Consider the following 136,506-nt stretch of genomic DNA (forward strand, 5'->3'; position numbering starts at 1 on the left):
GGTGCAGGGGACGGGTAGCTGACCAGCAGGCCACTGTACCTTCATGCGTTGGTAAACTTAAGCTTTGTCTACACACAGGGAACTGGCTGGTATAGATGCTCATATAATTTAGCAGCTTCACAGCCAGCAGTATGTACACAGAGCCCCAGGTGGGCAGGGCTAAACTGTGCTGCCAGGGTGTCACTCTGTTGTTACTCAATATAGCAAGATCAAAGTTAGCTTCAAATGTGGTTTGTGAATTGCTTGTCCCTAATGCTGTTAGTGGAAAAGCTCTCCTTTGTCCATTGATCACTGGAGGGAAAGGACTACACTCTTCCATTTTATTTTTTTTTAAAAATCAACTAACCTTTGCTCCTCTTCATTAGATTGTGACCAAATCATTTACTGGATTCATTTCTTCCATTTAGTTTTTTGCTACTATGTAAAGCAAGGAAATTTTCAGATTTGGGCTTTTTGTGTGTCATAATCCAGAAACCTAATTTACTTCAAATTTGATAGTCCATATCTCCCCTCCATGCTTAATCTGGCATCACTGGGGCCATGTTCCTTTGATGCTAGAGAAGCTGGGAATGGCAGCATCAAGCTTATACTAGCAACTCTTGCCTCCTCACCTATGGTTGGGCACTCTTGTTTCATATTCAGCTAACCCACTATGTTATGGCACTTTACAGGCAGAATACAAAAGGCATGTCCTAAGGAGAGTTCATGCTAACATACAATTAATTACCTTGGTGTAGGAAGATTAGAGTGGCAGATATACAGGCTCAGGAGACAGACATGCATGACTCATGCCTTGGGCACCCCTCCCCAGATATCAGGCAATAAACAGGCATTTTTGGAGACACACTTGCCCCCCAACACTTTTTCCTGGGGTGGGGGGGGTGAACTGGCCTAGGAGCCAGAAGATTTCTGGTCTTGCCTCTACTACTGAGCATTGGAAATGATTTTTTTTTGGGGTGTCATTCATAACTCTTATGACTGACCCAGGCTGCATCTCCCCAGTCTCGGAGCTTGGTGAATCTTACAAATGAGGTGACCTTTGTCCAGCCTGTTACTTCAGACAGAGCTGCAAACAAAACCCAGGTCTCTAACTCTGTGTGATGGGGTGTATTAACCCTGCACTGATGATGGAGGGGTTAAAGAAGTGCTTTGGGAAAGGCTGGCCCCACTTCTTCAGCCCTATCAGTCACGTTGGGGTGAAATAAGGGCTTAAAAGCTCTGGGTGAGAGCAGACAGTAGCTGTACCCCTCCTCAAGTTTTTTCAGTGTGCAGACAGTACAAGGCGCCCATCAGCAGTCCGAGAATTGTGACACTAGCCACGTAGCTTTTCAGACAGCATGTATCTGGTGCGTGCTTGGCTGTCCGGCCTGGAAACGCTCAACCATGTTCTGCTCTAGAGCCTGGCCCTGTGATCTCCACCATTCCATTGCTGCCTCCTAAAGTGGTGTAAAACCACTAGAAAAGAATGGCTCATGTCCCCCTCTAGGGGCTGGGGGGCAGTGGATAATTATCCACTTTAGCTACATTTGCTCCTTCAGCATTACGGGAAGACATCTGTGCTGTGGCTCGGAAATGCCTGGGTGCAAACCTTTCTGATCACCCGTGTGGGGAAGATGATCTATGATCATAGAATGCATATGCATGAGAGGGCAGAAGATGTCTGCATGGGAAAACTTTATTTTTAGCACTTTACCTCTGAGGGGCTTGACTTTGCGATTTTAAAACAAACCATGTTAAAAGAATGTAATAGGACCCTGCAATCATTGTAATTATTGAAAACTTTGCTCGTGCACAATGTCTTTAGAAGTGAAGCTGGATGTTGTGTTAACACTGGGCTTGTTTAAGGGAGCTGTCCCCTTTAAAAACAGGGTGGAGCACTCGCTGGTAGTTTGCAGGAGCCAGAGCAGGGTGAGTTTGCCTGTGTGGCCAGAGTGGGGGAGACCCTGCCTGGGCATACTCCAAAAAGGGGAGAACTTGGCAGAAGCTAGAAAGCAAGTGTCGTTCTTGAGGGCACCATGGGAGCAGGAGCTGTTGTTCAGCATGTTGACAGTAAGCCACAAAGCCTGTCACTTCTGTTGCTATCAGAATGCAGCCTAACTCAGCAGGGATTAGAAGCTGTTCTTATCCAATGGCTGGGCAGCAGCATCTCAGATGAGTTTGTCCTAGTCCCAGCTCCCATGTCTGCACGACTTGGCAGACTCAGCAGAGAAGGGACTGTGGTACCACACTCCTCCAGGGAATGTGTTCCCTAGATGCATGTTGACAGGGCAGTGGGGGTGGTGAGGACTTGCCTTGCTAGTAAACAGGACTCTATTCATCTGTATGTAGTTCAGATTCCTCAGCCTAGCTGCATCTGGGGCTGGCAGGTCAATTCTTCCTTCTCCAAAATCTGAACAGTCTCCCCATCTGAAATCTGGGTAGGTCCAGAGGCCTCCTGAATGTCATTATGGCAAGAGCAAAGTTGACAGTTCCTCAATCCAGGAGGAAGAAGACTACCCCTGAGGAGGTGCTCTGACTCTTGCGCCATCTTTCCTGACCTTGTAAGTTTATGTATCTAGGCAGATTTCTGCTGGGTGGCATCCACCTACTGACTTCACAGATCATCTCTAGGGCTCCACTCTTCCCATCCGGCCTTGTATTGACCGCGTGCCTATCCACGTGCTCTTTGATTTGACCTAGTCCTTCTTGCCCCCTCCTCCCTTTTTCAGAGGATAAGCCATGTGTCTGGGGGGGATGACCATCTTGTGACTACTTTCTACTTGCTAGAGGTCAAATAGGCCAGTGCCTTTCACCTGCCCTAAATCCAACTCCCTTGTAAAGGGTGAAGCTTAGTTATATGCAAACTAGCTTGCTTGATCTGCATGGAGTGGCCCAAAACTTGGTAGCTATGGCTACATGCATCTGGGATCTATTCAGTCTTCCTGGTTTGCTGCACAGGGGCCCATTGCTCTCAATTCTAGAAGTATCAGTACCTTAAGATAGTCCCGAGAGGGGAAAGAGTCTGTTACAAGGTAGGATGTGAACCAGAAGTCACAATCTAGTACCCACCCGACCAAAAGCATCATGCCAGCACTGCAGCCTCTTGGAACACTGCCCCTTGTCCTTTTTATCATTGTCATTTCTGCCCCCCCCCTTGCCCATTCACTCATAGTCAGTTGAACTGTAACTTCCGCTCCACTGTCTTTTCACCCTCCTCCATTCCTTTCTCATCTCCTTCCTGTTTAATTTCCATCTCCATAGTACTAGACTCCTTTGGTCTCCTTGATCAGCACTCTGCCTAACCCCCTCCCTCCCCAAGCACCATTCTTCTCTGTTCCCTGTCCATGATTTTGTATTTACTTCCAGATCACTAACAAAAGCTACTGAATGGCATCTGACCTAGCCCTGATCCCTACAGCAACCTCCTTAGAAACACCCAATGATAAATCCCTACTGACAACTACTTTGAGATCTGGCAGCCAGTCCTCAAGCCAGTTACTATGTGTGTATTGATAGTATATAGTGCTCACTTTTTAATCAGAGTGCAGTGTTGTTTTTTTAAAGTTGATTTTGTTGTAATCCTGCACCATCAAATACTTGGCAGTATATTTTATATGTGAGCAGGAAGAACAGACACACCAGGATATAACCAGGAAGGGTAAAATAGTGATTAAGACAAGAACTGGAATAAAGATGCAGTATGTAAAAAAAAAAGTATATTAAAAGAATAGAAAAGCTGCAAGAAGCGATTATGCAAAATGTTAGCGGTTAAGATGTACGTAGCCAGGAAATTAAGACAATCCCTCTCCACAACCTGCTGTTTGTTAATAATTTTGGCAAATGAGAGTTTAAAGCCAACTCATTTTAAGCATCACCTGAAATCAACATGCACTGAATTTAAAGACAAACCATTGAAATTTTTTTCAAGAATTGAATTACCCATCGAAAATGATAAAATCTGATGTTATTACTAGTGGTTATCCCTCAAAAGTATGTATCAGCTAGTTTGTGCATTGCAAAAGCAGGAAAGCTAAACACTGTCAAAAACTGATTTTACTAGTTGCTAGGGATGTGGTGTTAGTAATGTTGAAAGAGAAAGCAAAACACTTTAGCCCTCCTTTCTCTATCAAGGGCCATGGCTTCACATAGAACACAAGTCATGTTAGAAAATGTCAAAGAACAACGTGTGCCTATTATAAGATATAACCACTTCTCTATTCTGCACTTAGATGAGTGGACAGTCATGGGAAACACTACTAACTTTTTGACGTGTGTGTAAAGCTACCAAGGCAATAGACCTGTCAAAGAAGTTTTCCTGTTTTGGAGTAGCAGCCATGTTAGTCTGTATTTGCAAAAAGAAAAGGAGCACTTGTGGCACCTTAGAGACTAACAAATTTATTTGAGCATAAGCTTTCGTGAGCTACAGCTCACTTCATCGGACGCATCAGTGAGCTGTAGCTCACGAAAGCTTATGCTCAAATAAATTTGTTAGTCTCTAAGGTGCCACAAGTCCTCCTTTTTCTTTTTCCTGTTTTGGGAATCTTTCCCCCCTCATACCGCTGCAGACTGTGTTCTCAAAGCTTTGAACAAGGTTGCTGCCTAGTGGGCGTCTGTGCCTGCTCTGTTGAAGAATGCACAGGTGATACTCAGGAGTTGACTAGCTGTCACAGTGCATGGATTGCTTGTGTTGGGGCTATTGCTCCATGGGCTGAGTGGATTTAGCATTCTTCATATAGGCCCTGCAATTTGCTGGGGAGTAGCACAAGCACACAGTTCCTAGGCTGATATATTTTCTCACTGGCCTGGGTCTGCTGGTGTCATAGGAGGTTCTCCCTGGCAAGTCATCCCACAAGGCCCAGACAGTCCCACATCTGCTGGATGTATTGTGCTATGCTTTGGGAGTGTTCTTCTCAGCCTCCTTAAGGAGATCTAGGCTTATTTGGGCACAGTTGGCCATACAGTAACTCCAGTGTGAAAAGCCCAGCAATGCCTGTAGCATCTTCTGCACCCCACAGAAAGGGTACAGCAGAAGCCTGGCTCAGTGTTTGGGGTCTGTTTTCATGATTTTTTCAGCCTTTGTTTTAGGGTCTGATTAAACTTCTCTACCAGCTCATACATCTGGAAGGGGCTGGACTGAGGTTTGGCAGGGTCTGACCTAGAGAGCTGCCACACTTCCTGTAGCAAGCGGGTCATGAAGTTTAATTCCTTGCTGGGTGAAGACCGGGGGCAAACCTACCCAACAACAGACCTACGCCAGTTCCTTTGCTATTGGTTGGACTGTCATGGCTGACAGGATCACACTGAGTCACCACTCGGGCAACTGGCAACTATTCAGCTAAACTGACTTACCCTGCAGTGACTCAGTTCTCGGCCATGCAGTAGCAACCCATTACTAAGCAGAATCCAGGTCAGATGATGCCCCAGCTCAGGTATTTTCCCCAAATGCACCAGAGCTGCAGATCAATCTGTCTAACAGCTCTACCTGGCCAGGGACCTTCCTGCTGCCTCATAGGGTAATAGACTCGCTAGACTCCCAGCCTGATCCAGTTCCTGCTCTAGCCCTGACCTTGCTCCAGCCTTCTTACTGCCCCCTTCCAGCCCTGCCTCTGCCTCCTGGCCTCCCCCGCCTGATCCTCACTACCCAGATTCAACCTTTGGCCTGCACCTTGACCCCACCTATAGTACTGATTGGGCTTGCAGATGGGTTCTGACCCCAGCCTGTTCCAGTTCCAGCACTGCCCTTGGCCGCATCCTGACTAAGTCTGGCATTGACCTCTACTTAAACCACTAGGCCTTACTGCCATGAGCTAGTGCCCAACACTCTGCCTCAGTTTCCCTTTGAGTCCCCAGAAATATCTTGCAGCAAAAAGGTCTTTAAAGTAATATTCCCCCTCCGTGAAGGTCTAGTTTGAGCCCTTACAGAAGCCCCTTTTGGCCCCTCTCCTTAAGTCCAGGATTTCACAGCAACTGGGTGCTGGTTGATTTCTTTCCCTCCAGCAGCTCTCTCTGGCTTGGAGCCTCCTTTTGACACCTCTGCCCAGTCATCAAATCATTCTCATAATCCTCCCCAGGTGGGTCTAATAACCCCAAACACCTGTTGGTACTGGCTGGGAGAGAGGGGAGCCTTGCCTCCCCCCATAAAGCTCCTAGTCCTGGGCCCTTGTAGAAAAAACCCAGACCACTGTTCCTACTCCTCCCCTCTCCCAAAGGATGATTGTCCCAGGAGAACCAACTTCCTTCTCCTCCCCCCGCCATGATTGCATCAAGGCCTTCTGTGGAAGAAGGTGATTATCTCCTTCTGCCTTCCAGAGCCAGTACCCCCATTACAATCCTGAATCCACTAACCCTGACGCTGTTTGCCCTCTACATTGTACTAGGGGCCACATACGCCTGGTAACACCTATCATCTGCTGAGGCAGTCAGAGACCCACAGAGCTCTATGGCGTCACACCCAGTGTAGCTGCACTTCATAAGGAGGCAGGACTGACTAATATGTCCTAGATTCCTGCAACAGAAACAGACCATTGAGTTGCTAGTTTTTGGTTATTCCTCCAGAAGTCCTCCACGGATACCTGGGTATAGTTCTGATGAAATGTCTCAGGGCACCTTGTGGGGTCCAGTAAGTGGCAGCCTCTTGCTCTATGGGTTCTCCTGACTGCCCATGGTGGGTCCTCTGCACGCTGGGCCTGTGGCCATCTGGCTTGGGCTGATCAACCTTGCTGGGCCAACCTGTGGCCGGACGGTCTTTGGCAGTTTGAACCGTGACTGCTAATGAGCTGAGATTATGCTGCTGTGTCTGAATAGGGGCCAGAAGAACTAAGTATTGCTTTAATGCCACCAAGACTACAGTGTTCATTGCAGTGTGGGCATTTAGACAAAGCCTAATCCTGGCATTGGGCAACAGTCCAGGGTGGTGACCCGGAAGGGGAAGACTCTGTCCAGAATTGGTGGTGATGTCCCTGGGAATACTCCTATCCTGTCAAGTATAGCGGCCTTTAGGCTATCCTCTAAAGGCTGGTAGGTGGTGTGGATTTCTCTGGATTGGAAAGGTACAAGCCATACAGCCCAGGTCTCCTTAGCCCACTAGGCCATTACTGCTGTCTACTTGAACATGATAGGCCTCTGGATCATCACCTGGCCCCAGCTTGGAAAGGGCCAGGCCAATACCTAGTGTTGCTACTCTGATGGGGGTAGGCTGGCCACCTGCTGGAGCGCTGACTCTTGAAACTCTCTCTTGCTGTTGAATCACAGGGCCTCTTGTTGTCCCTTGTGAAACAGTGACTAGGCCTCAGCCTGGGCCTGTCGTCAGGCAGGAGCTCTTCCATCAGCCCCTTCTTCCCAAAGGGGAATTTAGACATCCTACTGCTAGTACCAATTGTCACAGGGTGGACTGAGCCAGAGGAGCATTTTGCCAAGTGACCCTGCCTCATCTTACAGCAATCAAATGACTATTGAACCTAGGATAGCCACCTGGGCCTTATATATCACAGTAAACAGCCTTGTGTTGACTTTGACAAAAAAAGTGCAGTCTGGGTTAGGCTCTGGCTTCTTGGGTTACAACACAGAGATCAAAGAATCATAGAAGATTAGGGTTGGAAGAGACCTCAGGAGGTCATCTAGTCCAACCCCCTGCTCAAAGCAGGACCAACCCCAACTAAATCATCCCAGCCAGGGCTTTGTCAAGCCGGGCCTTCAAAGCCTCTAAGCATGGAGATTCCACCATCTCCCGAGGTAATTCATTCCAGTACTTCACCCCCCTCCTAGTGAAATACTTTTTCTTAATATCTAAACTAGACCTCCTGCACTGCAGCTTGAGACCATTTCTCCTTGTTCTGTAAAGTAAAAGAAGCAGCTGGAGGCAAAAAGGCATTCTTTAAACATCGGAAAGTAAATATTGCTGAGAAAAATAGAAAGGAACAAACTTTGGCAAGTCAAGTGTAAAAGTATAATTAGGCAGGCCAAAAAAGAATTGGAAAAGCAATTAGCAAAAGACTCAAATTGTAGTCCTCCCAGGGTTCAGTTCCTTAATTAGTCCAAGAGGGGCCTATCATAGTATTCCTTGGCTGGAATATCTCTGTAGCCCTCCACAGGTTCAGTTCTCAGTCGAGGGGCCTATCTCAGTACCCTCGCTGGTTTCCTGTAGCCCTTCCTGGGCTCAGTATTTAACGAGGCCCACACTCTTTAGACAGTTCTGGCCCTGGTATGGGACCGTCTTTATTCTCTCTAGCCCCAGCTCTTCAGCTGAATCATTCAGTTCAATCAATCTCCTTCTGAGGGTATCTCAATTCAATCATTACCAACCCTCTTCGGGGTCTTCAATCCCTTCTCCTGGGCCTATGTAAATTCCCCTTCTTCAGGACTTATGTCACTTTCCTAATGGCTGGTGGTGGGAACCCCAGGCCCACCCATTATTCCAAGTCCCATCCCAGGGACCCCATCAGTAGCAGCCATCTGCTGTGTCCTTTTTCTGTATGCTACGTTTCCCTGGGCCACTTCCCTGCAATCCCTGGTACCTTCCTTTAGCCTTAGCTCAGGGCAATATTGTACTCAGTCCCAGCAGCCAGCCAGGAGCTCCTTCTTGCTCCTCCAGTCCCTGCCAGCAACTTCTCTGTTCATGCTTGTACAGGTCCTTCAGCCAGCCAGGAGCATCATCCTAACTCCTCTGGGTCCAGGTAGCAGTTGACTCTCATTGATACTGCAACTCCTTTTATATGGGCCTGCAACCCTCTGACTGGCTTCTCCGTGTAGCCTCCCTGATTTGCTGCTTCCACCACAGCCTCTCTAAGCTGCTTGGAGGACTCTCCTCCACTGCCCTTTTTCTGGGAAGGGATGTGGTAGGACCCCAAGAACCCCCAGCAGGGCCTCTGGGCCTTGTAAACCCTGTCACAAACTTGTTGCCAGGGGATGTTGTGAAGGCAAAAAGTATAACTGGGCTCCAAAAAGAATTAGATAAATTCATGGAGTTTAGGTCCATCAATTGCTATTAGTCAAGATGATTACGGATGCAATCCCCTGCTCCACATGTCCCTAGCCTCTGTCTGCCAGAAGTTGGGACTGAAGGACAGTGATGGATCATTTGATAATTGCCTTCTTCTGTTCATTCTCTCTGAAGCACCTGCCATTGGCCACTGTGGGAAGACAGGATACTGGGCTACACGGAGCATTGATGTGACCCAGTATGGCTGTTCTTATTTATCTTATTATTCTCCAGCAGATTTATATACTCTGTTGGAAAAAGAGAGTTGATTTAAGGCTCAGAACAGAGAATGGGAAGGAGTCCTGATGTCTGGCTTGGCTGAGTGCCAGGAGCATCCTCCATTCAGTAGCCTGAAATCTTGAAATGGGATCAGAGGGCAATTAGTTGAGTTGGGAATAGAGCTGGGTGCGAAACAGGTTTTGTCCATCCCGCAATAAAATTCCCATTCTGTAGCAAAATGAATCCAAGACCTTTCCTGAAAAATGAGATTGAGGGCAAGAGAATAGCCAATAGCCTAGTGGTTAGGGCTCTCATCTAGGAGACCCAGCTTCAAGTCCCGACTGCAAATCAGGCAGAGCAAGATCTTGAAACTAGGTCTCCCAGGTGAGTGTTCCTAACCACTGGGCTAGTGTCTATTCTGGGTTCTTGCGTTTTCGCTCTGGTTTTGACCAGAGATTCCATCCCGGATCTGAGAAAGCTTATGTTTCTGTGGAAAAAAATTTAGTTTCAATGAATCAGCATTTTCTGATCGAAAAAACATTTCATCCAAAAATTCCCAACCAGCTCTAGTTGGGATATGGAAAGGATAGGTTCTGTAGGAACAGAAAGACCTGGACAAAAGAGAGAGACTATTGAAAGGGAGTACGGGTTAGGCAACTCCAAGAAAAAGATACTTTCTGTAACTGAAGCAGGGAAGTTAAAACAGTAAATTTAGCATTGGAAAGAAGGCAGAGGTACACTAAAGAATAAAAGATTAGGTCAGAAATTAGCAGGAAAAGAGGAAGGAAATTATGGTGGAAGGGTGGGTTTTGATTTAGCAATCACAGTTAAAAAGAAACATTTGCTTGCTGGCAACTACCCATCAGCTAGAAACAATGACATCATCACCTGCATATGTTCCAAACTGGTTTTCTTTCCCTGACCGGCTTTATCCCCTTTGTTCTAAAGGACTGTTTTCTGGGAGATTGGGAGCTCTTCTGTGTGAGGGGAAAAGCCCCTCCAGCAGTGACATGCTTAGAATCACAGCTAGACTAAACCTGATTTGGATCTCTCTGTATCGAGGTGTGGTGGAATCACTGAGTCACAGAGCACCTGCTTCAGAATCCAGGACTCTTATCAGCAGCACTGAATACATAACAGACCATAATAGATTTTCAGTTTATCAGGTTACTCTTTTGTTGTAATGGACTGGGTGTGGCAGAAGTTCTCAAACTGCACCTCATGATTTGTCCAGGGAGAGATGGTTGTTCCCATCCTTGTTTCCTGCTGCTAAATTATATAAAAAGACCACTAAAAATACATTCCTCCTATTACTTTTTCATGTAAAAACTGTTGTAGTTGCCCTAGAGATGTTATTAGAGATTTATGAATGAAAAGTGATACATAACAGCTAGGTATTATTTATTATTAGGTCAATGGAAGGGGTGGTTTGTACAATTATGAATGGGGGGAGGTAGCCCAGGAGAAAAAAATCTTATGAAAATAACAGTGGGGCAATGGTTTATGTGTATCACTAGACAGACAAGATAGGTGAGGTAATATATTTTACCATACTAACTTCTAATATCCTGGGACCTACCCAGCTACAACTATGCTGCATACAACATGTGTGTGTCACTGTCCTCTACTGGAGAGAATCAGAACTGTTTCCCCACTGTATTTTCCACTGAATGCATCCAATGAAGTGAGCTGTAGCTCACAAAAGCTTATGCTCAAATAAATTTGTTAGTCTCTAGGATGCCACAAGTACTCCTTTTCTTTTTGCGAATACAGACTAACACGGCTGCTACTCTGAGAACTGTTTCACTAAGTTATCATTTACTGCTCGGTTTCTTAATTACCTCAAGAAGTAGGGGCCTGTGCATTTCGAGCAGCAACTCTAGTTTGACTCCAGGAAGTTCCGAGAAGCCAGGTTGTGCAACAAAGTGACAACGGCGGAGTACCTGGAAGACCACAGATTTCCTATACCATTGATTACAAATTGTTATACTGGTTAGGGTTCAGTCTTGTCTGGCCCTAGCTACCTTCATTGCTAAAATAACTTACCTGTTTGCAGGTGACCTCTGTCATCCCACCACTAGCGGCTGTACCAATTCAAGGAATGCTTTTTAAGGATAACTGCTGCAAATCATATGGTACCACATGCAGTAATTCCTCATAGAAAATAGGTAGAATGACTATTTCTGTTAGGATCCTGGAAGGTGGGAAATTACTTTGGCTGCTATACAAAAGTCATGGGACCAGCAGTCAGTCTCTCTTCCTGACCAAAAGAGAGCAATTTATGGTGTAAGCAAGCCTGAGATTGCTAACCCTGTCCCTTATGTGTAACTTGTATCAATTCTACAAGGGAAGTAAATTGCACTGACATGTGTGAACTACTGCTTGGGTGTGCACATATATATACATACATGCAAATGTATGTGTGAGAGGTTGTGAGTATACATATATGCACTCATAAGTATGATTTTATGTACGCATTTGTGTGGTTTTGTATGAAGTCTTTTCATAGATTCCATGGCTAGAAGGAACCATTGTGATCATCTAGTCTGATCTCATGTCTAACATGCCTTGTATATGTATTAGCATGTTGTGCATATCCATTCCTAGGAAAATACACCCCCCAACATATGTATACATATGTGCAGTTTTTTTGTACATGAACATGTGTGCTTTTGTGTACGAGTCTGAATTGTTTTGGGGCATTTATGTGTACACATTTAATATGCCCGTATGTTACTGCTGTATATGCACGAGTATGTGGTTCCTTTGTTTTTGTGAGCCTATGCAGTTGTGTGTTCTGTGTATGTGCATATGTGCAAAGCTGTATATGCATACATGTATGCTCATTCACATTTCTATGTTTTTGTGCATGGTAGGAGAAAGTAGAATGTATGTATACTTTGTGCGCATTTTCTTACATGTGTGTTTTCAATATGGCTGTTTAGAGCATATGTTTGTTCATGTTTTTTCATGTACAAGCACATTTGTGCCTGATTTCCTGTGTGCATGTGATCATACATGTTGATGCAGATACCTGGATAAACATGTATGTGTTCATTTTTATATATATATATATATATATATATATATATATATATATAGTGTCCATTAACTATGCATATGGGTAGAGCTATACATTTCCATGAATGTAGGGGTGTGTGCTGGGGGGGAAGTCATGAGCGCACACACACACATAGGGATCCAAATATTTGTATACCTATATGCAGCTTCAGTTTTCCCATCTTTAAAATGCGGATAACAATACTGATCTCAACCTGCTGGTGAAAAGTGTTATTGCGGAGCTATACATTACCTGTACTCGTACCCCTGGGTGGCTCAGACAGGGGAGCTACCACTACCCAAACCACCACATACCCTACTTGCTGCCTCCCCATGGCAAAGGTGCTTCTGGCTAGCGGTTGTGATTGTGGCAGCACCAGGCCGTATGACAGGCAACAGAACAGCAGGGCCCCTTTCGCCCCTCCCCCACTCTCCCTGGGGAGCTGACCCCGGGGCTCTGTGCTGCCCCTCCCCATACGTTCTGTGGAGAGCTCTCCTGCTCCCTTTGCCCCTCCCCTAGGGCTTTTTGGGGAGCTCTCCCCATTCCCTTGCCCATCCCCCAGGCTCTGGGAGGAGCTGACCCATGGGGCTCTGTGCCGCCCCTCTCCCGAGGGTCTGTGGGGATCTCCCGCTTCCCCTTTTCCCACCTCGTCCTCAACACCACGTACTTCGCCCCTCCCCCCGCATTTTGGCGTCCTCCTCCGCCGTTTCCGGTTCCCCGATGACGCACTTCCTAGCGCTACCTGCCTCCGCCCCTAAAGCGCGCCCCCGGCGAGGCATTGCTCGCGAGCGCGCCTCGCGAGCGCGCACCGGCACGTAGGCCCGCCGGAGCCAATCGAAGGCCGGGGATTTGGGGGGCGAAGCGCGCTCTCGCGGGCAGTTGCGGCGGGAGAGACGCGGGAGCTGAGAGCGTGACTGTGCCCCTTCCGCGCTCCCGCCAGGCCGGACCCGTCCGACGCCGCTATGTCCGAGGAGAAGCCCAAGGTAACGGCTGGGGCCGCCGGGCCCACGCAGCTCTTCCGCGCCCGGCCCGGGGCGGGGCGGCCTCCCCGCCGCGCAGCCCGGGTTCTTCGGGGCCCGCCGGCCACGCCCCACAGCGGAGAGACCCGGGGTCCCGCGAGGGATGCTGGGAGCGCGGCCAGGCCGCGGCTCGGGCCTCCCTGGGGTCGGAGGCGACGTCGCCGGTCGGAGCTGCTGTCGGGGGGAGCGTCCGGTTCGCTCTTCTCTGCTCGCCCCGCCCCCACATTCGCTGAGCTCACGCTGCCCGTCTCGGCCGCGCGTTAACTCCTGGCGCGCGGGGTCGCTCCCCCAGGGAGGCAGTTGTGCAGGGAGTAGGGCCTGTTTTAATGGACCTGCGCCTTCGTGGCTAAGAAGGCGGGTCAAAGACCTACGGCTTGCGCTGGCAGCAGAGAGTGGTGAGGTCAGGACGGACCTCGGCTTCTGGAGGCCTTCCTTCCACGGTGCTAAAGACTGGCCCCAGAGCGGCGTTGTGCACGGCAGTCTTCATCTTGGGTCTGTAGGCCGTCTTTCTAGATCTCCTGGGCCCATGCCCCAGAGCGCCTTGAAGATAAGACCTGAGCCTTTGACCTTGATTTGAAAATCTGTATGCAGCGACTAGCGAGCAGAGGAAGGGTTTGATTTGCTTGCAGTAGCCCTGTGTTGCTGAGGAAGACGCATTGCAACGTTTCCTGCTAGTGGAGTTTGGTAAATGCTGAAGAAGGCGTGCCCAAGTACGTTGCATTGCTCTAGTCCAGCTGAGAAGCGACAAAGCTTGGCCAATTGACATGCTTTCGTTGACGTGCCCTGACGTTATGGGATTGCGATGTTAGTTTGAGAAATATAACCAGTTTTACAAACAGCTACCATACAGCTACAAAAAATAGAATATTAACAACTGGAAAAGTGAACTTGCCACTTCTTTATCTGGAAAACCACACGACAGCTATATTGCCGTTCAAGAGCTTGTCACTGAAGAAGAAAAGATTTTTACCAGAGGATGGAAAGCTGAACAGGTAGAGGTGGGATCAGGTGACGAGCCAGCCTCTTCCTGGTAGTCCCAGAAAATTCTCTGAGGACTAGAGTTGCAGCAGTGCCCAGGGAATGTACTTGATACAGGCTACACCTGTGCCTCTTTAGTGGAGGCATGGCCAGGGAGTACTTACTTAATTCTTTGATTCTGAAACGTATGGAAGCTTCTGAGTTTCTTGCTCAGGGTTAAAAACAAAACTGTGGTTCACCAGGACCTTGATAGTTCTTTGGGTATTAAGAAAAGCAGTTTAGTATGATTGAGCCTTCACTGCAGGTTTTCCATATATTGATAATTCTGGATGCCTTGTTTCAGACTCGCTGTTGCTATGACTGTCATCTCTGAAAATGTGAATAGAAGAGATCAAAGGGCATTACTTACCACAATCAGTTGTCCTAAATTGTGAAGTAAATGTAACACAGGTGAGCTGAACTAAACAGAATTTAAAGGTAGGTCTCTTTGAGATTAACAGAGGGAAGCTATTTTTTCAGAGATAATTCTTGAATGAGATGAGCCACAGATTCTGTGCAGAAATGGGGTTTATGTATTACCAGATTTAAGTTGAAATCCCATGTTCTTTGTACCCACAAAGAACCTTGAATAGAAACTGAAGAACTTCTTGTTGGCTGGAACTAGAACAATCATTCTTAAATAGTTGATATATGAGGCACTGTTAGATTGTTACTTTATGAGGTGGTGAGGAGGCCAAAAAGGAAGGATGTGGGAATTACTGAGAAGACTTGCATGAATAATCGTCAGAGCACATCAGTCAGGAGGTAGGGTTCAGAAGGAGAAAGTTCTTCAGTCTTCCTATGAAGACTATGAGTTCCTTGGCTGAAAAGATTTTGTTCTCTAGAGAAGACACTGCAGAGGGGCTTTTGGCTGTTGTCTGGTGGAGGAAAAGAGATGTGGCAGCTGAAATTTTCCTTAAATCCCTGAAAGAGGATTGGTTGGGCAAGATCTCGTTCAAGTCTGAGGAATTCATTGGTGTCTTTGGGGGGGTCCCCTGAAAAGTGTTATCTCACCAAAGGGAGCTTGAATGACAGAGGTGAGGCTGGTGGGCAAAGGAAAGTATCTTGAAAAGCCTGCAGTCATGGTGCTGTTTCCGTTGGTTGAGACACACACCCACAATTACTTAGTTCAGTCCATAGTCTAGGAGTACTCTTGGATTCCTCACTGATGCTGAGTCTCGGTTGCCAACATTTGCAAGCAGTGCTTTCTTCCATTTCTAGCTAGGAGACTCTGTCCAATCCTGGCCTTAGTTATTCATGGCTTTGGCACCTCTCAGCTGGACTACCAACATGATACCTGGGCGTGAAACCTTCAGAACTTAAGAAACTCTTACTAGTGCAGAAAGCTGCAGCACATCTTCTCAGCAACACAGGCTACCATGAGCACATCACATCTGTATTCTGTTCTCTACGCTGGCTTCCCATAGACTAGCGAATCAAGTTCAAGGTCTCAATCGTTATCTTCAAAGTGCTTCTTGGCCTGGGCCCAGGATATCTAAAAAATTGTCTGAAGCTCAGGTATGAAGACCGTGGTCGACAACCCCACTCCTCTGGCACAGTGGAACTCTCAACAATAAGAGTAAAGGTCTGTGCAGGAGACTGAACTTTCTGCAGGGGTTGTCTGAGACATTGGAATCAGCCCGGGACCCCCTCCCCCGCCCCCCCGGGACTAAGTACTACCACAAACCTCACCACTTTCTGTTCCAAGTACAAGGTGCATTTCTTTCACCTTGCCTTCTCTACTATAAACACTTTAAAAAAGCAGTGGGTGCAGGAGCAGACACTAACTCCTCACTTAACACATTCCTGAAAAATACGACTTTAAGCAAATCTAATTTCCCATAAGAATTAATGAAAATAGGGGAGGTTAGGTTCCAGGGAATGTTTTTTTTGCCAGACAAAAGGCATTATATACATAGACAGTACAAGTTTTTAAACAATTTTAAATAAGCAATTTAATACAGGTACTGTACTGTAGTTGGGAGGTGCCCCTGCCTTACCCCACACGCAGACAACAGCTCACTGCAGACAACAAGGCAGCTGAAGGTGCCGTTGTAGACTAGGGAGCACCTTGTGCAGCCACAGGGGCAGCTTCCCCTACTGTGTAAGCACAGGCACCGTCTTTGCGGGGGGGGGCTCAACCCCCAGCTCTGCCCTGGGCCCGCCCACTCCACCCCTTCCTCTAAGCCCCCACTATTGCCCCGCCTCTTCTCACCCCCCCCCGCTTCACTTCCTCCCCGGAGGAGCACGCTGTGTCCTCGCTCCTCCCTAGCCTCCTGAATGCTGCAAAACAGTTGATTGCCACAGGAAGGAGAGGGAGGGAGGAAGTTGCATGCTGCATCCTTGCTCCTCCCTTGAACGCAGCAAAACAACTGATTACCACGGGCAGGAGGCAGAGGGGGGATGATGCGTGCAACATCCTTGCTCCTCCTCCTCCAGCCTCTTTAATGCCTCAAGACAGCTGATTGCTCAAGTGGGGAGCATAGGGAAGGTGCTGATCCGCAGGGTCAATTGGCGGGTGGGAGGCGCTGGGGGACGTGTAGGGGAGCTGACGGGGGGCTGCTAGCCCACCATGTTACAAATTGTGCAATGCTCTCTCATAAAGTTGTTGCTGTTCTGCAAGCTGTGGACGAAGCAGGCGGCCAGACGACGTTATAAGGGAGCATTGCACAACTTTAAATGAGCATGTTATGTAATGGAGCAGAGACATAACATTGAAACAACATTAAGCGGGAGGACCTTAAGTGAGTTACTGTACTCCCCTGAACATACTTCTCCCTCGTGGAGAGGATGAGAGAACAAACAATATATGCAGGTGTTTAGTCACATCACGTAGCATGCTACTGGAAGGTATTTGGATACTACCATGATCTGTGCATTTTAAGAACTTGTATAGAAAAGAATGAGATTGTCCTTGGAGGTCTGTGTCCAAAGCTCTAAGCCACATATTGTGGCAAGTTAGAATGTTGCAGGGAATGGTTTTAGTGGAAAAACTAGCAATGATGTAGATAGTTGTACAGGAAGCAGAGTGCTAACTTGTAAATCTTTAGCTTTTTCTTGACTTTTGCGGGCAGCTTTAGATTTAGGATGATGCATGGACTGTGATAAAGACGTGAGCAAAGACTGGAGATTTAAAGTAATTTTGTAGGACAATGGGCAAATATTCAAAGCTGCTCCCCAGTGTGCTTTTAAAGTTTTGATCCACAAAATCCTTAATGAACCTTGTTCCTTCTATTGGGGTTAGAAACTTCGTGCTGGAAGCAGTCTTGTGACGAAGGAAGGGAGAAGGGGTAGGAAGTGGGGAAAGGCTTGGCTCTGCTGCTTCTCTACTGCCAGAGTCTTTCACTGCTGTGGGGAAGGACCCCAGCTGTGGGGAGGCAGCTGCAGGACAGGTAGTGCTTGAACGAACAGAGAGCCATGTTGGGTACGTGCAGGGTTCAGGCATATTGTTAACTGACCTAAGCAGTGCCTCTCCATCTACGGTGCTAGTTATTAACAGTGCTAGGGGAGCATGTCATCTATGTACTCTACACACCACCAAAAGGAGTGTGCAGTGTAGATGTACCTTTTAGATGACATCATCATGTGTCCGATAGTGCCGGCTGCAGCTGCTTCTCTGTTTGTTGCCAGCTGAGACTTTAGCTGGTTCTATGCAGCTTCCCCAGAGCCACATGGTTGTGGGGAGGGATAGAGCCTGGTGTTCCTAGGGGCAGGAGTTCTCGATCTAAGGAGTGCTGGGAAAGGGAGGGAACCTGTTGGCTTCACTTGGCACTCATCTTCCCCTCCTCTAGTGTGGTGTTTTACCTGCTGCAATTGCTTCTGCTAAGTGCTTATCAGAATCCTGCCCCTGAGAGCTTGCAATCAAAATAGATGACACAGACAAAGAAGTGGGGTAAATGGAGTCAACACAAGTTTCAATATTTTTTCATATTCTCCTGGTTTAGGTTTTGTACCCCTCTGTGAACTTATTTAAACCCTATGTTCATTAGCACCTTTTCTTGGATCCAATTTTTATTTGTAATTTAAGCCTGTCTCTTGATAGGAAAGGAAAATGATCCTTGCTTCCTGTGACTACGCCTTCCCCTATATTTCACGTGACCACCTATTCTTATTCCAGCTCTCTCCCTGTACCTTGCTTGTAATGGTCACTGACCTCTCCACATAAATGAACAGTTAAAACTAGTGGTTCTGATCTCTCATTCCACTGCGTGTGCGCTCCTGCTGCCACTGACACAGTGCAGTGCCAGAGAGCAGCTCTCTTCTCTGTCTTCGTGAAGACAGTTTGGCTGACCTCCTCTCTACCGTTAGCCTGCAGTACAGGGTCTTTTTTGGGAGGTGGCGAGCACTGTACTCTAGTGCCCTGAAATCATCTCCCATGTCTATCTAGGGATTTGGGGGTGGGGTGGGAGGAAGATTATGAAAGACTGCCATGAACAAGAAAATATTTGGAAATGCTTTGAAAATATACTGTTAAAGATAGCATTTAGTGAGTAACACTCCAAAGCACAGGTTTCAGAGTAGCAGCCGTGTTAGTCTGTATTCGCAAAAAGAAAAGGAGTACTTGTGGCACCTTAGAGATTAACAAATTTATTTGAGCATAAGCTTTCGTGAGCTACAGCACATAAAGAATTATAAAATGAGTTCTCTTACTGTTGGAGTTAAAATAATGCCTTATGATCTAAGCATTTAGGGTGGGAATTTCAAAAGCACTTAGCATTAATGTAATTTTGCTTCTGTTGAAGTTAATGAAATTTCCATTTAACTTTGTAGTTGAATCTAATTAGGACTTATTAGAATTATTTTATCATATTTTATATTATTTCTATGGCACAAACAGGTGCTAGTCACTTACAAAACGCTCTATTTTAATGGAAAGTTAATGAATATTGTATAACTTGCAGATCTTTGCAGTGTCTTATAAATAGGATCCAGCTAATTATAGTAACAAGGCACGACCACCATAGTTATGGTTGCGTCATGACTTCTGTTTAACGATCGACTTTTCAAAGTTCTCTAAAATCATCGTGGTTAGTCAGATTACGTGGAAATTTGGTGTGCTTAGAGGGATGTAAAGTAGGGTTAGTGACTCAAATTTGGGGATATTTGAGGTAGAGGTCCCGGAGATATATGCCCTGGGAAAAATAGCGATTTTACAAAAAGTTCTAGGTGGAGGGGGGGGCTTTTGGTGTGTCCACCCTCCCCCCCGTCCCGCCACTGAGCTAGAGCTTAAGCTATGTGACCATTTTCATCCTCACCACATCCAATGTGTCAAGTTTTACCCAAGATAGCACATAGCACCCATCAATCTTTGGGGCATCCAATTGTAAAATGGTATTTAAGAAAATGGACATGTTCACAGCATGCATGCACCAGTACAGAAAATGGCTAGAGGGCTTCCATTCCCACCATTTTAATGTTAACCTTAAAATCAATTTTCTGTTTAATGTTCTAAGTGCTCTAAAATCCATATTGTTAATCAGATTGCCTTAAAATTCAGTGTAAGTGATGGGACATAGGGTATAATGATCTAAATTTGGGTCCATATGACCAAGGGGTTCCCAAGATACAGACTCTGGGGGCGAAAACAACTTTTCTTAAAGTTGACACATCCTTGCAGTGCTTTTTTGCTCACAGATAGAGATCCAACCAAGTCTCAAATTGTTGCACCAGTATCTCAGGTTTCAGAATAGCAGCCGTGTTAGTCTGTATCTGCCAAACCGGACTGTCTCTATGTAAAAGAATAAATGGACACAAATCAGACGTCAAAAATTATAACATTAAAAAAACAGTCGGAGAACTCTTCAATCTCTATGGTCACTCGATTACAGACCTAAAAGTCGCAATTCTTCAACCAAAAAACCCTTCAAAAACAGACTCCAAGGAGAGACTGCTGAATTGGAATTAATTTGCAAACTGGATAGAATTAACTTAGGCTTGAATAAAGACTGGGAGTGGATGTGTCATTACACAAAGTAAAACTATTTCCCCATGTTTATTCCCCCCCTACTGTTCCTCACATGTTCTTGTCAACTGCTGGCCCACCTTGATTATCACTACAAAAGGTTCCTCTCCCCCCCCCCGCCCCGCTCTCCTGCTGGTAATAGCTCACCTTACCTGATCACTCTCGTTACAGTGTGTATGGTAACACCCATTGCTTCATGTTCTCTGTGTATATAAAATCTCCCCACTGTATTTTCCACTGCAGGCATCTGATGAAGTGAGCTGTAGCTCACGAAAGCTTATGATCAAATAAATTTGTTAGTCTCTAAGGTGCCACAACTACTCCTTTTCTTTTTACCAGTATCTCAGACACTCGGGTTACTCCAACAGAGTGTGTGGCTCTCACCAGCCCTTTGGCAGAAATCACATTTAAACATTATTTGCAAGAGAGTTTGCTTTTCCAGTTAGGCACACTAAGGCTCCCAAGCCTATTCGTACATCTAATAGATTACGCTGAGCATGTGGAGACAGAGGAGTTAATAGGCTTGTTAGCCTTCCAAGTTTCCTACAAGCTGGATAGCTCAAGATGACAATGGTCGTCCTTTGAACCTGACCCACCTCAAGATTACATGGGTGTGTACCTTGCCTCTGTATTTCCTAGTTTTCTGAAGTTTTAGTTGTGCTGAGTTCAATGTTCTGGAGAGACAAAAAATGTCACCAGGCAGCCTTAAGTCTGTGTTAACTAAGCGTTTTGTCATTTAGGGCATGGCTACACTTGCAGATGTAGAGCGCTTTGAGTTAAACCAGCCTTTGTAGAGTGCAGTAGGGAAAGCGCTGCAGTCTGTCCACACTGACAGCTTCAAGTGCATTGGTGTGGCCACATTTGTGGCACTTGCAGCGGCATTGGGAGTGGTGCATTGTGGGCAGCTATCCCAGCATGCAAGTGGCTGCAACGTGCTTTTCAAATGGGGGGGGTGAGTGAAGTTGTGACAGGGAGTGTGTTGTGTGTATGTGGGGGGAGAGAGAGTGGGTTTTGGGGGAGCTGAGAGCATGTGAGCATGCTGTCTTGTAAGTTCAGACAGCAGCAGACCCCCCAACCTTCCCCCACCTCTCTCTCTCAGCATTCCACACTAACGGCTTGCTTTGTCCTGGAGCAGATGAGCAGACGGCTGTCAGAAACAGAGCTTTCCAAAGGGCATTTCTGCATTCCTACAGCCGATTCCAAACAAAGACAAGAGTGGCCAGTTGACTTAAGGGGATAATTTTCGGAGGTTGATTAGAGCGCAGTAAAGCAACGCCGCGTTCACACTGGCGCCACGGCGCTCCAGCGAGGGTGCAGCAAATGCTATTCCACTCGCCGAGGTGGAGTACCAGCAGCGCTTGTAGCCGTGGAGTCAGAGTGCTCTATGTGCCTTGCCAGTATGGACGGGTAGTGAGCTAGTGCGCCCGGGGTTCCTTTATTGCACTGTAACTCACAAGTGTAGCCAAGCCCTTAGTGTGCTTTAAAGTTCGTCTCTTGTAAGCGCTCTAAAATCTTGTTACTTTGATTGTTTTGAAATTTGGCGTGCTGCATGGGATACCATTAGTGATTCAAATGTGGAGTCATTTGACTGGCGAGTTCCCAAGTTAAGACCCTCTCTTTCAAAACTGATTGCCCTCTGTTGCCTTGTACTGATAAATTGAGAGGTATTAATGACTTGATGAATCACAGATTTCATTGAGATTGATGGCTATGAACTTACTTTTCAATTAACATAATTAAGGATAAGTTAATCACAAACCCTTCCCCCACCCTCCCTGGCTAAGCAAAAGGAGATTTTGAGTGGTTGGAGGTTGCTGCAATATGTGAGTCGTGGGTGGCAATTTTATTTTTTGGGGTGGGAGGAACAATATAATCAAAGTCTTTGGATGGAAAATTAGATATGTGAATGCGTGCTGGGAAAAGAGAGGTATTAGGAGTGGGGCAATGGGGGGAGGGAGTTTGGGGCTGCAGTGAGGGGAGGGGTTTTATGGGGAGAGGGATATATGTGAATTGCTGGTTGGCAAGCCATGGATTGATTGATTGAAAAAATCTGAGGTGTAGCCATGTTACTCTGTATCCACAAAAACAATGAGGAGTCCGGTGGCACCTTAAAGACTAACAGATTTATCTGGGCATAAGCTTTTGTGGGTAAAAAAAACATACTTCTTCAGATACAGAAGTTTTTTACCCATGAAAGCTTATGCCCAGATAAATCTGTTAGTCTTTAAGGTGCCACCGGACTCTTCATTGTTTTTGAAAAAATCTTTGTACTGTTAGCCCCTGGAGGAAGGGTGAGGCCAAGTGGCTACTTCCTGATCTCAGGACAGATTAATTATTTTTTTCCCAAAGAAACATAGCTCAGAAATTTGGAACTGACAGCATGGCTACTTTGATTGCTGAGGAAAAATAAATGTGTGCTGCCAGAGATGCTAATGTGTGGTTTCTGGGCAATTCCTGGATCACAATGTTGGAGAAGTTTTCAGGAGAGTAGTAAGTATACCATGACATGGAAATTACTAATTGCAAATTGATTTGGGTGGAGAGAGAAAAAAGAGGTTGGCATCGTTTTTTGCCCACTGTGCAGTGTCTCACTGGTGACTTAAGAGGTTGTGATGTGTCAGACATGGTGATTCAGTGAGGCAGAAATTATTTGGGTCTTATTCCTGGTGTACTGCTAACACAATGTATGAATGCAGATTTGGATTGCATCAGTGACTTGTGCCCAAGAGCCGTGATAGTTTCCTTTAATTTGGCTGAACCTCTGAATAATCACTACAGTGACAATATGAAAGCTATTAATAAGTGTTGGAAGAACATTAATTGGGAAATTGGAGGGTTCATGGCTAATAAAAAAATTTGTATTGTGTTACAGAAATATTTACAAGATCTGACACCTCACCGTTTCTCATAGTTGGGGTACATCTCTCGCACAAGGGTCAGAAGAATTTTCAAATGTACAGAGGATTTTAAGATGTATGATCAGTACTTTCTTATGCATGTTTCAGCACATTTGAAAATGACTGTTTAGGTGGTGGCATTTTTTTTTTTTTTTTTTTTTTAGATGTTTGCTTAGAATCCATAGAATATCAGGGATGGAAGGGACCTCAGGAGATCATCTAGTCCAACCCCCTACTCAAAGCAGGACCAATCCCCAATTAAATCATCCAACTGATTTTTGCCCCATATCCCTAAATGGCCCCCTCAGGGATTGAACTCACAACCCTGGGTTTAGCAGGCCGATGCTCAAACCACTGAGCTATCCCTCCCCCACCCCTGGTATATGCTTGTATATAATTGGTTTGTAATAAATGACAGTGACGTTCCCCTTGGGTATTATCTGGACCAGTGATCTGCTAGGCCTCTACAATCCTTGACTCTGGGAGCCAGCCTTACCCTGCTCTGCTGTGAGAAACCCAACTCCTGGCCTGTTCACACACAGCCTCTGGCATGTAAGCTGCTCCCAGCTACTTGCAAGCGAATGACTAGCCAATATCTCCGGTCCCAGACACAATCCTGGGAACCTCTGTCTTGCAGTGTCCAGTTATGCCTGCTGGACACTGCAAGTTTACGTAAGTTTGTCAATTTAACAAAGAAAAGGATATGTACCAAGCTTGTTCTCCCCAGGGGAGTCTCTGACACACTGCAAACCAAATTCCTCTCTTCAAGTAGAATAAACAAACAGATTTATTAACTATAAAGGTATATTTAAGTGATTATAAGTCAAAGCATAACAAGTTAGATTTGGTCAAATGAAATAAAAGCAAAATGCATTCTAAGCTGTTCTTAACACTTTCAGTGTCCTTAAAAATTTAGATGCTTCTCACCACAAGCTGGCTTTTCAGTCAGGCTCTCTCCCCTTTGATCAGTGTTTCAGTCGCTTGGTGGTGTCTGTAGGTGAAAGAGAGAGAGCATGGCAAAATGTCTCTACCTTGTATCATGTCCTTTCTTTCCTCTTGGCTTTGCCCCCTGCCCCCTTTCAGAGTCAGGTGAGCATTACCTCATCGCAGTCCCAAACTGCCCAAAGGAAGGGGATAACTCCCTCAAGGGTCTAACAGATTCTTTTGTTGCTGCCTAAGACAGTGTCAGTTTTTCCTGTGAGGCTGGGCTGGGTTTGTCCTATCCATGCCCTGGGTGAGGTGTGAACTGTCTCTCTGTTCTTGGAGAGTTTTTGCATGGGCTTGCTTTAAGCCATGAGGATACATTTTTAGCCTCATAACTATATACATAAAATTATAACCTTACTGTAACAATTACTATAACATCACTATAACAACCATGCTCAGTGCATTATGAGCCTTCCGAAGACATCCAACATGACAAAGTTTGCATTGGATACCACATAATTATTTTATAAAGATGAACATGGGGGTGTAAGGTGTTCCCCCGAGGTACATAGTTCATGATAATTGTTCAGCAATTAAAGTGCTTGCGGTCTATTATGCATCTGTGTAGGTGAGCATGTTCAATTCAGAGTTTGAGGACAGTGGGATAACTCAGTGAATGACAGTTATTTCACTGAAATTCATGTCATAAAGGAATGTAACGCTTAACTTTCACATTTGAAGTAGTTATGAGCCTTAGCACAGGCTGGGTGGGCCACATTATAAATTTTGATTTACTGAGGAGTTCCTCCATTGCCCCCCACCTTCCTCCTCCTGTCTTCCTCCCAGAAAAGTTGCGTCAGGACCAAGGAGCAGCAACCCAAGCTCATAACTCATAGAATCATAGAAGATTAGGGTTGGAAGAGATCTCAGAAGGTCATCTAGTCCAACCGTCTGGAGCAAAGAACTCCAGAACTCAGAGATGGGGCGTTGCATGGCTGGGGATTCTGTGCAGGGTAGACAGCATTAGTTTGTTTATCTAGGCATGCAGCACTGGTGCATTGTATTATTTAGGCTTGGTAGGATTCGATTTAAATTGTTTGTTAGTTCTCAGTAAATGTTGATTTTTGCCTGATGCACTGAAATTGACAACAAAAATCTGTTGGCCTCTCTGCACTGTTTGCTTGTAGGGATCTGTGTCGTGGTTCCTGTGACTGCACAGGGAGCCCTCTGCAGCCCTGTTGCCACAGTCTTGCTCACTTACTCACTCGCTGTCTGGGGATGCGGTGGCCTTCCCCTAGCAGGAGTCATTCAGTAGCATGGTGGCTTCCCCTGTGGCTGGGAACTCATTGTCCTTGCAATCCAGGCTGGGGGGGTCACTGCTCTGCCCTGCCGGGACCATAATCCTCTCTATACCTTGCTCCTGCAGGGATTCAGTACCTCGCAGCTGTTCAGGGAGGCCCTTGCAGCACCACCGTAAAACTGAAAATGTATTAAATTGTGCCAAGCTTAGTGCTGTTGTAGGGGGAAAGGGTCTTTGCATAATATTTATGTGGGATCTACTCCTCTCTCTTCACTGGGACATACAGGCTCCCATAAAGCATTGTCTTATTGCTAAGCATGGTGTCTGTCCTTGAGGGATAACCATTGCCTTCCCAAAGGCAATTGATGGGCAGTTAAAAGCTGAGGACCTGGAATTCAAGATATTCCTCACCCATTCCAGGGGACCCCCATCTGACAGCTGCTCCTACTTGAAATAGTCAAACAAATGTCTCTCTAAAGTAAACTTTAGAAAAGGGTGTACAAAATTTCTCTTACACTTTTAGAGACTTGCAGACAGCTAGACATAACATAACAGCCCAAAACAAATCCTGGATATCCACTAATGGGACATTTACCTGTTTCATATAATTCACCGGAATTCAGATTGCATGGGGAGTAGAGGAAAAGAGGGATTAGAATCCGAGAGAGAGAGCAATAATTTTTATTCTGTTGTGATTGAGTCTTTATTTTGACTTGTTTGATAAGTAAGGAAATTTATTTCAGTGGTATACAGGGTTATGCTCAGAATAAGGAGTGTCTGCACAGCCATGGGCATGAGGGAGACAATGGGAAATTCTGGCTCTATGTGTGTGTGTTTGTGCAGAGCTACTGATAAAATTATTGCTGTGATGCAGCTCAGAATAGTCTGTTGGTCGGTCAGTTGTTATCCAAGGTAGTGCATGGCATCCACTAAGTCTTTGGGGGACCCAAGCTGTGAACAGTATTTAACAACACATTCGCTTCTTTGCTTGTATAGATGTGCAACCTGGAAGGAGCACAATGTGCATATGCCAATAAAGAACAAAACCAAGAGGGTTTCTGTGCAGCCACTTATGCTTGTCTGGGTAGGTTGAGGGAATGCGCTAATGCCATTGCCTCTGAACATCCCACCAATGACATTTTTAGTCTGAACCTTTGTACACCTGTGCAATGAAGATTTAATAACTCATGTTGCTTGGTAGAAGCTGTCTGTGTTATAGCAGATTTATATATTATGGGGAGGTTTACTGTGAGCACAGCAGGATAGTCAGTAGCTGGTCTAAACAAATTTTTCTGTTTTATCCGGTGGGGGGAAAAGCCAGGGACAGAGGACTGAGTGGGTTCAGGGCAACTTGAGGGGGAGGGGTGGCGCGGTGGCATGTCCTTTAACAGTGTTAGTTGGAATCCTGGGCATGAGAGTGAATGGGTTGTAAAAAGAGGTGAAGAGCATGTACATTTCTTACTCCTGGGGGGATTCTGTGCCAAAACAGAATTCTGCACCAAAAAATTCTGCATAATTCTGCATATTTTATTTGTCAAAATAATGCAGTATAATCACACCAGTTTCAATTGTTTTAGTAATTTATTTAAATTACAATACAGAAAAAAGTCACAGTAACTATTCAGCATTTCCCAAACGCATGGAAGGTAAGTTGCAAACACTTGGTAACTAATACCAGGCATTCCAATTATAATCCTGGATTTTAATTTAAATTAGATTTCAGAACACCAAACAGGAAAAAATTAAAAAAAAAAAAAAGTAGAATGTAATTTTAAATTATTGAGACTTTCACACATGAAAGTCATACCATTTTGCTAATTATTGTCCTGGACCTGGCTGGGTACTTTGGGAAGTACTTGGTTCTGATTGTCCTGACATTTTGGGCACATCTACACTGGCAAAGTTACAGCGCTGGCAGTTACAGCGCCGCTCAGAGAGCGCAGAAGAAAAACTGCTGTTGTGTGTTCACACTGACAGCTGCCTGCGCAATAGCGTGTTCACACTTGCAGCGCTATTTGGAACGGTGCACTCTGGGCAGCTATCCCACAGAGAACCCTCTTTCTCTTTTGCCACTAAGACTTGTGGGAACGTGGAGTGGGTCGCAGGGCATCCTTGGTCCAGTCCCAATGCCCCTTGATGCATTGCTTCGCATCCCAGCAATCCCTGTGCTTCCGTCCGTGTTTGGCGCTATCTTTCAGTGGTTTCTGTACGGCAGGCCCTGCCTCTTTCACGCTGCAGGAATGGATCCCTAAATGCTGACCAGTAAGCTGCTCGCTCTGACCAACACATCACAAGTGACAGTGGATATCCTTGCAACAAAGCCCGTTGCCAACTCTGTCCACATATCTATTCAGGGGATACCATCATAAGGCCTAATCACATCAGCCACACTATCAGAGGCTCGTTCACCTGTGCATCTACCAATGTGATATATGCCATCATGTGCCAGCAATGCCCCTCTGCCATGTACATTGGCCAAACTGGACAGTCTCTACATAAAAGAATGAATGGACACAAATCAGACGTCAAGAATTATAACATTCAAAAACCAGTTGGAGAACACTTCAATCTCTCTGGTCACTCGATCACAGACCTAAGAGTGGCTATACTTCAACAAAAAAGCTTCAAAAACAGACTCCAATGAGAGACTGCTGAATTGGAATTAATTTGCAAACTGGATACAATTAACTTAGGCTTGAATAGAGACTGGGAATGGATGAGTCATTACACAAAGTAAAACTATTTCCCCATGGTATTTCTCCCTCCCACCCCACCCCCCACTGTTCCTCTGATATTCTTGTTAACTGCTGGAATTAGCCTACCTGCTTGTCACCATGAAAGGTTTTCCTCCTTTCCCCCCCCTGCTGTGGGTGATGGCTTATCTTAAGTGATCACTCTCCTTACAGTGTGTATGATAAACCCATTGTTTCATGTTCTCTGTGTGTGTGTATATAAATCTCTCCTCTGTTTTTTCCACCAAATGCATCCGATGAAGTGAGCTGTAGCTCACGAAAGCTTATGCTCTAATAAATTTGTTAGTCTCTAAGGTGCCACAAGTACTCCTTTTCTTTTTGCGAATACAGACTAACACGGCTGCTACTCTGAAACCAGTGACAGTGGAGTTATTCCTTAAACTACAAAGGCAAGAGGAGTACGAAGTTGTCTCGCCATATGTAGTAGCTACAACAAGAGATTGCTTGTGGCATTCATGGAGGTGCTGACCACAGTGACCACAGCTGACACAGGCAAGCCAACACAGCTTTTGGACTTGGGGAAACAAGCACTGAGTGGTGGGATCACATCGTGATGCATGTCTGGGATGATGAGCAGTGGCTGCAGAACTTTCGCATGAGAAAAGCCACATTCATGGGACTTTGTGAGGAACTCGCCCCAGCTCTGTGGCACAAGGACACAAGAATGAGAGCTGCCCTGTCATTGGAGAAGCGTATGGCGATTGTACTGTGGAAGCTGGCTACTCCAGACTGCTATCGATCTGTCGCTAACCAGGTCGGAGTGGGAAAGTCGACCGTTGCAGTCGTATTGATGGAAGTTTGCTGGGCCATTAATTGCATCCTGCTCCAAAAGACCATGACTCTGGGCAACGTGCGTGACATTGTGGATGGCTTTGTACAAATGGGCTTCCCTAACTGTGGAGGGGTGATAGATGGCGCTCATATTCCAATTCTGGCACCAGACCACATAGCCACCGAGTTAATCGCATTAATCGCAAGGGGTATTTCTCAATGGTTCTCCAGGCGCTTGTGGATCACCATGGGTGTTTCACGGACATTCGTGCAGGCTGGTCCAGAAATGTGCATGATGCATGCATCTTTCGGAACACTGGCCTGTGCAGGAAGCTGCAAGCAGGGACTTTCTTCCCGGACCAGAAGATCACTGTAGGGCAGTGGTTCCCAAACTTTAACAACCTGTGAACCCCTTTCACTAAAATGTCAAGTCTCGCGAACCCCCTCCTAAAAATGAATATTTCCAGGGATTTTCTCCTTTATCTGAGAATAAATTATAAAAGCAGTGATCTTGGAAATATAAAATTTGTTTTTATGACATGCTTATTATACACTATTTATTATTAATTATCACTACAGTATTTGTATTACATAATGAAAATAGCAACACTCTTCCAAGATCTCACTTTTGTAGCTTATATCACTTTGAAAAGCCTGTTATAAGACAAGGCTGCTATGTTTCATCAAGGAGTATCAGATGTGAAACAGTATGAAGGTATTTAAGAAGCCAACTCAGAGTTCCTCCTACACAAACATTCAGGTCTTGAGCAGTCCAGTACAACAAAGCTTAAACTTGTTCTTCATCATAATTTTAAAAACAATACTAGCTGCCTATTTAATTTTTAAAATATCCACCTCCCTTTCTTATAAGGAGTCTTGAAGTTTAAATCTCAGTGTGATAAATATGCTTGCTTTGATCTGCTTATCTCTTGGAAGTCCAGGGGCTCCGGGTGCTGGCCCCGTGCTGCCTGAGGTCACTAGGGACAGCTCTGTCCGCCATTAGGGAATTTTCCCCCAGAACCCTCTAACATTTCACGCACCCCCAGAGGTTCTCGAACCCAGTTTGGGAACCACTGCCGTAGGGGAAGTTGAAATGCCCATTGTGATCCTGGGACACCCGGCCTACCCCTTAATGCCATGGCTTATGAAGCCATACACGGAGCAACTTGACAGTAGCAAGGAGCAGTTTAACAGGCTGAGCAAATGCAGAATGACTGGAGCGTGCATCTGGCTGTTTAAAAGCCTGCTGGCAATGCCTGTATGGGAAGCTGGACATGGCTGATGATGATGATGATATTCCTATGCTTATAGCTGCGTGCTGTATTTTCCATAATATTTGTGAAGGGAGGGGTGAAAGCTTCACTCAGGGCTGGACCGCAGAGGCTTAGCGCCTGGAGGCTGAGTTTGAACAGCCAGAGACCAGGGCTATTAGAGGGGTGCAGCGTGAGGCCATAAGGATGAGGGATGCCTTGAGGCAGCAATTTGAAGCTGAAAGCCACTAATATTTGCCGCTATGCTTGGGATTGCAGTGCTTGTAATGCTAGGAGGTGACTGGTGCACATGATGCAATAAGGGGGTTTAACATAATTGCATGTTGCTTTGCAGTGCTCTTTTTGCTTTCACTTAATAGAATAAAGATTGCATTCAAACCAACACAATTCTTTTATTAAAAGACAACAACCAGAGGAGAGAGTCAAATGACAAAAATACATCAGCAGGAAGGGGGAAGGGAAGGTCTCCAGAGGAGGTGGGGTCCCGGGATGGCTACAGATTTGTGTATGTCCAGGGATCATACCCAACCTTCTCCTTTGGAGTACGGTGCAGTGGATGCTGTACTTCAGCAGGGCCAAACTGCAGAGGGATGGGTGTTGAGTGCAGTGGGTACTGGGAGTCCCCACTGCTGGACTGTGAGGAGGGAGCAGTGGAATGCTGCGGGTAGAGAGTGGAGCCAGGAGGTTGACAACAGTGTGTTGGCGGTGTGTGTGGGGGTGCATGGGAAAGAGTTTTGTAACAGAGGCTGCAGGGGAGGGTGGGCGCGGAGCTGCTCGGTTTGAAGAGCTAGCATCACCTGGAGTGTGTCTGCTTGGCGCTCCATACAGTTTAAAAGCTGCTCCATGGCTTCTTTCTGCTGTGCTGCGTTCTCCTTTTGGTCCCTCTTCTCGCTGTCCCGCCACTACTTCAGTTCCTGTTTTTCAGTGGCAGAGTGCATCATAACCTCATGGAGAAAGTCCTCCTTAGTTCTTCATGGCCACTTTCTAATTCTGCACAGCCATTCTGCCACCAGTAAGGGAAGCTGGCCTCTCAAGGTCATCTCTGTAAAGTTTAAATGCAACATTTTACAGAAGCAGCATTTTTTGCAACACGGATAACACTGATTCAGGGCTTTAAAACACAGCCAGTACTCTCACACCTGTCACTAACTGGCTGACTCCAGGCAAGCACACATGAGCCACAAGACCCCCAAAATGGCGAGTAGCCACAGGGTCACGGTGAATCACTGTTCCCGAACCTTGCTGTACACTGGGCACATGGCTCTTGAGGGGGGCTTGATGATCATTCCTGTCCCCACACTTTCCACAGGATGTGATCATTATGGAAGATATCTCGTTGCTGAGGGTGAGCAGGGAATCTAGGGAGGGTCTTCTCCAAGGCTGCAGCTTCTGCCCTGGCCCCTATGCAGCTTGCTTGTGTGCAGCAATGGTCCCGTCCCGCCCCTGTCGTGTGTCTCCCCCTCCCCCCCCGCCATGATGGCACAGTGGCACGGGAAAGTTACCATTAAAGGGGCAAGAAACAAAGCAGCTCTGCCGAGGAACCTGCAGCAGTGGATTGCCCAGTATCTCCATGAGAGTTTTTTATTGGAGATCGCTGAGGGAGATTCCCATGAAGTGAGGGAGTCTTATCAAGAGCCTGTTCTGCTGCTCAGAATAGGCATGCAAGTGGGAGTGCATGTGGGAGACAAGCCTGCTTTCTGCAACCCTCCTGCCCCCAATAAATTGCTTCAGCAATTCTCAAAATCAGATTCACTTACCAGGGGCCTCCTCTCCTGTTTCCGCTTTGCCAAGATCAACTGCTGTGACTGGCTAGGCTCCTCCGGGGTAGAAAAGAAAACCTGACTGCATGCATCTCTGGCCTCCAAGCCATCCTCTGCCTCTGCGTCCCCCTTCCCCTCTTCATCCAAGATTTTCTTGTCCTGGCTCAATCCACTCTCGCATGACACATGAGCCAGTGAAGTATCCACAGGGGCCTTTGCAGTGGAGATGGGGTCATCACTGAATATCGCGTCCAGCTTCCTTTGTAGAACCAGCACCTTGTGGGCGCAGCATTGGAGTGGCGGTTTGCCTCCCACGCCTTATGGTAGGCGTTCCGCAGCTCCTTCAGTTTTACCCTATACTGCAATGTGTCTCAGTCATAGTCCCTTTCTATCATGCATCATGAAATCTGTCTGTAGGTATCATAATTCCTACGGCTGGAGCGCAGTTGTGACTGCACCACTTCTTCTCCCCAAATGTCAATGAGGCCCAGGAGCTCGGCATTGCTCCAAGTGGGGGATCGCCTGGTGCATGGAGCAGGAATGGCCAACTGGAAAGTTGGAAACTGGAAACTGAGACCACTGCATGCATCACCGAGCAAATGCGAAGGGGACTTTCAAATCTGCAATGTACGGGGTGGGGATGACGGTTGGTCATCTGAGGGCAGGTCAGTAGAGTTCAAATCAATGACCAGAGAGGCAAGAACAGGTATTGGTGGGACACCTCCCGGAGGTCAATCACAGCGCTGTAGTCGCCACGGTGTCTACACTGGCACTGCAGTGCTGTAGCCCCGGTGCAGAAAGCTCTACATCTCTCATCAGGTTGGTTTTTTTAGAGCGTTACAACTGCGCAGTTTCTGCGCATTAAGTGGCTTGGCAGTGTGTACACCTCGGGGAATTACAGCACAGAAAGCTACTTTACTGTGCAGAAACTTGCCAGTGTAGATGGGGCCTTTTAGTGACTGCTTGCTAAATGTTTTATTTGCCTTCAAAGTCTTCTACTTACCCATTTTAAATAAATAAATAAATAAATCCTAAACTGTAATCTAACCCCACTGTGCCAGTTTGGCACAGGAAAAAAGTGAGAAAGCACATAGATCTTCCTAGTTGAGGATCCCCTTACTGTCATTTTATAATAAGACTCCTTTACATCACTCTGGCCTTAAAACTTTCACAAATTTTATGCTCCTGGGAGAATTGACTGAGAATGGGAACAGTTGATTAACAATAGGAACAGTTTCTGCCTCAGAGAATGAGATCAATTAGCCATCAACAGCAACTTTAACAACTTTGCTACACAGTCAGGCTGCTACATCTGTGCCTCAGCGAATGAGATCAATTAACTCAGGGCAAGTCTTCACTGGCAATGTTAAAGCGTTGCTGCAGCACAGCTTTAATGTGGCTTCTGTAGTCGCGGCATAGTGCTGGGAGGGAGCTTTCCCAACACAAAAAACCCACTTTCACGAGGGGAATGGCTCCCAGCGCTGGTGCACTGTCTACACTGGCACTTTACAGCGCTGAAACTTGCAGTGCTTCACACGCCTGAGCGAGAAAGTTGCAGCACTGTAAAGTGGCAGTGTAGACAAGCCTCAGGCAGGCTGCTTCATTTGTGTCTCTAGTGTTCTTCCTGCATAATAAAAAGCCCTACCCTTGCATGCAGGGGAGCTGCAGTTGCAAGAGAGAGGGACAGAGTCTCTCTCTCTCTCTCTCTCTCGCTTGTTGGCACGCACGTACGCCCAGCCCTGCTCCCCGCCCCCCCGGCCACTCCCAATGGTGATCACCCAGGCACGCACGCCTCCCTCCCCGTCTTTGAGGCTGCTTCAAGCACACTGGAAGAGGGGTATTCCCAGCAGATTATTTTTTTTTCTTTTTTTTTTTTTTCTGCGCAGGGGGCACAGAAAAATGCAGGCCATATGAATTCTGTACTTTCGCAGAGGTGCAGAATCCCCCCACAGGAGTAATTTCAGCAACTGTGGGGTTGGCAGAGTAAAGGTATGTGTGTTAATGGGGCATATTGGGGCATTACTGAAAGAGAGCAAAGTTAAGGTTGTCCATGAACACTTAACTATGCATTTCCTGGTTTTCAGACGTTTGAGTTTTGCTCAACTCAATGTTCTGCATGACATATCATCAAGCAACCTTAACTCTGTATTAATTTAGTGTTTTGCCATTGAGTATAAATAATCTACTAACTTCCCCTCAGGATGGTCTGAGTTTGCAGATGTAAATGTTGGAATTTGTTCAGTTTTTAGTAATTTGTTCTAAAGTTTCTTGCTTTTATCTCTTTGCCTGCAAGTCTCAGAGGCAAACACAAAACTTGGGGTTTTTTTTCTTTGTGTGCTGTGGAGAACATCAAACCTTTATACATAGGAAGGAATGCTTGTTTTGCAACAGTTTGCTGAAGTACTGTCAGTCTCTTCCAGATTCTTAGGGTAACTTTTATTCATAAATAGTGATGTCCATCTTTACATTTTGTTTTGCAGGAAGGAGTAAAAACAGAGAATGACCATATCAATCTAAAAGTAGCTGGCCAGGATGGATCCGTGGTGCAGTTCAAAATAAAAAGGCATACACCCCTAAGCAAACTAATGAAGGCTTATTGTGAGAGACAGGTACATGTTTAACACAGCTTTTATATGTTGTGGTCCAGTATTACTAATAAATTCATCATACTGCCTGAGAGTCAATAGGATCACTTACCTTATGAAAGACCTTGTCATTATGGAAACTTTTCTTCTTTTCATAAAATGTGTTAAATACCAATGTTCCAGAGAATGAATAGACCCCATTATATGGGAGTATGGTAGAATATGGATTTTGGGGCCTAACTTTCTCTGGTTTGAAAAATTTGGTTTCAGTTATACTTTAATCAAAATGACTTTCTCCTCATCCGGTGCTCCTGGTTCTCTAAAATTGGTACTAGGGGCCAGAAACTCCTGAACTCTAATCTCGACTCTGATGCTAATTCCTTCAGTTGCCTTAGACCTCTTAACCTCCGTGTTATAATGTGTATATAAAATCCTTATGCAACTGACAAGTGTGAAGTGAGGTTTAAGAAGTTTGCAGAATGTTTTGAAGATGAAAAGCAGTTATCTGTCTTTTTCCTTTTGTTTTTTCACTCTGCCCCCCCCCCCCCCCAATATTTTTTGCTGTCTCTCTATCCCCCCTGCATCACTCTGCTGTGGTAGCTTAGGCCTGGTCTACACTATGAGTTTGTCGAATTTAGCAGCATTACATCAAGTTAACCCTGCAGCCGTCCACACAATGAAGCCATTTTTGTCGACATAAAGGGCTCTTAAAATCGATTTCTGTACTCCTCCCTGATGAGGGGATGAGCACTGAAATCGACATTGTCGTTTCAAATTAGGGTTAGCGTGGACGCAATTGGACGGTATTGGCCTCCGGGAGCTATCCCACAGTGCACTATTGTAACCGTTCTGGACAGCACTCTGAACTTGGATGCACTGGCCAGGTGTACAGGAAAATCCCTGGGAACTTTTGAATCTCATTTCCTGTTTGGCCAGGCGAGCTCATCAGCACAGGTAACCATGCAGTCCCAGAATCGAAAAAAGCTCCAGCATGGACCGAACAGGAGGTACTGGATCTGACCGCTGTATAAGGAGATGAATCCATGCTATCAGAACTACGTTCCAAAAGACGAAATGCCAAAACATTTCAAAAAATCTTCAAGGCCATGATGGACAGAGGCTACAGCAGGGATGCAACACAGTGCCACGTGAAACTTAAGGACCTCAGACAAGCATTCTAGAAAACCAGAGAATCAAACGGACACTCCGGGACAGAGCCCCAGACATGTCGCTTCTACACTGAGCTGCATGTAATTCTAGGGAGAGCCGCCACTACTACCCCACCCTTGTCCGTGGACTTTGATGATGGGGTACTTTCCGCCATACCTGAGGATTTTGTGGACAGGGAAGATGAGGAGGACGAGCTTGAGGAGAGCACACAGCACACTGTTTTCCCCAACAGCCAGGATCTTTTTCTCACCCTGACTGAAATACCCTCGCAACCCAACCAAGCAGGAGAAGGGACCTCTGGTGAGTGTAGCTTTTTAAATATAATGTATGTTTTAAAAGCAAGTGTTTTTTAATAATTAATTTTCCCTGAAGACTTGGGATGCATTCGTGGCCAGTACAGCTACTGGAAAAGTCTGTTAACGTGTCTGGGGATGGAGCAGAAATCCTCCAGGGACATGTCCATGAAGCTCTCCTGGAGGTACTCTAAAAGCTTTTGCAGAAGGTTTCTGGGGAGAGCAGCCTTATTTTGTCCTCCATGGTAGGACACTTTACCACACCATGCTAGTAGCAAGTAATCTGGTATCATTGCATGACAAAACTTGGCAGCGTATGGTCCCAGTGTTTGCTGGCATTCAAGCAATATCCGTTCTTTATCCCTCTGTGTTATCCTCAGGAGAGTGATATTGTTCATAGTAACCTGGTTGAAATACAGGAATTTAATTAAGGGGACATTCAGAGGTGGTCATTCCTACTGGGCTGTTAGCATGTGGCTGAAAAGAAATCCTCCCCGCAGTTAGCCAAGCTAACTGTGGGGGGAGAGGGAGGGCACTGGCACTGAGCTGTTCGCGTTTGGCTAGCAGTGATCTTCCCTGATACCAGCCACGCGGTGGGGGGAGGGGTAAAGCGATCATCCCAGAGAATTGGATTGAGGGGGGGTTAGTTTGGTTTCTGCTGCTGCAAGTTAACATGAAAATTGCAGCATTAAGTGGCCAACTCAACTGGCTTTGCTTGATATGGAAAAAGAGGGCATTGCTGTTATGAAGATTGCAGAAGCCGAAAGACTATGGCTTACCATGGCCACCTGTAAGCCAAATTCTGTTGCCCCGCACTGCGTGTGTGATCTCTAACACCAAAGCCGCAGGCACTCAATATAAGATGCAAAATGCGACCTTGTACCGAAATAGCATGTGCTATGTAATGTGAATAGTGTTGTTCACTGTGAAAGAGTAAAGCCATTGTTCTGTAAAATGTATCTTTTTAAATACTTCACTCCCTTTTTTTCCACCCGCAGCTGCAAATGTTTCAAGCCTCCCTCCTCCGTCCCAAAGGCTAACTCAGATAAGGCGGTGAAAAAAATGCACGTGTGATGAAATGTTCTTTGAGCTCATGCAGTCAACCGGCATTGACAGAGCTCAGCAGAATGCGTGGAGGGACACAGTAGCACAGTACAGGAAAGCGGCCAATGAACGTGAGGACAGGAAGGATGATCGAGATGAGAGGTGGCGGCAGGAAGATCAGAGGAGGCAGGATGCAACGCTGGGGCTACTGCGGGATCAGACAGACATGCTCCGGCGTCTGGTGAAGGTTCAGGAATGGCAGTAGGATCACAGACTGCCACTGCAGCCCCTGTTTAACCACCCTGCCTCCTCCCCAAGTTTCATAGCCTTCTCACCCAGATGCCCAAGAACGTGGAGGGGAGGGTCCAGGCACCCAACCACTCCAACCCAGTGGACAGCCCAAGCAGTAGAAGGCTGTCATTCAACAAGTTTTGAAGTGACCTTTTCCTTCCCTCCTACCCTCCTCCCATACCCCACCCAGGCTACCTTGTGAGTTATCTCTCTATTTTTATACTCAATTAATAAAGAATACATGGTTTTTAAATGATAGCGACTTTATTTCCTTTGCAAGCAAGCTGTGATGGAAGGGGGGAGGGTGGGTGGTTTACAGGGAATTAGAGTCAACCAAGGGGGTGGGTTTTCATCAAGGAGAAACAAACCTAAGTGTCACATGATATCCTGGTCAGTCATGAAACTGGTTTTCAGAGCTTCTCTGATGCGCAGCGCACCCTGCTGTGCTCTTCTAATTGCCCTGGTGTCTGGCTGCGTGTATTCAGCGGCCAGGCGATTTGCCTCAACCTCCCACCACACCATAAATGTCTCCCCCTTACTCTCACAGAGATTGTGGAGCACACAGCAAGCAGCAATAACAATGGGAATATTGGTTTTGCTGAGGTCTGAGCGAGTCAGTAAACTGCGCCAGCAATCCCTTAAACGTCCAAATGCACACTCTACTACCATTCTGGACTTGCTCGGCCTATAGTTGAACAGCTCCTGACTACTTTCCAGGGTGCCTGTGTATGGCTTCATGAGCCAGGGCATTAAGGGGTAGGCTGGGTCCCCAAGGATAACTATAGGTATTTCAACATCCCCAACAGTTATTTTCTGGTCTGGGAAGTAAATGCCTTCCTGCAGCCGTTTAAACAGACTAGAGTTCCTGAAGACATGAGAGTCTTGAATCTTTCCTGGCCATCCCGCGTTGATGTTGGTGAAATGTCCCTTGTGATCCACCAGTGCTTGCAGCACCATTGAAAAGTACCCCTTGCAGTCTATGTACTGGCTCCCCTGGTGGTCCGGTCCCAAGATAGGGATATGCATTCCGTCTATAGCCCCACCACAGTTAGGGAATCCCATTGCAGCAATACCATCTACTGTGACCTGCACATTTCCCAGAGTCACTACCTTTGATAGCAGCAGCTCAATGATTGCATTGGCTACTTGCATCAGAGCAACCCCCACAGTAGATTTGTCCACTCCAAATGATTCCCGACTGACCGGTAGCTGTCTGGCGTTGCAAGCTTCCACAGGGCTATTGCCACTCGCTTCTCAACTGTGAGGGCTGCTCTCATCTTGGTATTCTTGCGCTTCAAGGCAGGGAAAGCAAGTCACAAAGTTCCATGAAAGTGCCCTTACGCATGCGAAAGTTTCAGAGCCACAGGGAATCATCCCAAACCTGCAACACTATGCGCTCCCACCAGTCTGTGCTTGTTTCTCGGGCCCAGAATCAGCATTCCACGGCATGAGCCTGCCCCATTAACACCATGATCTGCAAATTGTCAGGGTCCGCGGTTTTAGAGAAATCTGTGTCTATTCCTCATCGCTCTCGTCACCGCGCTGCCATTGCCTCCTCGCCTGGTTTTTCAGGTTCTGGTTCTGCATAAACTGCACGATAATGCGTGAGGTGTTTACAATGGTCATAACTGCTGCAGTGAGCTGAACGGGCTCCATGCTATGGCATCTGCTCGGGCAATCCAGGGAATAGGGCGTGAAATGATTGTCTGCCGTTGCTTTCACGGAGGGAGGGTTGACTGACGACATTTACCCATAAGCACCCGCAACAAATTTTTGGCCCTATCAGGCACTGGGAGCTCAGCCCAGAATTCGAATGGGCAGCGGGGACTGTGGGAACTGTGGGATAGCTACCCACAGTGCACCGCTCGGAATATCGACGCTTGTCACGGTACTGTGGACACACACTGCCGAATTATGTGTTTAGTGTGGACGCATGCACTTGACTTGATAAAATCTGTTCCCAAAAATCGACTTCTGTAAAATCGGAGTAATTTCGTAGTGTAGACAAAGCGTTACTCTCCCTTCTCCCACTCAACAGAAAGCTACATATTGCCAGCTGCAGGGGGCATGTGCTATTCCAAAATACAGTAGAACCTTCGAGTTATGAACACATTGGGAATGGAGGTAGTTTGTAATTCTGAAATGTTTGTAACTCTGAACAAAACATTATGGTTGTTTTTACAAAAGTTTACAATTGAACATTGACTTAATACAGCTTTGAAACTTTACTATGCAGAAGAAAAATGCTGCTTTCCCTTTCTTTTTTGAGTAGTTTACTGTATTTGTTGGGGTATGGTGTTTTTCTCCCCCCCGCCCCACTGCTGCCTGATTGTGTACTACTTGTTCCAAATAAGGTGTGTGATTGACTGGTCAGTTCATAACTCTTAGGTTCTACTGTAGTTGTCCTGCTCATACAGTGCCTGCCTTGGGATATCACACTAACTTAGAATTTTGACATCTGTTTTGATTCATATACTACGACACGCATATAGCTCTTCTGTCACTTTAAATCTTCTGAATTCTGACTTTTACACATTATAGCAAATACTTACTCCTAATCATAAACTTCTTTTATTTGGATTCCATATCTCATGTTAATTATTTTAACTTCCAGGGTTTGTCAATGAGACAGATTAGATTCAGATTTGATGGACAACCAATTAATGAAACTGACACGCCTGCACAGGTACGAAAATATGTTGTAATAACTGTAGCAGAACTCTATATTTTTAGATGTGTCTGCACCTAGAGAAAACTATTTTAGGGGGCATTTTGATAGAAAACTATCTCTGTCGTAGGCAGTTCCCAAAATGTGCAGTAGGATTCCTTTTTCTTTAAAATTTCTCATAATTGTTACCACTGCTGGAGCTTGACCCAATTAGCAAGTGAGAGTACTAGTGTAGACATGGCTTCAAATAGCTGCCAGAGTTTTAAGGATTGTCTTACAAACCATGCTCAGAGTAGGTCTAGACAATACCATGATTAAAACACAGGTGACTGCTGGTGCCTTGTCTACACTAGTGCTACCACCATTTCTGCCACTGCTGAAGCTGAATCAGTATTGTGATAAATTTCAGGGAGGAGAATTCCTGGTTAGGACAAGGCCTGTGGTAGGGAATACAAGAAACAAAACCCAGACATATTCTGGATTGTGTGGATTGGACTAATGGGGTTGAGAGAGAACAATAAATCACTGACCAAACTGGTTTGTTCTGGCTGTGGGAATGCCCTGCAAAGCTATTTTGTAATTGGACGTGAAAACTATCAGCCTAGATTCCCTCTCTCAAAAGGGACACCCTGACTGCAGCTGACTGGAGTGCACCCAGGATGGCTTGCTGAAAAGACTATTTCTATGTCCCCAGAGTATAACCCTTGTAGAATTAATGGTACTACTCATATGAATAAACTGTTCACAGTGGGGAGCAGTTAGTCACATGAGTAAAGGGGTTCACAATCTGGCCCTTTGAGATTAGTTCCAGATCCTTGCTGTTCAGAAGACAAACTGAACTGCACAGTGGTTCAGAGTGCACTGCTACAGAAGTTGGCTGGGAGTGGAATGAAGTTTGGGGAGATCTGTAGATTAAATCAACAGAACCACACCTTTAGCAGTTAGAGAGGAGGAAGCAGAGCAGAGAATCTTGCCCCAGACTTCTTGGGGAAGTATACTGAGGGTATGTTTATACTACGGCGGCACAGCTATGGCGCTTCAGCTGTGCCTCTGTAACATCGCAGTTGCTCCCAATGTTGACAGAAAGGGTTTTTCTATTGATGTAGGTGATCCACCTCTTTGAGAGGTGGTAACTAGGTTGATGGAAGAATCCTTCTGTTAACCTAGTCATGTCTACACCAGGGGTCATTTTGACCTAACTATGGTTCTCAGGGCCTGAAATTTTCTGAGTAACGAAGATAGGTTGGTTTAATTTTTAAGTGTAGACCAAGCCTGAGACCGTGGGGAGCAGGGGTGTGAATGGTGGGCCAGAGTTGTGCCTGTTGATCAGGAACAATCTGTGCTGTGTGTTGACGCTAAAGGAAAAGCAGAGACTGACATGAAGCCCTTAATGCCTTGGATCTTAGACCCCACTTTACTGCCTAAATCTGGGATCTTGTTCCCCAACACAGTGTCAGTCAGCCTGAAATATCTTGGCTGAAGGGAGACCAAGACAACTTGTGACTGGAGCCGGGAAGACACTGTGGTGAAGGGGTGATGTTGCTTTCTAGTTGGGTGGAGAGGGGAATTTAATAAGCATTAAAGTTTAAATTTAAACACTGCTTTTTAATGAGTAATGCTATTAACAATGCAAGGACTAAATGTCCTTTTAAAATATATAGCTATGTATATATTAAAATATTTGTGCATTAATCCAACAGCTGGAGATGGAAGATGAAGATACTATTGATGTGTTTCAACAGCAGACAGGTGGAGTGTGTTAAACGTGATTCTTTTGGGAAGAGGAATTTAAAGACCCTTGTCACACCTCACTTTCTCATCTGTCCTTGGATTTGCTATTAAATAGTAATGAATGAACATGCCAATCACACAGGATTCTTCTAAAACTTTAGAGGACATTTACCAAAATTGTTCTGCTGTCCCTCTGACATACTGCGTGTGCAAGTCTAAACTGTATCTGCAGGGATTAACCTACATCTTAAATTGGGCCAAATGGAATTAACTTTTCAGTTTAAGTAAAATATGGGTTGTCTGTCTGCTGTTACCTTGTTTATATAAACCTGTGGCCTAAGTATCCACCTATATTCTAGGACACGAATTGTTCATTCCTGGCTCTTGTTATATTATTGCCCCACTGCATAATTCTAATCATGTAAATATATCCTCACTTCAGTAGTGAGTTTAAAATCTCCTCCTACAATAGGGCAAGGGAAGAAAAAGTTATTGATTTAAAAGTTTTTACTATGTGTTGTAAACACAGTTATTATTGTAAAACTTAAAACCTATGATACAAGGACTATACATGCAGATATGAGGCTTAGTATAGAGTAAATGTTTAAAATATTGCAAATGTACATGTGCTTTGTCATAATCTGATAAAATAGATTGAAATTTAAGTTTTAAAAAGCAAAAATGAAGGAATTGCCCAGAATTAATGTCAGCAACCAGAATGCTAGTCCAAGCCTACTGGTGTTCATGACTGAACACTAATGTATTATGTTTCATAAGAATAAAAAAAAAAGTCCATTGTCACAGCTCACTATCCATTTATGAGGTGATGGACAAAAAAATGTGTAACTTGTCCCTGTCATCCCCTTTAATACAAACATAGAAGTTGTATCATTATTACTCACTTGGTACTAGTAAATATGTGGCCTCTGGTTTCTTTCAATACGTGTTTCTTATGGATAAATTTGGTCTCATATAAAACAAACCAAAACCCCTAACAGACAGACTCTTGATGAGCTTATGGCCAAGTTGTATGTGCAGAAGAGCTATTAAAAGATTGCTAAGCACAAAAACCTTGAAACGGTAATTTAAGGTTCTTCTGAGAAATTTCTGCTCTGCTGCTTCCCAAAATGTATTGAATTTTAAATGCATTTATGTGGTGACTTTCATTTAAATTTTAAATGCATTTATGTGGTGACTCTGTATGATGTTTTGGGCTCTACTCCAAATGAAATTTTTAAAAGGTCATTCATTCTATTATCCTTCAATAGGTTGTCCACTGCTGCTTGATTAGTCACTATTTGCCTTTTATATATACCTGACCAATTTGACAACATTAGATCATCACTTTGCTTGAAATCTTGCTGGGAAAAGTCCTTATTTTCTTTTTCATTTTATTGTATATGGGCTAGGGTGGGATATTCTGTTAGAGCTCATAGTTTAGTCACCAATTTGTACATTATTTGTTGTCCTTTACTACTGTATACAGTAAATATAGTTTGGTACTCTGTCTCATGGCTTATGTTTAATGCCGCTGCATTTCAGATGGCTTTACTTGACATTAGGTCATTGAAGTGCCATTGCTTTATTTGTTACCATATCTTGCATTGAAATCCTCACCTCTGATAGTTCTGATCAGCTACAGTGAATGCACAGTTCAGGGTACTTATACTCACAACCAACTAGGATTACAGTAAAGGCACGCTCGTCTGGTAATTCAAACTCTACTATGGTTAACTGGTGAGGAATACCTTTTGTGTGTTTTGTTAATTACCTGAACCAAAAAATAATTGGGCAGGAGTTCGGAAGATTGGCTTTTCCGTAAACATCAGCTGTGCTGAGTTGTTCAAGAGGCCAGCTCAACGTAAGTGAGAAAGATACCTGTAACTAAACTTACTGAGATGCCAGTATGACAGCAGTTCATTGTTAGGTTTGCTTCTAGGTACAAATACAGAGCATTAAGGGCACATAAAAATAAGTGATCCCACCAAACTAAAAAAAGCAACATCTTTCATTGCTTGTGTGTCAGACAACTTTCACCATGGCCGATTTCCCAATGACACAGTTTGCGGTAGCTATTCTTTCTCTCTCTGAGGCGGCTTCTAAAGGACAATTGCATGCAGCTTTTCCCTTTTGATGAATTAGAGTATTTCCCACATTGCAAAACACATCACCAGACACTAGACATGTTCCACTTCCTCTGAGATAAATTTGCAGAGTGAAATTCAGCACTGGTGTTTCTCAGTGTAGAGTCAGCTTTGACATTTTACACACAATGTACCATACTTGTCACTTCGAAGTATGTCATTTTTTGTCTTCAGAAACAGCTCCCGTAGCCCTAAGCAGGGTAGCTAGAACTTATCTGGCCTGAGAGGGACTAGATCATTCAAAAATGGGGGGGGGGAAAGGAAAACAAGTACTCAAAACAGGCCCATTGTGCTGAGCAGACAGTACCATCTGTGAGGTATACTATTTTCTCAGGGAGGTGGGGCTCCCCTTTTTTCAAGGTTCACCCCTGAAGGGGGGACTGAATCATTCAGGAAGCTGAAGCTTGGAGTCTACTCTGTAGCCTAGATATCTCAGAGCAGCAGGAGGAGAGTGGAAAACGTGGATCAGGAGACGAGGGAATCTGTCTTCCCCTATCACTCAGACTACTACTCCACTGTAGCATGGTCAGATTCCATCTAGCTGAACTGGTCATCAGGCTCCTGTGACTGCCGCTAAAGCCACGCATGCCTGAGCAGCAAGACAGCTTACAGCTCTCAAGGTCTGCAGGTATGCAATAACCAAAAACTAGGGGACAGTTTGAATTTCCCATCTTTCAGTGAGATGTTACATTTTACAATCTGTAAAAAGAAAAGGAGTACCCGTGGCACCTTAGAGACGAACAAATTTATTAGAGCATAAGCTTTCGTGAGCTACAGAGCTGTAGCTCACGAAAGCTTATGCTCTAATAAATTTGTTAGTCTCTACGGTGCCACAAGTACTCCTTTTCTTTTTGCGAATACAGACTAACACGGCTGCTACTCTGAAACCTTTACAATCTGTGTGTGCCTGCAGGGCTCTCTAATCTATCTAGCAAAGCCATAAGAGAAGCCACTGGTTGGAAATAGAAACTAGACAAATTTAAACTCCAAGAAGAAAAGGAGTACTTGTGGCACCTTAGAGACTAACAAATTTATTTTTCTTTTTGCGGATACAGACTAACACAGCTGCTACTCTGAAACTTGTCATTAAACTCCAAGGAGGCACATGCTTTTTACATTGCAGGTAAATTAACTATTGGACCAAAATACCAAAGGGTGAGATGGATTCTCCATCATGTGAAATCTTTAAGAAATGCTCTACTTCACCCAACATACAAGAATCTGAGTGAAAATCTGTGGCCTCTAAGAAGTCAGAAAGGTGTTGGGTGCTAGCTCACCAGCCCATACATCGAAGAACACACTCCAGCCTCGGGATTCTACACCCCGTTCTTCACAGCTCAGTTTTATGTCTTTAAAATGAAACTGTCCACGACCTCAGTTGTGTTTCTTCCCCCTGAACTGGAGTCTTCTGGAGGTACCCACTTACTCCCTACTAAATTACATCCAGCAGGCTACCTGCCTGGGAGTCAAGATGAGCTTTTTTCCTCGGCCTGCCCTCTGCAGTTTTCACATTGGCAGATCATCTCCCCTCCCTAAGAATTTTATACAAATAGGGCTCTTTTCCCCCACACCAGAATCTACTGCAGGAGTCTGTCTACTCTCCACAGCTTTCCAGGACAACTACTTGCTGGCTTTTTTGGGTACCACAAGTTGTCACCTGACCCCTGGTGTCACAGCATCAACTGTGCAGTAGCTTATTAGTTATAGGTGGGGCCCAATGCCCCTTAAGGGCAAGCCACCCTCAAACAGGTAATTTCTGGCCTTGAAGCCTATGACTATTAATAAGACAATCTTAAAACCTTGTACACGTTCCAAATTCAAACCTGGTCTAACTGGTGCAGCTAATGGAATTAAACTGGGATCACCAGTCTAATGCGTTCAGTGAAAGAGACTAAAGCTAGAAAGGCAGCCGTGTGTGTGTATTTAGCCATTCTTTTCTGATGCTAAATCCTCCACCTCTGTAATTACAATCTTGTGCATAAAAGATGCTTTATCAATGTGAGTTATTACAAAAGGTCATGGAGATTATCAGGGTTCCTTCCCCACTCTGAACTCTGGGGTACAGATGTGGGGACCTACATGAAAGACCCCCTAAGCTTATTTTTACCAGCTTAGGTTAAAAACTTTCCCAAGGCACAAATTCCACCTTGTTCTTGAACAGTATGCTGCCACCACCAAGTGATTTAGACAAAGAACCAGGGAAAGGACCACTTGGAGTCCTATTCCCCCAAACCCTACACCCCCTTTCCTGGGGAAGGCTTGAGAATAATATCCTCACCAATTGATACAGGTGAACACAGACCCAAACCCTTGGATCTTAAGAACAATGAAAAATCAATCAGGTTCTTAAAAGAAGAATTTTATTTAAAGAAAAGGTAAAAATTACCTCTGTAAAATCAGGATGGTAAATACTTTACAGGGTAATCAGATTCAAAAACACAGAGGATTCACCTCTAGGCAAAACCTTAAAGTTACAAAAACCCTTCTTAAAGCAAAACGCCCCCCCTGCCCAGCCCATGGAAAAGGCATATAGTGCAACCCATTCACAGCCACTACTCCAGCCTATGGCAGACACGGGGTTCAAGCCCCTGAATCCAGGTAATCATAGATCCTATGGACCTTCTCCTGGGCTTGCTCTGAAGTCTCCCCTTCATGCCAGCCTATTCTGAACTGAGGCTGAGCCCTGCTATGGTGTATAACATGTGCAAAGGCTCCCAGCTATAGCCACTCTGCCCCTGTACACAGCATCACTGGCAGGGCTCAGGTGGTGTGCTGACCCTCAGCACTGGACATATTTACCCACAGTGCTTGGTGTGTTAACAATGCAGGCCTGCCTAGTGTACCTCACCTCTCAGCTTCCTCCACATCACATTCTCCCTCATACCATGGGCAATAGTCAAGATTATAGCATAGCAGGTTTGGCAGGGTTCTATTTTAATCGATAACTGTCTGTAGATGTCAATTTCAGCTGACACACTGACATCACTAAAAAAAGGATCAATGGGTCACAGTTTGTGTGCCTGCATGGCTCTGCAGCCACAAAGAGAGCTCTCTGCAGCCCTTCTGCCATGGGAGTGGCTGAGCGAGTCAGTGATAATGGAGCTGCAGAGGGCTCCCTGCAGGCACAAGGTGCGGTGGAAGGCTGCAGTCCTGGGTCGTGGCGGGTCAGAGCAGAGACCCCTGGCTAGGACTGCAAGGAGAAGGAAGAAGAGTTCACAGCTGCGGGGGAGGCCACCTTGCTGCTGACTGGCTCCTGGGGCAGAGCAGGGAGCCCTTTGCAGCCCCGCTGTCACCCATCTGACGCTGTCACACCAGCTGGGAGTGCCAGGGTTTCTGTTCTGCCCACAGGACTGCAGCCTTCCCTGCACTTTGCATCTGCAGGAATCCAGTGTCACTGGCTCTGCGGCCATGCAGAGAGTACTCTGCAGCTTTGCTGTCACAGCCCTGCTCACTCACTCACCAGCCTGGAGTGTGGAAGCCATCCCCGGCAGGAACCGTTCAGCAGTTGGGCAGCCTCTCTGCAGCCAGGGGCTCATCCTCCTCCTTCCAGTCCTGGTTGGGGGTCTCGGCACCCCACCACCAGACACATCAGGACTGGACAAACTAGCAGCCTGGGGCAGGGTTACCAGATAGCAACTGTGAAAAAATGGGACAGAGAGTGGAGGGTAATAGGCGCCTATTTCAGAAAAAGTCCCCAAAACCAGGACTGTCCTTTTAAAAACAGGACCTCTAGTCACCCTAGCCTGGGGCCATGGGTAGGCAGCACTGGCAGCAAAGTGCTGGCAGGTGCAACTGGGTGACAGAGGGGCGCATGGCGGAGGCCCATGGCTGCCAGTCCCCTTAGCCTGAGCTAGCTACCAGGGCCACCACTCACCCAGTCCACTTATGCTCCAAACAAATCCCCCAGCTGCTCACTGGAAGCCTCTGCGGTAGGGGAAGAGGGAGGCCTGGATTGCGCGTCTCCCAGCCCAGCTCAGGCCTCGCATTTCTTGCAAGGGTGCGGCCTGGCACTCCAGGACCCGCCGCGTCCCCTTAACTCGGCCCTTCGGAGCACCCGGCCCCGCCCCCGGCGCTCAGACACAGGGCTGGGCGGGACTCTCCGTCCACTCGGCGCCCAACGACTCCTTCCCGCAGCGCCAGGACCACGGAGCTGGATTAGGGACTACGGGGGCCGGACTGTGGAAGCGGGGGGCATCCGCGGGCCGGGCCCGTGCAGCGGCCGCGGGGGTGGAGTCTTGATGTCCCCCCTCCCCCCCCGGGCTCTCAGCCTCCCGCAGCTCCGCCCCTAGCGCGTGCGCCCGACGCCCCCCGCAGCACCAGCGAGAGGGAGCGACGCGCTGGGCCTGGGCGGCCTTTCTAGCCGCGCCGCCCGGCTCTCTATGGTGCGCTGCTGCCTCGGACGCGGCTGGCGGCGGCGGGACGCGCTCCAGCTCCTCACGGCTGGCGGCTGCGGCCCGGCCGGGCATGGCGGGCACGGCGCTCAAGCGGCTGATGGCTGAGTACAAGCGTGAGCGAGCGGAGCGGGCCGGGCCGGGCCGGGCCTTCCCTCCCTCGGGGGGACGCAGCCGCTGCGGGGCGGGCCGGCATCGGTCCCCCCGCCTGGCGTGGCACGGCGGCGCCGAGCTGCGGGCCGGGCCTGCACGGGACCGGGGCTCCAGGCGAAGCTCCCGCCGAGGGCTGGGGAAGGTCTCGCCGGCCCACGGGGCCTCTGTTGAAGCGGGGCAAGGCGAGGCCCCTGAGCGGAGCCGTGGGGCAGCGCTCCCTGGCCGGTCCGCCCGCGGCTGAGGAGCGGCCCCTGCCCTGCCCTGCCAGGCGGGGAGGCCCGGGGTGCCAAGGCCCCCGGGAGCAGCGGGGGAGAAGGAGCAAAGACGGTGGGGAAATGGGGTCAAAGCATTCGGCTGTTTTGGCCGCCGTGTGAAAATCATCCTAGTTCCGAGCACGCTCTGCCCCCTTAACCAGGCGGGGCTGGTTGGAGACGCGAACCGTTGACTGTCACTGGACGCGTCCTTTTAAAACAGTTGAGCTCGGGTGAAGCAACGTTGGTATTGTTCACGTCTTTCCCACTAGAAGGAGCAATGCGACTTTCACTTCCCAGTTTAGCCAGCGAAAGCCTCATTGCTTTCTGATTAATGATGGAAGAATCTGACTTCTGCAAATGCTGCAGGAGTACCGTACTTAAATGTGCGGTGATGATTAAATGGCCCCCTGGAAGACTCCATCCTCGACCGGTTTATAAAAAGCCCAGGACAATCGTGACTAGAAATCTTAAAAAAGAAAAGGAGTACCCGTGGCACCTTAGAGACTAACAAATTTATTAGAGCCTAAGCTTTCGTGAGCTACAGCTCACTTCATCGGCTGCATTATCATTACCATGCATTATCGGATGAAGTGAGCTGTAGCTCACGAAAGCTTATGCTCTAATAAATTTGTTAGTCTCTAAGGTGCCACGGGTACTCCTTTTCTTTTTGCGAATACAGACTAACACGGCTGCTACTCTGAAACCTAGAAATCTTAACTATCTGACAGGAGTCTGACCCCAGACGAATGAGTTGCTTGTCTCGGGCTGTCTGCACTACAAATTGCTTCGGTATAACTTATGTCACTCAGGGGTGTGAATAATCCACCCACCGAGTGATGTAAATTATACTGACCTAAGCACTAGTGTGGACAGCGCTGTCTTTGTGAGAGAAGCACCCCCGCCAATTTAGCTACCACCTCTTGTGGAGGCAGGAATTATTAAGCTGATGGGAGAGCTTTCTCCTGGTGGTTTAGAGCTGTGGCTGCTGTAGTGTAGATATAACCTCAGTCCCTTTCCTAGTGTGCAGGTATCCATGTCCCAAAGCTGCATGATGACCAGGCACTTATTGGGGCCCTTGTTGGCTCTCAGTGAGGATGAGGATTGTATGGGCATGAAGAGTGAATTGCTCTGATCTCTTTTGCCTGCTGCGTATGGGCAAGAGTGAGGTCTATTTGTGCTGATGATGATTTTGTTGCATCTGATAGTGGTTAAATTAAGAGTCCTAGATACCAAAGTTCCCTTCAGAAGCATTAGATATGCTTCTGATCTTGGGTGGGTGGAGCAGGGGAGGATTAGTCCCTGCTTGCAATTGGGAGCTTAGATGTTCCTCCTTTTAAATAGATCTCCTAATTTAAAAAACATGGGCATTTCTGTTGTCTAAAACTTCTAACTGAACTTTGGTTCATGAAAATGTGAATTTAATAGCATTAAAAAGACTTGGGCATAATAGGTGTAGCCATTTGTGGCCAGGTCCCAGGGGAGCCATGCTGCAATTGCTCAATTAGGGCAAACTGCAAAGAATAGTGCAGGCAGTCCCCCAGATTGGTGATTATTTCAATACTTATAGTTCCACCAACATAGCAACAAAACACTTCTATAATACCTTACTGGTTACCCAGAAGCCAAAATGCAATTCTCTTAAAGCAATCCAGCCTTTGGCTTCCACCCAGACAGCCAAGTCAAATATGATGAGTATTACTGAAAATCTTGTTCATCATATAAAAAGTTCTACCAATCCCAAATGACCAGACATATTACCCATCAAGTTAATGAATATTTCAGATCTTACCAAATATATGCTTACAACCAATCCTTTAGTATCTAACATCTAAAGGTTTTATTTATAAAAAAAAAAGAGGTGAGAGTTAAAATTGGTTAAAGGAATCAAATAAATACAATAATTGCAAAATTCTTGGATTAGGTTTAAAGCAGTGATGGCATAAACTGCTAACTAGTTAAGTCTCTGGTTGCTCCCAAGTAATTGAAAGGTCCTCAGTACCTTGGTTATAATGCTCCCATTAGTATAAATCCATAGTCCAGAGATCGGAGCAGGAAAGAGGCAAAATGGAGCTGTTTCCAGGGCCTTTTACAGCTTCTGCCATGTGGAGGGAAACTTCATTGTCTCAAACAAAGCCCTTGGCATAGTTTGTGGAAAAATACAGGCACACAAGATAAAGCTTAGTACCACGGTCTAGTCCAGAGGTGGGCATACTATGGCCCGCAGGCCACATCCAGCTCGTGGGACCATCCTGCCCGGCCCCTGAGCTCCAGGCCCGGGAGGCTAGCTCCCAGCCCCTCCCTTGCTGTCTCCCCTTCCCCACAGAAATGCGGCGCAATGCTCTGGGTGGTGGGGCTGCAGAGCCCAGCCTGACCTGATGCTCTGTGCTGCGCAGCGGGGCTGCCTGTACTGGTGCAGCTGCGCTGCCAGCCACTGGTGCTCCAGGCATTGGGGGTTGGATAGAGGGCAGGGGAGTTCAGGGGGTGATCAGGAGTGTGGATAGGGGGCGTGGTGGTCAGAGGGCGGGGAACGGGGCTTGAATGGGGGCAAGGGGGACAGTCAGGAAGGAGAGGAGGAGTTTGATGGGGTGGCAGCGGCCGGTTAGGGAGCAGGGGGGGTGGATTGGGCAGGGGTCCTGGGGAGGGCAGTCAGGAAGGAGAGGGGGGGTTAGGGGCAATGGGTCTGGGGGCGGTCAGGGAGAATGGGTGGTTGGATGGGGCAGGGGTCCCGAGAGGACAGTCAGGAATGAGAGGAGGGGTTGGATGGGGTGGCAGGGGGCAGTTAGGGGTGGGAGGCCTGGGGGCGGTCGGAGACCGAGAGTGGGGGATGGGACAGGGGTCCCCGGGAGGCCGTCAGGGAACAGGGGGGGTTGGATGGGGCTGGAGTCCCGGGAGGGCCGTCAGGGGGTGAGAAGCGGGGAGGGGTCAGATGGGGCCGGACCATGCCTGGATGTTTGGGGAGGCACAGCCTCCCCTAACCGGCCCTCCATGCAATTTCAGAAACCTGATGCGGCCCTCAGGCCAAAAAGTTTGCCTGCCCCTGCTCTAGTCACGTGCCCTTGCATGAGTTAGAGCAGCCATTACCCATACACTAGATAGGATGGTCCTCAGGAAAGTCCATTAGGTGGGGATAGGCTTCTTCTGTGGCCTGTTGTGTTTGTTCATGGGCAATCACTCAGAAACTCCATTCACAATGTGTTGGCTAGACTTGATGTAAATTGCCTTGTGGGTGTTTAGATTCATAGATACTAAGGTCAGAAGGGACCATTATGATCATCTAGTAAGACCACCTGCACAACGCAGGCCACGGAATCTCACCCACTCACTCCTGCGAAAAACCTCTCACCTATGTCTGAGCTATTGAAGTCCTCAAATTGTGGTTTAAAGACTTCAAGGAGCAGAGAATCCTCCCTCAAGAGACCCATGCCCCATGCTACAGAGGAAGGCGAAAAACCTCCAGGGCCTCTTCCAATCTGCCCTGGAGGAAAATTCCTTCCTGACCCCAAATACGGTGATCAGCTAAACCCAGAGCATATGGGCAAGATTCACCAGCCAGATACCCAGGAAAGAATTTTCTGTGGTAACTCAGATCCCACTCCATCTAACATCCCATCATAGGCCATTAGGCCTATTTACCATGAATATTTAAAGATCAATTAATTACCAAAATCATGTTATCCCATCATACCATCTCCTCCATAAACTTATCGAGTTTAATCTTAAAACCAGATAGCCTTCCAAGGGAAACAGTGGGGGAAAAAGATCTATTCCAAAAGTTCACTCCTCTGATGGTTAGAAACCTTCATCTAATTTCAAGTCTAAACTTCCCAATGACCAGTTTATATCAACCAATACTCCAAGGTCCTTCTCCTCCTCCGTTACTTCTAATTGATGCATCCCCAGCTTATAACTAAAATTCTTGTTATTAATCCCTAAATACATAACCTTACACTTCTCACTATTAAATTTCATCCTATTACTATTACTCCAGTTTACAAGGTCATCCAGATCCTCCTGTATGATATCCCAGTCTTTCTCTAAATTGGCAATACCTCCCAGCTTTGTATCATCCGCAAACTTTATTAGCACACTCCCACTTTTTTTGCCGAGGTCAGTAATAAAAAGATTAAATAATATTGGTCCCAAAACTGACCACTGAGGAACTCCACTGGTAACCTCCCTCCAGCCTGACAGTTCACCTTTTAATAGGACCCGCTGTAGTCTCCCTGTTAACCAATTCCTTATCCACCTTTCAGTTTTTATATTGATCGCCATCTTTTCCAATTTAACTAATAATTCCCCATGTGGCACGGTATCAAACGCCTTACTGAAATCTAGGTAAATTAGATCCACTGCATTTCCTTTATCTAAAAAATCTGTTACTTTCTCAAAGAAGGAGATCAGATTGGTTTGGCATGATCTACCTTTTGTAAAACCATGTTGTATTTTGTCCCTTTTACCATTGACTTCAATGTTCTTAACTACTTTCTCCTTCAAAATTTTTTCCAAGACCTTGCATACTACAGATGTCAAACTAACAGGCCTGTAGTTACCCGGATCACTTTTTTTTCCTTTTTTAAAAATAGGAACTATGTTAGCAATTCTCCAATCATACGGTACAACCCCTGAGTTTACAGATTCATTAAAAATTCTTTCTAATGGGCTTGCAATTTCGTGTGCCAATTCCTTCAATATTCTTGGATGAAGATTATCTGGGCCCCCCGATTTAGTCCCATTAAGCTGTTCGAGTTTCGCTTCTACCTCAGATATGGTAATGTCTACCTCCATATCCTCATTCCCATTTGTCATGCTACCATTATCCCTAAGATCCTCTTTAGCCTTATTAAAGACTGAGGCAAAGTATTTGATTAGATATTGGGCCATACCTAGATTATCTTTGACCTCCACTCCATCCTCTGTGTTTAACGGTCCCACTTCTTCTTTCTTTGTTTTCTTCTTATTTATATGGCTATAGAACCTTTTACTATTGGTTTTAATTCCCTTTGCAAGGTCCAACTCTATTTGACTTTTAGCCTGTCTCACTTTATCCCTACATGTTCTGACCTCAATAAGGTAGCTTTTCTTGCTGATCCCTCCCATCTTCCACTCCCTGTATGCTTTCTGCTTTTTCTTAATCACCTCTCTGAGATGCTTGCTCATCTAGCTTGGTCTACAACTTCTGCCTATGAATATTTTCCCCTTTCTTGGAATGCAGGCTTCTGATAGATTCTGCAGCTTTGATTTAAAGTAATCCCAGGCCTCCTCTACCTTTAGATCCATAAATTCTTCAGTCCAATCCACTTCCCTAACTAATTTCCTTAATTTTGAAAGTCAGCCCTTTTGAAATCAAAAACCCTAGTTGCAGATTTATTTTTGTTAATCCTTCTGTTCAGTTTGAACTGAATTAGCTCATGATCACTTGAACCAAGATTATCCCCTACAACCATTTCTTCTATGAGGAGCAAACACATATGAAATACAGGAACATAGTCAATATTCATAACTTCAGATACAAAAATAATATGCATACAAATAGGATAACCATATTCAGCAAATCATAACTTTTCCATAGATACCTTACATGACCTACCGTATGTACTCGTTCATTAGCCCATTCGTTTATAAGCCGAACCTCCAAGGTGGATAGGTAAAAATGGCAAAAACTGTATGACCTTTCATAAGCCGACCCTATATTTCAGTGGTTGGCAAACTTTGGCTCCTGGCCCATATGGGTAAGTCGCTGGCAGGTCGGGACATTTTGTTTACTTGGAGCATCTGCAGGCACGGAGCCCCTCAGTTCCTAGTGGCTGCGGTTTGCTGTTCCCAGCCAATGGGAGCTGCGGGAAGCAGTGCGGGCCAAGGGACGTGCTTGCTGCCACTTCCTGCAGCTTCCATTGGCTGAGAACAGCGAACTGTGGCCAAAGGGAGCTGAGGGGCTCCGTGTCTGCGAAAGCTCCAGGTAAACAAAATGATAGTATATTAGATATTCAATTCAATAATTCAATAGAGCTTAAAATTGTCAAATTTTGATGTATCCCCATTGATAAGCCAACCCCACTCTTTCATGCTTCACTTTTTTACCAAAAAAATTTGGCTTATGAATGAGTATATACGGTACTTTGTATAAGATTTGCTGTATTTATATAACAATGGTAGCAAGAATGGTCATATTTTAATCATATAACATCAGAACATTCTATGTGTATTGTTTGCACAGCTCTGCCAGTACATCTCAGTCATGACCTGCAACATATGCTATTCCAGTTCTGAGTCTTCCTTGAGAAGAGGCATCCAAACTCTAATTGAATGTAGTCTTGTGAACAATTAATGTAATCTATAGCAATTAATTTACTGTGCAATAATTTTACCTATGGAGACATGAGCAGAAAAGTTTGGCACACTGTGTATCCCAGCTTCCCTGACGTTCTAAGTGAGGTAGTTTATTATCAAAACATTAAAAGGTAAGTGGGGTCTCCAAGGATCACAATGGGCATTTCGACTTCCCCTGCGGTGATCTTCTGATTTGGGGAAAAAAGTCCCGGCTTGCAGCTTCGTGAACAGCCCAGTGTTCCGAAAGATGTGTGCGTCATGCACCTTTCAGGCCAGCCTGCGTTAAAGTAAATGAAAAGCCCACGGTGATCCGCAAGTGCCTGGAGAACCATAGAGAAATACCCCTTCTGATTAACGTACTCGGAGGCTAGGTGGGCTGGTGTCAGAATTAGAATGTGTGTGCCATCTATCACCCCTCCGCGGTTAGGGAAACCCATTTATGCAAAGCCATCCACAATGTCGTTCACGTTACCCAGAATCACCGTTCTTCTGAGCAGGATGCGATTAATGGCCCTGCAATCTTGCATCAATGTGATTCCAATGGTCGACTTCCCCACTCCAAACTGGTTAGCGACCGATCGGTAGCTGTCTGGAGTTGCCAGCTTCCAGATTGCAATCGCTATGTGCTTCTCCACCGCCAGGGCAGCTCTCAATCTCGTGTCCTTGTGCCGCATGGTGGGGGCAAGCTCCTCACATGGTCCCATGAAAGTGGGTTTTCTCATCCGAAAGTTCTGAAGCCACTACTCGTCATCCAGACTTGCATGAAGATGTGATCCCACCACTCAGTGCTTGTTTCCCGAGCCCAAAAGCAGCGTTCCATGGTGGTAAGCATGTCCGTGAATGCCACAAGCAAGCTTGTGTCGTATGCGTTACTCGAGTCGATATAATCATCAGAGCCCTCGCTGTCACTTTGGATTATAAGGAATAACTCGGCTGCCAAATGTGACGTGCTGGTGAGACTCGTCAGCATACTCCTCAGCAGTTTGGGCTCCATTCTCGCAGACCGAAAGGGAAGACAGAGCGCGCAATACAAAAAATGTTGAAAGATGGCACCAAATGTGGATGGAAGCATAGGGATTGCTGTGATGTGAACAGATGCATCATGGGGCATTGGGACAGGACCCAGAATGCCCTGCCCCCGCACCCCCTTCTCACAAGCAACAGCGCCAGAAGGGGAAGAGGTGCTTTGTGGGATAGCTGCCCATAATGCACCGCTCCCAATGCTGCTGGAAGTGCTGCAAATGTGGCCATGCCAGTGTGCTTGTTCCTGTCAGTGTGGACAGTCTGCAGCACTTTCCCTACTGCACTCTCCGAAGGCGGGTTTAACTTGAAGCACTCTACATCTGCAAGTGTAGCCATGCCCACAGTCGGCGTTTGCTTCCTTGAATCATATGGGCATTGTGTGCTTCAGACTCTGGACTGGCCATTTTGCCAGTGCCAGTCAAATAATTTCAGCTTGTTCCGTGGTTGGGCATTGTCATAAACATACAGCTAAGGGTAGCATAAAATCCCTCCTTTACCTGTAAAGGGTTAATCAGTTCCATTAATCTAATTGGCACCTCACCAGAAGCACCAATGGGGAAAGAAGATACTTTCAAATCTTGGGGGGAAAGGTTTTTGTTTGTGCTATTTGTTGTTCTCTCGAAGACAAAGAGAGAGACCAAGCAAGTAATCCAGCTCCTCCTAAATGATGCATCGAAAATTACAGGAATAGTAAGTAATAGCAAGGAAATGCATTAGAGTATCTTTTGCTTTAGCTTGTGAATTTTCCCTATGCTAAGAGGATGGTTTATTCCTGTTTTTTGTAACTTTAAAGTTTTGCCTAGAGGGGAATCCTCTGTGTTTTAAATCTTTTTATCCTGTAAAATTACCTTCCATCCCGATTTTACAGAGGTGCTTGTTTTTTTTATAAAGTTCTGTTTTTAAGAATCTGATTGGGTAAAGGGGTTTGGGGGGATATTTTGGGGAAACAGGAACTCCAAGTGGTTCTTTGTCTAACTCACTTGGTGGTGGCAGTGATACCGTCCAAGGACAAGGAAGAATTTGTGCCTTGGGGAAGTTTTTAACCTAAGCTGGTAGAAATAAGCTTATGGGGTCTTTCATGCGGGTCCCCACATCTGTACCCTAGAGTTCAGAGTGGGGAGGGAACCCTGACAGGCATTAAAGTCAGAAATTTCAGAAAGTTAAGACACTACTAGGCTGACAGGAGAGCTGCTCCCATTGGCATGGCTAACCCACCTCTGCGAGAGGCGGCAGCTACGTCTATGAGGTAAGCCTTCCTGTCGACATAGTGCTATCTACACCATGGGTGAGGTTGGTATAACTGAATTGCTCAGGGGTGGAGGGTGTGTGTGTGTGTGTGTGTGTGTGTGTGTGTGTGTGTGTTTTTTTACACCCTTGAGCAATATAGTTATACAGGTGTAGTTTTATAGTGTCGACCTGGGCTAAATGTCCTGGATTTTGTGCTGTGTTAAATCTGAATTTGGTTGAATGTCATTTTTGAGGATATGCATTTTTTTGGTTGAAGCACATGAGAGTTGGTAGATTGGAATCCTCTTCCTGGGGCTGGTCTATGCTACAAAGTAAGGTCGGCTTAACTACATTGCTCATGCTGTGTGCGATGTAATTAAGCCGAGCTAAGCCTTGGCATAGGGACTGATAGGAATTCTTCTGTCAATCTAGCTACCGGCTCTTGGAGAGGTGGATTTACTACAGCAGTAGAGGAATCCTTTCCATCTCTGTAGTGTCTACGCTACAGTGCTACTATGGCACTGCTGCTGTAGCGTTTCTAGCGTAGACATAGCCCCAGCTTTGCCAGTAATGTGCTATCTGATCTTGGGCAGCTCTTTACACTCCTGTGTCTGAATTTCCACATCTGTAAAATGGAGGTTTTTATATCATTAGAACTGCAAAGTAGTCGTATTTAATATAAGAAAGTATTTCCTTTTAAAAACTGAGGTATTTAATCTGTGGAATTTATTACTACTAGATATAATTTAGGCCAAGGGCCTAGTAGGATTAAGAAAAAAATTAGATATTTTTGTGGCAGAGAACATCTATGGTTACATTAGACAAGATTTAAAAAAACAATTAGAAGAGATATAAGCCTTTATGCTTCAGGACATAAGCCAACCTCATTTCAGTTTGCACACTCTTGCACTCTGTTCTTAAAATTGGAAAGATTCCATCTGGAGCAAAAAGAAAAATCCAGCATTGCAGCTGGAGAGGTTGTGGTTAGCTGCTGCTGCTCATTAAATAAAGAGATAAATGTTTAGGCAAGGCCCCTGCAGCTGGTTAACATTGTTAGTATCAAAACCACTGCTTTGAAAATGCCCTTCCTTTCCTAAACATAGTATCTGGGGCTTTTCCTAGTCAGTTATTGAAATTCAATCCCAAGAGAGAACATGTTCAAAAATGCAGGAAATTGCGTCATAAAACACTTAAGCTTATTTAAGTAATGATAATGGATTCACTTACCACGAGGGAACTGTAATAAATAGGATGGGTGAGTTCAGGACAGAGAATGTTTCTACCATCTCTAATAGAGGCTATAATAGGAGGGTGGATTTGATTTAAATCAAATTGATTGAAATCATGATTTCAATCATGAGTCAGGAAGACTTGATTTAGTCATGGATTTCTACATAAAAGTGCATTCTTGTTGGTTGTTATAACCTTAATACTTATTCTTCGCAACTCAGAAATAGATGTAGGTTTCATTTTTAGGTACACACTATACATTTTTAAAGTGTTTTGCAAACTTTTCAGATTAGTTTTACAGCTATATCAGAAAATGAATGATTGTTTGGTTATCTCATTTATCAAAGGTAATTGAAGCAGATATTTATGAAGTCATTGGGAGGTGAACTATCTCCAATTCAACAGGTTAATCATTAATATTTAGAGGATTTTCTTGCCATGCTGTATTAGGAGATCACCAGACAGACATTTAGATTGTTTTATTTAACTGAAAACAATGTTGTGTATTCTGGATTTTTTTCTTCAACAGCAAACATATAATATTTTAACAAAACAAGCATATGATTTTTTTAATTATCCATTCAAGTTTTTTAAAATCAGGTTTGTTTTGGTTAAAAATTGTTTTTAACTAAAATGGTTAAATGAAATATTTAAAAAAACAAAACAAAAATTAAATAGACTGTCAGCCAGGTCAACACGAGAAACTTAAAATATTGGCTTCTGCAGCTAACTCAGTCTTCTTCACCATCATTTTCCTGTTTTGTTCATAATCTGGAAAAGAAAAACAAGCTTTCCTGCTTTTTCAGGTCCCAAACGATTTCTCAATTTGGAATGAATTAGTCCAAAGGAAGAAAATATTCTTTCTACATGGACAGAAGAAGTTACTGCTGTTACAAGTGAGACTATCACTTCAACAGTCTCTGAATCCAAGTGCTTAAGTGACTTCCACCAGTTCACTGGTGTGACTTTCTTTAAAATATCATCAGCAAACATATTTCTTGAATGGTTCATCTTTAGCTCTGAAGTTTATTATAGTTGGCATTATGGAGGGATGATTGCTGGATGTCCATGTCATAGCCAACTCCTTTTCTTCAGCAGTTAAGGTTTGACCCTCGTACCAAGTATTGAGACTATTTGCAAGAAAATGAGCTGGAGATAGTGCTTGTCCCATTCATTTTTTTAATGCTTGTAATTTAACTCTGTCATTGCATGTTTCTCTCTTTAAGATCTCACTCAATTCCTTCCAAATTTCAACAGCATCAGCAATAAAACAGCTATTTCCATGCATTTTGTTAAAGACTACAGAAATAGGCTTCAGGATACTCAGCATGTGTTCAACATGTCTCTTAAGCCCAATGTTGAGAACTTGGGCTGTGACAATGCCATCTATCTTTTCACAATTTTGTTCACAAACTGTCATCAGATTAGGCCAGTTCTTGCATAGAATATCAGAGTTGGAAGGGACCTCAGGAGATCATCTAGTCCAACCCCCTGCTCAAAGCAGGACCAGTCCCCAGTTTTTGCCACAGATCCCTAAATGGCCCCCTCAAGGATTGAACTCACAACTCTGGGTTTAGCAGACCAATGTTCAAACCACTGAGCTATCCCTCCCCCCTGTGAGGCTGCAGTTTTAGGTGTGGCAGGTAAAGCACTTCTGTGAGGGTCTCCCAGGCACAGTGAGTGTCTGGCCATTACAGGAACTGACTCCTTGCAGGAGAGACACCGCTTGGAGTAGAGAGAGCCAGACAAGCCCCTGGGCAGGGGTGTCATCCTGTAGCAGGGAAGAATATGCAGAAGAACATCGTCTTTACTTTTTTTTTTTTTTAAACTGAAAAAGAAAATAATTATAAGTCTATTAGATGCGGGGGGGAGGGGGAATGCTCCCAGACAGGGAAGAAAAGTGAATATATAGTGCTCAAAACTATGCTATGCACTACGCGCATTAAGTCGACGGAGTACGTCCTCACTACCGTGGTTAGCATTGACTTACAGAGCGATGTACTGTGGGTAGCTATCCCACAGTTCCTGCAGTCTCCGCCGCCCATTGGAATTCTGGGTTAAACTCCCAATGCCTGATGGGGCAAAAACATTGTTGCGGGTAGTTTTGGTTACATGTTGTCAGTTGCCCCTCCCTTCATGAAAGCAACGGTAGACAATCGTTTCACACCTTTTTTCCATGCGGACACCATACTGCTTTCAGCAGACGGTGCAGTAGGACTGCTAACCGTCACCGCTTCCGCTGCAACTGTGCTCTGCTGCTATTGTTTCAATAGTGAATTTCTCCATGTTGTCTGTCATTGGCTCCCGGGTACGTGTGTTCTTCCTCGGGAAACGTGCGCGGTGCTAACCATCATCCTCCACCTCTTCCGCTGCAACTCTGGTCTCCTGCTCTCATGAATCCACCTCGCAGGTCGTCTCATCGTTCTCTATAAATATCTATTCTCGTGGCATCTGTTGTCAGCCACCGCTTCCTCTGCAACTCTGCTCTCCTGCAGACGCCATACCACGGCAAGCATGGAGCCCGCTCAGATCACCGCGGCAGTTATGAGCATTTTAAACACTTCATGCTTTATCCTGCAGTACGAGCAGAACCAGTACCTGCAAAAGCAGGTGAGGATGTGACGGCAGCATGGTGACAAGAGTGATGAGGACATGGACACAGACTTCTCTCAAAGTACGGGCTCTGGCAATTTGGACATCCTGGTGGCAATGGGGCAGGCTCATGCTGTGGAACGCCGATTCTGGGCCTGGGAAAAAAGCACAGACTGGTGGGACCGCATAGTGTTGCAGGTCTGGGATGATTCCCAGTGGTTGCGAAACTTTTGCATGCGTAAGGGCATTTTCATGGAACTTTGTGACTTGCTTTCCCCTGCCCTGAAGCGCAAGAATACCAAGATGAGTGCAGCCCTCACAAGCAAGTGGCAATAGCCCTCTGGAAGCTTGCAACGCCAGATTATCGGTCAGTCGGGAATCAATTTGGAGTGGGCAAATCTACTGTGGGGGCTGCTGTGATCCAAGTAGCCAACGCAATCACTGAGCTGCTGCTATTAGGGGTAGTGACTCTGGGGAAATGTGCAGATCATAGTGGATGGCTTTGCTGCAATGGGATTTCATAACTGTGTTGGGGTGATAGACGGAATGCATATCCCTATCTTGGGACTGGACCACCTTGGCAGCCAGTACGTAAACTGTAAGGGGTACTTTTCAATGGTGCTGCAAGCACTGGTGGATCACAAGGGACATTTCACAGACATCAACGTGGGATGGCCAGGAAAGGTACGTGACACTCGCATCTTCAGGAACTCTGGTCTGTTTGAAAAGCTGCAAGAAGGGACTTACTTCCCAGACCAGAAGATAACTGTTGGGAATGTTGAAATGCCTATAGTTTATCCTTGGGGACCCAGCCTACCCCTTAATGCCCTGGCTCATGAAGCCATACACAGGCACCGTGGACAGTAGTAAGGAGCTGTTCAACTATAGGCTGAGTAAGTGCAGAATGGTGGTAGAATGTGCATTTGGATGTTTAAAAGTGCACTGGCGCAGTTTACTGACTCGGTTAGACCTCAGCAAAACCAGTATTCCCATTGTTATTGCTGCTTGCTGTGTGCTCTACAATCTCTGTGAGAGTAAGGGGGAGACATTTATGGTGTGGTGGGAGGTTGAGGCAAATTGCCTGGCCGCTGATTATGTGCAGCCAGACATCAAGGCGATTAGAAGAGCATAGCAGGGTGTGCTGCACATCAGAGAAGCTTTGAAAACCAGTTTCATGACTGGCCAGGCTATGGTGTGACAGTTCTGTTTGTTTCTCCTTTATGAAAACCCGCCCACTTGGTTCACTCTACTTCCCTGTAAGCCAACCGCCCTCCCCCTTCGATCACCGCTTGCAGAGGCAGTAAAGTCATTTTTGTTTCAAAATCATGCATTTTTTATTAATTCATCACACAAATAGGGGGATATCTGCCAAGGTAGCCTGGGCGGGGTGGGGGAGGAGGGAAGCACCAGGTGCGGTGGTGGATGAGGGGAGGAGGGAAGGACAAGGCCACACTGCACTTCAAAACTTGCTGAATGCCAGCCTTCTGTTGCTTAGGCAGTCCGCTGGGGTGGAGTGGTTGGGTGCCCAGAGGGGCTCCCCCACTCCGGGTTCTTGGGTGTCTGGGTGAGGAAGTTATGGAACTTGGGGAGGAGGGCGGGCTGTTACACAGGGGCTGCAGCTGCAGTCTGTGATCCTGCTGCTTTTCCTGCAGCTCCACCAGACGCCGGAGCATATCCGTTTGATTCCCCAGTAGCCTCAACATTAAAATAATAAGACACATTTTAGAGAACAGTGAGTAGACTCTTTCACTGTGAACCAAGCTGTTAACATTACATAGTACATGTGCTTTCGGTACAAGTTCTCATTTTGCCTCTTATATTGAGGGCCTGCCGGTTTGGTGTGTGATCTCACACATGCAGGGTTGGGCAACAGAATTCGGCTTGCTGGCAGCCATGGTAAGCCACAGTCTTTCGACTTCTTCAGCCTTCATAACATGTGGGAATGGTTTCAAAGAGCAGCGCTCTCTTTTCCCATGCCAAGCACCCATTGGGTTGTCCATTTAAAAGGAGGGGCTGAGGTTTAACGTGCAGCACAAACACAACTAACCACTCCCCCCGCCCCCCATCCAATTCTCTGGGATGATCGCTTCACCCCTCCTCCCACCGCGTGACTAGTATCAGGGAAGATCTCTGCCAGCCAAATGCAAACAGCTCAGCGTGAATGGGCTCCCTCCCAGCATGTGGCTAAAAGCGGGGATGATTTCTTTTCAGCCATAGGCAAACAGCTCAGCAGGAACGGCCACCTCTGAATGTCCCCTTAATAATGTCCCTGGAAGATTTTCGCTCCATCCCCAGACATGTTAACAGACTTTTCCAGTAGCCGTACTGTCCGCGAATGCATCCCAAGTTTTCAGGGCGCATTAATCATTAAACACGCTTGCTTTTAAACCATGTATTATATTTACAAAGGTACACTCACCAGAGGTGCCTTCTCCGGCTTTATGGTCCGGGACCCCGGTTTGGGACGGTATTGGCTCCAGAGTGATAAACAGTTCCTGGCTGTCGGGGAGAACAGTTTCTCTGCTTGCCTGTTGTGCGCTATCCTCTTCCTCCCCAAAATCCTCATCCCTGTTGTGTGAGACTCCCCCCTTGCAGGTGTCCACAGACAGGGGTGAGTTAGTGGTAGGGGCATCCCCTAGAATTGCATGCAGTTCATCATAGAAGCGGTATGTCTGGGGCTCTGACCTGGAGTGGCCGTTTGCCTCTTTGGTTTTTTGGTAGGCTTGCCTGAGCTCCTTAATTTTCACACAGCATTGCTGCAGGTCCCTGTTATACCCTCTGTCCATCATGCCCTTGGAGATTTTTTCAAATATATTGGTATTTCATCTTTTGGAACGGAGTTTTGATAGCATGGATTTGTCTCCCCATACAATGATCCGATCCAGTACCTCCCGTTCGGTCCATGCTGGATCTCTTGCGATTCTGGGACTGCACGGTCACCTGTGCTGATGAGCTCTCCATGGTTACCTGTGCTGATGAGCTCACCATGCTGGCCAAACAGGAAATGAAATTCAAAAGTTCCCGGTGTTTTCCTGTGTACCTGGCTAGTGCATCTGAATTGAAAGTGCTGTCCAGAGTAGTCACAATGGAGCACTCTGGGATAGCTCCCGGAGGCCAATACCGTCAAATTGCGTCCACGCTACCCCAAATTCAACCTGGCAACGTAGATTTCAGCGCTCATCCCCTCGTCGGGGAGGAGTACAGAAATCGATTTTAAGAGCCCTTTAAGTTTACAAAAATGGCTTTGTCGTGTGGACAGGTGCAGGGTTAAATCACACTAACACTGCTAAATTCGACCTAAACTTGTAGTGTAGACCAGGGCTAAGTATCTTCATCCATAGGTCTCAGTACTTTGCAAAGGAAAGTAAGCATCATTGTCCCTGTTTTACATATGGGGAAACTGACAGATGGAGGGAGTGACTTGCCCAAAGTCACTCAACAGGGCTACAACAACACTGAACACAACAATAGGGAAATGGCAGAGTGGGAATAGAATCGGGTTTCCTGAATCTCAGGCCAGAGTCCTATCATTTGCCTGCACTAAGGGGAAAAGATGTATTTCTCAAGTAGTCTGTCTTTAATAGTTTTGCATACCTTCAAATTAATTGATAAATGTTTAATAAAGCTTTCAGAAGATGTATTGTTCAGCAGATCATTTGAGAACATAATCAGGCTTGATTAAAATGCAGATTCTTGGTATGTTTGTATGCTCGCTATAGTGAAGTCCAAGTTTATTTGGACCATAACTATTTTATACCTAATAAAATAAACCTTTTCTAAAAACTTGGGCATCCGCAACATGCATTAGTGGTCATTGTGTGCACCAGAAATGTTCAGGGGAGACACTGTATTTGCATATGAATAGATCTTTTAAATGGGATGGTTAATTCATTAAGATTCACTAAGATTAAAAGCAAATTAGAAAATCTTAACTCTTAACACAAACAAAATTTAAGAGTTCATAAATGGCTCCAGGGATTAGTAATGGGTTATGGAGCCTTCTGCCTCTGACGGCAGTGGCTAGTGATAAGATACAATAAAAAATCATGGGCTTGTGTTTTTACAAAACCTGCATTTGGGATCTTGTTCAAGCTGTGTCCTTTTAAAATCATGTATTTTTGATTGCGATCTTGTTTTTTAGTCCACTTCAGTTCTGATATAATTTTAACAGCTAATGCTTCACAAGCTAACATAAAAACAGCCATACTGGGTCAGCCCAATGGTCCATCTAGCCCAGTATCCTGTCTTCTGACAGTGGCCAATGCCAGGTACTTCAGAGGGAATTAACAGCACAGGTAATCATCCAGTTATCCTTCTCCTAACAACCATTCCCAGCTTCTGGCAAACAAGCTAGGAACACCATCCTTGCCCATTCTGGCTAATAGCCATTGATGGACCTATGCTCCATGAATTTATCTAGTTCTTTTTTTTAACCCTCTTATAGTCTTCCCTTCACAACATCCTCTCGCAAAGAGTTCCATAGGTTAACAGTGAGTTGTGTGAAGAAATACTTCTTTGTTTTAAACCTGCTGCCTATTCATTTCATTTGGTGACCCCCTAGTTCTTGTATTATGTGAAGGAGTAAATAGCACTTCCACACTCATCATAATTTTATAGACCTCTATCATATCCCCCTTAGTCATCTCTTTTCCAAGCTCAAAAGTCCCCGTCTTATTAATCTCTCCTCATATGGAAGCTGCTCTATACACCTAATCATGTTTGTTTGCCCTTTTCTGTACCTTTTCCAATTTTTTTGAAATGGGGCGACCAGATCTGCACTCAGTATTCAAGATGTGGGCATACCATGGATTTATATAGAGGCAATATGATATTTGCTAGAGATTAATGCTGTATAGCATTTAAAAGCTGGTATTCCCAAATGGCCTTTAAATTGTATAAACTCTAGCAGTGTGAGAGAGAATCCTGGAAGTGCAAAAGAGAGGTACCCTCTCCCCCCAAAATAATCCAAGCATAAAATGGCTATCAGAATGATATGAGTTCAAGATCCTGCAGCTTTCCTCCATCCGGACTAGGTAGGCCTAACCCCACACAGTTGCCTTGTGCTTGCTCCCCAATGTGGTACACATCCATTTCTGCTGAGAGGGGGAAGGACGGAGCCTATCCAGGTGAGGTGAAGGGTTGAGTCTGCATCTTCACAGATACCTTATTTTGTCCCATAGGATTTCACCCTCACTGTCCCCAGTACCTTGTGTTGGTATAGTTTTCTTTGGGGTAGGAGGGCTATACGGTGCATCCTTCACAACTCCTTTCATAGTTATTAACTCCTAACTAGGCCCTGACTGAGCAACAGAAGTCTCATTCGCTGCTCTGTCAGCACAGAGTCTGAGATCTGAACACTGTTTTCCCTTTCAGAAATGGAAAATCCATCCTAGAAGGATGCATGTAATTGTGGGAAATATCAAAAGTATTCTGATGTTGAGTTGATAAGCTCAGAGCTTCCACAGGCCGTGTATAATACCATGCATTGGTGATGTCATTTACTAACTTGACATTGAACTGTACTTGGCAAGACAAAGAGAAATAATTCTTTGAATCCCTTGGCTTGACTCTTCCCCTTTGAATCCTATTCCTTAATGGCTTTCCTGGTATTGTTTTTTATGCAGAGAGCTGGCAGGCTAGAGAGCCTCTTTTGTAAATTCCTCTTCCAAGTGTTCCACAGGGCTAAAATCATTCAGGGTATTCCTAAGCTTTTCAACTCAAATCAGGGTAGCTTGCTACGAAGTTTTTGTTCTGATCAGAAATTAGTTAAATTGCTCTCACATCCTCTAGATATTGGAGACTTTCTAAGTGATTACTACAGTAGGATATGTTTCAGACTAGCAGCCGTGTTCGTCTGTATTCGCAAAAAGAAAAGGAGTACTTGTGGCACCTTAGAGACTAAAAAATTTATTTGAGTATAAGCTTTCGTGAGCTACAGGTCACTTTATCGGATGCATGGAGTTCTTGCCTCAGGACGCTCATCTTATGGGAGAGTCTGAAATCAGGGGGCCATGGATTTAAGTCTACTGTAGCTTGGTGAATTGGGAATTGTCAGCTGTCTATGAAGCTGCAGATGAACTGTGTCGTGATGAGGTAAAGGTTTGCTTTAATCAGGCTGTGACTGTCTGGAGACAGGAAAGACTCCTTGACTAGTCAGCCAGTTGTTCAAGGCTGTTCTGTGGTTATTTTTTCTCACATTTCTTAAATTGTACAGATAGGATGTAGTCCTCGGCAGCTGCAGTACAGTATGCAGCTATTCCCATCAAATCTTTCTGCGTCCATTCCTCCTCCTCAGTGTATTCTGGTTTGTGTTTGAGGTGAAGATGTCATCAGTTTTGAATTAAAGCAGTGAGGCCGGGGGCATAAAGTCTTTCCCTGTTCATTGAATTTTGATAACTCTGTGTGCTAATTCAGAATATCCCACCCTGAAAAAGGATGCATGTTTTCTGTGTTTGGGTGGAACAGTGGTTTTTCCCCTTAAAGTTCAAATTGTTTTGTATTGGGCTTTCAGGAAAAGTTTTTAAAGCCAGGTTGACTAGCAAGTCAGTGATTGTGTTAGTTCATGAAGTGGTTTAGTTCTGTGAGCTTGATGTGTTGGTGTTTCTTCTCTGGAAGACTCAACTGATGAAGAGAGTAGACAACCAGTAGGAGGAATCGGAACATTCCCAAGTTTTTCCTGATATCTGATTGGCTGTTACTGCTTGTCAGGAGTTAGCATGCTGAGCTACAGCAATCCAGTTGATAGGTTAAATGTCTTATTCTTTGAATTTTAAGTAATATAAAGAAACTACTATATCAATAACAATCTTCTTTTAATTCTGAATTTTAGAGTTAACTCTGAATCCACCAGAAGGAATAGTAGCAGGTAAGGAGTTGTATAGAACTCATGTGATGTAGGTATGTGTCATTGACTGTTGCTCGTAAAGCAATGATGTATCTTTTTTTTTTTTTTTTTTTTTTTTTTTAAATAGGGCCTATGAATGAAGAAAACTTCTTTGAATGGGAAGCCTTGATCATGTGAGTTGATACTCCTTTGGAGTTAAACTTCATCTTACATTTAACTTTTTGGACTAGCTTGTCATAAAGGAGAGCATTAATACAGAAAATCTGAATTCAGTCTTGTATAGTCTTGTGTAAAAGAGAACTCCATGCAATCTGCTCAGTCTGTATTCAAAGGGGGAAGTTGGGAACCTCTCTGCCATCAGACCATGATCTGGATTTGAAAATAGAACACTTGCACTTGAGTCGTCTTATGCTGATGGTCATATTGTTGAAGGAATAATAAAAGTTTGTGACGCTGGCCCAGTGAAGTAGTGTGCTGGGTGTAGTGGCATACCCCAGGGATCATTGCTGGCACTACATCTACTTAATGTGTATGTAAATAACTTGGAAAACAATGAGTTGCCTGATTTGCAGACTGTGAGAACAGGTAACTAAATTCAACAAAATAGGGACAGATTTTTCACATTATAAGCAGAAGAAGGCAGACAGTTTGCCAATGTTGCATCTGTTTTCCTTTAGTCTCCAAAATTAATTTTCTTTTTGCCCCCTCCAGCACTTAACCAAGGTGCCAGAATGATCTGGCAAGCTCCACATTTACTGTTATGGAGCATACAGGATCCATAGGCATTGTCTGTAGAACATATAGATGCTTACTTAAGGCATGTCTACACTTGCCATTTAAAGCTGAAAAAGTCTCTTTTTTGTACAAAAACTATGGGAGTGTCTACACTTGCCAATGACTTTTTGCAGTGAAACTAAGAAGTTACACCACAAAAAGAAAACCACCTCCACGAGAAGTGTACAGCTCTTACTGGTGATGCTTTTGAGGTGATGTGCAAGTGAAGATGCGTTCTTCCTGTTTACACAGCTTTTAGCTTCTGGAGGATATCCCACAATGCCTAGGTGACCACTCTAGCCAGCAGCTCTGCTACTCTAATGCCTGGTAAACAGACATCCACTCCTTTCCCTGTAAAACCCCCAGGAGCTTTGAAACTCCCCTTCCTGTTTTCTTGGCAAGCGCTCACTTATCTGGCCCGGTGACAATGCCTGCTCCATGGAGCAAACGATCCCCTGCATGGGGCAATGCTGAGCTACTGGAGCTTATCAATGTTTGGGGAAAGGAGGCTGTGCAGGGACCCAGGATGCCCACAAGACCCATTGTCAAAATGGAGAGAGCTGCACTGCATGGGATAGCTGCCCTAGAGTGCAGTGATGGAAGGGCTGCTAATGTAAACACTCTCTGACACCTCAGGAATTAAGTGAGTATACAAACCAGTGCTTTACTTCCACTCATTCCCTATCACTGGTGAAACTTACAGTGTAAAAACTCTGCAAGTGTAGACATACCGTTAGCTTTCTGGGAGGAGCTCAGATAATATAGGGTTAGGCATGATGTAATCAACGCCTTAAACTTCATCCAGAAGTCAGTGGGTAGCCCATGAAGATCACGTGGCACAGATGTAATATGCTGTGTGTGGAAAGCTGCTCTGTAGGCAGGCTGCCTTGTCTGGTAATAGCTGTGGTTTTGGGATGGTATGAAGGTGTAGTCTGTGCAGAGCATGTTGTAATATTCCAGTCTTGAGTTGACAAAGGTATGGTTAGGCATAGTGAGGCCTTGCATCTGAAAGGAAAGGATGCACTTTCTTGCCAATCATGTGAGAGGCTTATAGCTTTTAACTCCCTTGTGGTGTAACTAGGGATGTAAATATCAATTTAAAAAGTTAACCAGTTAAATTATTAAAATTATATCGTTTAACTGGTTAACTGTTAACGGAGGTTTCTCCGGCAGGGCGGCTGGGGCTGGGATCCCACTGGCCTGCCTGCTGCTCCCGGGGCTGCTCCAGCCTGCCAGGGCTGGGGTCCCTCTGGCCCACCGGCCCAACATGGCCAGGGTAAACAGTTAAGGTCCAGTTAATGGTAAGCCTAATGCTTACTGAACCTTTTACATTCCTAAGTGTAACTTCCACAGGGGACCATCTTTGTATGTCTGAAATAAGTTCTAACTCCTGCTGGTGATCTCTCACAAATCAGTCTCAGCTCAAAGTGGATAGTAATCTCTACTTGGGATCTGACTGGTTACACAGGCGCCAAAGAAACCCCTGTTTAGGGCAATGAGCTTCTGGCTCCGAGCCACAAAACAGCTCTCAGAGCTGATCTGTGAAGGGTAAATCTGACCCTCCCAATGACAACCCATACCTCAGTCTATAAGATTCCTCCCAATGCTTCTCAAGGAACAGGAGGTGACTTCCCTTTCCCCTACCTTAATCATAGACAAGAGGGCCAGGTAGCCCTGAATGACAGCGCACCTTGACAGCATTGGAGGAGAGGGTGTATAGCAGGCCACTCGCCCATCTAGACATGGAATGGTAAGATGAGAGCTCTGGACTTCCAGGGAGTGATGTCCCACATGGAGAGTAGTGGTATGAAACTTACCCAAAATGCATCCTTTTTCCAGTGAACTGTGTTCTGGGTTGGTAATAGTGAGGCAGACTCTTCCTAACAAAAAGTTCACACACTCTGAAAGAGTCCGTGTAGAAGTTATACCTTTTGCCAGCATTGCTGGATGCCTTTTAGGTATGTGTAACATCCTCTGGCATTAGGCAGCAGAAATAGCTCCCAGGTGTGCAATATTTCAAACAGTCATGCTTTCCAGTATTGCATGCACACGGGCTGAAAGTTCTCTGACAGTGCAGCTTTTAACTTCCATGTGGCCCCTCTAAAGGGCCAGACAAACTCCCAGATAAACTTCATTCAGCTATAAATAAATGGGTATTAATCCCAAACTGGGATGGGCCTGCACTAGTTATAAAAACTAAGGTGATGGTGCTGAGTGGTGGAATTGTAGGCTCTGCAAGCAACCTGATGCCTATTCACCATCCCTGCCAACCGGCCTTTACAGGGATACACTTACAGCATGACTTAAACTTTAAAAATGTTGAAATTATTGACATCAAATGAAAACGGAATACTGTCTGTTACCATGGTTGTAAGAACTTACCTAGCCTGTTTTGGTGACTGGACCACTTGAGGTCTGCAGCCCATGAAGTGGGTGAAGGTGATATTTTTAATTAAGAATGGGATCTCTGACTTGTTCTGGAAGGAGAAAAATATTGGTTTGAAATGATATAACCAATTAGTACCCCGTCTTAATAAAATTTTGGCCTGGGAAGCAGGCTTGTAAGTTCAAGATTTCTTTGATATCAGTGGGAGGATATTGTGGATCCTCTGCGTCTCTGAAAATAAGATAATTGAATGTCTAAATATGCATTCATTGCCGAACTTTTAGGCATTCGAGTCCAGAAATGTTTACCATGATTCTTTATGCAATGTCTTCTAGTTGGAAATGTGGTAATCGGCATTCTTAGAAGTATGATCTCTGTAGTTGTGAAAGGTGAGCACTCACTAAGTAAAAAGAAAAGGAGTACTTGTGGCACCTTAGAGACTAACAAATTTATTAGAGCATAAGCTTTCGTGAGCTACAGCTCACTTCATCGGATGCATCCGATGAAGTGAGCTGTAGCTCACGAAAGCTTATGCTCTAATAAATTTGTTAGTCTCTAAGGTGCCACAAGTACTCCTTTTCTTTTTGCGAATACAGACTAACACGGCTGCTACTCTGACACTCACTAAGTAGTATTCTTTAAACAGTGTGATGATCTGGTTGACTTTAGAAATCTCCCAGGGTTTGACAAACTCCTTGGAGTGAGGAAGTACTGATAACTCAATTTCTTTCCCAAATAGTGAGAGCTGTCATGGAGGACACACAATGGAGAAACTTGAAAGTGTATGGTTAGGCATAAAATATTTTTGTTTCCCTTGTCACTATAATGCAAATAGCCAGAGGCTTCTTGCTGGCACTGAAAATGAACACCCTTTAAAGTGAAAACTCTCAAATACGTTTAGCTTGTGGTCTTTCTGTCAGTGCAAATTAAGCATTATTACTGTTACATTTATTTGTTTGGCGTGTGATACTAAAATTGCATTTTAACACTTGATAGATTTTGAAGCTGAATTGCAATAAAAGCAGAGATGCAGGTACCTTAGTCCTCAAAACTGTTTGTTATAAATAAAATCTTATAGAAAGTTTTAATTACTTTTAAAATGAAAATTCAATTAGTACTTTATATTTGGATGCAAGCTTCCCCCTGCATTGTGTGCAACCGCAAAATTGCAACTTCGTGCTGATGCTGCATGACATCCAGGAAACTAAATGGACTATGAAGTGCCACTAATTAATCTAGCCCTGTCCAAGAGAGATACAATGCAAAAAGTAAACGAGCAGCATAAATGATGAAATGGCAAACAGGAGGCTTGACATTTTTTCATTTTGACTAATTTAAGGGGCCTTCTGTAGCACACGTGAAGGACCCACCAAGCATAAATACAAGAATTACAGCTGGTTAAAGTAATAGGAAGACGTGTAAGTGGGAACTCTTTTTTCTCTTTTAGGAAGCAAGTTTACACAATGCAGCACTGCTGTAATAGTTAAGTTTAAGATCTTATTGATTTGAACTTCACAAGTAGCTGTTTTTCGGTTCCATAAAGCCATATGTATTTACCTATCCCAGATGATTGTATTAAGAGGTGTCTTTCTAACGCACAAATGTGTATGAAACGGATCAGAGTGCACATTTGTGATGCTATTGTGCCACTCGAATACAGCTGAGTTAATAGAGGTCTGCAGGTTGGATCTTTAGAAAAGGGGTAATTGGGTCATACAACATAGTGATAAATTGTTGCAAAATGTCAAAGGATTTAATCAAAATACTGGATAATATCTTACCACTGTGTGGGGTCCAAGAATTTATTAAGAAGAAAAGGAGTACTTGTGGCATCTTAGAGACTAACAAATTTATTTGAGCATAAGCTTTCGTGAGCTACAGATCACTTCATCGGATGCAACAGACTCCAACCGATGAAGTGAGCTGTAGCTCACAAAAGCTTATGCTCAAATAAATTTGTTAGTCTCTAAGGTGCCACAAGTACTCATTTTCTTTTTGAGAATACAGACTAACACGGCTCCTACTCTGAAACCCAAGAATTTATTGTGCAAGTTCATGAATTTAATATTAACATTTCAGGACCTTTTTAGTATTCTGCCTTATGAACTTCAAAAGCAGTGTACCATGAAAGCTTATGCTTGTGTTAAAGAAACAGCTTAGCCCACCAAAATGATACAGAAGCACTCATTAAGAACTTTGTTAGCCTAAAGATTGCTTTTTTAAAATATAAACAATACAAATTCAAGCCAATTTTTCAAAAATCTGTCTTGAAAAGTAATTAGATCTGTGTTTAGACTTAGAACTTTTGTTTGGAGAAGGGTTTTTTGTATCATGGAATTCCCCTTTATTAGGATCTGATGAGGTGGTGGTTTTTGGTAATTTTCCAGCTGTCACAAATACAAAAGAATCCATTTACAAATGTACAGAAAACAGTGATTATAGAGTTGCCTATCCTCTCATCAGTTTGTCTCACCCTATTTTGGCAGACACCTGGATGACGGTTTTCTCTCCATAGTGTTGCTCCTCCCACCATAAATAGCATCTTATTGATGGACTCCAGAGTTTCTTCTGCTCATGTTGTATATTAAACCAATAGTGCATCTCTTCCACCGTGTACACACAACCCAACAGAAAAATATTTCCATTTATGATGATCAAAATGTAGAGAGCATTTTTCTTATTTTTCCTACTTGAGAACTTAGAGTTTGATTTAAGGATCTTTACTTTGTATATTTTGACATGTGGTGTTGACAGTTTGGGTTTGAATGGTTATAAAGCTTTAACCATTTGAATCTCAGCATCTATTATTATTAAATAATTGTCTGACCCTCCCATAATTTCCAGCAATTGTGATGATATAAATCAGTAAAAATGCTTAAAAATAAACATGTCAAATTTATATTTTAAAAATCAAATTCTGCAAAGTCTTTTTACCCTATAGAGTAATAGGCACTGCTCCCCATATTGTCTTTCTCAGCAGCTTTTCATGCATTTTGATCAGAAAGGGAAATACAATAGAGCATTGAATGCTAGAGCTCTAAGGACCTGTGAACAGTTGCCCGATACCACCGTCTGTGATCTCTGACAGAGAAGAACTGAACTATTCAAGCATTTTAATTTATCAGTAAATCTTCTGAAGGATGGTGTAAGGCTATGTGGTCTCATCTAGCCTCTCTTACAGCTGTTTGTAGTCAGTAATAATGTCCTCTGAGTCCTAAATATCATAAATTTTGTTAGGAAGTTTTAACAGTCAGCACCAGTGATGCTGGACAGAAAATGATCTCTGCTGTTTGGCTGCAGAGACAGCCATCTGAGGACGACTATGGTTGCTTGTGACATTCTATGCCTTGGGGGAGCATACTGTAACCCCCATATTCCTCATTTTCATATAATTGTGCATATGAAGCATGCCTTGCATGGTATCGGGGAAAGGTTATGATCTGCTGAAAGTCACTTCTCTATCCATATATTTGTATCATTAATGCATATGAAGTTATGAGAATTGTGTTGTATGGTGGTCACTAAAACATGCCATAAGTTGAGGAATCAGCCAGATATTCGCTCCCCAGAGGCAACAGCAAGGAAAGTAACCAACGCCTGGGTGGAGTGTCAAACAACCCATCAACAGCCATTGTTCAGCAAGGGAGCTACAATGCAATGACTCCCCTGCATGAGGCCACACCAGGGGAATTGCTCAACCTTGCTTGGAGAGACTCAGCAATGCCCCCCAGACATGCCTGGACTTGTGCTCCCCAAGCACATGGACTGAGGGTATAAAACAGATAGGGTGGACACATACTGGGCCCTTCTCCTGCCCCCACCTTCACTGCAAACAACTAAGACACTGAGAAGAAGACAAGACTACAACAGAGGAGATTGGCCCAGATTTAAGGAGCAAACTTCTTTGTTAAGGAATGCAATATCCAGTGGGTTGAGGAAAACTGCTTAAATCTAGATGTTGCCCAGTCTAATAGAGTCGAGAGTTTAGACTGCATGCTTATATTTTATTTTAGTTTGGTAACCACTGTGACTTTTTGCCTATCAATTAAAATCTATCTTTTGTGGTTAATAAATTTATTTGTTTGTTCTACCTGCAGCAGTGCGTTTGGTTTGAAGTGTGTCAGAGGCTCCCCTTGGGATAACAAGCTGTTACATATCCATTTCTTTGTTAAATTGACGAACTCATATAAGCTTGCAGCGTCCAGCGGGTATAATTTGACGCTGCAAGATGGAGGTTCCCAGAGTTGTCTGGGGCCGGAGACATTGGCGAGTGTCATTCGGTTGCACAATCCAAGGAGTAGCTTATATGCCAGAGGCTGTGTGTGAACAGCCCAGGTGTGGGGGTTCTCACAGCAGAGCAGGGTAAGGCTGGCTCCCAGAGTCAAGGATTGGAGAGACCTAGCAGATCACTGGTCCGGATAACACCAGGAGAATGTCACATTGATAATACCATATTTCTAGAGCTGTGCTTCCCTTAGTTACACTGATGGTGAACAGAGGAAAAATACCCTGTTAAATGGAATGGAAACAGTCATTGCCTCCTTCAGAAAAGCACACCTATAAAACTCCTTGAAAAACGTGATAACTCATCCCGGGCCTCCAGACGCCAATGTTACCTGCTGCCTCATCACTAGCCAAACGTTCCCAAGCGAAGTAATTAACCACGGTACTCTGTTAACATCCTAGCTGCCTCACAGTCAGGGTTCAGACCCAGGCACAGCCCAGAGATGGCTCTGGTGCACTAAAGGACAATCACCTCATAACCATGGGCACTGGACCTCTCTGCTGCCTTTGACCCAATGGACCTGAAGGTGCTACTAACCCCCCTCCCTGACATAGGAGGAGCAGATGGCCCAGCTCTACAGTGGCTCCAGTTGTTCCTCTCCAGCAGAACAGTAGTGGTGGTAACTCTTCCTCCTCTCTGAGGGCCTTTGGGGTACCACAGGACCCAGACTATCCCCGTTTCTCCACTATCTGTGTGAGACTACTGGTGAAGAGAGCGAGATGCCATGGGCTCAGCTGCCTAAAGTGTGGTGATAGCACTCAACTCTAGATCTCATTTTCAAATGATGCAGCTGCTGCCACTACTACTGTGTCAGAATGCCTACATGAAATTAGCTCTTGGATGAAGAGCAGCTGGTGCAAGCTAAATCCAGGCAAGACTAAAGTGATGCTGGTCACAAGGAGGGAAACACTTTTTGAAGAAGTGACCAAGACATTCTCTGTCTTCCATTGAAGGCTCACAGCCACCATTTGTCAAAGAGGTGTAGCCTCAGGGACCTATCTGACTCTGCTAAATCTGGATGACCAGGTACCATCAGTTTCCATGTATACCAGTAGCTTCATCCTTTCCTTCTCGACAAGAACCTGAATGTGGTGTTTCATGCATTTGTCTCCTGCAGGCTGGATTACTATAACTTGTATCTAAATGTGAATACCATGCACAAGTTAGTACATAATGCATCTGCCCACCTTCTCCATGACTCAGGCTGTCATCACATCAAGCACCTGTTCCCATCCCTTCACTGGTTCCTGGTCAGGTCCTGATGCCAGTTTACGGTCCTAATTTTCAATGCAGTTAATGGATCAAGCCCCAGCTACATGAAAGACCAAATTTTGATCTGAGAATCACCATGACAGCTGTTTTCTTCTGGGACAAGGCAGATCACAAAGCTCGGGACCGAGCACAGAGGACTGGGAACAAAGCATTCTCTGGTGAGTGGGTTCCAGCAATGGAACAGTCTTCCAGAGGAATTCAGATGAATCCAGAGTCTGACCATCTTTAGGAAACATTGCAAAGCCTTCCTCTTTGAGAGAGTCTTTCCACCATAAGTAGGCTCACAGCACTCTTCCCCTTTCTATTCCCAAGTCCCTACTCACCAATGGGAGGGGGGAAACCTACATCTAATACATCCCAGAGTGATGTTTGCTGCTTTATTTATTTATTTATTTATTTATTTATTTGCAGGAGTGTTACACTGTTGACTCATATTTAGCTTGTGATCCACTCTGACTCCCAGATCTCTTTCCACAGTACTTCTTCCTCGGCAGTCATTTCCCATTTTGTGTGTGTGCAACTGATTGATTTGTTCCTTCCTAAGTGGAGTACTTTGCATTTGTCCTTATTGAATTTCATCCTATTTACTTCAGACCATTTCTCCAGTTTGTCCAGATCATTTTGAATTTTAATCCTATCCTCCAAAGCATTTACCAAACCCTCCCTGCTTGGTAATCTCTGCAAACTTTATAAGTGTACTCTTTATGCCATTACTGTATCTAAATCATTAATGAAGATATTGAACATAAATGGACCCAGAACCGATCCCTGTAGGACCCCATTTGATATGCCCTTCCAGCTTGTCTGTGAACCTCTGATAACTATTCTCTGGGAATAGCCAGCCAGTTTGAACCCACCTTATTGTAGCTCCATCTAGACTGTATTTCTGTTGTTTATGAGAAGGTCATGCAAAACAGTACCAAAAGCCTTACTAAGATATACCACATCTACTGCCACTACCCTACCCCCATCCACAAGACTTGCTTCCCTGTCAAAGAAAGCTATTAGGTTGGTTTGACATGATCTGTTCTTGACAAATCCATGCTGACTATTACATCTCACCTTATTATTTGCAAGGTATTTGCAAATTGATTGCTTGATTATTTGCTCCATATAATTATTTGTTCCATAGCTGGATCTCCTCAAGCAGGAATGCTTTGTCCAGGGCCTTGTGATTTCCGTTATTCCAGAGGAGCACAGCTTTCTGAGAAAGTTAAAGATGTGAGATTTGCATGATCAAAAGGTAGTTAGTTATTAGCCATGTTTCGGCTCTGTGCAGTATCACAACAGTTTAGCTTGAGAAGTGATGACTTCAAGCTGAAACTACGGGGATGCATGTAGGTGGGCAGAATGTAGTTCCCAATGTGAACTTTGCTGAGGGGAACTCCAGGATTTATGTGTAGCAACACATATTTTGTGATAGTTGGTTTTGCACTTCATTTGAAAGATGCCATTTCCAGCAGCTCCCTAACACCACACTGGAGCATTGGATCCATACTGTACTGACTAGAAGGAAAGAGTACGAGTCACTGTGGTGCCATAATAACTTCTGCATCATCTAGGTTTTTCCTGGAGGTGTCAAACTACTCAACACACCCGACGCTGATTAGCATGGGAAGTCAGACAAGATCATAGAATAAGGTGTTGAAGCTTCAAGTTTTGTGGAGCGCTTTGCGATCCTTTCCGTACCAGTTAGTGGGATTACCAAATAGCTGCTTAACTTTAGTGCTCTTGGCATACTACTTGAATTTAATGGGATGCTGTCAAGTTGTTTAGGTCTAAAATTCACATCCTTCATATGCATTTTGTAGTAGAAAATCCCATCTTGGTTTCGCTTCATGGTTTCCCTTTGAACTTGATCCCCGCAGCAACAAATGACTAAAACAAAAACAATTGGCCTGTTTAACAGAGGTCCTAAAAATGGGGCATATATGATCATGCATTAGCATATCTGAACAGAGAAACCCCCAGAGTTTCCTGTTGCTTTTAAAAGGGAATGTGAGGCACCAGAAACTCCACACACTTTCAGGAGTTTAATACATAAATGTATTTAAACTGTAACCAGAATAAATGTCAGCTCATGGTGTTTATTGCTGAATTGCCCTGACTAAACATGAGGAAGACAAACATGACTGTAGTATAATTTTGATTCTCACTGGCTATTGATGCGTTTCTCTCATTTTACAGTATTCTGAGGAGCAAAAAGCGCAGGTCTAGTGCCTATGTTCATCGTTTTCACTAACCCACCTGTCGAACCTTTCTAAATCCCCATACTTTTGAGGAGCAAGCTTACTCAGTTCTTCTGGCTTGTAGATCTTGAGCTTCCGTCTACAGGCCAACTAAGAGGGCAGGACAGCACCTGGGGGCTATAAAGGACAGGGAGAATCAGGTACAGAAAGATACCCAGTGACTGATATCTCCAGGATCAGAGAGCTGGACCCAGAGGAACTGTGAGAGGGCCAAAGGGAGTGAAGGATGCTCCCTGCTAAATATGCTCCCCAGTGGCAACTTCCACAGCCTTTGTGCCTGGAAAGAGTGGGGATGCACTCAGGGTAGAAGGGCTGGACTGGCTGTCCTGGGATGAGGATAGGAGAGGACTGTACCCGGAAGCCGGGGCCTGGTGGGAGATGCCCAGGCTGTATGTTGCATGTACTGTTTGAACTATGTGGGGGGAATTCTGGACTATGGTTGTGGGACTTCTGTTGTGAATTATGTGCACAGGACTTCTATAATAAATTAACACCACAAGGGCCATCTGCATTAAGAGAGGCTCTTTGGTGGGATTCTGAACGGGGAAACTGAGGCAGATGCATCTGTCATGCCATGGCCTGTCGAAGCAGGGTCACCCTATGACACTTGGTTATTTTGTGAACTAGATGCATGTGATAGAGGACACTTTCACGTGAGCTCTGATGTATGTAATTGCACGCAGCATTGTATATGCCTTGGATACGTTGCAGAACAAAAGTCTGAAAGCTGAGAGGCGTGGGGACTCCATAAACAGTAATTATGCTTCCTGAAGTGTTTAGTATTTTGTCGCAAGTGGTAAGAAGTCCTGACATGTAGTTGATACTGATAGTTCGACTCTTGGTCGGTCAGTTAGGTGAGTCCCCACCTAGTCCCTATCTTTTAAATGATTTTTGAGCTGCTATGTTTGACGTCTCTGTGTGCAGCACAACAGTGTCTTCAAAGAAGCAAAAGCACCATACCTGCTGGCTCTTTTCCCTTGACGTGCAGACACCCAAATCCTGAAACATGCCTTGGAGACAGATTACGTAATTAGCAGGATTTGTGTGGGTATAATTGAACAGAGTGTTACGACCTTCCTAGTAATTTAATGTGCAAGCTTTGATATTCCCCTCCCTCCCAACCCCATGTTTGGTTTTAAGTTTATGGGGAGTGGGATAAGAGCAGGTTAACTCTTTGTGCTCTTTAGAAGAGCTCAGGAAACATGTAATGGAAATCTGAGGTTTCTTACTAGACAAGGGTTTGGGTGCCTGCCTAGTGGTGACTGTAATAGCACAAGGCAGTTGCCATGCTAAAGTGGGAAAGACTTCTGTTGATGCATAGTTATCGCAAGGTGCACAGGCTCCTGCACAAACCCACTGCGTATCAGTGTGCTGACTGGTTACTAGATGAGGCATGGTAGGGGGTAAGAGGAAGGAGAACTGCTGCTGCTCTGGACAGTTTGTTTCTTGTAATGCCTTGTTTCCATCTGCTTCTACCAGCCTACAGGCTGCTGCTATATTGTGGGGGCAGCTCTTACACCTCCCCCAGACTAGACCTGCCAGTGATAGCCCACAGAAGAGCTAGGGCAGAGATTCTCAACCTTTTTCTTTGAGAGGCCTCCACAACACGATAGAAAAACTCCACGGCCCACTTGTGCCACAATAACTGGTTTTCTGCATATAAAAGCCACGGCCGACATTAGAGGGTAGCAAGCAGGGCAATTGCCTGGGGCCCCATGCCACAGGGCCCCCATGAAGCTAAGTTACTCAGGCTTTGGCTTCAGCAAAGGTGGCAAGGCTCAGGACCCTGGGCTTCAGCCCCATGCAGTGGTGCTTCAGCTTTCTGCCCTGGGCCCCAGGGAGTCTAATGCTGGCCCTGCTTGGAGGACCCCCTGAAACCTGATCACGGCCCCCCCAGGGGGCCTCAGATCCCTGAATGAGAACCACTCAGTTAGGGGATGCCAGCAGGACTAGAACTGCCAGTAGGAGAGGAGTGTCCCTGGGGGAAGGGAACAAGGAAGCTGCCTGCCATGTCCATGGGGAACAGGACATGTTGCAGAGCAGCAGTAGGGAAGAGAGGAACAGAATAAAACACTTATTGGGTATATACAGCTGAAATGACCCATTTCCCATTGTGACTTTTTCATGGCTGGAGTTGCTATAGGGATCTTACGTGACACTGAGGGCTAGTTGACACTAGAAGTGCTACAGCAGTGCAGCTGCACCGATGTAGCTGCGCCACTGTAGCAGTCTGGTGAAGATGCTGTATGCCAATGAGAGAGGAGCAGAAGAGTGCGAAGGGCTGGATTTTGAGGTGTCTAGTGTGGATCCATGGCCTCTTCCTCCATGCTGCTCCAGTCACCTGCACCTCCAGCTGCACAGCTTGCTCCCATGCTGTGCTCTCTTTGTGTGCCTCAGGTGGCTGCATGCGTGTGACCTTTCCAAAGGAGTTAACTAGGCTTGTAGGACTAATTACTGCTGACTGTGTCTAGTGCCCTTACTCCTCCGTTTATGGCATAATATTTGGGGCTGTGTACCACCTGCACTGGGTGTTCTTATTCTTTCCCTTTCCCGCAGGCCACCTTTGGGTCGGGTGCTTCCAGATACCTAGGTGGTCTGAAGGGCCCAATGCTGGTTGGATGTTGGTATGGTATTAGTAGCTGGTAATCTTTGGTCTACCATTTTTAAGTTAAGTCAAACTCATCTGCCACCATCTGTGCTGCGTAATGGAAAGCACAAAACTTTGCCCTACCTCTTTTCAATCTATCTGCCTCTTCTATGTCATTCCTGACAGGTGTATGTATCACCTAAAACAAAGTCTCTGTTCTTGGTTTTCTTAGAGCAGTGATCTCTAACCTTTTTACACCCAAGATCACTTTTTGAATTTAAGGGCTACCCAGGATCTACCCCGCCCCTTCCCCAAGGCCACACCCCCCATCGCTCGCTCTCCCCCACCCTCACTCACTTTCACCGGGTTGGGGTTCAGGAGGGTGTGCAAGCTCTGGGCTGGGGCTGAGGGGTTTGCAGTGTGGGAGGGGGCTCTGGGCTGAGCCTGGGACAGGGGGTTGGGGTGCAAGCTCTGGGAGGGAGTTTGGGTGCAGGACAGGGCTGTGGACTGGGGCAGAGTGTTGGGGGGGCAGGAGAGGATGTGGGCTGTGGGAGGGAGTTTGGGTGCAGGAGGAGGCTCCGGGCTGGGGCAGAGTATTGGGATGCAGGAATGGGTATGGGTGTTGGCTCTGGGAGGGGGGTCAGAGCTGGGGGTTGGAGTGCCCTCTCCCGCTGGACAGCACTTATCTCCTGCGGTTCCTGGTTGCGGTGCAGCTTGGCTGCCACTAAGGCATGTTCCCTGCCTACCTCAACCTCACACCACTCCAGGAAAGCGCCAATGCACCCCTGTGGCCCCTTTAACAGGTGTGAGCGGCATGTGGCTCCGCACACTGCTCCTCTCTGCAGTTGGCTGGAAATGGGGAGCTGTGGCCAACAGGAGCTGCGGCCAACAGGAGCTGCGGGGGCAGTGCTTAAAGGCAGGCACAGCATGAGGAGGGAGACCTCTGCCCCTGCGGGGTGGTGCTGGCAGCTTCCAGGAGCGGCGTGGGGCCGGGGCAGGCAGAGAGCCTGTCTTAGCGGCAGCCCCACTGCAAAGCCGGAGATCACAATCGACTGGTTGATGGCCAGTAATCAAATGCCAGCAGTTCTCTGCTTGTAAATATCCTACAATAGCACACCCCAGGGTGTTCATCAGAGAGGAAGGCTCAGGGAACAAACTTCAGTTCCCAGAGTCTACTTGGCTGTCAAAAGCAGTGTGAAGAGGACTTGAAACCTAAGGAGAAATAACTTAACGGTGCCATTTCAATCACTTTTCCCATGCTTGTAATGACTGAGATAGTGGTCTCATGGGGCAAACCATGCTTTGTGTGCCATGGTTGTGAGGAAGGGACCCAGTCATGGGACCAACCCTCACATCTTTGAATGGGAACATTGCAAGCCTGTGTTTCATACTTTGAGGAGACAAGCTCTGAACAGCAATGACTGATGCCGGGAGTTGATATATCACCACCTTTCTCCTGAAATGTAAACTTGAAAACAAATATCAGACTTTTTCAGAACAAGTTTCAACAAGATCTTAGTCATTAGCCACCTTTAAAAGGGGGATATTGGTGGTAATGATAGCCACGCCAGGACAGGAGAAGTCTGTTGTTCAAATAGACATTAGCATGTGTTTCACAAGAATAGTGTCCTGCACATTATAAGTAATTTGCTGCTACTGATGTGCCATCTCCTAAAATGCTTTACTACTTGTATTGCAGTAGCAGCTGGCGGCCCCATTCAGGTTCTGTGCCCTGCTATGCTCAGTGTTATAAACGCACAGTCAGAGAGTCCCTGCCCCTAACCGCTTACAGTCTTTTACAAATAATCATTTTGTTACTCTTAACTGTTGGGAACTTTTTTTTTTCTGTCCCCTACCATAACTGTATTATTTGAATTTTAGTGGAATCCCAAGTGTGTGCATAATATTTTTCTTAACATTTTGACTCTTATTGCAGGAGTACTGATAGGCCAATATACTCTTCTTCCCGATTTCTTTTTGATGTTCACAACATCAAGGTTAAATTGTATTTCTCTGATTAATCCTCTTAATAAATGACTACTGCAGAGAGAGGGACTTACACTGCAGTCAGGTACTTAATTTGATTCATTTGTTTCTAGGGGCCCAGAGGATACCTGTTTTGAGTATGGTGTTTTCCCAGCTATCCTGAGCTTCCCTCTTGATTATCCTCTAAGTCCTCCGAAGATGAGGTTCACATGTGAGATGTTTCATCCAAACAGTAAGTTTGATTCAACAGGTGTTTTTTTTTTTAAAGACTTTATTTTAATACATAATTTTTTAAAGGGGCAACTGTTGTAGGAGGACACCAGGTGTTTCCACAAAGGCTGTTCTCTCTCATTTAACCCCAGATCTGGAGTGTGTGCTGGGAGCTCTCCTAACCAGTGGATAGTTTCTTGTCTTTCTGGAACTGTCTTTTCTCCTAATCTAACTCTCTCTCTTACTGTGCTTTCTTGGTCATGGTATAGCAAGGGTCAGGACTGAAAAGTGAGTCTGTCTTGCATGGGGATCGTTGCAGGAATTCTTGCAGTTATACTACATCTGAATTATCTGATTGTTTTTCTAGCCATACACCACAAGGCATACACTATCTGAATCTGGGGTAGACTCTCTTCTGTGCTGTTCTGTACTTAAATGTTGCTAATGTGAGGAATCTTTTTAAGAGAAGAAAAAGTAGCATCTGCTGAAAAAGACGGGGTTTAATGAGCTTCCTGATGTGACATTGCTGTGAGGCCGGGTGCCTCTGTTCAATATGTGGCACAGCTCAGATTCTTGGATGTGAATTTCAGCCGAGGTTTTTTTAGTCTTTTAGTGTTACTCCAATCTTTTTAACTGTTTGCTGTATCACAACCAAACTGTTTTTATGGGACTCCTCTCTGCAGGTAGGGGTTTAAAAATGTTCTACTGAATAATACTAATGCTTGTGTCCAAAAGCTCATATATTTTAAAAACCTAAAAAGCTATTCCAGAACTCAGTTCTCATTTTCTGAACAGGCTCATGGCGTTCTGCACAAAGCTGTTGGTTACTGCTTTAATTAGTTATTAAAGCAACACAGAAAACATGTGTGAACCTTTTATTATGACTCAAATTATGTGCCTGGACCCATCCTCTGATTCATTAAAGTCTGACAATACTAGAGGGAAAACTCTGGTTGCACCTGCCCTGCATGTTCCCCACCTCTAGTACACAAGCTCTGGAACGTCAACCGCTTTAAGTTCTGGTTGAGATTTAGGTACCTGACATGAAACCTGGATTAAACAAGCCATGGGATTTGTGCAGCTCCTGATCTTCACCTACTCTGCCCTTCCTGTACACTATGGTATATTATTCTGTCAGCAAGAGGGGTAGTTTAATCCACCCAGCTCCCATTGTCCTTGTCTCTGACTGACTGTCAAGGTTCTTAGACCTTGCCTGTCACCATGGGAACTGATCTCCCAGTTGACTCCTGTACAGATGCACCCTTAATGTAATGTAAGGAAAGTTCTGCAAGGAACTGAAGTTTTCACGAAGCCTGAGTGACTTAGCTGTATATATTATATAATATAGGGCTAAAATTTTCTACACTGCTTTGAAAATCCAGCAAGTCAGCATAGCAATGACCAGCAGAGGATGGAGTTCTTGGAGTGTCAGAGTATCTTGTATCCAGTTGCAGGGAGGAGACTAGCAGAGGATTGTGGTGAGATACACTCTTAATATCTCCATCTCTGTTCCAGAAGGAGTATGCTAATGAAACCTGCGGGTGAGAGTAATTTGGAACGGGTGGTGAGGACAGGGCAAAAGGCTGTAGGGGGGGCTAGAAACATGGGCAGAAAATAACGAACTGCGGTTCACTTTGGAAACTACAGGATAATGATTCTCTGGAGGTACAGTAATCCATATTACAGAGTCCCTGGGAGAGAGAAGCTTGGGCACTAGTGATGATGAAAAATGTTTGGCTCTAATTTGCTGCCTATTTTCACTGTAGAGTATTATTTTTTTCTCCTGTGCATGAGATCTGATTTTTACAACCTGCCTCTGTGACCTGGGCTACAATGATGGTAAAGTTAGTTTCTCCCTTCCTAGTTCAGGGAAGATAACAAAACACCCATAACTTGTCCTGTTGCCTTCTGAAGGGAAAGTGTCCCCTTGGGTTCAGGAGCAGCTGTGTGGAGGCAAGGGCTGAGCAAGTCTGATCATCTCTGCACATAAATCATTGCTGGGCTGAGGAGCCCAAAGGGGCAAATGCGTCATTTATAAAAAGCTTTTCATCTCCTCTGCTTCCTCTTCAGTTTACCCAGATGGGAGAGTTTGCATTTCCATTCTGCATGCTCCAGGGGATGACCCCATGGGGTATGAGAGCAGCGCTGAGCGGTGGAGCCCAGTGCAGAGCGTGGAGAAGATCCTCTTGTCAGTGGTCAGCATGTTAGCAGGTAAGGATTAGTGCCTCATCTGGAGTTGCTCAACTAGGATAGCATTTATGAAGCATGGTTAATGTCTTTACTTTGATATTTGTCTTTGTTGGGCAGTCAAAGGTCTCAGACCTTGTTCTGCAACAGCAAGATTTGTCAGTGCCATAACAGCCACCTACTGCTTTATTAATGTATCGGTACCCTCACAATACCTGGACTAGATCAGCAAATTGGTGGCTCCAGGTTTGCATGCAACCTCACACCACTTCTCTCCAGGCTAGTGGCACCGCCATGGAGATCTGTGAGGCCCAGTTACTGCTCTCTGCTATCGTGTGTGAAACCAGGGTTCAGTTTTTGGTTCTCACTCTGATAGGTCACGTCAGTAGTCAGTGTTTCAGGGACAACCCTGTAGCTAATGTAATAATATTTCACACAGACTTCTATCCTGGAGATAAGTTGCCAAAGTTTGGCTATCTAATAACTAGATAAGATAAAAATGTGTATTCCCTTGAATAATTGGTACTGAGTGATAAAAATATAATTTAGGTGCTTAGATGCTGCTATGATGAAGCCTGACTAAGAACCTAGAGAGGTATTCTGGATGTATACGCTCAGGGAAGAAATACTACCGTCGACCATAATCACAGCAATGACCATCAGGATGTAAAATCCAAGGTTTTAGGAACAGAAAACCTGAATGAACAGGATGCAAAGCATTCTACTTGTACCCATTTTTAACATCAAGACTGTTCCCAAATCAGCTCAATTACCAGTTATACATTAAACAACCTTAGGCTTAATACAGTGATGTGTAGGCCTCAAAAGATTTGGGTTGTGCCACCATCTTACCCAGGTTTTCCAATGCTCCAATAGCTGCCTGGACTCTTCCGTCCTTGTGACTTTGTTTCCCTTTTTCCCCTGCCACAAGACACACCTTTGAATATCCTTTGTGTAGCAGAGATTCTGGAAACCTCTTTCCTGGACCCTGGCTGCTGGCAGATTCAAACGATGCGCTCTGAAGTTGTGCCTACCAAAGACTGGAAACTGAAGGCAGCTGGGGCCTAGTGGAGAGGTTGCAAGAGGTATAGGGTCCCACAGTCTGATCCAGGAATGGTGAGAAAGGTCTGGAGGGTCACAGTCTTGGAAGAAGCTAGGTTTGGAGTTTGGTGATCCTTGGGTTAGTGTTTCTGTGCTCTGAACTGGTCAAATCATCTGTAGTTAGATTAATTTGGATCTGAAGTTCATGTACAGTCACAAGAGACTTCATGAGCTTTATTCCCCTCTTGTCATGGAATGGCTCCAATTCCTTTTGACCAAACCATGAAAGCAAACTGGCAGATGCAAGAGATAGAGGCTGGGAGCCAGGACTCCTGGGTTCTATTTTCAGTTGCCATTGTCTGTGTGATCCTTAAGAAGTAATTATGCTCTCCCTTTCACCACTGTTCTTTATTAATTTTGGGTAAGTCTCTGTACCTTAGTTTAGCTGACTGTAAAATGAGTTGCCAACCTCACAGGGGCTTAAATACTGTTTGCAAAGGTCTCAGATTCTTGAGGTTGAAGAAGTGAAGGTTGCTCTAGAAGTGAACATTGTGTGTGTTTCTGTGGCACTCTTCCCCCAGGTGCAGGAGAGGACCTGCAGTGGTGGGGCTGAAGAGAAATCTGGGTTTTCATGAAACTCCAGAACCAGAAAGGGATTTGCCAGGTGTCAGCCTGTAGTGTTAGAAACCTCCACTAATCTTCTGACTGCCTCATTGGTGACAAAATACTATCCTAAGTGCTGAGGTTCAGCTACTAAGAAAGCACCAATACCAATCACTTAAGTTTTCCCCCCCCAAAAAAACCTCTTGCTGAAACGCTCCTCTGTGTTCTGTGAGATATGTGAAACAAGGGGTAGGGTGGGCACTGCATGTTTAGTGGGATTTCCTCTCCAAGGGCCTCTACATTTCCCCCGGTGCAGATGGTCCCAAGCACACTGGAGGATGAATGTGCAGAGGCAGCACTTGAAGAACCAAAGTCCTCGGTGAGTAACCTGCCTATCTGTTGTGTCTTTCTCATTTCAGAACCAAATGATGAAAGTGGAGCCAATGTTGATGCCTCCAAAATGTGGCGGGAGGACAGAGAACAGTTTAACAAAATTGCCAAGCAGATTGTGCAGAAGTCCCTTGGGCTTTAAAAACAAAAAAGAAAAGAACAAAACTGCAGTGTTTTATAATTCTCTCCAGCTGACGGAGAGCAATGCTTAGTGCTGATACCAAAAAGGCAGATTTTGCAAAATTGTTGGCCTGATTCTTCCTCTATATTCTTTTTATTATTTTCCCCCCTTAAAAAGCCTCTGGCTCAGACTAAGACATGTAGCAAGGGGGTACATTATTAGAACTCAAAAATGGAGACAGTCCTATTGCAAAGGCTGTTCAATGCTACCTCATTCTGTTTTACTGAAAACATGGAGACTTTACAAAGCATGAATTTGAGCCTAGCACAGTCTTATACCCATTTTCTGCAATCCACCCCCTGGTCTCACCAAGAAAATGCACAAGTGATTGTGCATTGCCGAGCAGTGGAATCGGTCTTATGCTCCCCAGTCAGTGATTCAGAGCAAAGGTTAGTGAACGAATACTTAAGTAGCTAGATGGTCAGGATATTCATGTTTGCAGGTATTCCCAGAGCTTGTTCCAGAGAAGAGGAGTTTTAGGTGACCTGCTACAACAATCAGCTTTACATTTCTGCGTAACATCGTACCCAAAAATGTGTGCAGAAACGGAGTCATTTTTAATTGTGTGATCTCATTGGGAAATTGGAAACAGCAATGATATTCAACACCAGAGTTCACAAAAAGGTAGCTCAGTGAAAGAGGTCCTAAAACAAGAATACCTTCAGGTTGTTTTAATGTAGGTAGCGATTTTAAAGTTTTTAGCTAAGGCGACTCAAATTCTAGATGGCCATCAGTGGCTGATTCTCATGGATCCAGCTGTCTAGAATAGCCCAATATTTTTGTGTCATGCAGTCAGTCTAAATCTAGCCTTTGAATGTGCTTTTGCAAAGAAGAGATCTCAATGACTGCTTGTAATTACTCCCTAAAAATATTTATTGTAACTTCCAGTTTAAATCAGAGAGGTAGGTCAGGAAATCCAGTCTTTTCCTAAACATTTTGGTCAGCTGTTTGGTTAGGTATCTGCATCCCGAAACGCTAGGTCATCTGTGCTCTGAAAATCGGGGGTGGGGGGGAAATGGGCTCAGCTAGTCCTGCTGGGAAAGTAAAATCTTTCCAAGATATTGTGAGATGATCTGAAACACTGTTCTGCAAATACTTGATAGAGTAATGACTTGAACACTTGTCATGACAGCCCAGATCACTTACACTTCAGGTAGGGAACGTGGATTTTTGACGGTGATCCGATTTAACCCTTACTTTAACAGGAGTTGCTATTTTTAGATGCTAACTTCTCTTGCATACCTAAGTCAGTGCTGGGAGAGATCCTTATCACTGATGCCATCCTCTAGAGGATGGAAGGATGCACGCTTGCAACATTGTTCTACTGACCTCTGTATGGTATGCAGCAGGACAATGAAGAACTTTCAAACTCTACTCATTGTAGTGCCCAGACTGTAAAGCTGGTGTGGGGCACCTTCTGGTGTTCTTGCTTTACAACTGAACCTCTTGTCTAGGCCTGAATCTTCTGTAGGCATTTCCAGCAAATATGCTTCTGCTGCAAGCAATATGCAAGCAATAACATAAGCCCCTGTTGTGTGTGGAATCAAATATTGTTGACTATCTTAAACAGACTAGGATAGGAATGTCTTTTTTTGAATGAAAAGAACCAAGAAATCAAATTATAGGAATAATTACATTATTGAGAGAGCTTTGCTGAAGTATATTGCTCTCATTTCAGTATCTGGTGGCTTGCAGTTCATATTGCATACACACATGTGCTGCATGTCACTCTAGGGTGTCGTCTTTATCCATCACTGAAGAAACTCTGGGCTGGGATAACTTGCTGGATTTACCTCCATTATAGGGAGTAATTCCTATAGGTTTGGAAGAGAGCTAGTTTTGGGGGCAGGAAGATGATGGAGTAGTATTGTACCCAACTAGTATTTGCAAATGTAGATGAAGATGTAGCTTTTGTATGTGGAGTGAAGGCATTTTATGCATTGGATAGATGCAGTGTAGCTTGTGGAGTACCATAGTCACATTAGGAAACAGCTCCCTAAAGGAGGGGGCTGTATGCCTGATTCCAGACAGATTGTGATCAATCAAGAAAGGGACATGGCAGAATTAGTCTTGTTTTAAAAGCAAAATATTTTTATTCATGTGTATTCAAAGATTCATTATCTTTATTTTATGGTGGAACTTAATCTATATATTGAAAATAAAGTGATATTTTCTCCTTTCACAGAAGTATAAGAATGTATTTCTCCTTGGTTGTTTCTTTCAGTAAGTGAAAAGATAGATAGCCAGGAGAGTACAGCTTTGACTTGGGCCCCATGTGGGAAAGGCTATAGTCCACTATCATTAAGCCCACAGGAGAGATCTTCAAAGACACACAGGGGCATAAGAATTGCCAGGTGGGCTCAGACCCAAGGGCCATGACATCCAGTATCCTGTCTGACAGTGAACAGCACAAGCTGTTTTAGAAGAAGGTGCAAGAATCCTGCACTGGGCATGAAGGTCTCCTCCTGATCTCTAATAGCGACAGCTCAGCTTAGGCATAAGGTTTAATGTCCATTCCAGGATTTGTGTTTGCACTTACAACTATGGAAATGGGCAATTCAATGCTCATTTCACATGGACTTTCAGTGGGAATTGGGCATCCAACTCCCAGTTGTCTTTGCAAAATTGCCACATCCCCCTGAATTTGTCCTCTCAAAACGAAAACAGTATTTTTAGTGACATGGAACACTGATTTCAAAGAAACTTGTTATCGTTGAAAGGCAGGGCAGATTTGCTACATCAAAATGGCTTAAATCATGACTAAAATTAGTAGTAAAACCAGTTGATTTAAACCACCAATTTTAATAACTTCTGTTTAGATTTTTAAAAGTTATTAGTGGTTGGTTTGAGAACTGAAACTTGCCTTGTTCAGGTAATGGGATCTGTTTGTTTATGCCAAAATAGGTGACTTATTTACTGTACTACACAATTTATTCCTCAAAATGTTTAAACTTCATTTAAACATAACACAGTGCATTAGAATAGTTTTGTACTAGTTGCAAATGAAAAATAAAACTTGTTGATTCAAGTACTGTAGGCGAATCAAATTACTGCATAGTTGACACTCTTCATCCAAAAAGATCAGAGTACTTCACAAACTTGAGGCATGCAAAGGGTCATTTGCCCATTGCCGAAATGCCTCACCTTTGATGTTGCAGCCATTCTGTGCCAGCAACTCCGCACCTTGTAGACTTCTTACAGCTTAGGAACAGTTTATTTGATGCTGCTGCTGCTGCTGCTGTGAAATTGGATAGTCTTCAATGAGAGGCAAAATCTTTCCCTTTTAAAAAGAGATTCATGTTCAAAAGTGCTGTAATACTAGCCCCTAGTAACAGTTCTGATCAATTTGCCTTTTTCAGTGTCTGAAACAATTCAATCAGAACTTGTTCTCTGGGGAGCGTCAGAATTACAGGTAGCGTACGGTGATATATGCATGCAAGTAACTTCTTACTTTTCAATAATTGTGTATCTCTTTGGTGGATTGTTTGCTTTAGGCTTTATTAGTTTAAAAGGATACTAGCAGCATCCTGTTTAAAGGTCCCCTCTCCCTTTGGCAGAACACACACAGTGGGAAATAAGAGGTTCTTTGAAAATACTGTTGTATTAAAAGGTGTTGGAACCACATTAAACAGACTCGGCTGGAGGGCAGAGCAGCCCCGGAGGGGAGGAGGGGTGGCGGAGAGAGGAGAGGGAATGGATTTTCACCAGCTTCTTTGACCAGTTCTGACTTCATAATCAATGTCATGAAATGAAGGCATATGCCTTTAAAATGAAGCAAATGTGCTCGCTTTAGCTTATTCCCTGGGTAAAATCGCCACCAGTTGTAGAGTTTATCTTGTGACTTACCATAGTTTCCTCTTCCCTTGCCAAAGAGCCCTAGCTCAGTAAGCCTGGAGGTGAGAAGAGACTACACTGCACGGGAATCCGAAAGTACAGGCATTGGTCATTGAGATACCCAGGATTGGACATCTTGGCCCTTAAGGAACACATCTAAATAAGTGGCCCGATTTTTCTGGGGCCCTGAGCATCCTTACCTTGCTCTGAGGCCAATGGGAGCTGCTGGCTTATTAATTTGAGCAGATAAATAGAGACTTTAGGTTCTAAACTTTAGGCATCCAGCTTTGAATCTGGGATGGTGCCTTTTCATCAAGTCAATGGAAGAGCTCGGGATTGAGTATCTGCCATAGCAGACCCATACCTTGGTGGTGTAAGCAATTTCCTAATCACTGTCTTCTCAAGTGCCGTCCATGGTACCATTTAGATTGTAAGCTTTGAGGGAGGGACCGTCTTACTAGGTGCCATGGGGTTTGCTTCAGTCTATCATTGCCTCCAGGAATCCAACAGGAATATCTAGCCAGCTGATGGGAGGTGCTGGTCTGGCTGCAGGCAGCAGGACTGAAGGCAAAACCTTCCCTTGCTCCTTTCCCCCTGCCCTTTGGCCCACTGTCTAATATCCCCATTGACCAACCCCTACCTCTGAGGCTGCTGCCCATCTGGCTCCTGTTTTGGCTCCTGCACTCCTCCCTTCTAGCCCTCTCCTCCTCCCCCTGTGAGTGATTAGAGAACCCTGCTCCTCTGCCCATCTCCTATGCTGGCTTCCCATGAGCCTAGAGCCAAGCAGGGCTCCTAGCCACTGCTGCAGGCACTGGATTTTCACAGCAGCAGGACACCAGTACTGGCACTGGGATCCTCAGGGACCATAGAGTTGAGCTCACCACTCTCCAGGCTCTCGCTGGCATGAGAGGGCAGGGTGCGAGGGAGGGAGGGGAAGGATTAGCTCTTTCCCTCCCCCGGAGGAAATAGGCTCCCAGAGCTTGGTGGGGGGAAGATCCCCCAGGACATGTGACAAGCTAATGAGCTTCAATATTCCATTTAATAGATCCACATTCCATTTAATGGATCCACAAGTGTCACTGGGTTATAATAAACACCCCACACAGCTCCTTCCTGTATCTGAATCCTGCTTAGAATGGGTTCCCCATTATATCCTATGTCCTCCTGTGGCCCCCAGCACCACCTGGGAAATCCCAAAGCACCCATTTGCCTCCGGATGCCCATCCACTCTTGATCAGTTAGTCGGTTCCCCAGCTCTCACTCTCCTTGATACCCTATCCCCTAATCTTCAGTGCTGGTACCAGGACGATCCATCACCCTCCAGATGAACCCCTCTACCCCACTAGCCTGACACTGGGTGGGGTTCCAGACACAGCGTTGGCCTGGCTCTTACCATGTTGGGCTCTCCGGAGCCTTCTGCTCAGCCTCCTGTGCCCACTTTTGGGCCCTCTGCCCAGCCCCTCTTCTGCCAGCCCCTGCCCCCCCACACGCACACACACCACCTCAGGTACTCTGCTTAGTCACCCACATGCCTGCCCAGCCTCCCCTCTGCCAGTCCCCCATGCATCTCCACATGGGTACTATCACTGTGTTCCTCCCCAGCTCCCCACAAACAGCCTTGTCCCCTGCCTCACCTTACCTCCCACAGGCAGTGTCTTGGGCACTCTCCCCATCCCTGCCCAGTCCCTGGCCCTGCCTTGCTTCTCTACGGCCTGCCCCCCTCAGGGCCCAGCAGCGGTGGGGACCGTGCAGAATGTCATACGCACTCATTCCCAGCTGCCTCCCAATCAAACAGCCATACAGCAAAATGCACTACAGTCTGTTCAGTGTGCAGTACCAGTCCACACGCCAGTCGTACAGCCTCCTAGTGCACTGTATGATCCCAGCCTGCCTTGATGCACACCAGCAGACCGTGTTGACAAGCCATGAGCAAACTTGGGCGCCAGTCCAGGCTCTTCCACTGACCTCGAGCAAAGCTGAGCCTCATTTTCCCCATCTCTACAATGGGGAGAACGATCCCCTCCTTTTCTAAAGCACTTTCAACTCCAACGGTGAAAAGTGCCTCGTATGCGAATTGTCTTGTTATTGGTACAGATTAACCCCTGGCCAGCCCTCTGCCTATATTTACCATTTTCCTGTGGGCTAGCACTGATCCTGAACTAGTCACAAACAGGGCTCTGAAAATTATATCTGCCAATGGGGCACGTTAACGTGTTTTTCCCCACATCTGTGTGAATGAAACAATGGCTGATGGGAGAAAAGGGACATGGCCCAGTGGTATAAAAGCCTGCCCCAGCAAAGCCTGCCCTGCAGGATTGGGGTGTGTGTGGGGGGGGCTACAGCTAGGAGAGGGGAAACAGCTCTTAGAGCTATCTGCTCCTTGTCTGCATCCTGGCCCTGTCCTGACAACTGCCCTCCTTCTCTCTGTCTTTGTTCTCGTGCTCTTGCATGTTGGTTTTAATAAAATGGCAAATTTTAACTTCTGGCTCTTCGGATAATTTCCCCAGAAATCTCATTCATGGTCCAGGGAGTTCATAAGACCCGTTTATACAACACCTCATCGTGTGCTACAATAAGTCCCTTTAAGACAGTTCTCTGTGAACCATTACTGGGTACTTGTCTGTAGCAAGCAACAAACCTAAAATGGTTCTAAAGCAAAGTAACCCTTCCAGAGAGGCGATGTGTGGCTTCTCAACAATGCACACAAGTACAATGATCTGGCTTCAGCAGGGAGTGAACCCAAGGTTTTCAGCAGAAGCATTTACTGCTTGAGCTAATGGAGTAACTGTTACCTGGTAGCTGCTTTGTTCTGTTAGCCTCTTGTGTGGACCATCTGCTAGACGGGGACGTGGCCCGCCCGGCGCTGCCCCAGTGCACATTTGAAGTGAACTACGGACAGAGTCATGCCAGGCTGATAATAGGCTTATCTTGGGAGGTGATAACACTTTGCTGGCCAGTCTCGCAAAAGGAGACAGAGGAGGCAACACTAAAAGGGTGCACCTTGTGCCCCAGGAAGTGATTTCAGGGTGCTACAGCACTGACCATGCTCACAGCTCTCTATAGCCCCATGGCACACTTCTCTGCTTCTCCCCAAAGATAGGGTGTAAATCCCTTAACGCCAGAAGCCAGGGAAAGGAAGGAGGAGTGCTTCCCCCGTCCAATTCCCCAACCTGCACTCTGAAATCCCTCAAAAACAGAGCCAAGAGTAACTTACTGAGGAGAACTCCACCATCCAAACACAGAGGTGCCTGAGGGTGAACATAGACCCCCCCTCCCCTCCCGGGAGTGCAGTTCAGGGCTGAGTCATGGCCTATCCCCTATGCTCATTACACAAAATACACCATAACTCAAGTGTGATAGGTCACAGACTAATGAGGAAACATCTTCAGCTTGTAACCCCAGTTGTCAGGTCAGGGTGACCATAAAGCCCAGCTGGTTCCAGGCAAGGTTCTCTTCACAGTTCCAGAAGATCAGATGATGAACAGGTGACTGAATCATGATGTTCCTCACAGAGCTATTGAGTGCTGGCACCCACAAATGGCATGCTGAGTCTATTCCATGTCCCTCCAGGACTGATTGTGGCAGCAGACTCCCTAAGCTTTAGCCTGCCCCTGCTCTGTCCCCAGTCTTGCTCCAGCCCCTCTCTGGATGCCTGAGTTTGGCTCTGACCACTAGGCCTGACTGTCATGGTTCTAACCACTGGGCCTGACCAGCCTTATCATGGTTTTGGGCAATCATCATCTTGTGTGTTTGAACAGCCCCTGGCACAATGAGGCCCTGGTCTGTGACTGGGCTCATAGCCACTACGGTAATACAAATAATAATACCCCTCACTGACCTTTGGGGAACTATATGGAGCAGGATTTTATAACATCCCCTGGGAGCCATGCACTGGGTATGTCCCACATTGATGATGTTATATGTAATATAGCTCACATTTAACAACCCTTCTAGACAAGACTCTCATGCCTACCTACAGAGCACATATCAGTAACCATTCCTGACAGCCAATAGCAGCCCCCCAGCTCTCATAATTCTTTCCACCACATCGGAACAAGTCATTGCTAGCCATCAAGTCAGCTTGCCAGGAAAGCCAGGATACTGGGCAACATTTGGATAAGGAAAACCAGAGCAGAGAGTCTATATAACCAGACTAGATGATCACAAAGGACGATGAGAGACCAGAGCCCACCTGGCTGCAAACAGAGATGGAAAGTCTGAAACAGGTAACTTTAGTGAGCACGTTTGCTCTTTGAAGAGTGCTCTGTTTTCTCTCCTCAGACACACCCTGCTGCTCAGCTTCTACCAATGTAGCTTATCACAGAGCAGAATGGCTTCTTCACATGCAGGAATTCACTTTGAGAAGTTACACATTTGTGAACCGATCACAGCGTTCCTGGTGGGATTTGTTGTTTGATATTGTGAATTCCTTGTCTGCACATTTTTCCATATACAAATGGCCTGTGAGCAGTTCACTGTAACGGTATGAGGCCTGATTCTCATTTATGCTGTCTCTTGCACCCCTTTGGCAGAGTAAAGTGGCCTTAGAGAGGTTATAAATAATTTATGCCCACCTCAAGGGCCTTTTACTTTGCCAGCGCAGGGTATCATAGAATCATAGAACATCAGGGTTGGAAGGGACCTCAGGAGGTCATCAAGTCCAACCCCCTGCTCAAAGCAGGACCAATCCCCAACTAAATCATCCCAGTCAGGGCTTTGTCAAGCCTGACTTTAAAAACCTCAAAGGAAGGAGATTCCACTACCTCCCTAGGTAATGCATTCCAGTGCTTCTCCGCCCTGCTAGTGAAAACGTTTTTCCTAATATTCAATCTAAACCTCCCCCACTGCAACTTGAGACCATTACTCGTTTTGTCATCTGCTACCACTGAGAACAGTCTAGATCCATCCTCTTTGGAACCCCCTTTCAGGTAGTTGAAAGCAGCTATCAAATCCCCCCTCATTCTTCTCTTCTGCAGACTAAACAATCCTAGTTCCCTCAGCCTCTCCTCATAAGTCATGTGTTCCAGTCCCCTAATCATTTTTGTTGTCCTCCGCTGGACGCTTTCCAATTTTTCCACATCCTTTTTGTAGTTTAGTGTCATCTGCAAACTTGCTGAGGGTGCAGTCCACACTATCCTCCAGATCATTAATGAAGATATTGAACAAAAGTGGCCCCAGGACGGACCCTTGGGGCACTCTGCTTGATACCAGCTGCCACTCTCCGCATTAGTACCTTTGGAGAGAACATGAAAACGGTTCCTTACCTATATCTACATTGCTGGTACATGGATGCTCCCCTTTCTTCTTCTGGAGGTAACATGCTGCCAAATTTCTTCACTGTCCTTCTGTCCCCGCTGCAATACAATAGATATGTGGACACAGTTGGCAATGGGCTTTGTTGCAAGGATAGGTTCCTGGGTTAGTGTTTTTCTTGTGTGGTGTGTGGTTGCTGGTGAGTATTTGCTTCAGGTTGGGGGCTGTCTGTAAGCAAGGACTGGCCTATCTCCCAAGATCTGTGAGAGTGATGGGTCATCCTTCAGGATAGGTTGTAGATCCTTGATGATGCATTGGAGAGGTTTTAGTTGGGGGCTGAAGGTGATGGCTAGTGGTGTTCTGTTATTTTCTTTGCTGGGTTTGTCCTGTAGTAGGTAACTTCTGGGTACTCTTCTGGCTCTGTCAATCAGTTTCTTCACTTCAGCAGGTGGGTATTGTAGTTGTAAGAACAAAGCCCGTTGCCAACTGTGTCCACATATCTATTCAGGGGACACCATCATAGGGCCTAATCACATCAGCCACACTATCAGAGGCTCGTTTACCTGCACATCTACCAATGTGATATATGCCATCATGTGCCAGCAATGCCCTTCTGCTATGTACATTGGCCAAACTGAACAGTCTCTACGTAAAAGAATAAATGGACACAAATCAGATGTCAAGAATTATAACATTCAAAAACCAGTCGGAGAACACTTCAATCTCTCTGGTCACTCGATTACAGATCTAAAAGTGGCAATTCTTCAACAAAAAAACTTCAAAAACAGACTTCAATGAGAGACTGCTGAATTGGAATTAATTTGCAAACTGGACACCATTAACTTAGGCTTTAATAAAGACTAAAAGTGGATGTGTCATTATACAAAGTAAAAATATTTCCCCATGTTTATTCTCCCCCCGCCCCCAACTGTTCCTCACACGTTCTTGTCAACTGCTGGGAATGGCCCACCTTGATTATCACTACAAAAGAGTTTGTTTTTTTTGTTTGTTTGTTTTCTTCTCTCCTGCTGGTAATAGCTCACCTTACCTGATCATTCTTGTGGCACTGTGTATGGTAACACCCATTGTTTCATGTTCTCTGCATATATAAAATCTTGCCACTGTATTTTCCACTGCATGCATCCAATGAAGTGAGCTGTAGCTCACGAAACATTTGTTAGTCTCCAAGGTGTCACAAGTACTCCTTTTCTTTTTGTGGATACAGACTGACACGGCTGCTACTCTGAAACCTTCTATTATCTAGAGAGTCTTTGGTATAGTGTGAGAATAAAAATATTCTTGCATTCCAGTGCAATTTTGTCAGGACCTCTTGCTGAACTGGCAATATTGATTAGCATCTAGGGGCAAGATCCTCAGCTGGTGTAAACTGGCAAAGCTCCTTTGATCTCCACTGTGTGATGGAGCAGAATATTTGAAATACAGTATGTGATTATATCATTCAAGTCTATAGTGCAGTGTACTGATAGCAGGGCGCAAGGTAAGGTTGCTTATGCACCACTTTTGAGTACTTATCTGTGCAACCTGAATGTTTTCTTAATGTAGTTTTTGTAGCTTTGTTTGAAAGGGAAAACAAATCCATGATCTGTCACTATTTGGCTAGACATGGTCACTCTACCCTCCCCACACGCAATGTATTGTCAGCATCAGACGCTCCACTATGCACCTTTGAAGGTTTTGTTCAATTCACACTGTAACAACGTGCTGTGGCGGAGGCACCTTCGCAGCTGTTAGCCAGGCATGTGCTGCACAGCCTCCCTGTGCTTAAAACAAGTTGCTTTAACAATCACGCACCAGATACTGCACATAGAACCATAGGACTGGAAGGGGCCTCAAGAGAGCGTCTAGTCCAGTCCCTTGCATTCCTGGCAGGACTAAGCACTCTAGATCAGGGGTTCTCAACTATTTCTTTCTGAGGCCCCCCCGACATGATATAAAAACTCCATGGCCCATCTCTGCCACAATAACTGGTTTTCTGCATATAAAAGCCAGGGCCTGCGTTAGGGGATACAAACAGGGCAATTGCCCAGGGCCTATGCCACAGGGGCCCCCATGAAGCTACATTACTCAGGCCTCGGCTTCAGCCCTGGGTGGCAGGACATAGGGCCCGGGCTTCAGTCCCATGCAGTGGGTTTTGGCTTTCTACCCTGGACCCAGAGGTGAAAGTAAGTCGGTATGCCCCGGTACAGCGTACTGGCAAGAGCCGGTGCACCGTACCGGGGTGGATCGTCTTCCCCAGGTGCAATGTAAAGGGCCTGTGGCTCCCAGAGGCTGGAGCCCCGGCCCTTTAAATTGCTGCCAGAGCCCTGCTGCCAGAGTCCTGGGGTAGTGGTGGCGGGGCTGGGGCAGCAATTTAAAGGGCCCAGGGCTCCGGCTGTCGTTACCGCCCAGGGCCCTTTAAACCACTGCCATAGCCCCCGGCTGTGCTGTTACCCCAGGGAGGGGGAAGGAGGCACTTGCCGGTATAGGGTGGGCCAGGGCTGGCTCTGACACCCCCCCCCCGCTCCTTCTGCCCGAGGTCCCACCCCTTCCAGGGGTCAGAGCCGGCCCCAGTCCAGCCCCATACCGGTAAGTCCCTAGACTTACTTTCACCCCTGCATGGACCCCAGCAAGTCTAACATTGACCCTACTTGGTAGCCCCCCTGAAACCTGCTCGCAGCTCTCCAGGGGGCCCCTGACCCCTAGTTGAGAACCACTGATTTAGACCACCCTGACAGGTGTTTGTCTAACTTGCTCTTAAAAATTTCCAATGATTCCACAACTTCCCTAGGCATTTTATTCCAGTGCTTAACTACCCTGACAGGAAGTTTTTTCTAATGTCAAACCTACACTGCCTTGCTGCAATTTAAGCCTATTGTTTCTTGTCCCATCCTCAGAGGTTAAGAAGAAAATTTTTTCTCCCTCCTCCTTGTAACAACTTTTTATGTACTTGAAAACTGTTATCATGCCCCCTCAGGGTTCTCTTCTCTAGACTAAACAAACCCAATTTTTTCAATCGTCCCTCATAGGACATGTTTTCTAGACCTTTCATCATTTTTGTTGCTCTCCTCTGGACTTTCTCCAATTTGTCCACATCCTTCCTGAAATGTGGTGCTCAGAACTGGACACAATACTCCAGTTCAGGTCTAATCAGCACGGAGTAGAGCAGAAGAATTACTTCTTGTGTCTTGCTTACAGCACTCCTGCTAATACATCCCAGAATGATGTTCGCTTTTTTTGCAACAGCGTTACTATGTTGATTCATTTAGCTTGTGGTCCACTATGACCCCCAGATCCCTTTCCGCAGTACTCTTTCTTTCCCATTTTGTATGTGTTCAACTGATTGTTCCTTCCTAAATGGAGTACTTTGCATTTGTCCTTATTGAATTTCATCCTATTTACTTCAGACCATTTCTCCAGTTGGTCCAGATCATTTTGAATTTTAATCCAATCCTCCAAAACACTTGCAACCCTTCCCAGCTTGGTATCATCTGCAAACTGCAAAATCTGATTCTCAAATCTTTATAACTCAGTCAAATCACAACTGATTTTCACCAAAACACCCACAGCACTGCTTCACAACAAAGGCTATTTCACTGCCAAATTTCAATGCTGTATCTCCATCGTTTTGTTGTTCAAGCTGTTCAAAAACAGGTGATAAGATTAATTTTACACAGGAAAAAAAATGGTTCTCTCCCTTCAGTCGCAAAACCAGTAGAATGATGTCTGCTCAAAATTTAGAACAAGAATAATCCAAAACTTTTTGACAGAGACCAAGTGTGGAAAATTTCATCCCACAAAAGCAAAGCTTCAGGAAGTTCTGAGCGGTTGAAAAGGAGCAGTTACAACAGAATTGCCTAGGTGACCTTAATTCTAAACTGCCCCTAGTACTCCAACTAGAATGAAACCACTACAAATTAAAGGAGGCTGACATCCTGTCACTGCAATGGGGTTAGAAATCCATTACTGTTAGTTTGCTCTTAATCTTGTAAAATGTGTCCAGACAAATACCAAAGGGAGAGTAGAGTGGCTTGAGCTAGGAACATGCAAAAATGGTGCGCTTAACGACCATAGCCACAGGGTGGTGCCTGATGCTTGTCTCTCTGAGGGAAGAAATGATTGTTGAGAGGAGTTCACTGAGGAACAGAATCAAAGCTCTTTTGTGTTACAGAATCAGTGTAAGGGGAGGTTTCAGAGTAGCAGCCGTGTTAGTCTGTATTCGCAAAAAGAAAAGGAGTACTTGTGGCACCTTAGAGACTAACAAATTTATTAGAGCATAAGCTTTCGTGAGCTACAGCTCACTTCATCGGATGCATTTGGTGGAAAAAACAGAGGAGAGATTTATATACACACACACAGAGAACATGAAACAATGGGTTTATCATACACACTGTAAGGAGAGTGATCACTTAAGATAAGCCATCACCAGCAGCGGGGGGGGGGGAAGGAGGAAACAGGTGTGGACTGTATACACCAGCTGGTTTGGTTCTGGACAGACCCTACCCCACTCTCTGAGCATTGGCTTTCTCAGCAGTCTTCTGTGAAGCTGGCCATTGTCCTAAGGCATGGGTGGGCAAACTTTTTGGCCCGAGGGCCACATCTAGTTGGGGAAATTGCATGCAGGGCCATGAATCTGGGGCTAGGGCAGGGGGCTTGGGTGTGGGAGGGGGTGCGGGGTGCAGGAGGGGGTGCAGAGTGTGGGAGGGGGGCTCAGGGCAGAGGGTTGGCATGCAGCAGGGGTATGGAGTGCAGGAGGGGGCTCAGGGCAGAGAATCATAGAATATCAGGGTTGGAAGGGACCCCAGAAGGTCATCTAGTCCAACCCCCTGCTCAAAGCAGGACCAAGTCCCAGTTAAATCATCCCAGCCAGGGCTTTGTCAAGCCTGACCTTAAAAACCTCTAAGGAAGGAGATTCTACCACCTCCCTAGGTAACGCATTCCAGTGTTTCACCACCCTCTTAGTGAAAAAGTTTTTCCTAATATCCAATCTAAACCTCCCCCATTGCAACTTGAGACCATTACTCCTCGTTCTGTCATCTGCTACCATTGAGAACAGTCTAGAGTCATCCTCTTTGAAACCCCCTTTCAGGTAGTTGAAAGCAGCTATCAAATCCCCCCTCATTCTTCTCTTCTGCAGACTAAACAATCCCAGCTCCCTCAGCCTCTCCTCATAAGTCATGTGCTCTAGACCCCTAATCATTTTTGTTGCCCTTCGTTGTACTCTTTCCAATTTATCCACATCCTTCCTGTAGTGTGGGGCCCAAAACTGGACACAGTACTCCAGATGAGGCCTCACCAGTGTCGAATAGAGGGGAACGATCACGTCCCTCGATCTGCTCGCTATGCCCCTACTTATACATCCCAAAATGCCATTGGCCTTCTTGGCAACAAGGGCACACTGCTGACTCATATCCAGCTTCTCGTCCACTGTCACCCCTAGGTCCTTTTCCGCAGAACTGCTGCCGAGCCATTCGGTCCCTAGTCTGTAGCGGTGCATTGGATTCTTCCATCCTAAGTGCAGGACCCTGCACTTATCCTTATTGAACCTCATTAGATTTCTTTTGGCCCAATCCTCCAATTTGTCTAGGTCCTTCTGTATCCTATCCCTCCCCTCCAGCGTATCTACCACTCCTCCCAGTTTAGTATCATCCGCAAATTTGCTGAGAGTGCAATCCACCCCATCCTCCAGATCATTTATGAAGATATTGAACAAAACGGGCCCCAGGACCGACCCCTGGGGCACTCCACTTGACACCGGCTGCCAACTAGACATGGAGCCATTGATCACTACCCGTTGAGCCCGACAATCTAGCCAGCTTTCTACCCACCTTATAGTGCATTCATCCAGCCCATACTTCCTTAACTTGCTGACAAGAATGCTGTGGGAGACCGTGTCAAAAGCTTTGCTAAAGTCAAGAAACAATACATCCACTGCTTTCCCTTCATCCACAGAACCAGTAATCTCATCATAAAAGGCGATTAGATTAGTCAGGCATGACCTTCCCTTGGTGAATCCATGCTGACTGTTCCTGATCACTTTCCTCTCCTCTAAGTGCTTCAGGATTGATTCTTTGAGGACCTGCTCCATGATTTTTCCAGGGACTGAGGTGAGGCTGACTGGCCTGTAGTTCCCAGGATCCTCCTTCTTCCCTTTTTTAAAGATGGGCACTACATTAGCCTTTTTCCAGTCATCCGGGACTTCCCCCGTTCGCCACGAGTTTTCAAAGATAATGGCCAAGGGCTCTGCAATCACAGCCGCCAATTCCTTCAGCACTCTCGGATGCAATTCGTCCGGCCCCATGGACTTGTGCACGTCCAGCTTTTCTAAATAGTCCCTAACCACCTCTATCTCTACAGAGGGCTGGCCATCTCTTCCCCATTTTGTGATGCCCAGCACAGCAGTCTGGGAGCTGACCTTGTTAGTGAAAACAGAGGCAAAAAAAGCATTGAGTACATTAGCTTTTTCCACATCCTCTGTCACTAGCTTGCCTCCCTCATTCAGTAAGGGGCCCACACTTTCCTTGGCTTTCTTCTTGTTGCCAACATACCTGAAGAAACCCTTCTTGTTACTCTTGACATCTCTTGCTAGCTGCAGCTCCAGGTGCGATTTGGCCCTCCTGATATCTTTCCTACATGCCCGAGCAATATTTTTATACTCTTCCCTGGTCATATGTCCAACCTTCCACTTCTTGTAAGCTTCTTTTTTATGTTTAAGATCCGCTAGGATTTCACCATTAAGCCAAGCTGGTCGCCTGCCATATTTACTATTCTTTCGACTCATCGGGATGGTTTGTCCCTGTAACCTCAACAGGGATTCCTTGAAATACAGCCAGCTCTCCTGGACTCCCTTCCCTTTCATGTTAGTCCCCCAGGGGATCCTGGCCATCTGTTCCCTGAGGGAGTCAAAGTCTGCTTTCCTGAAGTCCAGGGTCCGTATCCTGCTGCTTACCTTTCTTCCCTGCGTCAGGATCCTGAACTCAACCAACTCATGGTCACTGCCTCCCAGATTCCCATCCACTTTTGCTTCCCCCACTAATTCTACCCGGTTTGTGAGCAGCAGGTCAAGAAAAGCGCTCCCCCTAGTTGGCTCCCCTAGCACTTGCACCAGGAAATTGTCCCCTACGCTTTCCAAAAACTTCCTGGATTGTCTATGCACCGCTGTATTGCTCTCCCAGCAGATATCAGGAAAATTAAAGTCACCCATGAGAATCAGGGCATGCGATCTAGTAGCTTCCGTGAGTTGCCGGAAGAAAGCCTCATCCACCTCATCCCCCTGGTCCGGTGGTCTATAGCAGACTCCCACCATGACATCACTCTTGTTGCACACACTTCTAAACTTAATCCAGAGACACTCAGGTTTTTCCACAGTTTCGTACCGGAGCTCTGAGCAGTCATACTGCTCCCTTACATACAGTGCTACTCCCCCACCTTTTCTGCCCTGCCTGTCCTTCCTGAACAGTTTATAACCATCCATGACTGTACTCCAGTCATGTGAGTTATCCCACCAAGTCTCTGTTATTCCAATCACGTCATAATTCCTTGACATCACCAGGACCTCCAGTTCTCCCTGCTTGTTTCCAAGGCTTTGTGCATTTGTATATAAGCACTTGAGATAACCTGTTGATCGCCCCTCTTTCCCAGTATGAGGCAGGAACCCTCCCCTCACAGACATTCCTGCCTGTGCTTCTTCCCGGTATCCCGCTTTCCCACTTACCTCAGGGCTTTGGTCTCCTTCCCCCGGTGAACCTAGTTTAAAGCCCTCCTCACTAGGTTAGCCAGCCTGCTGGCAAAGATGTTCTTCCCTCTCTTCGTAAGATGGAGCCCGTCTCTGCCCAGAACTCCTCCTTCATGGAACACCATCCCATGGTCAAAGAATCCAAAGCCTTCTCTCCGACACCACCTGCGTAGCCATTCGTTGACCTCCACGATTCGACGGTCCCTACCCAGGCCTTTTCCTTCCACGGGGAGGATGGACGAGAACACCACTTGCGCCTCCAACTCCTTTATCCTTCTTCCCAGAGCCACGTAGTCCACAGTGATCCGCTCAAGGTCATTCTTGGCAGTATCATTGGTGCCCACGTGGAGAAGCAGGAAGGGGTAGCGATCCGAGGGCTTGATGAGTCTCGGCAGTCTCTCCGTCACGTCACGAATCTTAGCCCCTAGCAAGCAGCAGACTTCTCGGTTTTCCCGGTCAGGGCGGCAGATAGATGACTCAGTCCCCCGGAGGAGAGAGTCCCCGACCACCACCACCCGCCTTCTCCTCTTGGGAGTGGTGGTCGTGGAACCCCCAACCTCAGGACATCGCATCTCATGCCTCCCAACCAGCGGAGTCTCCTTCTGCTTTCTCCCCCCAGACATATCATCTGGTCCACTCTCCGCAATGGTACCTGTGGAGAGAACATGAAAGCGGTTAGTTACCTGTGTCTGTGTTACTGGAACCCGGGCATTCCGCTTACCTCTTCTGGAGGTCACATGTTGCCAAGCTTCTTCACTGGCCTCTTGGCTCCTCTGTGCAACCTGCTCTATATCTTTAGAGCTTTGTGCCCCTAGAAGCCTATCCTGAGTTTGGTCCAGAAAATCCTCAGTCTCTCGTATACAATGCAGGGTCGTTACCTGTTGCTCCAGACCTTCAATCTTCTCTTCCAATATGGAGACCAGCTTGCACTTTGTACAGACAAAGTCGCTTCTGTCCTGTGGAAGAAAGACAAACATGGCACATCCAGTGCAGGTCACAGCAGCTGAACCCCCCCCTTCCATATCACCTACCTACTATGAGCTTCCTCAGAGACGTTGGCAAGATGTAAGCCTCACTGGGCTCACTCCAGGCGAACTCCCAGGCAAACTCCTGCTGTGAGCTGCTCTGCTGTCCCCGCTGCTCAGCTGCTTCGCTGCCGCTCAGCTGGTTGGCGAGGCTCTGGCTATTTTCAAACAGCCAGGCTTCCCTGACGCAAACACACAGACACCCTAATGCCCGCCCCCTGCAGGCTAGCAGCCAATCAGACACTCACTCAGGCTCTCTCCCTGCCCTCCCAGCAAACACACGCTCGGATACTTCCTCAGCAAGCAAACACACACACTCGGATACTTACCAGTCCCAGGCAAACTCCTGCTGTGAGCTGCTCTGCTGTCCCCGCTGCTCCGCTGGTTCGCTGCCGCTCAGCTGGTTCGCGAGGCTCTGGTTGAGATTGAGATGCAGGAGGTTGAGATGCAGGAGGGGTGCAGGGTGTGGCATGGGGCTAGCAATCCCGCGGGTGGGTGCCATGAGGCTGGCAATCCTGCGGGCCAGATCCAAAGCCCTGAAGGGCCAGATCCGGCCTGCAGGCCATAGTTTGCCCACCCCTGTCCTAAGGGGTCTCAATTCTCCACTTGTGTACATGGGAGTGAATCAGGAGAAATTCTGTGGAGGCCAATGGAGTCACGGTGGTGTGAAAATGGCATAAAGGAGAGGAGAATCAGGCCCATCATCTTAACAGACCAATCCACAAAGGTCAGAAAGTCCAATACTGATCAGAACACTCTACCAGCTGTGAGCTACTTTGGCAATACCGGTAGCTATACGCCCAGCTGAGCTGCTCAAGGGGGCAAAAGCTAGTGAACAAATTGCAGAAGCAGAAGTGCTGGGATGGTCAGGATTAGGGGGCTAATAGGGTCCTGGTTTGACTTAACTCCTAGAGTGTTGCAGGGTGTGGTGAGGCAGCTAATCTTGGCAGCATGGTCTGAAAGGAAGCTGCTTTCTGCAGCATCACAGGTTTCAGAGTAGCAGCCGTGTTAGTCTGTATTCGCAAAAAGAAAAGGAGTACTGGTGGCACCTTAGAGACTAACAAATTTATTAGAGCATAAGCTTTCGTGAGCTACAGCTCACTTCATCGGATGCAGCTCACGAAAGCTTATGCTCTAATAAATTTGTTAGTCTCTAAGGTGCCACCGGTACTCCTTTTCTTTTTGCGAATACAGACTAACACGGCTGCTACTCTGAAACCTGTGATTATGCAAGGCACTGAATTTAGCCGTATAGAAAAAAATTTTGATGCATCCGATGAAGTGAGCTGTAGCTCACGAAAGCTTATGCTCTAATAAATTTGTTAGTCTCTAAGGTGCCACCGGTACTCCTTTTCTTTCTGCAGCATGTGTCAAAAGGAGCCCCAGGCTAGACACGATTCCCTCCGGGAAAACACAGTGCTTAGCTTGAGGTTTGGCTGTTGCTAACATAGGATGCCAAAGCCTTCCAGTGCACCCACCATCCTCTTCTTGCTGTTGTCTTAGCAAATCCCAGGGTAACTGACGCACCATGTTTGGCTAGAAAACATTGGCAGGTCGGAATGGCAGAGTTTCTCTCTCACACAGTCGCACTCGTTTGGTTGCGAGGGGGGAACCATGACATGGGGGAGAATCAGGCTCTTTGACTTTTGTCTGACGTTTAATTTGGTCCCTCTTGTTGGCAAATGGCTGTTCATCATCCCTCAAACTTCCCCGACTCATGCACTGGTGGGTGATAAAGAAAATAGATTGCAGTTGTCACAGTTTTAGGGTACCTGCACCTGTACCCCCGCCGTGACCCATTCCAGGAGTGCCCGGTCAGGTCGTCCGGCTCCAGCCCTCACCAGTCTCTGGCCAGGGACCTTTGTCCAACTCCCTTTGGATCAGGGGTTTTAAGGCTACACAGCCCCATTCCACACACTGTGATGTCCCCAGCAAGCCAGTCTATCTATGGGCCAGCACTTGTGCATTGCCTTCTCTCCAAGGGCTCAGCCCAATGGGTGCCAGCAGTGACAAGTGACCACACAGAGTCTGTTCAGTCTTAAGGTAAAAGCATTACAGAGGAAAACATACGCAAAACAATAGCTATTCCCTCATGCTTACTCAGAGCCCTCAGCTCCAACACAGGGCTCAGCAAGAGTTGGGGGTCCCCCCTACTCCTCATGGCCCTGTCAGCTTGTTGAATCAAAAGGAATGCCCTCAGTGTGTTTAAATTCAGCCTTTCTATATCCCAAGTTCTTCCTTTGGCTCTTGGTCTCTGGAAAACCCAGAATGACCCATTGTATGCACAACACCATGGAGGTGGCACCTGTCTGGGGTTCTTTAAGCTCAGCAACTCACCTTAGTCCTCTTCATTGATTTTATTTCCTGGAGGAGCTGGGGGTAACTCTCTCCCATGGAGGAGAACACACTCATGTATAAACCCCTCATAGAGTTAATACAATGCCCAAAAGATACTGCATGGGTTGCAATGTCTACCACAGTCATTGAGCAACATTCTGAATGATTTTTGTTGGAGGCTAATCCTGTTCTGACTAGCTCAGATTCTGATCTCAGACACCAGTGTAAATCTGGAGTAACCTCACTGCAGCTCCGGAAGTCACTCCAGATTTACACTCTTGTCACCCAGGTCAGAATCTGATATCAATGGGAATCAAAGGCTTCATCTTGCTCCTGTTGACATCAATGGGAGTTTTTGCCATTTACTCCAGTGGGACCAGGACTGGGCACTGTCTGTATATATACTGTCTGTATATGTCACTTTCTACTGCCTGGCTACAGCTTACAATGGACATAGGGCACCTTCTGTATGAGATACCAAAGCAAGAGGTTCCTTTAATTCGAGTGGCAGGGCCCTGTCTTCCAAACCCAGCCCTGCAGGTGCCTGTATATGCTGCTACAGACAGATGACAGCAAGTGCTAGTCAATATACATACTTGCAGGATTCATCCTTTATAGGGAAAGGAATATCTTTTACACCCCTCACCCACCTTTTATTTTAAGTCTGGTCATTATTCTTCAGTTCCTAAACCAGTGACAAAATGTGAGATCTTTGAAACCCATTCTTCTCTTGGCTGGGCCTTTCTGATCTCAATTGCCTGGGCCTACAGAATATTGCACAGGACAAAAAACTATGTAGAAATGTCTGTCTGTTAGAAGTAGAATTGTCTCCAGAATCTAGAGAACTGGCTATGTGGCCAGTTGAGCATTTTCATTCTGTGTCAATAGTTTATTCATTATTTGTTGTTTCCAATATTTCTGGGTCTTTGCACTATTCTACTGACTATATTTTAAGTCAGGGGTTTCTGCATTACGTCTCCCTCATTTATATCTCTCTGATTTATAGAATCATAGGACTGGAAGGGACCTTGAGAGGTCATCTGGTCCAATCCTCTGCACTCATGGCAGAACTAAATATTATCTAGACCATCCCTGACTGGTATTTGTCTAATTTGCTCTAGTAAAATTAAACTCCAGTAAAATTCATGAAAGGAAAAAGAACGCTGTATTGTGAAGATTGCAATATTTAGTGCCAGTGCCCAAAATTTCTCCTGTTCTTCCACTATTAAGGGAGTCCCAATGTGTTTCCCAGAGTTTTCTCAAGGTTCCAATTTTTAAAAAATTCATTCCATCAAGAATGGCATTATAAGCTGCAGTTATATCAGCTGCATTCTGTGCCATTAATTGAGGCAGGTGCATTCAAATCTCTATAAATGAGAGATTTCAGAGTAGCAGCCGTGTTAGTCTGTATTCTCAAAAAGAAAAGGAGTACTTGTGGCACCTTAGAGACTAACAAATTTATTAGAGCATAAGCTTTCGTGAGCTACAGCTCACTTCATCGGATGCATTTGGTGGAAAAAACAGAGTAGAGATTTATATACACACACACAGAGAACATGAAACAATGGGTTTATCATACACACTGTAAGGAGAGTGATCACTTAAGATAAGCCATCACCAACAGCAGGGGGGGGAAGGAGGAAAACCTTTCATGGTGACAAGCAGGTAGGCTAATTCCAGCAGTTAACAAGAATATCAGAGGAACAGTGGGGGGTGGGGTGGGAGGGAGAAATACCATGGGGAAATAGTTTTACTTTGTGTAATGACTCATCCATTCCCAGTCTCTATTCAAGCCTAAGTTAATTGTATCCAGTTTGCAAATTAATTCCAATTCAGCAGTCTCTCGTTGGAGTCTGTTTTTGAAGCTTTTTTGTTGAAGTATAGCCACTCTTAGGTCTGTGATCGAGTGACCAGAGAGATTGAAGTGTTCTCCAACTGGTTTTTGAATGTTATAATTCTTGACGTCTGATTTGTGTCCATTCATTCTTTTACGTAGAGACTGTCCAGTTTGGCCAATGTACATGGCAGAGGGGCATTGCTGGCACATGATGGCATATATCACATTGGTAGATGCGCAGGTGAAGGAGCCTCTGATAGTGTGGCTGATGTGATTAGGCCCTATGATGGTATCCCCTGAATAGATATGTGGACAGAGTTGGCAACGGGCTTTGTTGCAAGGATAGGTTCCTGGGTTAGTGGTTCTGTTGTGTGGTGTGTGGTTGCTGGTGAGTATTTGCTTCAGATTGGGGGGCTGTCTGTAAGCAAGGACTGGTCTATCTCCCAAGATCTGAGAGAGCGATGGCTCGTCCTTCAGGATAGGTTGTAGATCCTTGATGATGCGTTGGAGGGGTTTTAGTTGGGGGCTGAAGGTGATGGCTAGTGGCGTTCTGTTGTTTTCTTTGTTGGGCCTGTCCTGTAGTAGGTGACTTCTGGGTACTCTTCTGGCTCTGTCAATCTGTTTCTTCACTTCAGCAGGTGGGTACTGTAGTTGTAGGAATGCATGATAGAGATCTTGTAGGTGTTTGTCTCTGTCTGAGGGGTTGGAGCAAATGCGGTTATATCGTAGCGCTTGGCTGTAGACAATGGATCGAGTGGTATGATCTGGATGAAAGCTAGAGGCATGTAGGTAGGAATAGCGGTCAGTAGGTTTCCGATATAGGGTGGTGTTTATGTGACCATCGCTTATTAGCACCGTAGTGTCCAGGAAGTGGATCTCTTGTGTGGACTGGTCCAGGCTGAGGTTGATGGTGGGATGGAAATTGTTGAAATCATGGTGGAATTCCTCAAGAGCTTCTTTTCCATGGGTCCAGATGATGAAGATGTCATCAATGTAGCGCAAGTAGAGTAGGGGCATTAGGGAACGAGAGCTGAGGAAGCATTGTTCTAAGTCAGCCATAAAAATGTTGGCATACTGTGGGGCCATGCGGGTACCCATCGCAGTGCCGCTGATTTGAAGGTATACATTGTCACCAAATGTGAAATAGTTATGGGTCAGGACAAAGTCACAAAGTTCTGCCACCAGGTTAGCCGTGACAGTATCGGGGATACTGTTCCTGACGGCTTGTAGTCCATCTTTGTGTGGAATATTGGTGTAGAGGGCTTCTACATCCATAGTGGCTAGGATGGTGTTTTTAGGAAGATCACCAATGGACTGTAGTTTCCTCAGGAAATCGGTGGTGTCTCGAAGATAGCTGGGAGTGCTGGTAACGAAGGGCCTGAGGAGGGAGTCTACATAGCCAGACAATCCTGCTGTCAGGGTGCCAATGCCTGAGATGATGGGGCGTCCAGGATTTCCAGGTTTATGGATCTTGGGTAGCAGATAGAATACCCCAGGTCCTGGCTCCAGGGGTGTGTCTGTGCGGATTTGTTCTTGTGCTTTTTCAGGGAGTTTCTTGAGCAAATGCTGTAGTTTCTTTTGGTAACTCTCACTGGGATCAGAGGGTAATGGCTTGTAGAAAGTGGTGTTGGAGAGCTGCCTAGTAGCCTCTTGTTCATACTCTGACCTATTCATGATGACGACAGCACCTCCTTTGTCAGCCTTTTGATTATGATGTCAGAGTTGTTTCTGAGGCTGTGGATGGCACTGTGTTCTGCATGGCTGAGGTTATGGGGTAAGCGATGCTGCTTTTCCACAATTTCAGCTCGTGCACGTCGGCGGAAGCAGTCTATGTAGAAATCCAGGCTGCTGTTTCGACCTTCAGGAGGAGTCCACCTAGAATCCTTCTTTTTGTAGTGTTGGCAGGAAGGTCTCTGTGGGTTAATATGTTGGTCAGAGGTGTGTTGGAAATATTCCTTGAGTCTGAGACGTCGAAAATAGGATTCTAGGTCACCACAGAACTGTATCATGTTCGTGGGGGTGGAGGGGCAAAAGGAGAGGCCCCGAGATAGGACAGATTCTTCCGCTGGGCTAAGAGTATAGTTGGATAGATTAACAATATTGCTGGGTGGGTTACGGGAACCATTGTTGTGGCCCCTTGTGGCATATAGTAGTTTAGATAGCTACTCTACTTGCGCTACATTGATGACATCTTCATCATCTGGACCCATGGAAAAGAAGCTCTTGAGGAATTCCACCATGATTTCAACAATTTCCATCCCACCATCAACCTCAGCCTGGACCAGTCCACACAAGAGATCCACTTCCTGGACACTACGGTGCTAATAAGCGATGGTCACATAAACACCACCCTATATCGGAAACCTACTGACCGCTATTCCTACCTACATGCCTCTAGCTTTCATCCAGATCATACCACTCGATCCATTGTCTACAGCCAAGCGCTACGATATAACCGCATTTGCTCCAACCCCTCAGACAGAGACAAACACCTACAAGATCTCTATCATGCATTCCTACAACTACAGTACCCACCTGCTGAAGTGAAGAAACAGATTGACAGAGCCAGAAGAGTACCCAGAAGTCACCTACTACAGGACAGGCCCAACAAAGAAAACAACAGAACGCCACTAGCCATCACCTTCAGCCCCCAACTAAAACCCCTCCAACGCATCATCAAGGATCTACAACCTATCCTGAAGGACGAGCCATCGCTCTCTCAGATCTTGGGAGATAGACCAGTCCTTGCTTACAGACAGCCCCCCAATCTGAAGCAAATACTCACCAGCAACCACACACCACACAACAGAACCACTAACCCAGGAACCTATCCTTGCAACAAAGCCCGTTGCCAACTCTGTCCACATATCTATTCAGGGGATACCATCATAGGGCCTAATCACATCAGCCACACTATCAGAGGCTCCTTCACCTGCGCATCTACCAATGTGATATATGCCATCATGTGCCAGCAATGCCCCTCTGCCATGTACATTGGCCAAACTGGACAGTCTCTACGTAAAAGAATGAATGGACACAAATCAGACGTCAAGAATTATAACATTCAAAAACCAGTTGGAGAACACTTCAATCTCTCTGGTCACTCGATCACAGACCTAAGAGTGGCTATACTTCAACAAAAAAGCTTCAAAAACAGACTCCAATGAGAGACTGCTGAATTGGAATTAATTTGCAAACTGGATACAATTAACTTAGGCTTGAATAGAGACTGGGAATGGATGAGTCATTACACAAAGTAAAACTATTTCCCCATGGTATTTCTCCCTCCCACCCCACCCCCCACTGTTCCTCTGATATTCTTGTTAACTGCTGGAATTAGCCTACCTGCTTGTCACCATGAAAGGTTTTCCTCCTTCCCCCCCCTGCTGTTGGTGATGGCTTATCTTAAGTGATCACTCTCCTTACAGTAAAAAGAAAAGGAGTACTTGTGGCACCTTAGAGACTAACAAATTTATTAGAGCATAAGCTTTCGTGAGCTACAGCTCACTTTATGAAGTGAGCTGTAGCTCACGAAAGCTTATGCTCTAATAAATTTGTTAGTCTCTAAGGTGCCACAAGTACTCCTTTTCTTTTTGCGAATACAGACTAACACGGCTGCTACTCTGAAACCTCTCCTTACAGTGTGTATGATAAACCCATTGTTTCATGTTCTCTGTGTGTGTGTATATAAATCTCTACTCTGTTTTTTCCACCAAATGCATCCGATGAAGTGAGCTGTAGCTCACGAAAGCTTATGCTCTAATAAATTTGTTAGTCTCTAAGGTGCCACAAGTACTCCTTTTCTTTTTGATAAATGAGAGAGATTCAATGCCACATTTGTAAGTAGGCACAAAAGACTGACATAAGGAAGAGAAAACTGAGTCTTGAGCTGCTGAAATAATTTAAAATATTGTAGTTAAAAAAGTGAGATTTATTTTTCTGATGTTCTTGAAAGGTCTAATTAGCTCAGGCCTGCTCAAAGATTGATTCCTTCCCATGGGACTCTGTTAGCAAACAGCCCATTTTTTCAGGCTGGAGTTTCAGCAGAGAGTCACTTTTTGCTCTAGTGGCAAATTTCCCTCCTTGCTAAAATTATGGTAGAGGCCTTGAGGGCATTCAGAGCCCTTGCAACTGTCAGTCTGCTCCACACATCAGACCCATTTGGGATCCTGCCATGTTAGTTGTCTCTATCTTGAGTAGCAGATGATTTAAGAGGCAATGGAAATGCCTCGTGACTTTTTAATGTGGATTCCGCTCCATGTGATGTGACTGAAAAGGAAGCTAAGGGTATGCTCATATAGTATAGCTATTAATGATGTGTATCATTCCAGGGCGTGTGCTTCTGTTCACAGTGCATGTGTATACTGCGGCAAAGCACTACCAGAAGAGACAGCTCCCTGTGTATCCCCCCTGGGAACGTTGGGTCGTGTCATTATAAAGGATTGTGAATGGGTTCAGAGACAATACTGATCACCCAGCCCCATGCCCAGACCTAGTGCAGAGGTGCTGAGATATCACAAAAGAGGCATTTCCAGTGTCACCAGGGAAGTGCTAGGAATTGTACCGGGTGGGTAAGAAGGAGGGCTTGTGGGAAAAGCACTGAGCTGGGACTCAGGAGATCTGCATTCAGCTCCTGGCTCTGCTGCAGGCTTACTGTGTGGCCTTGGGCAAGGCAATTCATTTTGCTGTGCCTTGGCTCCCTGGGAACTTGCGTGACACTCACCAACTGGATAGGAGTATTGGTGGCTGAATCAATCCATTCCTGCGTGCAAAGTGCTCAGATAACATAGCGAGGGGCCCACAGTCAGAGTCTAGATCGATAGTCTGTGCTCACAAGCTGTCCAGCCCACCTTGATCCTCCTAAGCACAGATACAAACCTGAACCTCTGGCACTTATGCCCACCATGGGTAATTTCCCAGTATCTCTGCTCACATGCAAAGTGATCCAGTGGGCCTCATTCCCCACAGCCCTGCACTTCATGTCGTCATTAACACCTGTGCCAAGTGGGTGTCAGACACCGCTGTCCTAATTCGTTGGCATTGGCATCTGCTTTCCACAAGCGGCAATCATGGCTGCATCAGGGCAGGCTAACGGGGAATCGGCCCAGTAGCTGGGCATCATGGATCCACAGGATTGCTGCTGTAGCCCCAGCTTTGGAACAGCCTCTGGGAGGAACCCTTTCAGTGTGCCAGGCTCCCTAGGGGTCTCACTCTTCCTCCAGGGTAAACCACATGGCTTTACCTCCTCCTTTGGCTGGAGCTTCACACAGTGAGCTGTGTTCTGAGTCCCACTGAGACAGACCCCTGAGGGAGACTTGTACAATCTTAGGGAGCAGCACATCTCTGCTGTCAGCATGTGCTGTGCCACTCTGCCAATGCTGTACAACAGGAGAGTTTATTAGTCGACTGGAACACAGCTTGGAAGCCCTTGGTTAGCATGGAGAAAAGAAAGTTACAGCAGAGTCCATGCTGGTCAGCACAGAGCCCCAAGCTCTGTCCCCCTGACCTCTGTGTGTCCCAGTTCAGGTGTATGCCCAGAACCTAAGTAGCCAACCTTTAACCACCCCTGGCACCTCCCCAGCTCTTTGTTCTCCAGCGGGACAAACACTGCTTGGCTCCCTGCAGAGAGATGGCCATCCGTGGTCATTAGTTGCTAGGTATCCAAGTCCCGGTGATCGGAGTTGCCACTGTCTTCTCAAAAGCTCCATTGATAAGTTCTAGACAGCTAGCAGCCATACACATCTTAATCTCTGACTCTCTGCAGGGAGCAAGCAATCCTTCCTACTCCCAAGATAACACTAAGGCACACAGGAGGAACTGAGGCACACACAAGCTTCATACAAATATTACAAAAAATCCCTGCTTTGTCACACTGGGAGGTGGTGGACTTCTAGGGGCCCCTTGCAAGCACAGCTGGAAGAAAACAGAGTTGTGTCATGTGTAAATTCATTCCCTAAAACTGAATGTTCTCTATATCCCCAGCCTTTGCTACAACAGCAATTAAAATCAGGGAACACCCTGTAGCAGTCCTATATAAGGGAGGAACTTGGCAGGCGTCCTTTGTAAAAACCCCTCAAAAAATAGAATGTAAATGCCAATAATTGCAGTGCTGAAGGATATGGCAGTGTAACAATATAAAGCAGGGAAGTTGGGTGTTGTGCACAATATAACATAGGAACAAAGCTTTTATGGGCCGTTTATAAGTCAAGGCTCATGTTATAGTATTGATGGCAGGAGATTTTTCAGCTTCGCTTTTGCTGAACAAATCGCAGGGTCAAGTCAAGGCCCCTACAGAAACAGTAGGCTTAATTATACCTGGCTGTTGTCCATGTGCCTCTTCTGAGTGGCACCACTCCTTATGGACTGGTGGTCTCCAGCCGGTTGCCTATATTCCCCCAGATTTGGCCTCCTGCCCCCATTGTGATGGAGGTGCAGCAGGGAAAACCTGAGGGGGCAGTGGGGTGGCCAGTGCTGCTCCTTCTCCCTGCTACAGTGAGACTGGCTCCAGCACTGGGGCTCCTCCTGGGGGTCGGCCTGGCCTCACTTGCTTCCAGCAGCTTGGGTCTCCTCTGCTGTGGCTGCAGGATTTGCTTAGCGACACCCTCCACAGCTTCTACAAGTCCAAGGAGCTGTATTGAAGTCCCTCACAGGGGAGGGGCAGCTGAGAGCCCTGGGGCGGACACGAGGGGTTTGGCTTAGGGCCAGCGATGGGTTAATCCAGCCCTGGGCTGGGGCACACTGCAGCTAGGCTGTGAGAGCGACTCCGGCACAGCAGGGAGCCCTGCCCAGCATGGCGATGGCCAGTAGATAATGCAACAGAGCCTGGAACTCACCCTCCCAGCTCATACCACCAGGGGCCTTCCTTTGGGATGAGGAGCCTGGGGGGAAGTGGGGCTGCTCAGGTTAGAGAGCATCCCTCTATAGGGCTTGGCACCTATGCTATTGTGGGGGAGGGTCCTGTGGGACTCCCCCAGACCCTGCTGGGCCCTTGTACTAATCAAGAAGTTGTCGCTGCTAACCTGATGGCAGTGCTGGGTCCTACCTGAGTGCAACAGCCATTTCTGAGGTGAATTCCTGCCTCCTCAAGGGCAGTGGAAGGGAACCAAGCGCCTGGAGCCTAGCAGGAGGTGAGCAATGTTCTCTAAGCCTGGCGCTTGGGGCCCACACCACGAGCTCACTGACCCAGGAGCTGCAGGTGACACCATTTTATACATACCTGGTAGGGTGCTGCAAAAGAATAGCAGTGGAGAAATACCACCCCAGCCGAAGGAACCTCTGCTTTCTGCTGAGGACAACGTCGTGCGGTAAGGACCCTGTGTCTCTGGTCAGTCGAGATTAGACAATGTTTGCAGAGAAGCCGACCTCCAGACTTGTTGCCTTGCAGCCTAGGAAGCGACTGATGAGTTCCTCCACAGAGAGTAAGGTTTGTAATGCAGAGAGCTCCCTACTGTTACAGCGATCCAGTGCACTAGCCCTCTGGCGTGTGCAAACCAGCATGTGACAGCTGAGGTCCACATGGCATAACAAGGAGATAATGGTCCTTTGGTAGAGCAGCCCTTGGGATTACTTAGGGCCTGATCCTGCTATTAGATCTGTGTGGGTGAACCCATGCAGGCAGGTGGTTCCCCATTGACTTTAATGGGATTCTGGGCAGATGTCAGGCTGGCCCCATGCAGATCCAGTTGCAGGATCAGGGCTTTATATTATAACACCTCCAGGGCTGGGTATGTATTTTCTAGGCAGCATCTAGCACAGCTAAAGGAGTGTAATAGACCGACTTTTCCTGAAGGGCAGGAGGGCCTAGGCCCAGCCAACTCTGATTACCAGGGAGTCACACCTGGGTTGTATCAGGTAGTTCCACTGAAGTAGGGTCCTAGCAAATTCTCAACTGTGAAAAACATCACGGACGGTGAAATCTGGTCTTCTGTATGCTTTTACCCTATACTATACAGATTTCAAGGAGGAGACCAGCGTTTCACAAACTGTGGGTCTGACTCAAAAGGGCAATTGTGGGGGATTGCAAGGTTATTGTAAGGGGGTCATGGTATTGCCACCCTTACATATGACCTGCCTTCAGAGTTGGGTGGCTGGATAGTGGTGGCTGTTGGCCAGGCATCCAGCTCTGAAGGCAGTGCACCACCAGCAGCAGTGCCTGTGATCACCGCCTGTGATCTGCAAGGTTAACTGTTTTGCTGTTAAAAGAAAAGGAGTACTTGTGGCACCTTAGAGACTAACAAATTTATTAGAGCATAAGCTTTTGTGAGCTACAGCTCACTTCATCGGATGCATTTTTGCTGTTTTCAGTTTTGGTTTGCTGCGTGGGGAAAAGGAGACAGGAATGAAAGCCTGTCTGGAAGGGCCTGGAGACTGTTTGGTGTGATGCAAGTGGGAGGAATTGTTAGCAAGTTGCTGCAGAGGCAGTCCCACCCATGAGGGGGTGGCTGGGTGACCCCTATTGTAAGTACTGTAGTCAGCAGGATGCACCAGCCTGCTCCTTCAAAGGAAGATATTAGTGATGCATAGGGCTCTCCAGGGGAGAGAGCAATTGCTGAGATCAAGGGGTGGAGATTGGGGGCCTTGCAGTCAGAGAGAGACTGCTCAAGGGCAGAGTTAAAAATGAAGCTTGGCTTGGGCATGGGCAAGGCTTTGGGGAGGGGTAGAAAGACACAGCTGGAACTCGTTTCCCTTGTTGGGAGAAGGCAAAGGAAGCCAGGCCCCGTGTCCTCTCCAGCAGTCCAGAGGGAGACTGTACTCCAGGGAGGGGGGGGACTGTCCTGGCTGAGGCTCACCTGGGGCTCTTTGTTTATTTGGAATCTAGTAATAAAACCAGACAGGAGAAGGGCTGTTACTAAGGGGGCGAGGTTCTCCTTGGGTAGGACTTGTCCTGGGGTGGGCATGGTTTTTCAGGAGAGGCATAACAGGGCAGCGTGCACTGAAGAGCAGGAGGACCTAGGCCTAGCCAACCCTGATGACCAAGGAGCCACACCTGGGTTGGATCAGGTGGTGATTCCACTATAAGAGCAGCAGGATGGGGCAATGTAGGGACTGGTAGGCAGTCCCTGTAACTCACAGAGGCAGGCAGCCTGGCAGAGACCCTTAGCAGAGACCCTGGAGGACAGCTTACAATCAGCAGATAACTTATGTTGTTCTCAGTTTTGATTTGCTGTACTAGGAAGAAGAGCTGGGAATTAACCCAGAAGTACCTGGAGGCTGTCTGGGGTGAGGAGCGGGAGAGGAGCTGAAGGGGGAGGAATTGTTAGCAGCGTGCTGCAGAGGCACCCCGGTGACCAGGGGATGCCCAGGAGGTGGCTGACTAGGGTTGCTAGGCATCTGGTTTTCAGCCGGAATGCCTGTTTAATGGCCAGTTGGTGGCGCAGCAGGGCTGAGGCAGGCTCCCTGCCTGCCGTGGCTCCGTGTGGTTCCCTGAAGCGGCCAGCATGTCCGGCCCCTAGACATAGGGGCGGTCAGGGAGGCTCCATGCACTGCCCTCACCCCAAGCGCTGGCTCAGCAGTTCCCATTAGCCAGGAATCTCGGCCAATGGGAGCTGCAGGGGCAGAGCTTGCGGGTGCAGGCAGTCCGCAGAGCTGCCTGGCTGCCCCTACGCCTAGGGGCCGGACATGCCAGCTGCCGCCCAGGAGCTGCCCAAGATAAGTGCCGTCCAGTTGGAGCCCACACCCTTAACCCCTTCCTGTGCCCCTACCCCAGCTCTGAGCCCCCTCCCTCATCCCAACTCTCTCCCAGAGCCTGCACCTCCTCCTGCACTCTGAACCCCCCCTGCCCCAGCCCTGAGCCCCCTCCCACACTCCAAACCCCTCATCCCCAGCCCCATACCAGAGCCCGCACCCCCAGCCAGAGCCTTCACCCCTGGGGTGGAGTGGGGGGTTGAGTACCTCCCGGGCCTGGAGGAACCCAGCGCCTATGATCATGGATACCCTAAAATCTCGGGCTGTGGCCTCTCGCTTCCTTCCTAAATCTGCATGATAGAAATCTGCACAGTATTGTCACTCCTCTTGACCTGAGTGGTTAGCTAGTATTCAGGGTCTTGTGGGTTGTTTATGTTAGGATGAGAAATTGATGCAGCAGTCAGATATTTCTTTTGTGCAATTCTGTTTATTTACAAAGATGTTTCTCTGAACACAGTAGGCACTAAACAGGAAGCAGCTTTGTTTGCTCATAGCTCCAACCTTTTTTCCAGCCAGCATACTGCCCTGAAAGCTCCCTCTCTTCATCTCTTCTCAGGGCTCTCTTTCCTGGGCCTCACTTGCTATCTGCTCAGTTTTCTGGCTTGTTTTCTCGTCCTGCTCTCTGTATCTGGGAGCCACAAACAATACCCTGCAAACTTCTCTGCCCACATAGCTCAGCTTCTGACTGGCCTTGCATGTGACCTGCAATTTGAGTGGTGGCTGATATTGGCCCAGCTTTCTTACCCTAAAAAGGCGCTTAACTGCTTCTTGTATTTATCCTTAAGGAGAGTGGCTCTCAGGCCTATAAACTTCAATGTGGCTTCTCCCACCATGCACCAGAACAGGAGATAGAAAACTGGTCAAGGTGTTCGAGTTGCAGCCAGGAGTCCCTTGTGATGCCGCACAGAAAAAGATGCTGGTATACTTCCTTTCAGGGTATTCTAGACTTGTGTGCCTGCTTTCAGGGCTGGTTCAGTTTTGTGTGCTGATTTTCCAGGTATTTGAGGAATATCTTTGAAATTAAGATGAAAATCGGTTGTAAAAATAATTCAGGTGTCATTGTGGGTTGGTTTTTTTTTTTTTTTTTTTTTTTGTAACATTCCTCAGCGGGCCTGATTCTTGCCTTTACCGTAGCTGCTTTGCAAGGAGATATGGAGAGTAAATCAGAATGCTGTGGATTGTGGCTGAGTGCTCCAGGGCAGGGCAGGGCAGCTGGCTGCCAGGGGCAGTTGTAGAGCTCTGTAGGGCAAGAGATCCTTACAGCTTGTGAGTTCTGCAAGACAGTCAAGCCTGGGGAAGCCAGGGATGTTGCAGAAATTCCCTGGTGTAAACAAGGATTATCTAACTGATCTGAGACAAGTCAATTAGAGCCCATTGATATATGGTTCAGCATCCCCAGTGGCTAATTACAGACAGGGACAGCTATTTGGCTGCTTCAAGAATGTGTCTAGCTAGTAGCTAATTCGTTTTCTGAGTGTCTGAAAATGTCTTTCATGGCTGGGATCAGGCAGGATGCTTTCCTTTCTTGCTGCTGCACCAGGTGTCTCTGTTCTCACTTTATTTGTTGGTTCAGCCAATAAATCAATTGCTCTCCATGAGCTGTCAGCAAAACTGGCCTGAGCAGGGGTGAGTGACATAAATTAGACCATGGAGAAATCTTGCTTTGCAGAATAGACCTGTGGTGTGTGTGGTGGTTTTTTTTTTGTTTGTTTGTTTTTTTTTAAAAAGGATTGAAAAGCCAAAGGACAGGTATCACTGACAATATGAAAAGATGGGGGCAACAATGAGAAAAGCAAATAGAAAGTAAAGGCAGAGAAGAAAGCTGTTCAGATTCTGAAAGTGAGTTCAGATTCTGCCCTCTGTCGCACCCTATGCAGCGTTGCTGCTTAACGCAGCTCTTGGTGTCTCCATCCTCCTGAGGACTTTCCAGCGCATGCCCCTTCTTGACAAAGAAAAGCAGTTACCAAACTGCTGCTCCCAGCCCATCCGAGTTTGCATTGGCTCTTTCCTATCCTATTTCTCTCCTGGTGCTCCTACAACAACTGCTTTTAACTCCCCGAAGCTTTCTCTCTCTCCAGTCATCCCCGGACCATTCCATTTGATTGTCTAGGAGCAACCCAAGTGGAGCACTTCCTTGTGAGGAGTTAGGGCTGAGTTTAGATAGGTTAATTTGCCCATGAACCTGTTAGGCCAGTTGTCACCAGTTTCCTTGGGGCGAGCTCCTTGAATGGAGCTAGCTAAAGTTCTAACACTCCCTGCCAAGGCAGTGGAGCAGGGCCTCCGTCAGTACTCTGTGGTGGGAGTGGGGTTCTGTCTGTACTTGGAGAGTCCCATACCATGGTGACACTTCGAGCTACTGCTGCCCAGGCAGGAAGACTGGCTCTGGCTAGATGAGTAGGGGTGGCAGGCCTCTTATCCCCTCCTAAACAGCATCAGATGGTGCACAGTTAGTTGTTACTAAGGGTGAACTCTTGCACTCGGATAGTTCTCTGAAAACATCCACTCCATGTGCAGTGGCAGTCAAAAAAGCGAACAGAATGTTGGGAATCATTAAGAAAGGGATAGATTAGAAGACAGAAAATATCACATTGCCTCTATATAAATCCATGGTATGCCCACACCTTGAATACTGTGTGCAGATGTGGTCGTTCCATCTCAAAAAAGGTATATTGGAATTGGAAAAGGTTCAAAAAAGGACAACAAAAATGCTTGGGGTAAGGAACGGCTTCCGTCTGAGGAGAGATTAATAAGACTGGGACTCTTCAGCTTGGAAAAGAGACGACTAAGGGGGGACATGACAGAGGTCTATAAAATCATGAGTGGTGTGGAGAAACTAAATAAGGAGTGTTATTTACTCCTTCTCATAACACAAGAACTAGGGGTCACCAAATGAAATTAATAGGCAGCAGGTTTAAACCAAACAAGGAAGTATTAAGTTTCCACAGTCAACCTGTGGAACTCCTTGCCAAAGGATGTTGTGAAGGCCAAGACTATAACTGGGTACAAAAAAGAACTAGATAAGTTCATGGAAGATAGATCCATCAATGGCTGTTAAGCAGGATGGGCAGGGATGGTGTCCCTAGCCTCTGTTTGCCAGAAGCTGGGAATGGGCGACAGGGAATGGATCACTTAATGATTACCTGTTCTGTTCATTTCTTCTGGGCCACGGGCGCTGGCCACTGTTGGAAGACAGGCTACTGGGCTAGATAGACCTTTTGGTCTGACCCAGTATGGCCGTTCTTATGTTTTGCCACCCCCTTCATCAGGGCTGGGATTTCACCACTGGTGCCAACTTGGGAGGCTTCCTCCAGCATGAAACTCTGATTGTTGAACAGAATGAATGTAGCGGGGTGGGGTTTTGTTTTGTTTTTTTTGTTTTGTTTTTTTAAGCGATCAAGGCACTTTAATACACTCGTCTGGTGGATCATAAAGACCTAGAATCCACTTGCTAAAACAATAACGCTGTAAAAGTCCATAAAAATTTTCTCCACCTCCTTCTGGGTCCATCCTTCAGGACCCATCTTGTTGTCCCCACCCATCCTCACTACACAGCCTTGAGAAATGTGGAATACATCTTTGAAGTCAATGGGTTTTAACTCTGAAACCTAAAGAGGGCAATTTTGTTTGCTTCTGTGGAAGGTCCATCTGCTGGGATCCAGGTGAAGGGATAGGAAAGGGTGTGGGTGGGAGCTCATTTAGAAACCCAGCCCCCACTCCCATTCGGCCTCTGGGTTGTCAGGCTGAGAAGCCCCCATGTTCAGGAATTGGGATTAATATGTCTCTCCCTTCTGACTGAGACAGTGTCAGCCTCTGGCCTCAGGTACGTTCTGCTTTGGTTTATTCACTGAGGTCAGACAAGCTGTCTTTCTTTTTTTGGGGTGAATAACTGGAATGTGGCACAAGCGTCCTGTCCTTCCCTTCAGCAATGATGCATCTCACATTGTGAAGGAGGATCTCTGACTTCAGTGTGTCTTAGACCCCCAAAGCATGCTGTGTGCCCCCAGCCTTGACATACTGTGCAGGCTCCTGCCTTGAAGAGCCCACATTCCAAATTCAGAAAAGATGCAGTGAAGTTGCACCCAGAGCAGCCACGGATGTGTGCCCAGGGTATGCTCAGCCTGCAGCATGGTGAGACCACAAATACACCCACCTAGACATGTCTGGTGAAGCCCTTCTCATGGAATGGGACTTACGGGGATCCTTGAATCTCAGCTGCTGTCATTTGGCAGATGCTTAGAGATGATCCTTGTTTTTTCCCTCTAGCACAGGTCAGTCAAACCTGCAATTGACTTTAAAAATCATAGGCTAATTACAGGTTAATCATTAGACTCAGCCACTAACCCAGGCTCTCTGTGCCGTTGGGCATTGCTCGAGTATTTATGCATGCTGATCCTTGTATTTTGTGCAGTGATTTGAGAATTTGGGGGTGCTTTAATTTATAAAGAGCATAAAGTCCTGAGCTGACATGGTGTTCATCTTTCTAGATCTCTGCAGAGTTAAGCTTTACATCATTTTATGACTTCAGAAACTTGCTGTGAAGCTGGGGTTGTTTCACTATGTCTGCAATAAACATGTCTGTCTGCAGGGTCAGTGGAGCAGATTACATTGTGCCTGAAGCTCTAACTCAGCATGTAGAGGAAGAAGTAGCTTCTGTTGGTGAGATAAGCAAAGATTCCATTTAGTGACTTCAGCTGTCTGAGGGATATTGCTAATTGGTTAACATTCACTCTGAGCCTCCAGGTTCCTCCCTGGCAGACTGACCCGCTCCATTGTCCACCACTGGGCACTCTCCACTGCTTGTGCTGTAGCTTGGTCCCTTCACCTCTCCCTGCTGCCGCCTTTGGAGTGCTGGTGTCTGACCTAAGGGATGGTGCCTGGAGCTGTGGAGAGGGACGCTGAACTGCTGCTGTAGGAAGAGATGACTCCCTGCCTGCCCCACTTGGGGAGAGACCCAGTGAGGCAGCAGTGAGTGGGGAAGGAGGAAGTCTTTGCTGCCAGCTCAGCAGCTCGGAGTAGCCAGGAGGGAAAAGTACAGGGTGACCTTGCTCCTGGCCTGCTGCCCTGCTGAGGGTGGGGGGCCTCAGAGGTGTGTGGTGGTGTCTGTCTGGCTGTTCCTGTGGCTGGGCAACACTTGGGAGGGACAGAGCATGCGGTGCATGTACCTGCCCTTGCCACCCTCCCTGCCACATTCTCTGGGTTAATTGGGGAAAGGCAACTCCCTTCTCTTGGCACGTGCTGGCCTGTGTGCTGGCTGGGCATGTGGGTGTGGGGTGCTGGCAGAGGTGAAAGTAAGCTGGTATGCCCCAGTATGGCATACCGACAAGAGCCGGTGCACCGTACTGGAGCAGCCCGGCTTCCCCAGAGGCAATTTAAAGGGCCTGGGGCTCCCCCGCTTCTACCACCTGGGCCCTTTAAATAGCCATTGGAGCCCTGCCGCCGCTATCCCAGGGCTCCGGGGGCTATTTAAAGGACCGGAGCAGTAGAAGCAGAGGAGCCGCGGGCCCTTTAAATAGCCCCCGGAGCCCCTGGGGTAGCTCCAGCTGTTTCTGCCGCCCCAGTCCTTTAAATAGCCTCTGGAGCCCCCGCTACCTCAGGGCTCTGGGGGCTATTTAAAGGGCCAGGGTAGTAGAAGCAGGGGAGCCCTGGGCCCTTTAAATAGCCCCCGGGCTGCTGCTGCTACCCTGGTGGGGGGGGCAGTTACCTTACAGGTTGGGCTGGGGCTGGCTCTGACCCCCTCAAATCCACCTCTTCTGCCCTAGGCCCCGCCCCTTCTGGGGGCCAGAGCTGGCCCCAGAGTACCGGTAAGTCACTCGAATTACTTTCACCCCTGGGTGCTGGTTAGATAGAAGAGGGGAATTAGAGGCAGTGATGGGAAAGGCCGTGGATCCAGTGGCTGTGCGACTGCAGACTTGGCATGCTTTTGTCAGCGCTCTCTCCATCTTATTTGTGGGCCAGGTTCTGCTGGCCCAGTGGGTCCCTCAGTGTGTTACTGGATCACTTACTTTTGATTCATTTATCAAATGTTCTGGCAGCAAGGGTTCTGGGCAGCACACTCACAAAATTAACACCCAGCTACAGTCAGCTAGGTACAGGCTAGCCATTGCAAGCCCAGAACAGCATGTGAGACTGCAGATACAGCATTCTTAGCTGGGGGGAGCCAGCTGTGGCATGAGCTTTGGGAGGAGATGAGATGAATCCAGAGTCTTTTCACCTCTAGGAAACATAGCTGAACCTTCCTCTGCTACCGCTTTTTTGCCATAAACCGAATGATCACATCAACCCCTCAGACAGAGACAAACACCTACAAGATCTCTATCATGCATTCCTACAACTACAATACCCACCTGCTGAAGTGAAGAAACACTGACAGAGCCAGAAGAGTACCCAGAAGTCACCTACTACAGGACAGGCCCAACAAAGAAAACAACAGAACGCCACTAGCCGTCACCTTCAGCCCCCAACTAAAACCTCTCCAACGCATCATCAAGGATCTACAACCTATCCTGAAGGATGACCCATCACTCTCACAGATCTTGGGAGACAGGCCAGTCCTTGCTTACAGACAGCCCCCCAATCTGAAGCAAATATTCACCAGCAACCACACACCACACAACAGAACCACTAACCCAGGAACCTATCCTTGCAACAAAGCCCGTTGTCAACTCTGTCCACATATCTATTCAGGGGATACCATCATAGGGCCTAATCACATCAGCCACACTATCAGAGGCTCCTTCACCTGTGCATCTACCAATGTGATATATGCCATCATGTGCCAGCAATGCCCCTCTGCCATGTACATTGGCCATACTGGACAGTCTCTACGTAAAAGAATGAATGGACGCAAATCAGACGTCAAGAATTATAACTTTCAAAAACCAGTTGGAGAACACTTCAATCTCTCTGGTCACTCGATTACAGACCTGAGGGTGGCTATCCTTCAACAAAAAAGCTTCAAAAACAGACTCCAACGAGAGACTGCTGAATTGGAATTAATTTGCAAACTGGATACAATTAACTTAGGCTTGAATAGAGACTGGGAATGGATGAGTCATTACACAAAGTAAAACTATATTTCTCCATGGTATTTCTCCCCCCCCACCCCACCCCCCACCGTTCCTCTGATATTCTTGTTAACTGCTGGAATTAGCCTACCTTGCTTGTCACCATGAAAGGTTTTCCTCCTTTCCCCCCCCTGCTGCTGGTGATGGCTTACCTTAAGTGATCACTCTCCTTACAGTGTGTATGATAAACCCATTGTTTCATGTTCTCTGTGTGTGTGTGTGTGTGTGTGTGTGTGTGTGTGTGTGTGTGTATATATATAAATCTCTCCTCTGTTTTTTCCACCAAATGCATCCGATGAAGTGAGCTGTAGCTCACGAAAGCTTATGCTCTAATAAATTTGTTAGTCTCTAAGGTGCCACAAGTACTCCTTTTCTTTTTGCGAATACAGACTAACACAGCTGCTACTCTGAAACCTATCAACTCCTCTGACCACCTCCAAGGAGAAGAAGCGTATGAGCCACAGTCTCCACGAAGTCCACTATGGATTTCACTGGTGTCAGCCTAGTTGTTGTAGGAGGTAGTCTGATGCTACAGAGATAGGGGGCAATACAAAGTCCTAAGCTGCTGTCTGTTATTAACCAGTGGGACTTGTTCACAAACACAAATCTGCCTCTTAACTAACTCCACTTTGCCAAATGCTTGGGTAAACGGATGAGCCATGTACCCTATTCCAAAAGTCAACAAATCAGACCGTGTTCTGTGGTAAACCACCCAGTTGCCCCTCCTTTGTAGTTCTTGATGCAGAGCAATAAAGAGAAATCAGAAAAAGTGTACCCAAGCTTCCTGAAAACAATACATTTTAGGTTTTCAGATTTTAATAGTCTGTGTTTAAGGGCAGACGGGATCATTAGACCATCTAGTCTGACCTTCTGCATATCCGAGCAGGACATTGACCTGTTACCCCTTGTTGAGCCCAATAACTTATTTTTGGCTAAAACCTCTTCCAAAAGGCCTGGAAAGGTCTCGATCTGAAGACTCCAAGAGATGGAGAATCCACCAGTTTCAATGGCTAATCACCATCTGTTAAAAATGTGTATGCCTTTCATTTCTAATTTGAATGTGTCTGGTTTTAACTTCCAGCTGTTGGTTCTTGTTCAGCCGTTCTCTGCGAGATTAAAGAGCCCTTAAGTACCTGGTATTTTCTCCCTGAGAAGGTGCTGATACACTGTCATCAGGTCACCTTTCTCCAGAGCTCCTCGGATACCTGAAGGGAATAGTTGTCCTTCTGACCACGTGGCAGGGAGAAAGCTGGAGCTGTGCACAGATCTGGTGAGTGATGGGTTTTTTGGGTTCTCTGACAATTCTTCCCCAAAACCCCAACAACACCAGTTTTAAGTTAAATCCAAAACACAAATTTTCAAAACTTTTGGTGAATTGAAAAGTAAAAATGTGTGTTTTGGGCCAAAATATTGGTTTAGTTTAAATATCTATTTAATCTAAAGCAATATATTCAGACAGTAACATCCCAATAACCAGGTCAATCTAGAGCACTGGTTTCCAAACTTTAACAACCTGTGAATCCCTTTCACTAAAATGTCAAGTCTCATGAACCCCCTCCTAAAAATGAAAATCCCTGGAGATATTCTCCTTTACCTGAGTATAAATTATAAAAGCAGTGATCTTGGAAATTTGTTTTTATGATATGCTTATTACACACTATTTACTATTAATTATTTATCATTACAGTATTTTTATTACATTATGAAAATGACAACACTCTTCCAAGATCTCACTTTCGTAGCTTGTATCACTTTGAATAAGCCTATTATAAGACAAGGCATATATGTTTCATCAAGGAGTATCAGATGTGAAACAGTATTAAGGTATTTAAGAAGCCAACTCAAAGAGTTCCTCCTACACAAGCGTTCAGGTCTTAAGCAGTCCCGGCAAACAATGCACGTTACAACAAAGCTTAAACTTGTTCTTCATAACTTTTAAAACAATACTATTTAGCTGTCTATTTAATTATAAAAACAGCAAAAAATATCCACCTCCCTTTCTATTTCTTATAAGGCGTCTTGAAGTTTAAATCTCCTCAGTGTGATAGATATGCTTGCTTTGATTTGCTTCGCTCTTGAAAGTCCAGGGGCTCCAGGCTGCTGGCTCCGTGCTGCCCGGGGTCCCTAGGGACAGCTCTGTCTGACATTAGGGAATTTTTTCCCAAGAACCTCTGTAACATTCACAAACCCCAGTTTGGGAACCACTGATCCAGAGTATTCACAAATTATTACAATGCAGCTCCACTTCTGTCCCCATTGTAGTGTTCTGGTTTATACATTCCAGCTGTGTTCACAGTAAGATCCTTTAATGCTCTGCCAGGTATGGCTGAGGTTCGTTTAAATTGGGTATTTCACATGCTGCACCACCCTAGTGGCTGAACAGAAAACTACAGATTAGCATTCCATTACATCTCCTCCCTTTATGGTCTATATTCCTCCTGTTTACAATATTTACACTATCATGCTGTCTTTGAAGTTCAGTATGGATCAGTCTAAATGTCTCTGAATTGTACTGTTTTTCTAATTACATGATCTGGACACATAGCACTTTGGTCATCTGGCTGTCCAGTAATTGCAGCAACTGGCTGTAGTTGGTTTGGAATCCTTGAGGAGGAGTTGTCAACTTGTTCTGCATCTGCCATCTGTGGAGTGTGCTCAGTTTATTCTTTCTGAGGAAAAAACTGTAGGTGTTTCTAATGGTTTCTAACTCTCTGTGATTGGTCTTGATCACTCAATCTGGGTGATGAAGCCTTTTTCTTTATAACAGCTGGAGTTGTCCATCCTCTTTCTCCATCCAATTCAAGCTACCCCGGCAGCTCTCTAATTGAGTGATGTTTATTGTAAAAGCATTCATAAGCTGTTTTAGCCTTTATCTCTTTTTGGCTACTCTCTGCAAGCTGGCCAGTTTGGAAACAGGTTCTTTTCCCAAGTTGGAACAGTAATTCTCAATTGTCTTCCCATCAGGAGTTGTGCTGGACTATATCCAAAAGCTGCTGTTGGTGCTGATCTGTAACTCAAAAGAACAAGGAATGGATCTTCCTGCTGTAGGATTTCTTCGCTGTCTGTACAGCTCTCTCAGACTCTCCATTTGCTTATGGGTAACATGGGCTGCTAGTAATATGATCAAAATCATATTTCATTCACAGTGACTTAAATTCTGCCACAGTGAATTGTGGTCCATTGTCCATCATTAGTTCTGAAATACCAAAGTGAGCAAAAGTGCATTTCAGTTTCTCTAACACTGACACGTTATCTCTTTCAAGTACACTATTTCTATATTACTGGAAAAATAGTCCATGACAACCAGTTAATGGTGTGCTCTGAAGTTGCATAAATCTGCAGCTAGTTACTTCCAAGGTCCCTCTGATAGAGGTGTTTGTACACTGTACGGTTCAGCATTATCTCTTAAGTTGACTTTTGTACCAGATCTCCTTTCAAATGTCCAATATCATCAAATCCTCAGAGTTCTTCTAGGCCCATCATGTCTCATTAGGCCCATTATGGCTGCCATTCTGCAGCTCAGAAGGTTATTGTTCTTTGATCTTTTTGATAACAACATGCATTCTGAATGCAAAGTTTTTTGTCTCTGGAAGTTTTCTGTGGTGAAGTGGTCCATGGAGTTCAGAATACATCCAGAGCTAGTCAGAGCTGTGTTGGGTGACTTCAGCTCTGGGAGGGGTTGAAGGTGATTGTAAGTCTCTTCTGAGGTGACTATGACATCAGCTTCTGAGTCAATTTTAAAGTCAACAATAGTCTTGCCTTGAACATTTTAGTTTCACTCTCTAATCAGGCTGTGTCTTTAGCTGTGATAGATCCCAGAAACAATGGCTCTTGATGGTGTGTAATACGAGTCAACTCCCTGACTGCTTTGGTGTGGCGAACAGCTGCAAAATATTACACAATGAGCCTCTGGCTAGACATGCATCATCTCAGGATACGATTTTTTTTCCACACCTTGAACATGTAGGCTGGAATTAGTCTCTTAGCCTGGAAGTTCTTTCTCCTTGCCTTAGGAGTTTTATGATAACTTTTATCACTCAAACGTCTGTTTATAATTTCTAAGCTAGCTTCACATTTTTCAAGATGCCTCTGCCTTTTGTTCTGTTTGACTAATTCTGACTGTTTTTGCTTTGCTCTCTGTGTAGCTCTGGTTAGGGTTAAAACTCTCTTCAGTAGTAGCTGCTGTGAAAGGTACTTATCTATTAACCTAATAACCAGCCTGTCTCTGATATTCATATTTTGCATTCCCAAAATAAGTTTTCAGACAATGTTTGCAGCACTTTTATCACATATTCAACATTTCCCCCTGGTTCTTGAATTCGCAGATGAACACATGCCCTTTCATAAAACACTTCTCTGATGTATAAAGTATACATCAAACATAGCCAGTACCCTTTTATGGTCATCTTTGTTACTGTCTTCAGTAAAGTCAAAGAATTTAAAGATATGTTCCTCTTGCTTCCCAAGAGTGTAAATGAAAGAAGATATCTGTATATCTCAGTTTCTTTGTGGAGCTTGTTTGCAATTTGAAATATTGCAAACTACTGCTTCCAGTCTCTCCATTTTGAAGGTTTGTCAAAGCTGTAGTTCTCTGGGGCATTGAAGAGTGTCATGTTGATGAGATCCTGCAACCTTGGTTGCTATTTCTTCTGTCTGCAACTTTTGTTGCTTGTTTTTCTTCTGTTTCTGTTCTTGGTTTACTTCTGACACCATAATGAATTCTTCTGTACCAGACATGGATTGGTCACAGAGCTTGTTCATATACCCCAGATGTGTTCCTCATAAGATCCTTTAATGCTCTGCCAGGTATGGCTGAAGTTTGTTTAAATAAGGTATCTTACACATTGGGCTACCTATTGGCTGAATGGTATAATATGCTTTAGCATTCTATTACAGCAGTGTTACAGCATTTCATTACACTAGAATTTGCAATGGTGATAATTGACACATTTAAAGACAACTAAAATGTCACAGATAGACCTGTCCAGTGTGTGCCAGGGCATTCAGGTCAACCCCTCCTTGTACTACAGCTGGGTAAAGGAAGGTTTCTTCCTGTTTCCAGCGTGATTATTCTGAGCAGGGTTTTCTTGGGCAAATATATTCCCAAGAGATGCCAGTAGGGTATGCTCTGGAACAAATGTATTTGTTCCTCTGCCCTTTCTGTACCGCAAGCACTGCTTCCATACCAAGGGCTCTATGATGCAGACACTGATAAATATTTCTAGCGCTCAGTGAGATTGTACTGCAGACTAATAGGAAAGATAGCTCCGAGCCCCAGAAGTCTTTGGTTTTGAACAGCAGGGTGTCCTGGCTGGCACCAACCAGCCCTAATCAGATCAGTGCTTGCGTTCTTGCTAGCTCTAACTTCAGTGCTATTTGTGTTGTTGTGGTGATATCTACAGGGGGATTCTGGAGGTCACATATTCAGGAAGGAGTCCTAGCCATTGGCTTGTGTTCGCATGGACGGGGCCAATGCCAGGGTGCAACATTCCACTCAGGATGAAGATTGGGAAAGTTTCCCTTTGTCCTCAACCATCACAAAACCTGGTCCCGTTTCTCCGCTGCTCAGTGTGAACTTTGGGTGACCATATTTCCCAAAGGGAAAATGGGACATTGTACAGGGCCAGCCCGTGATGCTCCCTTCCCACACAGGTCTGGTGTTGCTCCCCCCATGTTTCTCTGTGCCCCTCTAGGGGGTCATATGCAACTTTTTTGGCATAACTGGGCATTTCATAGAATTATAGAATATCGGGGTTGGAAGGGAACCTCAGGAGGTCATCTAGTCCAACCCTCTGCTCAAAGCAGGACCAATCCCCAACTAAATCATCCCAGCCAGGGCTTTGTCAAGACTGATCTTAAAAACCTCAAAGGAAGGAGATTCCATCATCTCCCTAGGTAATGCATTCCAGTGCTTCACCACCCTCCTAGTGAAAAAGTTTTTCCTAATATCCAACCTAAACCTCCCGCACTGCAGCTTGAGACCATTACTCCTTGTTCTGTCATCTGCTACCACTGAGAACAGTCTAGATGCATCCTCTTTGGAACCCCCTTTCAGGTAGTTGAAAGCAGCTATCAAACCCCCCTCCCGCATTCTTCTCTTCTGCAGACTAAACAATCCCAGTTCCTTCAGCCTCTCCTCATAAGTCATGTGTTCCAGTCCCCTAATTATTTTTGTTGTCCTCCGCTGGACGCTTTCCAATTTTTCCACATCCTTCTTGTAGTGTGAGGCCCAAAACTGGACACAGTACTCCATATGAGGCCTCACCAATGTCGAACAGAGGGGAACAATCACGTCCCTCGATCTGCTGGCAATGCCCTTACTTATACAGCCCAAAATGCCATTAGCTGCCTTGGCAACAAGGGCACACTGTTGACTCATATCCAGCTTCTCATCCACTGTAACCCCTAGGTCCTTTTCTGCAGAACTGCTGCCTAGCCATTCGGTCCCTAGTCTTTAGCTGTGCATGGGATTCTTCCATCCTAAGTGCAGGACTCTGCACTTGTCCTTGTTGAACCTCATCAGATTTGTTTTGGCCCAATCCTCTAATTTGTCCAGGTCCCTTTGTATCCTATCCCTACCCTCCAGCGTATCTACCTCTCCTCCCAGTTTAGTGTCATCTGCAAACTTGCTGAGGGTGCAGTCCAAGCCATCCTCCCAGATCATTAATGAAGATATTGAACAAAACCGGCCCCAGGACCAACCCTTGGGGCACTCCACTTGATACCAGCTGCCAACTAGATATGGAGCCATTGATCACTACCCGTTGAGCCTGACAATCTAGCCAGCTTTCTATCCTCCACCTAGTCCATTCATCCAGCCAATACTTCTTTAACTTGCTGTCAAGAATACTGTGGGAGACCATGTCAAAAGCTTTGCTAAAGTCAAGGAATAACATGTCCACTGCTTTCCGCTCATCCACAGAGCCAGTTATCTCATCATAGAAGGCAATTAGATTAGTCAGGCATGACTTGCCCTTGGTGAATCCATGCTGACTGTTCCTGATCACTTTCCTCTCCTCTAAGTGCTTCAGAATTGATTTCTTGAGGACCTGCTCCATGATTTTTCCAGGGACTGAGGTGAGGCTGACTGGCCTGTAGTTTCCCGGATCCTCCTCCTTCCCTTTTTTAAAGATGGGCACTACATTTGCCTTTTTCCAGTCGTCCGGGACCTCCCGCGATTGCCATGAGTTTTCATAGATAATGGCCAATGGCTCTGCAATCACATCTGCCACCTCCCTTTAGCACTCTCAGATGCAGCACATCCGGCCCCATGGACTTGTGCTTGTCCAGCTTTTCTAAATAGTCCCGAACCACTTTTTTCTCCACAGAGGGCTGGTCACCCCTCCCCATGCTGTGCTGCCCAGTGCAGTAATCCGGGAGCTAACCTTGTTTGTGAAGACAGAGGCAAAAAAATCATTGAGTACATTAGCTTTTTCTACATCCTCTGTCACTAGGTTGCCTCCCTCATTCAGTAAGGAGCCCACACTTTCCTTGACTTTCTTCTTGTTGCTAACATACCTGAAGAAACCTTCTTGTTACTCTTAACATCTCTTGCTAGCTGCAACTCCAGGTGTGATTTGGCCTTCCTGATTTCACTCCTGCATGCCTGAGCAATATTTTTATACTTCTCCCTGGTCATTTGTCCAATCTTCTGCTTCTTGTAAGCTTCTTTTTTGTCTTTAAGATCAGCAAGGATTTCACTGTTAAGCTAAGCTGGTCGACTGCCATATTTACTATTCTTTCTACACATTGGGATGATTTGTTCCTGTAACCTCAATAAGGATTCTTTAAAATACAGCCGGCTCTCCTGGACTCCTTTCCCCCTCATGTTGTTCTCCCAGGTGATCCTGCCCATCAGTTCCCTGAGGGAGTCAAAGTCTGCTTTTCTGAAGTCCAGGGTCCGTATTGTGCTGCTCTCCTTTCTTCCTTGTGTCAGAATCCTGAACTTGACCATCTCATGGTCACTGCCTCCAAGGTTCCCATCCACTTTTTCTTCCCCTACTAATTCTTCCTGGTTTGTGAGCAGTAGGTCAAGAGGAGCTCTGCCCCTAGTTGGTTCCTCCAGCACTTGCACCAGGAAATTGACCCCTACACTTTCCAAAAACTTCCTGGATTGTCTGTGCACTGCTGTATTGCTCTCCCAGCAGATATCAGGGTGATTGAAGTCTCCCATTAGAACCAGGGCCTGCGATCTAGTAACTTCTGTGAATTGCTGGAAGGAAGCCTCATCCCCCTGGTCTGGTGGTCTATAGCAGTCTCCCACCATGACATTGCCCTTATTGCTCACACTTCTAAACTTAATCCAGAGACTCTCAGGTTTTTCTGCAATTTCATACTGGAGCTCTGAGCAGTCTTATTACTTCCTTACATACAATGCAACACCCCCACCTTTTCTGCCCTGCCTGTCCTTCCTGAACAGTTTATATCCATCCATGACAGTACTCCACTCATGTGAGTTATCCCACTAAGTCTTTGTGATTCCAATCCCATCATAATTCCTTGACTGTGCCAGGACTTCCAGTTCTCCCTGCTTGTTATACAAATGCAAGAAGCCTGGGAATTTGTCTAGTTTTGCCAAAAAAAGTCAGCACAGGGCTTAAAAAAGGACTGTCCTGGCCAAAATGGGACATATGGTCACCCTAGGGTTCCTCCCATCCTCCATTCTTCTGCCTCCATGATGGGGTGTGAATTGCTGTTTGGTTCTGCCTTGCTGCCTGTGGTACATATGCTTCCTGGGTCAAGCAGAGCTCATGTTGATGTGGTGCACCCCCAGCCTGCACATGGTCCCTATCTTGTGTCACAAATCTGCCTTTGCAAAAGTGCTGTAATGAAAAAGAGCCACTTAGAAACTCAAAGGAAAATGAGAGGCAGAAAAGGAAGCAAGGTGAAGCCTTGAAGGGCTGTAGTGATGATTTCCAGAGGGACTCACAGGATTTTGCTGTGAGCATGTAAAGGATACACACATCTGAAAACAGCAGGAGGCTTCGTGGGGCAGCAAAGGGCCATTTCCTCTTAAGCAGAACACCCCCACTGACTTCAGTGGCATAATTTGGCCTATGGGAATGGGGAAAAAGGAATGTGCCAATGAGCCCAAGTGCAGTGATGGAAGAGGTCACTGCAGGGCAACCAGTCCACTCCAAGTAAATGGTTAACCCTCCTGGGGTGGAAGGCACTTTACCTGCCATTAGCACAGCCTTGCAGCCAGAGTGCATTGCTCAAATTCTGGTGAGATTAGCATATGTTCATGGCAGTCAAGCAGAAGTACAGGTGTTCTGTCTGATGGAGATCTGCATTGTAATTTACAGCACCACTTGCTCCAGAGGCAAAAAAGGACTGTCTCAAGCCCCTTATTCCTCCTGCAATGCACACCGCAATTAACAGCGCAAAGGGGCCTGAGCAGCCTCCCAGATATTTCTGAAAGGCCTGACTTCAAAGGCTTTAAAAGGGGGGAAGGAGGCTTCCTTTTGCTGCATTGCTGCATCTCATGGAGGAAGGGTTATAATTAGAGCTGAGCTCAGGATGTGATCAAGGGATTGCTCATCATCCTCACACAGAGTCCCCCTGTCTATATTTATCTCCTGCTCTTTGTGAGGCAAAGCCTCTATTTACTGACGTGGGGCTCTATTTAGGAACAAAGGCTACATTCTGTTTGATGTGAATTAAATGCAATCTATAAAAGGGAGGGAAAATGCCAGCTTCACCTCAAATA

At 46.0% G+C, this 136,506-nt stretch overlaps 2 protein-coding genes across 6 annotated transcripts; both read left to right on the forward strand.

The window, feature by feature from the left end:
* Positions 1-12,966: 12,966 nt before the first annotated feature.
* On the forward strand, positions 12,967-43,202 carry LOC119860935 (small ubiquitin-related modifier 3). 2 transcript variants are annotated; one of them, XM_038415137.1, is made up of 4 exons: positions 12,967-13,219; positions 34,394-34,522; positions 39,911-39,982; positions 41,665-43,202. In XM_038415137.1, exons 1-4 carry the CDS (start codon positions 13,199-13,201, stop codon positions 41,725-41,727), a joined length of 285 nt encoding a protein of 94 aa, XP_038271065.1. In that variant the 5' UTR covers positions 12,967-13,198; the 3' UTR covers positions 41,728-43,202. The 2 variants fall into 2 exon arrangements, with proteins under 2 accessions (XP_038271065.1, XP_043347630.1); XM_043491695.1 differs by lacking the exon at positions 12,967-13,219 and adding an exon at positions 13,245-13,562.
* Positions 43,203-47,953: 4,751 nt separating this feature from the next.
* On the forward strand, positions 47,954-90,213 carry UBE2G2 (ubiquitin conjugating enzyme E2 G2). 4 transcript variants are annotated; one of them, XM_043491698.1, is made up of 7 exons: positions 48,090-48,346; positions 48,799-48,867; positions 67,866-67,901; positions 68,008-68,053; positions 83,533-83,651; positions 85,700-85,840; positions 87,880-90,213. In XM_043491698.1, the coding sequence occupies exons 1-7, from the start codon at positions 48,304-48,306 to the stop codon at positions 87,990-87,992; spliced, it is 567 nt and encodes a 188-aa protein (XP_043347633.1). In that variant the 5' UTR covers positions 48,090-48,303; the 3' UTR covers positions 87,993-90,213. The 4 variants fall into 4 exon arrangements, with proteins under 4 accessions (XP_038271064.1, XP_043347633.1, XP_043347632.1 ...); XM_038415136.2 differs by lacking the exon at positions 48,799-48,867 and having other exon boundaries at positions 47,954-48,346; XM_043491696.1 differs by lacking the exons at positions 48,090-48,346; positions 48,799-48,867 and adding an exon at positions 49,022-49,067.
* Positions 90,214-136,506: the final 46,293 nt, after the last annotated feature.

This window comes from Dermochelys coriacea, chromosome 9, assembly GCF_009764565.3.
Source record: "Dermochelys coriacea isolate rDerCor1 chromosome 9, rDerCor1.pri.v4, whole genome shotgun sequence".
Taxonomy (NCBI): domain Eukaryota; kingdom Metazoa; phylum Chordata; order Testudines; family Dermochelyidae; genus Dermochelys; species Dermochelys coriacea.

What these genes read in the sequence shown, in the direction of transcription:
- LOC119860935 (XM_043491695.1), top strand. Translation starts at nt 13,359, where the DNA reads ATGCTGGGAGCGCGGCCAGGCCGCGGCTCGGGCCTCCCTGGGGTCGGA. An exon ending in AGGCTTATTGTGAGAGACAG is followed by an intron (nt 34,523 to 39,910) that starts GTACATGTTTAA and finishes TTTAACTTCCAG; the next exon opens with GGTTTGTCAATGAGACAGAT. An exon ending in AAACTGACACGCCTGCACAG is followed by an intron (nt 39,983 to 41,664) that starts GTACGAAAATAT and finishes TTAATCCAACAG; the next exon opens with CTGGAGATGGAAGATGAAGA.
- UBE2G2 (XM_043491698.1), top strand. Translation starts at nt 48,304, where the DNA reads ATGGCGGGCACGGCGCTCAAGCGGCTGATGGCTGAGTACAAGC. An exon ending in ACCAGAAGGAATAGTAGCAG is followed by an intron (nt 67,902 to 68,007) that starts GTAAGGAGTTGT and finishes TTTTTTAAATAG; the next exon opens with GGCCTATGAATGAAGAAAAC. An exon ending in TGAGATGTTTCATCCAAACA is followed by an intron (nt 83,652 to 85,699) that starts GTAAGTTTGATT and finishes CTTCCTCTTCAG; the next exon opens with TTTACCCAGATGGGAGAGTT.